The 144,179-nt window shown below is 40.0% G+C and overlaps 1 long non-coding RNA gene and 1 pseudogene across 1 annotated transcript; both read right to left on the bottom strand.

Annotated features, from left to right (window-relative positions):
- Nucleotides 1–57,831: 57,831 nt before the first annotated feature.
- LOC134761814 (uncharacterized) lies at nucleotides 57,832–74,636 on the bottom strand (annotated as a pseudogene).
- A 20,168-nt stretch (nucleotides 74,637–94,804) lies between these two features.
- Nucleotides 94,805–142,660, bottom strand: LOC129060796 (uncharacterized). Its single transcript, XR_008527693.2, has 3 exons — nucleotides 142,551–142,660; nucleotides 107,806–107,900; nucleotides 94,805–96,877 (listed from the first exon to the last, which is right to left on the bottom strand). It is a non-coding gene; the product is annotated as an uncharacterized LOC129060796 (long non-coding RNA).
- Between the last annotated feature and the right edge of the window lie 1,519 nt (nucleotides 142,661–144,179).

Below are 144,179 nucleotides of genomic sequence, written 5' to 3'. Positions count from 1 at the left end.
CTAATAATAATAATAATTCAAAAATGTATTAGTCCATTTTCACCTGCTATCAAGAATTACCCGAGAGTGAGTAATTTATAAAGAAAAGAAGTTTAATTGGATCACAGTTCAGCAAGCTTAAAGGGACATATGACTGGGAGGCCTCAGGGAACTTACAATCATGGTGGAAGGCAAAGGGGAAACAAGCACCTTCTTCACATGGTGGCAGGAATGAGAGAGCAAGGGGGGAAGTGCCATACTCCTTTAAACCATCAGACCTCTTGAGAACTAATTCACTAGCATGAGAACAATTAGGAAAACCTGGCCCCATAATCCAATCACAACATGCAGAGAACAGCCCCTTTGGCTGCTTTCACTGGCTGGCATTGAGTGCTTGTGGCTTTTCCAGGAACATGGTAAAAACTCTCAATATATCTACCATTTTGGGGTCTGGAGGACAGTGACCCTCTTCACCCAGCTTCCTGATGCAGTGCCCCAGTGGGGACTCTGTGTGGGGGCTCCAACTCCACACTTCCTCTCCACCCTGACCTAGCAGAGGTTCTCAATGTAAGCTCCAGCTCTGCAGCAGACTTCTTCCTGCACATTCTCATGCTTGCACCCACAGGCCCGACACCATATGGAAGCTGCCAAGGCTTGAGTCTTGCACCCTCTGAAGCCACAGCCTGAGCTGTACCTTGGCACCTTTTAGCCATTGCTGCAGCTGGAGTGGCTGGGACACCAGGGCACCATGTCCTGAGGCCACACAGAGCAGTGGGGCCCTAAGCCTAGCCAAAGAAACCATTTTTCCCTTCTAGGCCTCTGGGTCTGTGATGGGAGGGACTGCCTTGAAGATCTCTGAAATGACCCGAAGACATTTTTCCCATTGTCTTGGCTATTAACATTTGGCTCCTCTTTAGTTATGTCAATTTTTGCAGTCAGCTTGAATTTCTTTCCTGAAAATGGGCTTTTCTTTTCTACTCCACGGTCAGGCTGCAAATTTTCCAAACTTGTACACTCTACTTTCCTTTTATATATAAGTTTTATTTGCTTATTCAAATGAGCATAGGATTTTAGGAGCAGCCAGGCCACATCTTGAATGTTTTGCTGCTTAGAAATTTCTTCTGCTAGATGCCTTAAATTATCTCTCTCAAGTTCAAAGTTCCACAGATCCCTAGAGCAGGGGCACAGTGCCACCAGTCTCTTTGCTAAAGCATAGCAAGAGTGACCTTTTCTCCAGTTCCCAATAAGTTCCTCATCTTCATCTGAGACTACCTCAGCCTGGACTTCATTTTTCATATCACTATCAGCTATTTGGTCACAATCATTCAACAAGTCTCTATGAAGTTCCAATCTTTCCCACATCTTCCTGACTTCTTCTGATCCCTCCAGACTTTTTCAAACTTTGCCCATTACCCAGTTACAAAGTCATTTTCACATTTTCAGGTATCTTTATAGCAATGCCCCGCTCCTGGTACCAATTTTCTGTATCAGTCTGTTTTCACACTGCTATAAAGAACTACCTGAGACTGAGTTATTTATAATGAAAAGTGGTCTAATTGGCTCACAGTTCCACAGGCTTAATAGAAAGCATGACAAGGAGGCCTCAGGAAACTTACAGTCATGGTGGGAGGTGAAAGGGAAGCAAGCACCTTGTTCATGTGGTGGCAGGAGAGAGAGAGAGAGTAAGCAGGGAAGTGCCACACACTTTTAAACCATCAGATCTTGTGAGAATGCACTCACTATCATGAGAACAGCATGGGGAAATTCATCCCCATTATCCAATCACCTCCCACCAGTTCCCTCCCCAACATTGAGAATTACAATTCAACATGAGATTTGGGTGGGGACACATAAACAAACCATATCAAAAAGCAACTGTATACATGGGAAAAATTATTAAATAACTGTGCCTGCCCAGAAAAAGACACAGACTCAGAAAAGACCTAGGAAGACCTTAAATTAACACCTCAGCATGATTCCTGGCACAGAGATAGACTACAACAATATTTTTAAAAATAACAAAATAACAGCAAACCCTGGGAAAGGGGAGAATCTGATTTTCAGGGTTACCCCATTATTCGACTCAAATGTTAAATTTTCAACAAAAAATCATAAGGCACACCAAAAAAACCAGAAATGGATTGCTCATTCAAAGGAAAAATAAATAAATAAATCAAAACTGTTGCTGAAAAAGACCTGATGCAGATATATGAGACAAAGACTTTAAATCAACTCTCTTAAATATGCTCAAAGAACTAAAGAAAGATGTAGAGAAAGCAAAGCAAATCATGTAAGAAAAAAGGGAAATATCAATAAAGAGCCAGGAAACTAAAAAAGAAACAAAAAATAAAATCTGGAGCTAAAAAGTACAATACCTGAATTAAAAAATTTACTAGAGGGATTCAAAAATACATCTAAGCAAGCAGAAAAAATAATCTGCAAATTTAAAGATAGGACAATGGAAATTATCAAGCCTGAAAAACTGGAAAAAAAAGATTAAAGAAAAGTAAACAGCCAACCAACATGACTATTATGGGAGTCAAAGAAGGAGAAGACAAAGACAAAAGGGAAGAGAGGATATGTGAATAGATAATAGCTGAAAACTTTCAAAATCTGATGAAAGACATGATTATACATACATCCAAGAGGCTCAATAAACTCCAAGTAAGAAGAACTCAAAGAGACACACACCAGACACATTATAATCACTTTCAAAAGATGAAGAGTCTTGAAAGCAGCAAGAGAAAAGCAATTTGTAATATACAAGGAAGCCTCACTAAGATTATCAGCAAATTTCATCAAAAACTTTGGAGGCCAGAAGGCAGGCAGCAAATATATTCGAAGTGCTGAAAGTGGAAAAAAAACTCTCAATTCTGATACCCAGAAAAATTGCCATTCGAAAGTAAGAGAGAAATTAAGACATTTTCAGATAAATAAAAGCTGACGGAGTTCATTACTACCAGACCTGTCCTGTAAGAAACACTCAAGGAAGTCCTGCAGGGTAACATGAAAAAAATGCTAGACAGTAACTTGAAGCTGTATAAAGAAATAAAAATCTCAATAAAGGTAAATACATGGGTGATTGTAAAAGCTCAATTATTAGAGTAAGAACAGTTTGTAACTCCACTTTTTGTTTTCTACATGATTTAAGAGGCTAATACATTTTTTAAAAAACAAGTCTCAGTCTCAAAGCTAGTATTATTATAACTTAGATTTTTAACTACATGTTTTGTTTCCTACATAATTTAAGAGACAGCTACATTTAAAAGAGTCATTAATTTATGTTTGGAACACAGGATATATAAAGATGTAACTCTGTGACATCAACAACTAAAAGGGGAACAAACAGAGCTATAAAAAGGAAAGTTTTTATATGCTATTGAAGGTAAGTTGATATAAGTTCAAATTAGAGTGTTATAATTTTAGGATACTAAATGTAATGCTCATGGTAACCACAATGAAAATACCTATAGAATATTCACCAAAAAAAGAAATAAATTTAAACATTTCACTACAAAAAGTCAACTAAACACACAAAAAATTACAATAATGCTGAAAATAAGAAACAAAAAAGTCATAGGGCATACAAATATCAAATAGCAAAATGACAAAAGTAAGTCCCTCTTAGCAGTAATTAATTTAAATGCAAATTGATTAAGCTTTTCAATCAAAAGACAGAGATTGGCAAAATGAATTCGTAAAGTGATCCAACTATAGGCTACCTACAAGAAACTAACTCTAGATCCAAAACACAAGTAAGTTGAAAGTTAAAAGATGGAAACAGATACCTTATGTGATATGGTTGGGGTCTGTGTCCCCACCCAAATCTCATGTCAACTTGTAATCTACAATGTTGGAGGTGGGGCCTAGTGGGAGGTGATTGGATCATGGGGGCAGATTTCTCCTATTGTGCTGTTCTCATGACAGTAAGTGAGTTATCCTGAGATCTGGTTGTTTGTAAGTGTGTAGCACCTCCCCCTTCCTTCTCTTCCTCCAGTTCTGACCATGTAAGCATGCCTGCTTCCCTTTCCACCATGATTGAATCTTGAGGCCTCCTCAGCCACACCTCCTGCACAGCACGTGGAACTGGGAGTCAGTTAAACCTCTTTGCTTTATAAATTACCCAGCCTCAGGTATTTCTTTATAGCAGTGCAAGAACAGACTATTAGACTATGTAAAGGGTAATTGAAAGAGAGCAGGATTGACTATACTAATATCAGACAAAATAGACTTTAAATCAGAAAAGTTTATAAGAGACAAAGAAAAGTATTACATATTAATAAAATTTCAATCCAGCAGGAGGACATAACAATTATAAACATTTACACATTTAATAACCAACCATCCAATTTAGCAAAAACTGACAAAATTGAAGGGAGAAATAGACCTTTCTACCATAATAGTTGGAGACTTCAGTACTCCACTCTCAATAGTGAATAAGACAACCAGATGAAATGTAAGTATAGAAACAGAGACAAAATCTAACACACATAAACAGAATAGTCTACCAGACAACAATAGCATACATATTCTTCTAAAGTGTGCATGAGACATTTTCTACGTTACAATATACAGTAGGTCACAAATTAAGTCTCAATCAATTTTAAGAGATAGATATCATACACAGTATCTCCTCAGTGGCATGAAGTATCAACCACAATGGGATGAAGAAGTTAGAAATTCATAACAAAAGAAAAGCAGGAAATTTGCAAATTTGTGGAAATTAACACACTCTTAAATAATCAATAGATCAAAGAAGAAATTGAAAGGAAAACTAGAAAATTCTTTTAGAAATGAGTGAAAATAAAAATACAACATACCAAAACCTATAGGACACAGAGAAAGCTGTGCTAAGGGGAAATTTTATAGCTATAAATACTCATATTAAACAACAAAAAAAAAATCTCAACAACCTAACTTTACAACTTAAGAAACAAGAAAAAGAAGAACAACTAAAACCAGAGCTAATGGAAAGAAGAGAATAATGAAGACTAGAACATGAATAAACGAAATCGGGGTAGAAAAATCATAGAGAAAAATTAATAAAACTAAAAGTTTGTCCTCTGAAAAGATCAACAAAATTGATAAACAGCTAGATAGACTAAGAAAAAACAAGAAGACTCAAATTACTAAAAATCAGAAATGAAAGTGTAGACATTACTACTGATTCTACAGAAATAAAAAGGATTGTGAGAGAGTAGCATGAAACACTGTACACCAAAAAACTGGATAACCTTGATGTAATAAACAAACTTTTAGAAACACAAAACCTACCAAGTCTAAATCCTGAAGAAAGAGAAAATCTGAATAGATCTATAGCTAGTAAGGAGATTGAATCAGTAATCAAATACCTGGCAAAGAAAATCCCTGGACCCAATGACTTCATGGGTGAATTCTACCCAATGTTTAAAGAAAAACTAACACTAAGCCTTCTAAAACTTTGTTATAAATTTGAAGAGGAGGGAACATTTTCAAACCCATCCTACAAGGACAGCATTAACTTAATATCAAGCTAGACAAGGACACTACAAGAAAGCTATAAATCAATATCCCTTAAGAATAACAATACAAAAATACTCAAAAAAAATACTAGCAATCAAATTAAGCCACATAGTAAAATGATTATACACCATAACCAAGTGGGATTTATTCTTGGAATGCAAAGATGGTTCGACATACACAAATCAGTAAATGTAATATACCACATTAACAAAATGAAGACAAAAAAACACATGATTATCTCAATTGATGTAGAAAAAGCATTTGACAAAATTTAATACCCTTTCATTATTTTTTAAAAAACCACTCAAAAAACTAGAAATAAAATATATGAAAATTCACAGGAAACATTATAATCAATAATGAAAGACTAAAAATTCTTCCTCTAAGAAAAAGAACAAGGCAAGAATGCCTGCTTTTACCATTTCCTGTCAACACAGTACTGGACATTCTAGCCAGAGCAATTAGGCAAGTAAAAGAAATAAAAGATATCCAATTTGGAAAAGAAGAAGCAAAATTATCTCTGTTCATGGATAATATGATCTTATATATATGAAACCCAAAGAATTCACATTAAAAAAAAAAACTGTTAGAACTAATAAACAAATTCAGCAAAGTAGCAGGATACAAAGTGAACACACAGAAATCAGTTGCATTTATATACACTAACGATGAATAAACTGAAAAGGAAATTAAGAAAACAATTTCATTTACAATAGCATCAAACAGAAAAAAATACTTAGGAATTAACTTAACCAAGGAGGTGAAATACTTGTACAATGGAAACTACAAATTATTACTGAAAAAATTAAAGATATAAATAAATGCAAACATATCCCATGTTCATGAAATGGAAGACTTAATATTGTTAAAATGTCAATAATACCCCCAAAAGACCTACAGATTCCATCTAAGCCCTATTAAAATTTCAGTAACTTTTTTTGAGAAAAAAAAAAAAAAAACCCTGAAAAACCCACCCTAAAATTCATAAGGAGTTTCAAGGAAACTTGAAGAGCCAAAACAATCATTAAAAAAAAAAATAAAAAAAAAAAAACGAACAAAGCTGAAGGACACAGACTTCCTGATTTCAAAACTTACTACAACAGCTACAGTAATCAAAACAACGTGGTACTGCCATGGAAACAGATATGTAGATCAATGGCATAGAATAGAAAGGCCAGAAATAAACTGACGTATGTGTGGTCAATAATTTTTTGGCAAGATTGCCAAGATCATTTAATGGGGAAAGGACAGTCTTTTCAACAAATAGTGCTGAAACCACTGAATATCCACATGCAAAAGAGAATAGAATTGGGCCATTATCTAACACCATATACAAAAATTAACTCAAAATTGATCCTACCTAAATATAAGCTCTAAAATTACAACAACTCTTAGAAGAAGAAGACATAAGGCAAAAGCTTCTGACATTAAGTATGACAATGATTTCTCAGATATAACGACAAAGGCACAGACAACAAAAGAAAAAATAGACAAATTTAACTTCATGGAAATTTAGAAGTTTTCTACATCAAAAGACATTATCAACAGAGTAAAAACACAACCCAGAAAATGGGATAAACTATCTGCAAATCATACATCTAATAGGTAATTAATATCTGGGATACATAGAGAATTCCTAAAACTCAACAGCAATTACAACAAAAACTCATTTCAAAAATAGGAAAATGACATAAATAGACATTATTCCATGAAAGATACACAAATGACTAATAAGCTTATGAAAATATGCTTGACATTACTAATCCTTAGGGAAATGCAAAACAAAACACCAATGAAATGGCACCTCACACCCATTAGGATGGCTACTATCAAAAGAACAAAAAATATCATGTGTTAGTAAGGATGTGGAGTAACTGGGATGCTTGTGCACTGTTGGTGAATGTATGATATTACAGTCCCTATGGAAAAGAGAATGGCTGCTTGTCAAAAAATTAAAAATAGAGTTATCATAGCCAGGCACAGTGGTTCACGCCTGTAATACTAACACTTTGGGAGGCCGAGGCAGGCAGATTGCCTGAGTTCAAGAGTTCAACAACAGCCTGGGCAACACAGTGAAACCCTGTCTCTACTAAAATACAAAAAATTAGCTGGGTGTGGCGGCATGCGCCTATAGTCCCAGCTACTTGGGAGGCTGAGGCAGGAGAATTGCTTGAACTCAGGAGGCAAAGGTTACAGTGAGCCAAGATCATGCCACTGCACTCTACCCTGGGTGACAGAGCGAGACTTTGTCGCCAAAAGAAAAAAATAGAGTTATTGTATAATCCAGTAATCCAAAAGAACTGAAAGCAGAGACTTGAACAGATATTTGTACACCCATGTTCATAGCAGTATTATTCACAATAGGTAAAACGTGGATGCAACCCAAGTGTCCATTGACAGATGAATGGATAAGCAGAAAGTCTGTGTGTAATGAAAAACTATTCAGCCTTAAAAGGAAGGAAATTCTGACATATACTACAACATAGATGAACCCTGAGAAAATTATGCTATGCGAAATGTCAATCACAAAAAGACAAGTATTATATGATTCCACTTAAATGAGGTACGTAGAGTAGAGAACATCATAGAGAAAGAAGGTAGAATGGTGGTTGCTAAGGGATAGTGAGGAGTGGGGTAGGGGGAGTTATTGTTTAAAGGCTGTAGAGTGTCAGTTTTACGAGATAAAAATTGTTCTGGAAATGAATGGTGGTGTTCTGGAATGTTCTCGAAATGGATGCTTGCAGGCATTATGAATATATTTTATACTACTGAATGATACACTTAAAAATTTTTAAGATGGTATATTTTAAGTTATAAGTATTTTACAACTAAGAAAGTGGAAAAAAATCAATTATCTAAATCCACAGTGTGTAGAGAACCAAGTCCTTTTATTGGAAATTGACTGTCACAGGAACAAAGGGAGGATTCTGAGCTATGGGAACTCGAAGGAGAAAGTCTTTTTTTTTGAGACATAGTTTCACTCTGTCCACCAGGTTGGAGTAGGGTGGCACAATCTCAGCTCACTGCAAGCTCCACCTCCTAGGTTCACGCCATTCTCTTGCCTCAGCCTCCCAAGTAGCTGGGACTATAGGCGCCTGCCACCACGCCTGGCTAATTTTTTGTATTTTCAGTAGAGACGGGGTTTCACCATGTTAGCCAGGATGGTCTTGATCTCCTGACTTCATGATCCACCCGCCTCGGCCTCCCAAAGTGCTGGGATTACAAGGGTGAGCCACCATGCCCAGCCTCGAAGGAGAAAGTCTTGACTTAGCGTTTATAATTAAAGACATCCTTCCCACCAAAACTACAGCCAAGGGAAAAGGCAATAAATTACGATAATTTTCAAGGTTTGCAACAACAGAAATCCCATTCTTTAATACTTCTGAATAGAAGTTAAATCTTGACAATAAAAGAAATATAACAATAAAGTGAAATTATATGATCATTTTCAGAATGAAAACATAAGGTAGTTCTCTCCTCTGATATTTATAAGAATCTCATGTTTACACATATCTTCCAATGTTTACACATATCTTTTGTGAGGAGGGTTTGGTTTACTGATTGTTTCATACTTTAAGTAGTACCTGAAATGCTTTACTATATTGAACCTGTTTTTTATCCTAAAGAAAGAGTGACTGTCTTTCTAGGCTTACTTTAATCAATTTTAAAAAGTTCAAATGTCAAATTATTGGGGTAATTTTTCCAAAATGTTTTTCAAATTTATGGTCTTTCAAGATGATTTTGAAAGTGTGATATGATAAGATTTTAAATGGGCTATGAAAGCAGAACAACTTGTGTTTAGATCCCAGTTCTGACAATTAACGTGACTGTAAGAAATCAACTTAGGGTCCTTGTGCCTGGGAGTTTTTTAACTTATAAAATGGATATATTTAGTAATACTCCATCAAATTGTCATAAAAATTAAATGAGATATTGTCGATGAAGTGTTTAAAATAATGTCTGATACAATAAGTTAAATTCTTGAATCTTATGTAAATATGGGTACTCAATAAATTCTACTGAGTGAAAGTTAAGAAAACACCTGCATTGTCAAGTAAGTGAAGTGTTATACAAAGTGATGTGTCGATCATTTTCCACCTTCTCCAAGTAAGGTTAGAGCTCCCTTCTCAAAAATCCCTCAGCATTAAGTTCATGTTTTTATTATAGGACTTTTTCTTTTCTTTTGAGACAGAGTCTCGCTCTGTTGCCCAGGTTGGAATGCAGTGGCGTGATCTCGGCTCACTGGAACCTCCGCCTCTCAGGTTCAAACAATTCTCCTGCCTCAGCCTCCCGAAGAGCTGGGACTACAGGTGCCCACAATGACGCCCGGCTAATTTTTGCATTTTTAGTAGACATGGAGTTTCACTATGTTAGCCAAGCCGGTCTTGAACTCCTGACCTCTGGTGATCCGCCCACCTCGGCCTCCCAACTTGCTGGGATTACAGGCATGAGCCACTGTGCCTGGCCTATTATAGGACTTTCAACCATAGAGCTCTCTACTGCCACAATTGTCTCTTGCTCAGATCTGTAACCTCAGAGCCTGGCATGGTGTCTGAGGTTTAAGAAGTTCTCAATAAGTTTTATTTGAATAATTGAATTTCAGTTACTTAAATTAAAGATAAGACTCATTTGTAGCAGAACATTTGTCAGAATAATCCCCCAGCCAAACTGACTGTTCCTGGGGAAGGAGGGACAGCTCTGAATGCTAAAATTGATAAATTTTAAGTAAGAAAGGTTCATAATTTGTGGCCTCAATTATGCATTGAACAGGCAATTAATAAGTACTTTCTGTGTGGAAGACACCGTACAAGATGCAAAAGTAAAAGAAAATAACATTTCCCTGCCCTGAGAGCTTATATTTGAGTAGAGAAAATAACATTTTTACATAAGTCCCTCAATGTAAGATATGGCAAATTCTGTATAATAAAGTTTCTTTAAAAAAAAAAAAAAGGTTGGGCGTGGTGGCTCACACCTGTAATCCCAGCACTTTGGGAGGCCGAGGCGGGCAGTCACGAGGTCAGGAGATCGAGACCATCCTGGCTAATGGTGAAACCCCGTCTCTACTAAAATACAAAAAAATTAGCCGGGCATGGTGGCGGGCGCCTATGGTCCCAGCTACTCGAGAGGCTGAGGCAGGAGAATGGCGTGAACCCAGGAGGCGGAGCTTGCAGTGAGCTGAGATCGCACTACTGCACTCCAGCCTGGGCGACAGAGCAAGACCCCCTCTCAAAAAAAGAAAAAAAGAAAAGAAAAGAGAGGAGAGGAGAGGAGAGGACAGGGGAGGGGAGGGGAGGGGAGGGGAGAGGAGAGGGACGGGCACGGTGGCTCACGCCTGTAATCTCAGCACGTTTGGAGGCCAAGGCAGGAGGATTGCTTGAGCTCAGGAGTTCAAGACCAGCCTGGGCAAAACTGCAAAACCGGGCTCTACTAAAAAAAGGGGGCTGGGTAGATTTCCACCGAGTGTGATAAGGATGTGCATTCTAAGACAAAGGTGGGTGTTACAGGTACGTAAGAGCTCAGGCAGGAGGGGGATGGATAAGGAAGAAGATGGAGAAAGGACATGTTAGAAGAAACAGCAAAACTGTAAATAGAAGAGAATGCAAGATGTTTTTAGAAAATTTCCAGCTTCTCAAATGTATTTGTAATGTTTGTTGAATGAATGAATGAATGAATGATTTAGAAAAGCCTGGATAGAGGTGTACTGTCAAGAACTCTGACAGCCTGGACTTTGTCGAGTTTAGGAAGATTTAGAAAAATTAATGTGGTATAGTTAGAATGTGCAGAATGGCTTGAGAGCAGGAAGGAATCTAGTGTGAAAACTCAAGTTGAGATAATTAGTGCCAGAGCAAGGAATTGAAGGTAAGAGAAAAGCCAATGATAATAATCTATGAGGTCAAATTGCTAATGCTTGCAACTGACTGAATATGAGGGATCAGTGGAGAGGAGGCAAAAATGACTTTTCATCATTAGACAGTCAACCTTTGGCCAGCAGATGACAAATCCCTTCCTTGTGACTCATGCATTACCAGAAGTCTCTGATTTCCTGGAATTTTTGATAAAATTTCTGAATCTCTTAATGATAAATTTTAAAACCACAATTTTTAGTATTTTGCTTATGTAGTAGTATCTCTATGACAGTTTTTGGAGCAGACATTCTTTTCCAACTCCTGATATGATCAGTCCCAGTGTTACCACATTTGATTAATAATTGGTCTCTGAGATATCTATTACCTGAATACAATTTGTTGCCAATCTTTTTGTGCTAAATTTGCAGTGAATGAATGGCTGGATTCATGGTGTTCTTTTAAATAGGAAAAATTCTTGGTGAACTCATAAAAGGTAAGATGGGCCATCCCACCATACTGATCACAAGTTTCCAGGGTTCAGTCTGTGTGCACACTGCTCACTGCAGCTACTGGGAGTAGATTCCAATGCATGGCAATTGCGGGACTACGTAGCTAATTCACGTAACCTAAAGCCACATCTCTGGGTCAGATTTCTCTCTTTAACTCATCTCTTCAAAATCCAAATATGTATTTAGAAATCTTCACCTAGATGTCCCATGGGCACCTCAAATTCAACATAGTCAGAACAGAGTTCATTATCCTTCACTGAAAACCTACTTCTTTTCCTGTATCTCTTGACACCTGTGTCTCAGAGTCATGCTGTTCCCTCTCTTCCTCTCCTTTTCTATGTTTAGTCCATCAGGAAGCCACTGCTTGGCAAATTTTGTGACAGGACCCTCCTCTTCAGTTTAATTTTCTTGTTTTTGTGTTTTGCTTCAGTCCTATTTTGTCATTGTGGATGATGTCTGCAATCATCACTGGCCTAGGGTTTCTGCAATAGCTACAAACAAGCCTCATGCCCTCCAGACTCAGCCTGCTCAAATCTACTTGCTGTATTACAACTAGAGTTATTCCTCTAAAATGGAAATTTGAAAATTTGTTATCTTACTTGAAACTCATCAATGGTCTCTAATTTCAAAATAAAGTCTAAACTCTTAAATCTAGTCCCCTGCAACAGCGTGTATTATGTTACACAATGACTGGCTACCCTTTTATCTAAATCTTCCAACATAATGAAAGCTTCTAAATGTTTTTGGAATGCACAAATGAATAGCATATTGTATATGTTTATGACACTGAATTCTCATACAAGAACATTATCAAATAAATACAATTTATATTCTGCAAAGGGAAAGAGTAAGACTCAGAAAGGATACTTAACTTGTTCAAGTAACAGAGAGAGTAGCTGACAGAAACTGGATTGAAGAGCAAATCTATCTAACCCCAAAGCACTACAGCTCAATGCCCTTTCACATGGCCCTAGGTTTGTATTCGTTGTTTTCTGATTTTGTAGCAGGCAGGCCTAGATGAGCCTATGATGTACCTCTCATTGCTATTGTGTATGTTTATATGTGTGTGTGTCATTAGATTATAAGCTATTCAAAAGCCATACTCACCTTCACAGCCTCAGTACCTAGCATAACACCTTTTAGATATGCCTTTAGTATGTTCTCAATGATTATTTATTGAATTAAATAAAATAGTGCAATGGGGAAAATGATTTTGTTATTTAAGAAATAATGAAACAAACTAGTCATAAACATAAAGAAATTTTGAAGTACCATTTAAGTAGCACTATGTATGAGATGTACAGTAGTATATAAAGAAAAAATATTTGCTATATGCATGTACCATTTGTAGCTCATGAATTTTAACTACTAAAGGAGACAATATATGTCTAAAAGTTTGGTATTAGTAATAGCTCAGTGTTCACAGGGCAAAATTTTCCAGTTCGATTATTAATAGGATTTCATTTTGCTTTAGATTCAGATCGTCCTTGGCCAATGTTATTATTCAGTCTTTCATCTTGAAGTCTCTATATAGAAAAATTTGTCTGGAATCATAACTCCTACCAATAATGAAAGCTTCCGGGGTGGGGGAAGTCAGTGAGTTCTTAGAGAAGTGATCTCCTAGGAACCCTCTGGCTTTTGCAGAGGTGATCTTAACTCTGTATTGATCAGCTCTAACTATTGCAATGAGTTCTAGAAGTCACACTTCCATGATAAAATTTGAACGAGTAAGAGAACAAGATGGAGTTGTCCTTGTGGAAACAAAATCACTGAAAAAAGGTTGGGAAAATTGGAAGTGTGTAGCCTGGTGAGATGTTTCAGGAGAGGGTCATTTCTGTATTCAAATATGTGTATGGTGTTTGTAAGACACACATATAAAATTGCTTACTGCATGCCCTTTTTCTGGAAATTGCTCTTCTTTGTCCCCTTGTCCCACATGGTTGCAGCAGGAATGTCCATGTTCCTACATGACAGAGCCCACAAGCACAGTAGATTTGTTCAGCAGTGGAACGTGTTCCAACCAGAGCAATCATTGTCTTTTCCAGGAATTATGGGACAAAGAATAAAGGGAGGAAGGGGGTGGAAGTCCTCTGGATGGCAGAATCTGAAACATGGGATTACGATGGCTCATGCCTGTAATCCCAGCACTTAGGGAGGCCAAGGCGGGCAGATCACGATGTCAGGAGATCGATACCGTCCTGGCTAAAACTGTGAAACCCCGTCTCTACTAAAAATACAAAAAATTAGCCAGGCGTGGTGGCGGGCACCTGTAGTCAGTCCCAGCTACTCGGGAGGCTGAGGCAGGAGAATGGCATGAAGCCGGGAGGCAGAGCTTGCAGTGAGCCAAGACTGCACTACTGCACTCCAGCCTAGGCGACACAGCAAGACTCCGTCTCAAAAAAACAACTTGGGGGCTATTGGTGGCCATGTTTTCTGCCACATGAAGTCAAGAAGAAAGGAAATGAGGAGCGAGGCAGAGAGTCGGGTACCGGAGAGAAACATAAGCCAGGTTAAATCACCAATGAGAAACATAGAGAGAATCTTGATATTTTTGACTCTGATTCCAGGTCATTCCTAAGACCTAAGTCCATTTCTCTTCTTAGATCCTAGTAGACAACTTGGCATTCTCATAATTAAATTCCTCTTTTTGCTGAGGTTAATTAAGGTAAAGTTTTGGTTATTTGCGAATGAAAAAGTCCATATGAATACAGTTGCTACATAGAAAAGAAATAGGAAACACGTCCTGTTTTCAAAGGAGGGAAAAACAAGGACAAATGTTAGAGAAAGTTATAAAAGGCAGCTACTGGTGCAATACATGAAAGAGCTGTATAATAGAGAAATCTATAAATGTTTTGCTATGTGTGCTCCCTGTCCCTGGAAATATTAGTGGAGAGGTAGGATCAGATAGACATGCAGTGGAGATTTCTGGTTCCTAGGAATTCCAGTGAGATAACCTGTCAGGCTCCTTCCAACTATGATATTCCATGAGGTCTTCTAAGGATAAATTTTCAATCACCTGCATTTTCCCTGGTGCCTACCACAAATACGAAACTATGTTCTGTCATCTGCCACAACTGCAATGTCTCCACCCTCACCTCCAGTAGTTGAGTTCCACTCTATCACCATTTTAAAAAGATGAGAATCAAAGGATGAGAATACAATTTTTTTTTTTTCGAGACAGAGTCTCACTCTGTCGCCCAACCTCCGCCTCCTGGGTTCAAGTGATTCTCCTGCCTCAGCCTCCCGAGTAGCTGGATTACAGGCACCTGCCACCACACCTGGCTAATTTTTTGTTCTTTTAGTAGAGACGGGGTTTCACTATGTTGGCCAGGCTGGTCTTGAACTCCTGATCTCGTGATCCGCCTGCCTCAGCCACCCAAAGTGCTGGGATTACAGGTGAAAAAACATTTTTTTTAATGTGATGGTTGGTGGAATGGAATGTAGCAACTATAAATGACAAGACGGTGATGAGGATTTGAGAGGAATTGCTAACCTGCTACTAGCACACTAGTCTTGCAGGGACAGTATGGGAGTTAGATAAGAAAGTGTATGAATGAAAAATATGAGGGGCTGGGCATGGTGGCTCAAGCCTGTAATCCCAGCACTTTGGGAGACTGAGGTAGGTTGATCACGAGGTCAAGAGATCAAGACCATCCTGGCCAACATGGTGAAATCCCATCTCTACCAAAAATACAAAAATTAGCTGGGCGTGGTAGTGTACGCCTATACTCCCAGCTACTCGGGAGGCTGAGGCAGGAGAATCGCTTGAACCTGGGAGGCAGAGGTTGCAGTGAGCCGAGGTCGCACCACTGCACTGCAGCCTGGTGACAGAGCAAGACTCCATCTAAAAAAAAAAAAAAGAAAAAGGAAAAAAAGTATGGGGGAGGCATGACCTGGAGATGGCTGGGAGGCTCCACCAGCTTCATGACAGGATACAAGTATTCCCAGAATCTAGACAGTGCCTGGCACATAGAAGATGCTCAGCGAAGTCATTAACCAGACGAGTGTGTGGGTGGATGGATGGAAGGATGGATACATGAATGAAAAGATAAAGCAATAAAAAAATTCAGCCAAGAAAATATGAGAGGAACCTAAGAAATTAGAATTAACTTACAGAGCTCGGTTGAAAAACCATCTCTTTAAGGCTAGGTTATGTGCATTGGATCTAATTTCCTACTTCAAGTCTCCATTCACTTGGTTTCAGAAATAATTGTAAGTCTGACCACTAACATAGAGCCCTTACTGCCTTTCCAGACATTGAGTATATAAACTAAGGGATCCCTACCATAGTCACAAACATAGATTCTCCATCACCACAGCTCAGACTCACTCCCCGAGAGCATAAGACTCAAGCTAACCAATGTTACTTCTCTGTCCTTCAATCTGAAGCAGATTTTAAGTGGGAGAGGAATCTCTGAACTAAACAAGAGGTTTGAAAACAATTTTGATGGTTGGAAATAAATTAAGGTGCTTAAAATGCCCATTAAAGTCAGTGAAGAGCTTGAGTCATGCTGGCAACAATATAGAAATCAGACACTTTTGAATTTGAAAACTCTTGAGTTACATAAGTGACCTGAGAGTGCTGGGAAGAGAAGCCTCAGAGTGCCTTGTTCAAATTCCTAACTAGAGCTCAGGTGCTATGAGGATTGGAGAATAACAAGCTGCTCCTTTCCCCAGCACCCTTTCTACTCTTCACACGTTCAAGCTCTGTTTAAAGGATTAAATTTCTTTTCTCTTTCTACTTTCAAACCCTTGTCTTTCAGCTGTCTCATTTCTTGCTTGGAAGTTTTGGTGCCCTGAATTCCATTTAACCACATGCATCAAGCACTGAAGGCCAAGGAGAGAAGGGCAGAATAATTCCTTTAAACATGGACACCAGCATACTAATCAAGTGCTCTGAATGGCCAAACTTTCCACATGCTGACTTAGCTTCCTACTCATTTCCTCCTTGATTTCTTCTCCTGATAATTAATCCACTTGTGTGATTAAAGAATATTATGCTAAGTCTTAGGCCAGGCAGGCAAAATATTAGCTTTAGCATTGATGGGGAGCAAGGGGGAAGGTGTTACGGGGACCAAGGATTTGGGGGTCTAAAATTTCACTGAAAAATCACTGAGGTGAAGCAGATTGATTAATAGGAGAAAAGGCACACAAACTTACATAGCATGCATACACAGGAGTCTTCAAAATGAAGACCCAACCGCCCAGTGAGGTACAAAAGCTTATATACCATCTTCAGGTTACAGAAGGAGTGGGGGTTTGAGTCCTGTTTAAACAGGTATGAGAAGGGGAAGAAGAGGAGTTCAGCTGAGAGGCAATAAATGATTACTAGGGAGAATGATTGGATCACAGAACAGAAATTAACTTGTAAATAGCTCTCTTTGGAATTTAAATGATCCTTGGAGACAGTCATTATCTTGAAAAAGGGTCTGTTCAGCTGTGGTTACATTTTTGGTCTGAAATCTTTCCTGTAATGGATAATGAGATAACAAGGAGGGGAACAGGAACAATTGTTCTCCTTGGTGGGTCAGTCCTATCTTTATGTAGACAGAAGGAAAGTTTCTTCCAGGGCTTGTTGATCTCTAAGGGTTTTTAATTCACAATACTCGTTATGCCAAGGAACCATATTTTGGGGTAAAATATTTAGATTTCCTTCAGGGTTTTATTTTTTCTTTTGTTGAATCCAGTTTATAAGAGGAGTAACATACAGAAGGCATTTTAAAAGGAGTCCATACCTTTCAGTTTTTCACTTGGTGCTAGGAAAAGACTGACTCATACACTCCAGGAGAAAGAATGACCCATTACAGTGTTTCCTGCATAGCACATATTTGTGCCACCAACATGGACCAGCATGGTTCACCTAAGGATTGAGCTTTTTAAAAAGCTCCTAATGTGGCTAGTAAGTGTCTGTCCCTAGTCCTACATTAGTCGTGATGCTGATTATTTACATGTGATACCACATCATTTTTATCCCATCCACTTCACTATGTATTTATTTATTAATTCATAGCCAACTTTGTTTAATTAATATAAAAACATTTTTAAACATGGATGTTCAGGTTATTACCATATCCTGTGTCATAAGGCAAAAGTCACTAGCTATTGACACATTAATTCAGAAATCTCAGTAGCTTCACATAGCTCAAGTCCAGTTAGTGGCAGAGATAGAAGGCAAAAGGTGTTCGCACCCACACAGTCATCCAGGGAACCAGGCTCCCTCCAACTTGTTCTACTATCCCTTGATACACTGGGTTCCTCTACTGTATCGTGGCATCCAGTACATGGAGGAAGAGAGAAAGAGATCATAAAGATTGCCCATGAGGCTTTCATGGGCCAGTCCTGGAGGTGGTGTCCTCACTTCTGCCCACACACCATTTCCTGTAGCCCATTTCAATGGGCTCACCTGTTACAATGAAGGCTGGGTGTGTGTAGTAGCTATGTGCTCAGGAGGAAAGAAAAATGGAATTGAAAAAAAAAACTAGCCAGCCTCTGCCATATTTAGTCACTGAAAAATAACAATAATCTAATTAATATTCAACATTTTTGAATACACACTCTCTACAAATCACTGTGCCAAGCACCTGAAACTTATTCCTTAAATAATTCTTTCACAAAAACTTAAAAACTAGGTCTCATTATTATTATTACTGTAAAAAATAGAGATTCCTCTTCAAAGACTTTCCTCCCCACTTAATAAGGAATAAATAGTAACTTCTCTTAGAAGCAAAATTTATTCAAAGACCTGTGCTAACATTCTTAAATATCTGCTAGCCATGATAAAGAAATCAATGTACTTTATGTTCTTAGCTCCCACAATTTAGCCTAAATATTTGCCCTGGCATGCTTATACTGGTCCAAGCAAGCATTAGGTCATAGCCTGTTCCTCTTCCTTATTTAAAGGTGTTTTTACCTTTCTCAGCATTCCACAAGTTCCTTCCTCCTTCCTTTGTTCTCCTCTACCTTTGCCTCTTTTAAAAAGTTCTAAGTTGCTAGCCAATCGGGACAAATACAGAATGTGAGGTCCCATTCCAGCCAATGGAAAATGGACACAGCAGTAGGTGGACTTGTCAGATTATAAATGACTCTGTCTCCTTTGTTCGGCGTACTCTCATAGCAAAACTGCTGGCAAGTGTACCCTTTCTGCGGGAAGTAAAAATCACCTTGCTGAGTAAATTAAATTTATATTCAAGTGCTATTTCTTTATGGCACTGGGGAACAAGCATTTCAAACATTACTATCTCATAAATGAGGATTCTGAGGCTGAGGAGTTGAGTAATTTAACCAGTCATACTGTTTTCCATGACTCAGAGTGGGACTGGAGCCCAGGCAGCATTTCTGGAGTAGTGTTCTGCAGTCACTGTCAAGACAACCAGTATTTTCAGCCACCTGCCCTCTTGTCTTCTTCTATGGGGTTCCACACTTCAGCCCCAGGACCACAGTGTCAATTGCTTCCTAGGCCACCTCTTCCCATCCGATCTTGCCATACCGACTGAATAGACTAGTTGTTATTTCACTTCAAGACTTAAAATGTAATCACAGATTTTTAGTATGAGCAGCCCCCTTCCAAATCTTCTTAGACTAGCTCCTAAGCTCAGGTGGTCCAGCTCTGCTTAATGGGGCAGGTACGATATATACATAGCCTGTGAATTCATTTGGGGAAAAATAGCTTCCGAGCAGTTAGGCAACTACAGACATGATCCTCCATGGGCATATCCTATTTCCTACCTCCCTGTCTTTCTGCCAAGAATATTATAACTGCCCAAAGTTTCTCCTTACCTGCTGCCTAGACAGAGCTGATTTATCAAGACAGGGGAATTGCAACAGAGAAAGAGTTGATATAGGAGTTAAAAAGAAATTATTTAGGCAGATAGTGAGGGTAAGAAAGTCCTTGGTAAGGTTTTTCTTTTAATGAAAAGCAGCCTCAAAATCATTTTCTTTGCTAACAAAGAGCAGCCTGGAAAATCAAGCTCCAGACATAGACAAGCAAGCTGGAAACTTGCACAGGTGAATGCTGGCAGCTGTACTAATAAGAAAAGGCTATCTGGGGGCTAGGCATGTCCAACATGGTGGCTCCATCTTCCCTTTTTCTTGCCAATCAGTGTGCAGTAGGGAGCAGACAACATGGTGTCAGTCAGGCAAAGACTCCATTTGCATAATAAGATTAGGGTGTGGAAGGCCAGCTTCCCCGCATGCTATGTAAATGTCACACCTGGTCCAACCAATATTTGGGCCCTATGTAAATCAGGCACTGCCTCCTCAAACCTGTCTATAAAACCCTGTGCACTCCACCACCAGCCGGAAGACCCACTTCGGTGCCCCTCTCTCTCTGCAAGACAGTTATTCTCTTTCCTCTTTCTTTCGCCTATTAGGCCTCTGCTGTTAACCTCACTCCACGTGTGTCTGTGTCCTTGATTTCCTTGGCATGAGGCAATGAACCTCGGGTATTACCCCAGACAATGGCACTGCTTCAGACTTTAATTCATGCAGAGCTGGCTGTACTGAAGACCGGAGTTTGATTATTACTCAAATTAGTATCCTTGATAATTCAGGAATCGGGTGTTCTTAAGGATAATTTGGTAGATAGGGAGTTGGGAAGTAGGGAGTGCCAATTGTTTGGGTCAAAGAATAAATCATAGGGGTTCAACTGGGTTTTCCTTGCTGTCTTCTGTTCCTGGGTAGGATTGCAGTATTTGTTGAGCCAGTTACAGGTCCAGGTGGCATCAGCTGGTGCATGGGAATACAGGATCTGCAAAACATCTCTAGCACTGATCTTAGATTTTACAACAGTAATCCCAGGAGCAATTTGAGAAGGTTCAGAATCTTGCACCTTCTGGCTGCATGACTCCTCAGATATAATTTCTAATCTTGTAGCTAATTTGTTAGCCCTACAAAGGCAGACTGGTCCCTGGGAAAGAAGGGGGTTTGTTTTGGGCTGTTATCATTTTTGTTTCAAAGTTAAACTATATACTAAATTCTTCCCAAAGTTAGTTCACCTGTGCCCAGGAATGAACAAGGACAGCTTGAAGTTTAGAAGCAAGAAGCTAGGTCAGATCTCTTTCACTGTCATAATTTTCTCTCTGTTACAGTTTTTGCAAAGGCAGTTTCAATATGCTCATTCTCTGCATGATCTGGCTGTCAGAGATCAAAGTCCTCGCTCTGTTCTCTATGTTCTCTCTCTCTCTCTCTCTCTCTCTGTCTCTCTCACACACACATGCACACACACATACCAAAAACCACAAACAAAAACAAATGAAAATTCCATCTGGGACTGGAGAGAAAGTCTGCATTATTTTTTTCATCCTCCAAGTTTCCAAACCAAATGCATATGGATGACATAGGTGCAAATATGAAAAGTAATAGAAAAGGTGATAGAACAATATTACTTCTAACTGCTATGACTTAGGTGCTCTGGAATGGTTCTTAAAATATTGCAAATGGTGCAGAACCAATGCTGAACAACAGACATTAGAGACAAAAGGAAAAAAGCAGTTGCAGCTTTTGAACTAATTCCCTGACTCCCATCCTCTTCCAAATAAAGACAGTGGAGCCTGAGGCCATGTGATTTCAAACCGGTTAAGAGAGCCTGGAGCGTCCTCCTAGGAGCTCTGAAATTCACTGCAGGCTCAAGAGAGCCCTTTAATGGATTCAGTTTTTGGACTCAAATGCAAAAGGTGAACTCAAATGGGCTTCTCTAAACCTTAAGCTGTTAAACAGGCAAGAACAAAAGCTCACCAAGAGCCTCTTTCAAACTGCTCTCAGCTGCAAAACATTTTCTCAAACAGACCTGCTTTTGGAGTAATAGACAAGGCTTCTCTGTTAAAAATTGAGGCAAGATTTTTTAGAAGCTTCATGTTGTTATGAAAAAGCACAAGTCTCATACAGTAAATTTTTTTGTAATTCTCTTTATACATTTAAAGGGAAAATGCTCTGGGTTACTAAAGCAGAATTTTTGATGGTTGCATTTCAGGAGGAAACCATCATAACTGCTTTAAAAAGACAACACTGTAATAAGGGCAGCTGATAACACAATTCACTGAAGGGAGGAAAAGAGATAGAAAAGGCAAACTTTTGGCAAACTATTAATAGTACGTTAGTAGAAAGAAGCATCCTGTGAGCCTAAATTACTGCTACAGAAAGACTGAAGAAATTTTTTTAAATGAGGTCAAAGCCATTCTAATAGGCCTCAGATTTGTATTCAAGGGTCCCAGGAGTTGCTGGTTTGGTTGCACTCTATGCCAAAGCAAGCTCATATTAGGTCACCTTGGGGACAGGAGGTGCAGCAGATGAGGACTCTGAGTCGGAATCTGCTCTATCACTCACTAGCTGAATGAGCTTTGGCAAGTCACTTTACCTCATCTGTCTGCATCTGTAAAAGGAGATATAATATTACCTAAAGCACGAGTCATTCTTGGCATAACCGATGTTTGTATGTCCCACGTGTGCTCCACTCCTCAGCAAATGAAATTTAGCAGCAAAGTCTTAAAGAAAAGTGGCATGAAACTGCTCTGATTGGACTAAAAAACACTGCAATGGAGCCAGCCCCAGGTCCTAGAGTGCAAACAAAGAAAGGAGACTGAGGGGACATCCAGACACTCTTGAAAACTGCTATTTGGCATGGGTTAAAAAGCAACTTTTGAAGTTGATGATTTAGGTCTTGTTTATCTCTGCATTTCCAGTGCCCAGAATATGGTAGAAATATTCAATTAATGCATGGAGAATGCATGCATACATGAGTGAATGAACGAACATCATCATCTTCTAAATTTTTCACCAAATTTTGCTCAGTTTGGGCCTTTCTCTGGCCAGACTGATGATGGCCAAGACCCAGAATAAACATCCGCTGTGGTTAAAGTTAAGCAAGACCTGTAAGAATGGCCAGAATATATTGGGTATCTTGAATCTGCTTCATAAGTTCTTTAGAATTCAAAAAGAAAAATGTCTGGCTATTTGAAAAAAGTGTATTGCCTGATAAATATTCAATAATTTTTAAAAAATAAATAAAAAAGATAACCAAATCTGTTTAATTAGTACCTGTGTATGTAGCCTTCCCTCCCCAGCCTCCTTTGCCCCGGGCAAGCCGAGGACACTTCTTTCATTATAGTCCGGAGCTGAGGGATCTGCTGAGTTGAGCTGAAAACAGGCTGCTTTTGTGGTGGCCCCTCCTCTGCAGCCACATGCCAACAGAGATTCGCTGCAAAAACAGGAGAGCTGCAATGCAGTATTTTCCTCTGGAACTTTGAAGCTATATTAAAGATTTCAGACATACAATGAAAGCCTATTTGTTTTCAGTGTTCAAATGCAACTTAAATGGTAGGTGTTAAAGGAGGCAGATGAATTATAGTCAGCTCAGCAGCACTTTTTTGAGCTGGCCAATCATAATGCTATTTTTCTGAACTAAATTATTTTACGTTCCCTTAAAAATTATGTAGCTCTTCCCCAGAAAGGGCCTGCTGCTAATAAGTGTAGCCCTTTAGTACCATTGCGGGGGGTAGAGCTGGAGAGAACTCAGCTGTCTGCTGAAAACAATCAGCCCTGAACCTTCCAGACCCAGGGAAAGAAAACTGATAAAGGACCAGCAGGGAACTCATAGCAAAACAAAGGGAAATTTCAAGCTACCTCTCCTTTTTAAAGGTCATTTGTCTTACTCCTACTGATGGTAATCACAGGGATTCGGATTTCTCACTGGAGACTTGTATTCTTCTGTGCAATCTTACTTCTGCGTCCTCTCCTGTTTCTGCACACTCTGTGTTCCAGGGTATGCATTACTGTCTAACACACCAGCACATTCTTTTTCTTTCTCGGTCTTGTCTGCACTTTCACATGCATGCTGCTAAAAAAAATTTCTAGTCTCAATATAATAAAAATCTGTCAACACCAACTAGTAGAATACATCTCAGTTGCCAATTCTGAAGTCCGACTTAATTCTCAGAAATCAGAAGAGAGTTAAGGCTAAGAAGAGGATCTGCAGTATTGGAGCTAAATGTCATGGGTGAAGTGTGAGAATGCTAGAGAATGGAAATGCAGCATTCCTTATCCACTCATTTTCATTTAGTAGATTTTTATGGTGTGGTATGAAAAGTGTAATTTGGTGCTGCACTTTCAGAGGTTGATATTCAGAACCAACGTAAGACTTCATTAATCCTCCTAACCCTTCAGCAAGATAAAGAGCTGGCTACAAACTCGGCTTTATAAGTACGGAAATGGAACACTAACAGGTTAAGAAATGTGGCCAAACTACTTGTCATATTAATGCAGAAAACAACACTCTGTGTGTGTGTGTGTGTGTGTGTGTGTGTGTGGTGTTTGGATTTAGGTCTACTGTTCTATTATTTGTCTTCAATAATTTTTGTTTCTCTTTTCATCCTTCCTTGCCCTTTTAAATTTATTCAAACATGTTTTAGTAGTCTGTTTTAATTTATTTCATTTTTTGATTTATTCCTTTGTATTTTGCCTATTTACATAGATATATCTGTATGTATATATACACATAAACTTTTTATAAGACTTTTCCCAGTATCTTCCCATTTCAAGAAATTCATACAATCTTATTAGAGAGTGAAAATGAGTTAAAACGTCTTTCAGAAAGTCAATCTTTGTTTTCTTCCTTTCCAGCTAACTTTATTTCCCCTCTCTGTCATCTCATAACTGGTTTAAAAAAAAACCCCAGGATGGATCATCATCAAATCATTAAGCCAGGTTTATGAAATTGCCACTTGGTTAGCTAACATCCTGCACTCAGAGGTGAAAATATTGAAGCTTTAATTAACCTGAACCTTTTCTGCAAGCAGCCAGACTCTTTTATTCCTGAACATTAGATCCCAACTCCTCTTCCCATAACTAATATCTTAAGAGGTAATTTTCACAAAAACCAAACAGCTTCCTAAATAAGCTTTCTGCTTCTCTTCTTGTGAAATTGCTTCTGCCATGGAATTCTTTGAATGTCCTTCTCATATTCCCTACCTGAATTAATTCATCAATATTCTGTGAGAGCAGCCATATATGAGTATGAAAGAGAGAGTTTATACAGCCCTTCACCCTGGGCACCCCTGAAGTGCGGCCATTGCTTAAACCAACTAGCCTATCATAATATTGGCAATTTATAGAGATTTTTATGAGCAAGGTAATGACCATCTGAAATGATCACCTTGACTTCTCCTGATCCTTCAATTCTTTTAGCTTATTATTATGAGGCAAAAGCTATGAAATATCTTATCCTGAGAGGCACATAAATCATCAGTAGAGAGATCATAGCAGAATTCTGACTGAAGCAGCACTGCCATCCACGTGCAGCGGTGACAGATCCTATGGGGGTATCGTGAAGACACACCCTCTCTGCTGGTCATGTGGACAGAACCTGTGCCTTTGCTCCGCCATGCATTTGACTGCCTCTAGCAGCCTCGGATGGCGTGATGCCCACCATTCCATCATCTCTGCTGATCTCGTGCTGTGCTCCACAGCACAAGCACCTGTGGTTGGAACATGTCTGCCTGCTAGATGCACTCCTTGTTGTACATAATAATTACCCAATGAATTCAGATTTCTGGCCCCAGCAGTTCTCTTTCAAATAGTTTCTGTCTGTCCCACAATAAATAAGATTGACGTCTACCACATATTTTGATTTTCCATCAGAATCCAGGTTTAAGTTGCTCGTCATCAGCAGTACCCTCACACTTGTTAAAAGGTATATTCTGGGCTGGGCACGGTGACTCACACCTATAATCCCAGCACTTTCGGAGGCTAAGGTGGGCGTATTACAAGGTCAAAAGATCTAGACCATCCTGGCCAACATGGTGAAACCCCGTCTCTACTAAAAATACAAAAATTAGCTGGGCGTGGTAGTGCACGCCTGTAGTTTCCGCTACTTGGGAGGCTGAGGCAGAATGGCTTGAACCCGGGAGGCAGAGGTTGCAGTGAACCGAGATCGAGCCACTGCACTCCAGCCTGGTGGCAGAGCGAGATTCCGTCTAAAAAAAAAAAAAAAAAAAAAGTATGTTCTGGCATTTGCGCTGCAGGTTCAATGTTGTGACTAACTCATGTTTGTGCTCTTAACCTTAAACTGATTTCTCGCTCCCCATATCCTGCCAGCTACTTTGGCTGAAGGAAACCAGACTAGGCATGTGCATCTCAGATTGAAGGAAGACAGGCCATAGGGGAATTCCTTTCCAAAGAGGAAAAGGATAGGAATCAAGCCCACGTGAATGTCCTATATAACAGAAAAAGACAAAGTTGAAAAATCAAGTATTGTCCCTCTCTTGGGATGGAACCCCAAAGAGAAGCATAATAGAAACATCCAGAGAGTTTGAAGAAGCCAGAGAGCATCAGGTGAGTCCATGGCACACCTCCAGGTCTAGCTTGTGTGCCTATGGGGAGGGAGTGGCAGGAGAATCCCCACGTTTAGCCATAGCCCTCTGGTGCAGGAGCAATATTACGGCAGTGGGAAGGAATAGTTATAGGAGCTGGAGGTGGTGCCCATGGCTCTTTCATAGCCTAGCCAGTTCCTACAAAAGCCCAAAAGTCTCCCTCTGTCTCAATTGCAGGATAGGACCTGCACAGTTACTTAAAGTGCTGGGAAAGCAACAGAGGTTTGAAATTAGGTTAAAACAGCTTCAACACATAATGACTTCATGAACAGCTGAAACCACAATATCCAGTAGTGAATGCAGCCCTCAGAGAAGGCCCAGCAGTCGACAAGGCCCAATAGCAGGATGAAAGGTTCTGGACCTTCCCACCTCCCCACACTGCCACAAGATCATTAGGCCCTAGATGCCACCTTAGCAAGGCACAGGGGAAAGAGGGGAAATGTGAAAACTTACCATCTCCGTAAGATAACAGTCATTCAAAAGACCATTTCAATCAAAGGACACTAGGTTACATTGATTCAACAAGCTAAGTTTCTCCTCTATATAGAGCGATTATTATAGGAAAGGATGGAGCTGGGGAGGTTAGATTGTGTATAAATGTATTCATTATTTAATAAGCAAACAAAAAAAGACTCACAAATTCTATTTTTATGTACAAGCCTTAGAACAAATCTTGTTCCTGAGTATAAAGAGACACATAAAATGCACTCATAGTAGGATTCTTTATTATTACAAAAATAACAGAATGATCCAGATGTCCTTCAACAGGAGAATGGATAAATAAATTTAGGTAAAATCACACTATGAAAGACTTACCATAAAAGAAAGTTACGTATATCAACATGGATGAATGTCACAAACATAATATTAAGCAAATAATGGAAGTTGCAAAAGGATACCTATGATATCATTTATATGAAATTTAAAAACATGCAAAAGTATGGATTTAAGATAACAATGATTGTAGACATTTAATATGGAGCTTCTAGGTACTATTCTAAGATTTTATGTATATTCAATTAGTTACTCTTCATAACCTTAAGAGGTCAGTACCATTATTATCCCCATTTTACAGATTTTTTAAAAAACCAAAGTATATATAAAGAAATTAAATAACTTCTAGAGGACACACAGCTAGAAAATGGGATTCTCAGGACATAGACCTAGGTTGTCTGGTTCCAGAGTCTATGCTTTCAACTACTATGCACAACTACCTCTCAAACTGTATAAAAACAAAGTAAAACTATAAAGAAATATGTAGAATGATAAAGCCAAAATTCAGAATAAGTGGTAACCTATGAGAACAGAGAGAATAATAAAATGGGACCAAGTACATGGGCCACAGAGAAAGGGTTTGAAAATTGTAAAATTTTCAAACATTACATTTTGTACTTTGCAATAAATGGTTTTGGGGTCCCATATAAACACATTTTTTCCTCTTGGGAAAATGGATGTAACTTCCAATCTCTGCCTAACACTCCTCTGAATCAACAGAGATGTAAGATTGATGAGTTTCCCATCTTTGTTGTTGTTGTGTTTGTTTTTGTTTTTAAGAATTAAAGTTATTTCATTTCTTAAGTTTGGTGATATTTATTATGTTAACATTTACACGTTTATTCCAATATACCTGGAATATCTTACCAAAAATTGTTAAGTAGCTACACTTTTTACACATCTAAGTATAGTATGGGTTAACTTAAAATGCTATTACATACGGCAACATCATCTGGAATACTATTGGCTCATGAATTTGGATGTAAATTGGGTTGCAGTTTGGGCAGGCTGTTCAGCATCAATCAAGATCAGCATAAATAACTTTAAGAATGGCCCATGGGGATATAAATCAAGCTGTCCTTCTGAGGGTTACCTTCTAGCACTGATCAGGGTAGTGAGAAGTTTAGGGACTCCAGTAAAGCCAGATTCACATAATTGGAAGCACACAATTCAGAGTAGATGTCACAGCAGGGTAGAAATACCTATGGTTTTTCCATGAGGTATACCAGATTACTGCCAAATAAGGATCCAAATGAGCCGAATGAAAGGAAGACTATGGAAGGTAAGCTACGAGGCATTTTCCCTGATGCAGTGCACTTCAAATGGCTGAGCATTTGTGAAATATGGAGTAGAGCCTGCTCAGAGCCCATAACCTTCTTCACTCAACATGGAGAATTGGCTTCTTTACCAGGGCTCACCTTTGGGAAAGGAACATTAGGCCTGAAACATTCACCCATAGCCATGGGGCCCTCTCGGTAACTAGGAAGAATGCCTGAGTACCCTCAGTCTGGTTGGAGGGAGAGAAGAGAGCCAGAGGGCAGCCTGCACAACCTCATCAATGATCTCCAGAGGTCTTTGGGGAGGTGGCAGGTGGAAGCTAGTGCAGAAAGAGTGGCCTGGAACATGGTCAGATACAGGATACGGCTGAGAAAGTGGTGAATATATTATCCAAAGGCTAAATAAGCTTACTGACCTTTTGTGTATAAGGAAGAGAGAAACTAGTGATTTTCCAGCCTTGTAAACTCTGCCAAGAACTTTTCCACCTCAAATTTATGGATGATTCTTAATCCTGCCTCAACCTTCAGGTTGATTCAAAAGTTATTTTTTTAATGTTCCAAGAAATGATAGTAGCTCTCCCTCCTATGGCAAAATATTTCCACTAAGCTGTGAACTGCTCTCCTTAGCCTGCTCCCTCACCCTTGGAGATAAGCCAAAGCTCTTGACTTCAAGGTTCAGACAATGCTTGCTGCCAGCTGAAGAAAACAAATGAAAAGAACTTGAAAGGAAGAAAAGAAGAAGCAGACAATTTTATTGGCATTGTAAAATTTTCAAACATTACATTTTGTACTTTGCAATAAATGGTTTTGAGGTCCCATATAAACACATTTTGTCCTCCTGGGAAAATGAGTGTAACTTCCAATCTCTGCTTAACATTCCTCTGAATTAACAGAGATGTAGGATTGATGAGTTTCCCATTTTTGTTGTTGTTGTATTTGTTTTTGAAACAGAGTCTCATTCTATTACCCAGGCTGGAGTGCAATGGTGCAATCACGGCCTCAACCTCCGAGACTCAAGCAATCCTCTTGCTTCAGCCTCCCTAGTAGCTGGGACTACAGGCATGTACCACAATTCCCAGCTAATTTTTCAATTTTTTGTAGAGCTGGGTTCTCACTAGGTTGCCCAGGCTGGTCTCAAACTCCTAGACTCAAGTAATCCTCAAACCTTGGCCTCCCAAAGTGCTAAGATTATAGACATGAGCCACCACACACAGCTGAGATTCCTATTCATTTTCCTAAATTTTCTGTGTCAATAACTGCTGTTTTGAAGAAGAAATAGCAGGGAAGACAGAATAAAGAAAACAAATCGGGCCGGACGTGGTCACTCACACCTGTAATCCCAGCACTTTGGAAGGCCGAGGCGGGCAGATCACGAGGTCAGGAGATCTAGACCATCCTGGCTAACACGGTGAAACCCCGTCTCTACTAAAAATACAAAAAATTAGCCAGGCGTGGTGGCAGGTGCCTGTAGTCCCAGCTACTCGGGAGGCTGAGGCAGGAGAATGGTGTGACCCCAGGAGGCGGAGCTTGCTGTGAGCCGAGATGGTGCCACTGCACTCCAGCCTAGATGACAAAGTGAGACTCTGTCTCAATAAAAAAAAAAAAAAAAAAAAAAAAAGAGAGAAGAAAAAGAGATAATACAGGAAGGGAGGAGAATTAGAGAAGAGCAATTAAAAAGAGAAAAAGGAGTAAATGGATACCTAGATTACAGTGTTTCCATTGAGGTATTGGCAAGAAAACCAGGGTTCTGTATCCTGGACATGAGGTTGTACTTTTCCAAGATAATTAAGGATTGTTCTCAAAGTTAGTTTCATAATACCATTGTTTGAGATTTTCTAAGATAACGAAAGCTGTAGAATTGAAGGAGATAGAAAAGATCTGAGTTTGGCCGGGCCCAGTGGCTCAAGCCTGTAATCTCAAAAATTGGGGAGGCTGAGGCCAGCGGATCACCAGAGGCCAGGAGTTCAAACCAACCTGGCCAACATGGTGAATCCCTGTCTCTACTAAAAACACAAAAATTAGCTGGGCCTGGTGGTGGGCACCTATAATCCCAGCTATTCGGGAGGGCCGAGGCAGGATAATAGCTTGAACCTGGCAGGCTGAGGTTGCAGTGAGCCAAGACTGTGCCATTGCACTCCAGCCTGGGTGACAAGGGCAAAATTCCATCTCAATAAAAAATAAATATAAATAAATAAATAAAAGATGTGAGCTCAGAAAGAACTGAGTCCCCAAATGCTGGGGACAGGATCTCCCAAGAAGGACTCTGCCCTCTGTACACAGCACTTTCAGGGCTTATAAGACCTCTAAGAAGGATCATTGGCAGTGTGCCTGAAGAGTTTAGGCAGTAAGTACTACACAGCCTGGGAGCCTTGACAGAGATTTCATGACTCCACAAAGGGAAAATAGAAGCACAAGCCTTCAATGACAAGCAGACATTGTCAAAGACAAATGCCAACAGCCACCATAAAAACTAAAACTGAAACTAGACCCCTTCCCAATTGTTCTAGAGCAGTGGTTCTCAACCAGGAGCAACTACCCTTCAAAGGGATATTTGGCCATGCCTAGAGATGTAGAGGACGAGGGTTCTACATTTCCCACATGAGCACCCAGATGATGCTTCTGACATCTTGTGAGCAGAGGCTGGGGTGCTGCTAAACACCCTCCAATTTACAGGACAGCACTCACAACAAAGAATTATCTGGTCTAAAATGTCAGTAGTGTCAAGATTAAGAAATTCTGCTCTAGTCTAAGCAAGTTCTACTGATCTTGTTTCACCCTGAAGAAATAGGGAAAAATGGGTTCCAGATGACTGAGGTTGAATTTTATGACAACTCTGATGAGTAAACATCAAGCCATATTTGCTATTTTTAAAAAAAAAAAGGTGTGTTTTGTTTGGAGAAAATGCATTTTGTTGGATAATAGGAATCTCCCTCCACAATGCTAAGAATCCTTCTAAGCATAACATTCCTCAGCATGTATTACAGCTTCTAGAGTTGGTGCAAAAATATGATTATGAGAAAATTATCATGACTATTTCAGAGCTTCAGAGAATACTTAGAAATGGCTACTGAGTGGAGGGATTAAACTCCATATCTGGCCACTTGGGTATGCTCCTTTGTCTGCTAACAGTGTAGACATCCTGACCAGGCAATGCAGATTTAAATCTCTAGAAAAATGAGTAAGATATTTGCTTTGCCCAAGTACAGCAGTGGTATATTTCAAAAATATCAACCAATCTCTAAGGAAGCAGAAGTGCTCCTTTTTGCTTTGCTTGCAAAAATAGGTTTCCTGATATCCATATCTAGTTTTACCATAATAGCCAGGACTCCAAGGAAGGAGAACAGAAAGAAAACCTAAAAACCCATCTGGTAATGGATAGCAGGTTGAGGTGGCATTGGCCATAGTCATAAGAGCCACCTCTCCAATATGCATCTGAATAATCCATTGGAGGTAGCCAGGAAGGTATTAACGTGGGGCTCTCATATTACACTGAGGTATACCTCATTCTAATGTGGCTAACTCAGAGGCTGGGGAAAATAATATGATTCTGAGGATTTAAAACATTGTGGTTAAGTGGGGCCTGGACAAAATATTATTTAAAAATCAGTAAAATAAATGGATGTAGTTTTTTTGTGCCTCAAGTGCCATGGAGCAAATTTTTACATACGTATTAAAACGTAGATCCATAGACATTAAAATACATACAAAAAATATGGAAAACATGGAATAATCTGAAGAATAAAGAACTAATCATGTATGAAAAATAAAATGAATATTCCATTGAATTAAAGACTTCATCTAGTTTCAGAAGAAAATCCTTTCATTTCTCTGCAATTTAATCTTTTTGTTTCCCTTTAGAGAAAATAATAGTTGCTATTAAAAGAAGTATGAGAAAAACTTTGTTTCCATAGCACTTTTACATAGAAAGCATTACATAAAAAACATTTCCTTTCATAGAAGTGCTCTAAAATGCCCAAAATGCTATTCCTCCAAAACACTTCCTAAGTAGAGAAAGTAAATTGTAATTTAAACACCAAACAATGTCTACTGAAAGAGTCACCCACTATTTAAAAACAAGCGTCACTTTATAACAGTTTAATGTGTCTGAATGATTTAAACTCTAAACTGTTTGGGACCATTAATCAAGTTTTATTTCCTCTTCTGTAGTCTAACATGTCAAGTATCTGATATAAAGAAAGAACATTAACTCAGATAAGAAAGAGGAAAACTACATCTAACTATTAAAGTAATAGTATCATAATTTTTTAAAAGGATGCAAGTTAATTGATTCTTACATTTTATTCTCTTCTCAGAATTTAGTTCATCTTTATTCTCTTATGTTTTTATAATATGACTACAGATTATGAATTAATCTGTTTAAACGGGATAGTATTTCACAGAAAATGGACATCCTCATGAATCCCAGAACTCCTTACCAAGATGAAAGACCACGTTTAATAAAACAGCATTAAATTACTCTGCAATAATAATTGCTCTGCTTCCTTCTTCCATAGAGAATGATAATAAAGGAAGACTTCCTTATACCAACGTCCAGTGCCATGTCAAAAACTGGGGCTGTTGGCTTGATTTAAAATTTGGCTGTAGGGCCTACCACTTCTAATTAAGATGACTAAATCTTGACTTAGAAAAGAGAAAAAAATGCTTTAAAAAATACAGCATGTCCTAATCAAATAAGAAGATAATTCAAAGGTTTTCATTTTGCCCGTGGAAATGACTGCCAGTTGAGACATATAAAAGCAAATTTAATCAAGTTGATATAATCTAATATATAGGAACAGACTTGAGCTGCATAATATGAAAAAAGAAGCTCCCTGTGATTCAGGAATTCAACACATAATGAAGACTAAGTCAACAGAATCAGTATCAGTAACTCCAGTCCTAAATAGGTATTTTTAAGGGTCTTAATTTTTTTCACCGTAGCTATTTATATTAATCAAACAAAGCAAATAAACAGTAAATTGTCAGTGTGACAACAACTACTTTTTTAGAAGCCAGAGACTTACAAAGCATAGCTAGAGAAGATATGTGGTGTGGAAACCTGCAGATACTTGGCAGTGTGTTAATATATACCTTAGGTGAGTGACTGAGGTACTCTGTCAATTCAGACTTCTTTTTTCCCTTTTCTTTTTTTTTTTTGAAACGGGGTCTCGTTCTGTTGCCCAGGCTGGAGTGCAGTGGCGCGATTTTGGTTCACTGGAACCTCCGCCTCCCAGGTTCAAGCAATTCTACTGCCTCACCCTCCTGAGTAGCTGGGACTACAGGCGCGTGCTACAATGCCCAGCTAATTTTTGTATTTTTAGATGGGGTTTCACCATGTTAGCGAGGCTGGTCTTGAACTCCTGACCTCAGGAAATCCACCCACTTCAGCCAGATTTCTTTTTAATGTTGGGTTCAGTCAGAGCTAGAAAGACAGGTACAGTGAAATGGAAAACTATGACGTATATTCAAGAAAAATGGCAATCAATAGAAACTACCTCCAATTTGGGCCAGATGTTGAATTTAGCAGGTAAAGAGGTCAAAGAAGCTATTATAAATATGTTCAAAGAATTAAAAGAAAATATGCTGGATTAAAAGGAAATTAAAAGAAAATTTGCTAGTGATAATAAGAAATCTCAGCAAAACAGTAGAAATTATGTTTTTCAAAAAGATATAGAGCTGAAAAGTAAATAACTGAAATTTAAAATGGCTAAATGATCTGAAGAGCAGACAGAAGACCAAAGAAAAGTAATTCATGTAATTGAAGATACATCCATAGAAACTGTCCTAGCTGAAAGAAAAAAAAATAGAATAAAAAAAAAAACCTCAGAAAACTCTGAGAACAGTATATGAAGTGGTCTAAATAGGTATAATGGAAATCCCAGACTAGAGAAAAAAGGGAAGAAAAAATTTCAAAATAATGTCTTAAAAATTTACTTTCCAAATTTGTTGGAAAATATTAATTTATGGATCCAAGAATTTTAATAAATCTTAATTCAAATAAACAAACAGCAAATTGTCCTCATACACAACATGGTCAAACTCCTGAAAGCCAAAGATAACAAGAAAATATTTAAAACAGCCAGAAAAATATATATTATACACAGGAGAGCCACAGCAAAATTAATGATTAACTCCTCTTCAGAAACTATGGGAGCCAGAAGAAACTGAAAGGAAATGGTCAAAGTGCTAAAGGAAAAAACAAACAAGAATTTTATATCCAGCAAAGCTATTATTTAAACTAAAAGAAAAATAGACACTTTTAAATAAACAAAAATTGAGTAGATACATCCCTAGGAGAAGAGGAGAGTCAAGTGGAACGCTACTAAGTGGCAACTACTCAGATCAACAAAATGAAAAGTCCCAGAAGTAAATGTATGATAAATAGGAAAAACTAGTAAATAGATACATCATTTGCTCTTTCTCTTAGTTTCTCTGAAAGAAATATGTATGTTTGAAGTAAAAATAACAGCACTGTATAATGGGTTTACGACATACACACGCGAACTATATATAATACAGTACTGGGAGTTGGCAAAGAAAAGTAGCCTGTTTTAACATTGCTATGTTTTCCCCCAAAGTAATTCAAATATTAACTCTGAATTGACTGAGGATAATTTTTTTTTTTTTTTTTGAAACGGAGTCTCGCTCTGTCACCCAGGCTGGAGTGCAGTAGCGCAATCTCCGCTCACTACAAGCTCCGCCTCCCGGGTTCACGCCATTCTCCTGCCTCAGCCTCCTCAGCAGCTGGGACTACAGGCACACGCCGCCACGCCCAGCTAATTTTTGTATTTTTAGTAGAGACGGAGTTTCACTGTGTTAGCCAGGACAGTCTCGATTCCTGACCTTGTGATCCGCCCGCCTCGGCCTTGCAAGTGCTGGGATTACAGGCGTGAGCCACCGCGCCCGGCCTGACTGGGGTTAATTTTAAGGTGCATATTGTACAGTGCTAATTTTAAGGTGCATATTCCCTACAGTAACCACTAAATTAATAATACAGAAAGACACAGCCAAAAAGCTCACCAAGAAATTAAAATGAAATACCAAAAAAAATAATTGATTGGAAGTCCTAGCCGGAGCAATCAGGCAAGAGATAGAAATGAAAGGCATCCAACCTGGAAAAGAGGAAGTCAAACTACGGCTGTATGAAAGGAAAATATCCTGGGCCCCCAAAATCACTAAGGAAAACTCAAGCTGGAAACTGCTTAGGGCAAACCTGCCTCTCATTCTATTCAAAGTTATCCCTCTGCTTACTGAGAAAGCTGCATGTCTGATTAGATTGCCTCCTTTGGAAAGGCTAATCAGAAACTCAAAAGAATGCAACCCTTTTTGTCTCACCTATAAGTGATCTGGAAGCTCCCTCCCTGCTTCCTGCCTTTGCTTCAAGTTGTCCCACCTTTTTGGACCAAACCAATGTACTTCTTATATACGTTAATTAATGTCTCATGTCTCCCTAAATTGTAAAAAACCAAGTTGTGCCCTGACCACCTTGGGCACATGTCGTCATCCTGAGGCTGTGTCACAGGTTCATCCTCAACCTTGGCAAAGTAAACTTTTGAAATTACCTAAGACCTGTCTCATATTTTCTGGGTTCACAGCTGTTTGCTGATGACATGATCATATACTTAAAAAAGCCTAAGGACTCCTCCAAAAGACTCCTAGATTTGATAAATGAATTAGGTAAAGTCTCTGGTCACAAAATCAAAGTACACAATAGAGTAGCACTGCTATACACCAACAACAACCAAGATGAGAATCAAATCAAGAATCCAATCCCTTTTACAATAGCTGCAAAAATAAATTTAAAAAAACCCACCTAGGAATATACTTAACAAAGGAGGTGACAGAGCTCTGCAAGGAGAACTACAAAACACTACTGAAAGAAATGACAGGTGACACAAATAGAGATACATCCCATGCTCATGGATTGTAATAATCAATGTCACGAAAATGACCGTACTGCCCAAAGCAATCTACAGATTCAATACAATTCCTATCAAAATAACAAAATTATTTTCACAGAATTAGAAAACAATCCTAAAATTCATATGGGAAAAAAAAGAGCCCAAATAGCCAAAGCAATTCTAAGCAAAAAGAACAAATCTGGAGGTATCACATTACCTGAATTTAAATTATACTACAGGCAACAGTTTCCAAAACAGCATGATACTGGTATAAAAGTAGATACATAGACCAATGGAACAGAACAGAGAACCCAGAAAGAAAGCCAAATACTTCCAACCAACTGATCTTTGACAAAGCATACAAAAACAAAAATTGAGGATAGGACATCCTGTCCAAAAATCGTGCTGGGAAAACTGGATAGTCACATGTAGAAGGATGAAACTGGATTCCTATCTCTCACTATATACAAAAGTCAACTCAAAATGAATCAAAGACTTAAATCTAAGGTGTGAAACCATAAAAATTCTAGAAGAAAACCTTTAATAAGACCTACTTATTAAAGAACTAAAAGTAGGTCTACCATTTGATCCAGTAACCCCACTACTGGGTATCTACCCAAAAGAAAAGAAGTCATTATATCAAGAAGACATCTGCACACATATGCTTATCACAGCACAATCCACAATTGGTAAGATATGGAACCAGTCTAAATGTCCATCAATCAATGAGTGGATACAGAAAATGTGTACTGGCACCATGGAATACTTTTCAGCCATTAAAAAGAATGAGGTTAGGCATGATGGCTCATGCTTATAATCCCAGCACTTTGGGAGGCCAACGCAGGTAGATCACTTGAGGTCAGGAGTTCGAGATCATCCTGGCCAACATGATGAAACCCTATTGCTACTAAAAATACAAGAATTACTCAGGCATTTGGTGCATGCCTGTAGTCCTGGCTACTCAGGAGGCTGAGGCAGGAGAATAGTTTGAACCTGGGAGGCAGAGGTTGCAGTGATCCAAGATCATGCCACTGAACTCTAGCCTGGGTGACAGAGCAAGATTCCATCTAAAAAAAAAAAAAAAAAAAAAAAAGAACGAAAGTGTCTTGAAGCAATTTGGATAGAGATGTAGAACACTATTCTAAGTGAAGTAACTCAGGAATGGAAAACCAAACACCATATATTTGCACTTATAAGCTATGGGTACACAAAGGCCTACAGAGTGGTATAATGGACTTTGGAGACTGAAAAGAGGCGAGGGGAAAGGTGGGAGAGGAATGAGGAACAAAAAACTACATATTGGGGGCTGGGTGCGGTGGTTCACGCCTGTAATCCCAGCACTTTGGGAGGCTGAGGCAGGCAGATCAAGAGGTCAGGAGATCAAGACCATACTGGTTAACACCATGAAACCCCATCTCTACCAAAAAAAATACAAAAAATTAGCTGGGTGTGGTGGCGGGCACCAGTAGTCCCAGCTACTCAGGAGGCTGAGGCAGGAGAATGGCGTGAACCCTGGAGGTGGAGCTTGCAGTGAGCAGAGATGCACCACTGTACTCCAGCCTGGGCGACAGAGCCAGACTCCGTCTCAAAAAAAAAAAACAAAACTACATACTGGGTACAATGTACACTACTTGGGTGACAAATAGACTAAGATATCAGAATTCACCACTATACAATACACTCATGTAACCAAAGCTATTGAGAAGGAAAGAAAGGAAGGAAGGAAGGAAGAAAAAGAAAAGAAAAGAAAGGAAGAGAAAGATATAAATCCTTTTGGATCAGGACTCTACCCTTATGACCCCATTTAAACTTAATTACTTCCATAAAGGCTGTATCTCCAGGCACAGTCAAATTTGGGGTTAGAGCTTCAACATTTTGAAGGACACAAACATTCAGGCTGTAACACATGTGTATCATATATATGTATCTTCTCTCTCCATATAAAGCTTTATATCAATTGAATCACATTGTATATGATACTTCAAAAATAGATGGGTAACTTTTTATGCCACTAAACATAGAAACAAAAAATAAGTGGTTACCACACACACACATACACACACACACAAAACAAAAACAAAAACAAAAAAACAGAAAAGGACAGAGAACAAAATCAAGTAAGATCAATATAAAACAAATAGCAAAATGTCAGACTAAAAACCATCTTATCAGTAATTATATTAAATATAAATAGACCAAATACTCCAATCAAAAGGCCAAGATTGCCAGACTAGATATAAAAGCAAAACTCAACTCTTTGTTATCTACAAAGGGGGTGCACTTTATTTTTTTGAAACAGAGTTTCACTCTTGTTGCCCAGGCTGGAGTGCAATGGCATGATCTTGGTTTACCGCAACCTCCGCCTCCTGGTTCAAGCGATTCTCCTGTCTCAGCCTGCTAAGTAGCTGGGATTACAGGTGTCCACCACTACGCCAGGCTAATTTTTGGTATTTTTAGTAGAGACGGGGTTTCACCATGTTGGCCAGGTTGGTCTCAAACTCCTGACATTAGGTGATCCACTCACCTTGGCCTCCGAAAGTGCTGGGATTACAGAGATGAGCCACCTTGCCCACCGGGGGTGCACTTTAAATACAAAAATACAAACACACTGAGAAAGCATAAGAAAGTTGAAGTGGCATATTAAATTAGACAAAATAGACATCAAAACAGGGAATATTGCTATGGACAATGATATAAGCTTCAATATATCAGGAAGACATAACAATTATAAATATCTATGTGCCTAACAAGAGAGATGAAAATGTATGAAGAAATTACAGAACTAAAGAAAAACAGACAAATCCAAATCATCATTAAGACTCTAACACACTCTTTTCAGTAATTTACAGAAAAACTAGATAAAAATATCTGTATGAATATAGAAGACCTGAATGACATTAACAACTATCTTCACCTAATTGACATTTTTAGAACACTATATTCAGAAACTGAAGAATACACATTTTTTGGAAGTGCATATGAAGCATTCACCAACATGGATCATATGCTGGGCCTTAACACAAGTCTCAATAGATCTCAAAATATTTAAATCTTACAGAGTATGCCTTCTGACCACAACAGAATTAAATTAAAAGTTAACAAAAATAAAAACATTTAGAAAAGCTTCAAATGTCTGAAATTTAAATGACTCTAAACATTCTATGTATGAGTGAGAAACAAAAACAATAAATTAGAAAATATTTTAACTAAGTAAGAGTTTCTGGCAGAGCGCGGTGGCTCATGCCTGTAATCCCAGCACTTTGGGAAGCTGAGGCGGGCAGACCACAAGGTCAAGAGATCGAGACCATCCTGGCCAACATGGTGAAACCTTGTCTCTACTAAAAAAAATACAAAAATTAGCTGGGCGTGGTGGCGGGAGCCTGTAGTCCCAGCTACTCAAGAGGCTGAGGCAGGAGAATCGCTTGAACCCAGGAACCCAGGAGGCGGAGGTTGCAGTGAGCTGAAATCGTGCCATTGCACTCCAGCCTGGGGATAGAGCGAGACTCCATCTCAAAAAAAAAAAAAAAAAAAGAGTTTCTGTGATACGCAACAAAATCATTATTTAGAGGAAAAATATAACATTAAATGCTTATGTCAAAAGAGCACAAAGGTTTCAAACCAGTGATCTAAACATTCATCTTACAAAAAAAAAAACCTAGCAAAAGAAGAGTAAATTAAACTTACAGTAAGTAGAAGGAAGAAAACAACAAAGATAAGAAAATAAATCAATGAAATAGAATACTGAAAAAACAATTTAAAAAAATCAATGAAGCCAAAACTGTTTTTTTCAAAGATTAATAAAACTGATAAATTTCTAGCTGAGCTGATCAAATAAAAAAATAGAAAGAGAAGAAACAAATTACCAACTACCACTTCAGACCCTACAGACATTAAAAGGGTAATAAGGGATTATCATGCCAATAAATTTCACAAAAATAGATTAAATGAATACATTCCTTGAAAATCACAAATTATTAAGTCTCACTTAAGAAAAAGTGGATAATTTGAAAAGTGTATAACTATTTTAAAAATTAAATTTGATTTTTTTAAACTTTCCACAAAGAAAACTTTAAGTTTATAAACGTAACTGGTGAATTCTAAGAAAGTCCAAAAAACTCTTCCAAAAAATCATACAGGAAAAAAACACTTCCCAATTTTGTGTGTGGCGGGGGGTGTATGTGTGACACTAAGTCTCTGTCGCCTGGGCTAGAGTGCAGTGGCGTGATCTCGGCTCACTGCAACCTCCTCCTCCCGGGTTCAAGCGATTCTCCTGACTCAGCCTCAAGAATAGCAGGATTACAGGTACCCACCACCATGCCTGGCGAATTTTTGTATTTTCAGTAGAGACAGGGTTTCATTATATTGGCCAGGCTGGTCTCAAACTCCTGACCTTAAGTGATCCGCCTGCCTAGGCTTCCCAAAGTGCTGGGATTACAGGCGTGAGCCATGGCTCCTGGCCCCAATTCTTTATTAGGCTAGTATTACATGACTACCTAAAACATACTACAAAATTACAAGAAAAATAAACCTATAGACCAATATTTCTCAAAAACATACACACAAAAATCCTCAACAAAATTTTTAGCAAATCCAATAATATATAAAAGAATAACACATCATCATTTACTAGGCTTTACCACAAAATCAAAACAACAACCATATAAGCAGAATAATGAGGAAAAAACATGATAATATATAGAAATAAAATATTTGAATAAAATCCAACATCTACATATGATAAAAATTCTCAGCAAAATCGGATTAGAAGGGAAATTCTCAACATCTAAAAAGTAGAACAACATCTATTAAACAAGCAAACAAAAAAAACCCAGTAACTAACAGCATACATGATGGTAAAAGGCAGAAGGCTTTTTTGCTTTTCTCTTGAAATTGGAAAAAGGTAAGTATGTCCACACTCATCACTTCTAGGCAATATTATACTGGAAGTCCTAGCCAATGCAATAAGACAAAAAAAAGAGGGGGGAGCAACAAAAAACAGACAGATTGAAAAAAAAAACTGTCTTTGTTCACAGATTATGTGATTGTCTATGGAAAAAATCCTAAGTAATCTATGACTAGAACCAATAAGTGAGTTTAGCAATGTCACAGGACACATTATACAAGCATTAATTGTATTTCTGTCTCCTGGCAATGAAAAATTAGAAGTTGAAATTTAAACAATAGTACCATTTACAATGCATCAAAAATTATGAAATATTTAAGAATAATTTTAGCAAAATATGTGTTATACTTTATCCACTGAAAGATACATAATTGCTGAAAAAATTAAAGAAACCCTAAATATATGTATATCAATACTCTGTTCATTAATTACAAGACTCAATATTGTTCAAATGTCAAATCCATCCAAACTGATCAACATAATACCAATCAAAACCCCATTTATAGAAATTGATAAACTGACTATAAAACTCTATATGGAACTGCAAAGAAACTCCAGCAGCCAAACAATTTTGAAAAGGCAGAACAAAGCTGAGGACTTACACCACATGATCTCAAAACTCACTACAAAACTACAGAAACACGACTGTTGTAGTACTGGCATAAAAGATAGATTAGTAGATAAATGGAACAGAATAGAGAGCCCAGAAATATTTCCACATATATGCGGTAAATTAATTTTTTATAAAGGTAACAAAATAATTCTTGGGGAACTGATAGTTTTTTCTAAGTGTTTAGAACAATTGAATGACCATATGTAGAAAAAATTCTTGGATCTTTACTTAATATCATATTCATAACTTAATTTGAAATAGAAAGCTATAAAACTTTAAGAACACATAGGAGAAAAATCTTGGAAATCTGGACTCAGACAAAATGTTTTTACTATTCTATCAGAAAACAAAAACTATTAAAGCAAATTGGTAATTTGGAATTCATCAAAATTAAAAACTTCTGCTCTTCAAAATTTACTGTTAAGCAAATAAAAACACAAGCCACAAACTGGAAGAAAATATTTGCAAAACACATATGTGGTAGAGGACATATCTCTAGAATACATAAAAACCTTAAAAGTAAATGATAAGAGGACAAACAACCTTTTTTTTATTGGGCAAAGATTTAAACAGAAGCTTCACAGAAGATGATACACAAATGGCAAATAAGCACACAAAAAGATGTTCAATATAATTAGTAATTAGAGCAAAGCAAATTAAAACCACTTTGAGATACCACCACAGTCACCAGAATGACTGAAATGAAAAGACACAATCAATTACTAGTGGAAAACCGGAACTCTCAGTCACTGCTGGTGAGAATGCAAAGTGGTCACTTTGGAAAATAGATCGGCAGTTTTTTTTAATAAAATTACACACTTGTAATATAACCCAGAATCTCACTTCTAGGTATTTACCCAAGAGAAATGAAACATAAATGTCCACACAAAGGCATGGATGCAGATGTTCATAACAGCTTTATTCAGAGTAGCCAGAAACTGGGGAAAAAAAAAACACAAAGGTCCATTAGCTACAGAATGGAAAACTTTAGTATATCCATACAATGGAGCATTAATATAAAATAAAAAGGAAAAATTATTGATGTTTAATAACATGTGTGAATCTCAAAAGCATTATATGAAGCGAAAGAAGCCAGACACAAAATATTACACACCTTATGATTCTATTTATATGAAATTCTGGAAAAGACGAAACTATAGAATAAGAGGGTAAATCAGTGTTTTACTGAGGCTTCAGTGGAGGAAAGGAATTGATTACAAATGACCATTAGAAAATTTCAGGATGATGGAATGTTTTCTATCAAGATTCTGGTGCTTGCTACCTGACTGTATGCATTTGTCAAATCTCATAAAATTATCTACCTCACACTGAGGAATTTTATTTTATGTAAATTATACCTCAATAAAAAATAAAAACAAACCTAAGGGTAATAAAGTTGCATAAATCTCAAACATGTAATAAATATAGTAAAAATATTAATAAATACTAGTAAATTATTAAATCTAGATAATGCATAGAGGGATTCATTACACTCTCTTCTATTTCAATTTCTCTGTATTTTGCCAATTTTCTTTGTAAAAATATTTTAAGAATGGTGTTGATTTTTTGTGAAAAGCCATCTCTAAGTGAACATTAATAATTTTTAAAATCTTAATAAAAGGGTTTTGGGTTTTTTTTTTTTTTTTTTTTTTGAGACAGAGTCTCGCTCTGTCGCCCAGGCTAGAGTGCAGTGTCACGATCTTGGCTCACTGCAAACTCTGCCTCCCTGGTTCACGCCATTCTCCTGCCTCAGCCTCCCGAGTAGCCGGGAATACAGGCGCCCACCACCATGCCCGGCTAATTTTTTTTGTATTTTTAGTAGAGACGCGGTTTCACCATGTTAGCCAGGATGGTCTCGATCTCCTGACCTCATGATCCGCCCGCCTTGGCCTCCCAAAGTGCTGGGATTACAGGCGTGAGCCGCTGTGCCTGGCCGGGTTTTTTTTAAAAAAAACATTGATTGTGGTCACCACCACATCTAGCGGTTCTTTGGAATGAGTTTATGACCCCAGCTGAGACTGAACCGACACCTCTTGAACTTTCTTTAAAAACAGTCTCAGGAGCAAGAGAAAACCAGGTAGTAAAACTACCTGGTGCTATTTTACCACAGTGAATAATTTTGTATTGACTCAGATTCCTTTCCTTTTTTCCTTTTTTCTTCTTCTTCTTTATTTTTAATGCAAAGTTTGGTTAAAAGATTTTTTCAGGTTTTCTGTTATTTATTTTTGATGACTTTCTTTTCAGCTTGACTACTCACAAGATTTTTTTTCTTTTGGTTTTTTTTTTAATCAGTTGGTCATTTTATTTTTAGAAAATGAAGGTGTAAAAAAGAACATATTTCACTTCTCTCAGTTTCTGAAGCAGCTCTGAGAAACTGGGTGAAGGAGAGAAAATACTAAGGCTGACAGTTAGCAATTATTAAGAGTCTTTGTTAAAAAAAATTCTGAAACTCTATGATATATTAAACACTCATTAAAATTAATGAGAATGGTTTTATTCTTACCTGTGAAAAAAATTTTAATGCCTGGTTTAGATTTAAAAATTTTAGTCTTGAAAGTGTTCTGTAAGTGTTAAGAAGTCTGGAGGGACCATCTGAGAGAAAGTGAGAATGCATAGAGTTGTATGAAAAAAATAAAATTGTAAGAATAAGATGGGTAAGAAGACAAATGATATCACAGCATTCTGCATCTCCCTTTCTACCACAACCATGAATTAGCACTCAAGTGAAACACTCTTCTGGAAGTTTAAACAAAATCAATATTTTCCTCCATGTCAAATACATAAAAACATATTTTCAAAGGAAAAATTTGTCTAGTTATCTATTCGTCATAGTGGAAATGATCAATATTTGATATTAGGGAAATCATTTACTCTTGTTTATGTTTTCAAGTAAGCAACTTTTCTTTAAAAAGAGTCATGTTTTATCTAAAATTTCTCATTCTATCCTCTTTCCCTGACTTGATAAAAGAAAGGGGATGGGGGAAAGAAAATTCTCCTAACTTACTAAGTATGGAAGGAGTTAACTATATCATTCCCAATAGAAGAAAGAAAATAAATATTATTTCCTGAGAAATAAAGAAGACTGTGAAAGTAGCTAAAATCTGAAAGTCTTTCCATTTATACTGTAAATCTAAACCCATTTGATAAACTTTGTAAAATTAATCCAGGAAGAAGGGTAGGAGACACATGAAAATTAAATCCAGCTTGCAGCACACTCAGCATTATCATTAGGTCAGCCTGCTGTCTGACCTGCTTCCTCATAGCTGTTTGCTGACTATGACAACAGAATCACATAAACGCTGTCACAAGATTATAGTCCCCCTTACTTGCTCTATAGACAGCAACTTGAACATTATGAAATGTTAAGTTTTCCCTTTGAGACATTTTTTCATGTCTTGCATACCAGTGAAACTATTGATTTCAACTGGTCTAAAGGACCCCATGAGAAGCCAACTTACGAAAGAATGCAATTTCTACATCCTGATGATTTCATCCTACTTACTTTGACCAATCAATGACCCCAGTTTTCCAGCACGTTGCCCTCCATAATCCCCTTAAAAACCCTGAACCAGGGCTGGGCCCGGTGGCTCATGCCTGTAATCCCAGTACTTTGGAGGCTGAGGCAGGTGGATCACTTGAGGTCAGGAGTTTGAGGTGAGCCTGGCCAACACGGTGAAACCCCGTCTCTACTAAAAATACAAAAATTAGCCAGGTGCGGCAGCAGGTGCTGGTAATCCCAGCTACTCGGGAGGCTGAGGCAGGAGTATTGCTTGAACCCAGGAGACGGAGGTTGCAGTGAGCCAAGATCATGCCACTGCACTGCACTCCAGCCTGGGTGACAGAGCAAGACTCTGCCTCAAAAAAAAAAAAAAAAAAACCAAACCAGAATGCCTCAGGAAGATGAATTTGAGAGTCTCCTCCCATCCCCTCGCTTGGGCACGCTGCAATCATTAAACTCTTTCTCTGCTGCAAACCCTGCTGTCTCAGTATATTGGTCTGTTGCTGTGAAACAGACATATGAACCTGTTGCAACAAATTCCCCATTCAGTGTCATTGAATCCTGTTAGCACATAGTTTTCTCATAATGTCTCAAACACAGTGGAAGTAGTTTTGAAATCTTCTTCAGGAATCTTTCACTTGTACTCCTGAGAATGTTAATTTTTAACAAACTAGAAATTTAAGGGTCACTTAGATAACATTTTTTCTTAACTCAGACAACATTTTCTTAACACTAACCAGCTACTGCTGATTTTTACTTACTTTATTTTACAAAACAATATTTCACAAAGAGAGAGATGGAAATTCCAACATCGAGGATTTTGTATCTGTTCACATGTGCTTTTTTATTATTAGGCAATTCCTTACCACATGCTAGTAAAAATAAATTACAGAAAAATCACACAGAATACAAAATTTTAAAGTCTGTCATCTATGTAAAATTTACAAGGTAACATCAAAGACAGTTTTATCTCACACTATTGCAGAAAAAATTCACCAAATAGTCAGTAATTTAGTAACACTGTGCAGATATCATTGGGCTAGGCACTGTGTAACCTACAGAAGCATTTGTCTACCCTTAGGAAGAGTATTGTTTTGTTAAAGAGAAAGACTTACAGATCTAAATCTCAGGCCAGTAATGCAAGAAACGCCATGTGGAAAATCCATGACTAAATGCCAAGAGTAAGGTCCCAATAAGTACAATGCTCCCTTGGAAAACATAACTCCTCTATTCTATGGAAAATTCTGTGAACTTCTCAGTGTATATCAGCATTGGTTTTAAATCTTGATTTTTGAATAGTTTGTCATACAAGGAAAGACAAAGAAATCAAATTAGTCCCACTTTAGTGTGAAATCAGATTCTATCGTCTAGAACCTCATGATTAGCATTAATAAAAATGGAAGTAATAATACTTTCTCATTCGTTTTGAGGATTACATCAAACAGCATAAGCAAAGTTAATTTCAAATAATTGAATACAGCATTTTTAAAGTAAGAGGCTATTGTATTTACCATTATTGTTGGATTCCAAGTATTGGCTATGGGTTTTCTATTCCTTGGGAATCTTGTTATCCTAGACCTAAATCTCAATTTCTACACCCATAGAATAGAGAGTCCTTCCCATGACTCCTGCAGGATTCTTCCTTATGCTTCTGTCTCCATCAATCTGGTCAGGAAGCACAACCAACCCCTCACCCTTCTTCTGAATTCCACATTAAAATCTACTGGTCCATAAGCAGAGGCTGTGTGTACCAAGAGATGTTTAGGGCAGAGCAAAGGAGCATCATCCCAAAATTTCAAAGTTTCAATGTCTCCACCAAAGTCTCTCAAAATAATCATGCAGTCTGGGTAACAATAGTACACTGGTTCACCGAATACTGCCTTGAGAGGAAGCCATTCCCTTCACCATTTTTTTTCCTCCTCAACCTATTCTATATTTACTGAGGCCTGCTGGCTACCAGGGACGGGCTTGCAAGTGATTCCAGCCCTTCTTTTTTGCAACCAGGCTTCCCTCACTGGCAGCAACTGAAGGATTTGGTCCCATCCAGGGCCCCGTATGGGATGTGGAGATCCAAAAAGATCTGAGGAGCACTGCTCAGACCTCACCCTGAGACTCAGCTCTGCTCCATCTCTAGTCACAATCCTACTGTTACGTTTTATCCCTGAGAGCCTCATTGACTCCTTTTTTTGCTTTTCTGGAATTAGTTTCACTAATAGCAAGGATTTGAGGACTGCTATAAGCCTGAACTTCTCCAGTGAATGTTGCTGTAAGCATCTCACACCCCCACCAGCATATTCTAGGAGAGCCTGATTTTTCCAAATGGCATTCCACAGTATCCTCTGGTACAGTTTGCTGCAAAAATCACCCAATTGTCTGTGTGTATGATGTTTTTCCTCCTAGGATGTGGTCAGGCATTGACCAAAAAGTGTCCCTGAAACTTCTAGCTTCCCAAATATTGGTTTGAATATTGTCAGGTATTCTGCCATAGAAACAGACCCTGGCAGAAACAAAGCCACATATAATCCCTAATATCAGACCCAACAGACTTTCTTTAATTACTGATACTTCTCCATCCCCAAGGCCTCCCATGCTCTGTCATGCTATATATGTCAATAGCAAGTTTTAACAACTACTCAGAATTACCTTCTCCTCTCTGAGGCACATAAAGTCCTTAAAACACCTCCAACTTCTAGAAGAAAATTCCCATTATGTACAAGAGTCTGGTCTTCAGAAAATTCTGTTTCACCACCTGAAGCATTTAATAATAAAAGCTTGTTATAAACCAGGAACAGCTAATTATACTTTACAAGTATTGTATCATTTAAACCTCATAATTCCTCTATTAGGAATTAATCATCTGAGCAGGAAGCACAACTAACTTCTCACACTTCTCCTGAATTCCACATTAAAATGGACTGGTCCATTAGCAGAGGCTCTGTGTACCAAGGGATGGTTAGGTGACAAAGAAGGGGCATCATCCCAGAATTTCAAAGTTTCAATTTATTGGTGCCATCTGCATTTCTGAAGTGAGGAAACCAAGGCACAGAAAAGTTAAGTAAGTTTCTTAGGTGACTGACAGAATTTCATAGCCACCCTCTGGATTTGTACAACATAAAAATATCAGAATTACTAACCCATGACCCTGGTCTGGAATCAGCCAAAGCTTGTCTGTCATAGCCCTCCTAAGACTGTTTTATTTTTCAAATGAAATTGTCATTTGAAATAAGTCAAGCAGCAGCTTTTGGCATCCTTCTGCATTGGTCTCTTCATAAGAAAATTTTCCTAGAAAAATTTTGTCTTGGGCTTCAAAAAATAACATTGCAAAACATTGAGTATGTATAGTTCTAGCAGAACAGCCTATAAAGTCTATAGAACAAAACTCATTCCAAGTCTCACAGTTTCCCCAAAAGCTGCAGTGGGACTTCCAGGAGCACCATGACCCTGGCACAGCAGATCCAATTCTCTTGCACCCTGAATCCAGTGATTTGACATTCAGAGTGAGGGTACATTTCTGGACCAATTTAGGGTTCATCTGATTAATCTAGTTCAACAATTCCATGCAAGCCCATATAACATCCAAAGCCTCCTTAAAAAAAATTTAGACAACTTGGCCAGGCATGGTGGCTCATGCCTGTAATCCCAGCACTTTGGGAGGCTGAGGTGGGTGGATCACTTGAGGTCAGGAGTTCGAGACCAGCCTAGCCAACATAGTGAAACCCCGTTTCTACTAAAAATACAAAAATTAGCCAGGTGTGGTGGTGGGCACCTGTAATCCCAGCTACTTGGGAGGCTGAGGCAGGAGAATAGCTTGAATTCTGGAGGTGAAGTTTGCAGTGAGCCGAGATCACACCACTACACTCCAGCCTGGGTGACAGAGTGAGATTCCATCTCAAAAAAAATAAAATAAATAAAATAAAATAAAACAAAACAAAAAATATCTAGAAAACTCGACAAGTCATGTTTCTGTAGTTTTGTGATAGTTTAGAGTCCATTCTATGATTGGCGGATTATTTTCTAAGGCCTCATTCTGCTTCCTCGTTCTCACACATACTTTGGTTGCCTAGCTCTGTCCCAATTTAATTAGGTATATAAGGTTCAGCCACTCAACAATTTTCACTAGCACACGCACATCCAAGCAAAATAAGAAAAAAACTACCGAAGTAATTTCACTAAAGTTTCAGAAGTAGGAAGTATTGAAATGAAAAATGCTTGATACAAGCCCATCTTGCTTGATGCGTTTTCCCTGCAGAATAACAGTAACTCTTCTTTTTTTTTTTTGGCATTCGAGAACATTCCACAAGAATTCAGATCCCATCAGGGTCTAACTTATTAGCTCAATCAATTTTCTAAACACTATCTTCTTCCAAATGAAAGAAAATAATTTTCTGACGTAATTTTTTTCAGCTCATTAGATAATGGTTGTTCTCACAAAGAAAATAGTCTAATTCATGCCCTTCTGTTGCTTACTTTTGCTCTAGATTTAGGTGAATTGGCAATGAAAGCACAATAAATTAAATGCATTTATTTTCCATTATTTCTCAGAGGCATGTAGGAGTATATTTTATTTTTAAGCTTTTGAAGCATGCATAGTATTTCTGTGTATATTTCCAAGGTTTGGGCTTATACATTTGTATACAAAACTAAAATATTTACCCTGTTTCCATGCTTTTCAATGCAACAGTGATACAGTATCTAATTTCCATGGCTCTCAGTAATTTGTTAATATATACTAACAACGTTTCCATTTTTAATTAAGATTAATATTTTACCAAAGATGGTCTTTTCTGTTTTATATATATACTGTATTTTCACAACATATTGTATACACACAGACACCTCTTATTCTAATATCAACCTCAATTCTAGGTTATTGCACTAACTAGTTATGGTAAGTTGATGTATTGGGAGTCCTGAAGACAACCTTCAGGCTAGATGATTGAATAGAAAGACTCACAGGACTCAGAAAAGCTATTATAAACACAGTTCCAATTTATTCCAGTGAGAAGATACATATTGAAATTTGCAAGGAGAAAAGGCATACTGGACAGAGTCCAGGAGAAGCCTGACACAAGCTTCAGTTATCCTTTCCCAGTGGAGTTACATGGACAGTGCATAATTCTCTCACTAACAAGGTGTGACAACACATGCTAATTGCTAAGTGTTGTGAACCAGGTAAGCTCACCCAGCCTTAGTGTCCAGAGATTTTATTACGGGGTCAGTCACATAGGCACGTAACATTCATATGACTGACCTTAGCTACTCAATCTCCAGGCCCCCGCTCCCAAGAGGTCAAACAGAATGTGACCCATGGCCTCTAGCGCACAAAAATAGGCATTCACCATAAATTATATTGTTGACATGAACTATCTGGTGTGGCTGAAGACCTTACAAAGAAGCTTATCAGGTAGGATACTCTACAGACTCAGAGGTCTTCTCTTAGAGACTAGGCCAAGGGCCAGTCCTAAAGACATTGAGAATGTGCAGGGTTTAAGCAACCTGGGCCTGCTGAGTTAACCCTTTCCTGAACAACTGAATAATAGTCCCCAAAGATATCCAGATCCTAATTTTTGAGATCTGTGAATCTTACCTTATATGGCAAAAGGGACTTTGTGGATGTGATTAAATTAAGAATATTGAGATTATCCAGGATTATTTGAGTGGGTCCTAAATGTAACCATAAGGGTGTTTTATAAGAGGGAGGCAGAGGGATCCTGTATCCAGTGATCTTGGAGAGATCATGCATCAGAATTAGAAGCTGATGACCCTGGTTCAGAACCAGACAAAGGGCAGCATGAAAACTAAATCAAGATGTGAAGCTGCTGGCTTTGGAGAGGAAGGAGCCATGGGCCAAGTGATGCAAAGAATGCAGCTAGAAAAGACAGGAAAAAGCATCCCCCCTGCAGCCCCCAGATGGAGGATGGCCCAAACAATACCTCAATTTCAGTTCAGATTTCAGACTTCTGATCTCCAGAACTGTAAGACAATAAATGTGTCTTGTTTTAAGCCACATAGTTTGTGGCAATTTGTTACAGCAGCCATAAGAAACTAATACACTTGGGAACAAAACTGTGTAATGAGATCACTTTGGCATTTCAATTACTAAATCTTCTTGGAAGTCACCCTTTCATTTCATTCAGAGTGAACTGTTAAAGCAAGATGTCAGTATATACATGAACGCACATGCACGCATTTAAAATGCAAATGATCATAAGTACAAAACATTTCAAGAATTTGAAAGCCTAAAGAAAAGAAATAGCGGGCAAGCTACCCTAAACCAGATGGCTAACTAATGGATCCAGCAGTTGTCCTATAAGGATATTAAATTCAAATATCAAAAGCTGTAATATCCTGAGTACTGTGACTTGAATATAAAAAATAATTGCTAACATGAAAGTTTCAAAAAGCAAACTGGCATCATATGAAGGATAAGATAATCAAATGGCATGGGAAATATCAATGAACATGACTGTGTTCCTGGTGGGAATTTCCATATTCTATAGTAAACCCGAAGTCTATTCAAAATATCATGTTTCCTGTTTTTAATGATGATCACATTCTGCCCCTGATGACTTTCCCAGCTTCAGGTAACATACATATTTTCAAGTGAAGAGGAGATGATTTCCCGTTGTAATTCACATGCACGTATTTTAGCCATTAGATCAAAACAGGTTTTTTTCCTTCCAAGTACACTGGTGAATCTTGAGTCTTTTTCTCACTGAAATGTACCTATTAATATTATCATATTTGTTTTTATAGTTTATTAGCCTCCCTTCTATTCATAGCCTAAGCCAGAAGAACCATCACATAACCAGGATGATTTTCCTGAGCTCTATTTTCGTGATAAAGGTAAGGTTGTCAAATATGAATTTTTAAAATTAAATTAAGGTAATTTTAAAGGGGAAGAAGGGATGTTTATCCATTGTTTCCCATTTTTAATGTTTGACACTGTGCTCTGTAAACTGATTTTCATTGTATACTATCCATATTACACAATTAAATAGTGAATCATCAAAGACTAAATTGTGTACAGTATAACTTTAGAATATATCATATTGTATTAAATTGTTTGAAAATTGATGGGCTATATATGGATTATCTTTAAACAACAAATAAAGCAGAATATTAATTTTCCCAGAACAGCTCAATGTGTGATCATTCACAAATGGTCAAGATTTAGTTACATCTACTTGTTGGTACACTTTAGTAAACATCCACCCTCTATCAGGAACTTTATGACCATTTCTGTCAGAGTAGACTTCAGTCTTCACTACTCCCACTTCATTGAAACTTTATTTAATAAATCAGGAAACAAAGGCAACAAGAAATTGGACAGTTTAACCAATTCCCCTAGTAAGTTACCAGCAGGGTCTAAAAATGGTTACGAAGTTTACCAAAGATACTAACACATATTCCCAATTTACCATGAAATATTTGAGAACATATTTCTTATTGAATACTCATAAAATAAACAATATTCAGGGGTTTTTCCCCTAATGAAAAGATCAGAGAATTTTTAACAATCTGGACAAGTTCATATTTATAAAAGTCACTCACTAACCACTACATTAGATCTATGAGTCTAAATTGAAGGGAAATGTTAATATTTGACATTGAAAACAAAAGATATCCAATAAGTAATTTGTTTCTGAAAAAGTTTTTCAAATTATAACCAAAAATATCAGATGTCCTCAGCCATTTGAAGGGCTGGAGCTTTAGGGCCTAGTCAGAGGTCATGACAGCCTGCCATCCCGTCTGTGCTGGCGATGGGCTCTGGATGTCAAGGGGAAAAGCAGCTCTCTTCAGAGTCCAGCTGGCAGCTCTAGCAACTCAGGCACATGGGGTGGTTTCTACTGTCATTTCCATGGAAACCACTGGTAGCATACCTTACCGAACCAAGAACCAGGTGTGACACTTCTCAGCTAACTGCACGGCAAGTTCAATCTCTGACGGACAAAACGAGGATCAAGTATTTACATAAAAACCAATATCCTATACACTGACCAAGACCCAGATGAAGATTTTATAAAATTAAATTAGTGTGAGGGTGGGTCAAGGCCTCCCTTCCCTGCTGAGTAATAGATGCCTATTTGCATATGACTGTCCACCCCAGAGGCCAGGGCTTCCCAACAGCAAAAGAAGTAAAGGCTTTGGTGGTTTATGTATTTTTGCATGTAAATGTAATAACTCGCCTTTACATACGACTTTCTACCAAGGAGACCAGGTAATAGCACAGATTCTTACTTCAGTTCTATGAGTGCTCTTACTCCCTAATATTGTAAAATTATTGAACATTTAAAAATAATTTTCCATTTATGTTAATGTGTCTTACTTAAGTCAACAAAGAGAGAGTTCCCAGTTTGTCATAATAAAGTACTTACCTAAATTTGCAGTCCTTGCGTATGTACGACTTGACACAGATACAAAGAGGACTAGGAAAATTCACACCTACATCATGATCACTTCAGGGGACTCTGTCATCCTAAAAGTATTTACTGAACACCTACTGTGTGCCATGCTCTAAATGAGTGCTAAGGATATAGTGGGAGCAAGACAAACATGATCCCGTGTCTTCAGAGAGCTTGCAGCCTAGGGTGTTCCGTACTTTGGGTGATCAAAGCCTTGTAATTATTGGGCAAAAATTCAAAGAAGCAGTCATGTGGGTAGAAGAAGTTTTTGCTAGCTGGAGTAATACTCATCTAAGGCACATGTCTTTCTAGTTAGCCTATAAAACACGAATTGCTTAGGGGAAATAATGTTGGCTGTTATTAAAAAAATAAATAAACCCTGAAATCCCAGCTCCTGACTTACCTCACAGGAAGGGGTGAGGGTACTGTTTTCCATGATGTTCCTCGGGATCTAGGCTACTTGCAGCTTGTGGCCCTACACTCCTCCAGGTCCCTGGAATTTTCATCTATTCAGTGAGTAAAGAAAGCAGGAGGATTACAGATGGGAAGATTTTATAGACCAGGCATGGGATTTGGGCATGTGACTTCTGTTCAGATTCCATTGGCCAAAGCTTGGCCACACCTAATTAACTAAAATCCAGGAAATATCATCCAGCAGTATACCCAGGAGATGAAGAGAACACCCACACCAGGTCCTCCCAGCTCTCTATATTCCACCAGCTGATAGGAAAAGAGAGCAAAGAAAGCATGAGAGGGCTAGGCACAGTGACTCATGCCTGTAATCCCAGCACTTTGGGAGGCTGAGGCAGGTGGATCTCCTGAGGTCAGAAGTTCAAGACCAGCCTGGCCAACATGGTGAAACCCCGTCTGTACTAAAAAATTAGCCAGGTGTGGTGGCAAACGCCTGTAATTCCAGCTACTTGGGAGGCTGAGGCAGGAGAATCACTTGAACCCGAGAGGCAGAGGTTGCAGTGAGCCGAGATCGTGCCACTGCAATCCAGCCTGGGCGACAGAGCGAGACTCTGTCTCAAAAAAAAAAAAAGAAAAGAAAAAAGTAAGCATGAGAGAATTTTTGTGAGCTAGAACTAGACGGGAACACATGACCTCCTCACATTCCACTAGACAGAACTCAGTTTCCCAGCCACACTTCACTGTCAGGGACCCTGCAAGTTTGCATGTGGGTGCATGCTTAGGAGTAGAATACCAGTCTTGGGGATTTCCTTCCGTACCTAAACCAGGCTCCCTCTCAATCATTAGTAAGACAAAGAAGAAAAGTGTGCCCTTATTTGTTTATGTGCATTCCCTTAGCTGCCCCATGTGATTAATTTTTTCTTTTAGCAAAATCCTTGACATTTATTTTTTCCTATTTTACATGAGAAATTAGAAGCCTCAAAAGGTAAAATGATGAGTAGCCCAGAGTCAGATAGCTAACCAAAAACAAACTTGCCACTAAATTTCAGGTCTCCTAATTCACACTACATTTAGTTTATTTTCATTAAATATGTACTGTGCATTTAGCACTGTGTTAAATACTTTAGGGATAAGAAATAAATAAAGACCTAACATTCGTCTCAAGAAGCTTTAGATTTTTTCTTTTTTCTTTTCTTTCTTTTTTTTTTTTTTTTTTTGGAGACAATGTCTCTCTCTATCGCCCAGTGGAGTGCAGTGACGTGATCTCAGCTCACTGCAACCTCCACCGCCCAGGTTCAAGCAATTCTCCTGCCTCAGCCTCCAAGTAGCTGGGATTACAGGCATGTGCCATCACGCCCAGCTAATTTTTGAATTTTTAGTAGGACAGGGTTTCACATGTTGGCCAGGCTGGTCTCAAATTCCTGACCTCAGGTGATTCTCCTGCCTTGGCCTCCCAAAGTACTGAGATTACAGGCATGAGCCACTGTGCCTGGCCTAGATTTATTCTTGAGAAACAAAATGTTTACATAAAACAAATGCACATATTTAATTGCTATTTAGAGGAAAATACATGCAATGTATCACACATAATGTGATGCCAGCCTCTGAGCATGCACTCTGGGAAGGTTTGATGACAAGAAAGACCTGTGCAGAACATAATGCCTGGGAAGAACTTGGTGGAGTTCAATCTTGAAAAACAGTAGAATGTGGATGCATAGAGAAAGAGGAAGGACTTTTTGAAGATGACACTTATGGTGGGAGGAAAGCATGAGCACAATTCTGCTCTGAACACAAAGAGGAGATAAGTGTGGCTGAGAATGAGAATTGGTACTGGGAACAGTGGAAGTGGGAGACAGAATCTAGGGGCCTTGTGGTAGGTGGTTCTGAAATCATAAGCAATTACTGAACCATAGTAGGCACATGAACTGGCCATAGCATGCCTGTCCAAGTGTTTTAAGAAATATCTCTTTAAGAAGAAAGAGATAGACCTTTATAGAAACCAAGGAACAAAAGGATAAAGAACCGCGCTATAGTCATGCAAGAGAATTTGTATGAAGAAAGCGTGGGAAAGGAGAAGACATCATCTGACCACAGAATCTCACAGTTACGGAACCACGTATACAAAATGTTAAGATAAATATAGGATAAATGCTGAACCCAGTAATTTAGGCTGACATCCCTACATGGTGGCTCACTTATAGTAAATCTATGCATTCATGTCCTGTTTACATTTTTACTGTGAGGGGAATTTATATTACCACCTAAATAAGACCCTGTGCTCTCCCCTCAAAACGATAATATTTTTTGGCAAAGATATTAAGTAAAGCCACAAGCCTATTAAGAAATGCAAGATTATACACATTATCTCCTACAGGCAGGCAGTGATGTTTGTAATACACTAAAGACATATCTTCTCAAAAGAAACAGATGTTCTTGGTTGACAATAGAAACGCAAACAGAATCATACAGAATGTTCTCATCGTTTAGCCTATTTATTTATTTATATACTGCCTTTGCTAAAAAAAAATTAATTAGACAAGCTTACAGAGATAAAATAAAGCAAGATAAAACTTAAAAGGTGATGGAACCAGGGCAAAAGAATAATAAAAGTTGGAAAAATAAGATAGAGCCATGAATGATGTTGGTGTATTTTAAAAACAACAACAACGACGACGAGGTAAAGCCCTTCACTGATTAGAAGTGAATCCAAAATTTGATTCTCAATTTTCTGCCCAAAGCAGAATTGTTTATATGATATACAGTATCCATAAAACAAACTATTTACTCAGAAGGGAAAAAAGTCATTCCTGGATGTAGGATTCCAAAAAATTTTATCTTGAAGACTCTCAAAAAAAAAAGGTAAAATTTCCTATGTTGTAGTGGTCAGTACTCTTTCAGTTGCAAATGAGAGAAAGACCAACTCAAACTGGCTTAAGCAGGAAAGGGAATTTATTGACTCATGTAACTAAAAATGTGTAAGCTAAAAAAATTAAAAATTAAGTTCTTAATCTATGATTTCAGGTATTGCCGATCCAAACGCTCACAGTGTCGTCAGGAATCTCTCCTGAGATCTCAGTGCTGCCTTTCCTTTGTGGGGCTTGTATTAGTCAGGGTTCTCTAGAGGGACAAAACTAATAGGATAGATAGATAGATAAAGGGGAGTTTATTAAGGACTATTAACTCACATGATCACAAGGTCCCAAAATAGGCCGTCTGCAGGCTGAGGAGCAAGGAAACCAGTTCAAGTCCCAAAGCTGAAGAACTTGGACTCTGATGTTCAAGGGCAGGAAGTATTCAGCACCAGAGAAAGATGTAGGCTGGGAGGCTAAGCCAGCCTAGTCTTTTCATGTTTTTCTGTCTGCTTTATATTCTGGCCATGCTGGCAGCTGATCAGATGGTGCCACCCAGATTAAGGGTGGGTCTGCCTTTCCCAGCCCACTGACTCAAATCTTAGTCTCTTTTGGCAACACCCTCACAGACACATCCAGCAGCAGTACTTTGCATCCTTCAGTCCAATCAAGTTGACACTCAGTATTAACCATCACAAGTCCACACCTTGTAAACTTGAACTTATGCACATCTCCTGAGATCATACATAATATTAAGACAATAATAAGGTCATAATTATGCCTAACATAATACAACTATCTTTTGTACAACCAGAAATGCTCCAATCCCCAACCCAAATGCTATTTCATAAAGTTAACAATATTTAAATGCTGATGTGAAGTCAATAAGTCTTATGTCACATGATAAAGGAAAAAGGAAATAAAATGAAGATATTTTCTTAGTATAAGTGTATACACGCACAAACATGTTTTTAGCAAAAGAAGGAAGAAATACTCATGGAAATTACAGTCCTTGTTTCTGCAACTGGTCACGTGGTCGTACTGGTATTGAGGACTACCTTCTTCTACTACCGATTATGTATTCCCTTTGCCTTCAGCAAGCACATCAGCAGGTCGTGGGTTTTTTTCCTGGTGGAGTGACACAAACCTTCATTCCCCAAGGGTCTTGGCCATTTGCAGTTCTGCCTGGATTGGGCTGTTGTAGTCTCCCATTGACTTTAATCACAGGGCATGGTAATACTAAGAGACACCCTAATGGATCGCCTGTATTCCATGCAGACTCTTCCTTACCTCCATTGTGGAGTAGTAGACTAATTTCATCTTGATAGTGTGGGTCAATCACCCCAGCCAACCCTGTAACTCTCTTCTTAGCCTGTTGACTGAAAGGTAGGAGCCCAAAGTGTCCAGGTGACAATCTTTAAACTTCCAGTTTAATGGAATCATTGTTGTGTCTCCTGGTGGCAGCATTCCTCCCTCTGGAATTAAGACCCTTAGGCCAGCAGAACGTAACGTCACAGGAACAGGAAGCAAAACTTTTGCTAGTGGATCACTAGGGGTGATGGTGAGTGGTGCCACTTCCACTTTCACCCCTTGATTCCTGTACCCATGAATCCTGGCTATAGGAGAAACATATATTGGATGCCGATTCAGGGCATACACAGCCTTCTGGAGAACTTTGCCCCAGTCCTGCAAAGTATTGTCACCTAGTTGGTATTGTAATTGTGACTTCAAAAGGCCATTCCATTGTTCTTAAAATCCAGCTGCTTCAGGATGATGGGGAACATGGTAAGACCAGTGAATTCCATCAGCATGAGCCCACTGCTGCACTTCTTTAGCCATAAAGTAAGTGGCTCGGTCAGAGGCAATGCTGTGTGGAACATCATGATGGTGGATAAGACATTCTGTGAGTCCATGGATGGTAGTCTTGGCAGAAGCATTGTGTGCAGGATAGGTAAACCCATATCTGGAGTAAGTGTCTATTCCAGTGAGGACAAACCTCCACTCTTTCCATGATGGAAGAGATCCAATATAATCAACTTGCCACTAGGTAGCTTGCTGATCACCCCAAGGAATGGTGCCATATCGAGGGCTCAGTGTTCGTCTCCGCCGCTGGCAAATTGGGCACTCAGCAGTGGCTGTAGCCAGGTCAGCCTTAGTGAGCAGAAGTCCATGTTGCTAAGCCCATGTGTAACTCCATCCCTGCCACCATTGCCACTTTGTTCATGGGCCCATTGGATGATGACAGGGGTGGCTGGGGAAAGAAGCTGAGTGTTGTCCACAGAATGGGTCATCCTGGAACAATAAAAGTTCCCATGTCCCCCTCACAGTTTGCGCAATGGGGGTGTGGCTTGCTTCTTCAGTGATCTGCTACTCAAAACTCTCAGGCAGCATACAGATGGGCAGGCTGTGGGGCTCCAACCCCAAGGCAGTGTCTAGGGGTGAATGTTTACAGCTCCTGAAGCCCCAGTGGGCCTGGAGCAGGGCTGCTCAGTGGCACAGGCTCTCCTCTGACTACCCCGGCCAAATTCTGCCTCATTCCACCGGTCAATGGCCTGACAGCATGCCAGCATCTCCTACACCAGTGCATTTCTCTTGACCTCCAGCTGCCATGCGCTCCTCCACTGATGTGCTCCTCTTGACATCCAGCCGCCTGTGTACCTGCCTGCTAGGGTCTCAGGGGTTTTTATAGGCACAAGATGGGGGCGTGATGGGCCAAGGTGGTCTTGGAAAATGCAACATTTGGGCACAAAGGCATGAGTACCTGTCCCCACCTAGGTATGTGGGCATAGGCCTGGGGGTGGAATCCTCACTGGGGACCCTTCTCCTCCCCTTCTATATCACATCCCCCCTCTGAAGAGGTACATCCAACTGCCTTCAGAATATGGACAATAACCGAGCTTAGTGCTTCCTGCTTACAGGGGGCATTGTTTTGCAGAAAACAGCAGTCAGATTTCTCCCAGAGTTCTATCTAAGGGTTCTTAGCAAAGGGGAACCATCATCCGAGGCTCTGGTTGCCTGACTGTTTGGAGTTTGATGGCTTCTAAGTGAGAGGAAAATAACAAGTTTTATAAGGGTAAGTATGCACGGGTTAAACATGTGTGTTATACAAGGAAAGAATTTCATGCTAAAGATCACAGAAACAGGAAGTAAAATATACTAACAACAACACTGTACCCCAAGCTGTTTCACCCTGGTGAAAGAAATTAAACTTTAGAGCGGTTAAACTTTTAGAAAAGAGATAACTGTTCTTGCCGTATCTTTAGCAGTTAACAGGTGAACCCTGGGAATTCTAGGGTTTGTGGGCTTGCCTGGCAGCCGTTAAAGCTTCTGTCTCTTTCCTGTGTTTCCTTTCTCTATTGTAGAAGACTGAGGTGGCTACTTTCAGGAGGTCCTCTAAAGTACTATCTGGTCCCAGGGCCTATTTCTGCAACTTCCTCCTGATATCAGGAGCTGCCTGAGTAATAAATTTATCCTTCAGGATTAGCTGTCCCTCAACTGAATCAGGAGATAGAAAGGTGTGCTTTACCAAGGCCTCTGTTAGCCTTTCCAGGAATGCAGTGGGATTTTCATCAAATCCCTGGTCAATTCTGGGCAATTTAGTATAATTGAGAGGCTTGGTCCTAGTTGTATGAAAGCCCTCCATTATGCACACCTGAAAGTGTCTCTTTTTCCAGTCTTCCACCTCATCATTGGGATCCCATTTAGGGTCATTCACTGGTACTGCTTCTCTTCCAGTTGGATAATATTTTCCCCCTTCTCTGATGCTATATGTGAGGCAAAGCTCATCCCCAAATCTCTCTGCTGCTTGCGGAGCAGCCTCCTTCTCAGTGTCCATCAGGGTCTGATTCAAAAGTAACATAATGTCTCTCCAGGAGTGTTCAAATATTTGACTGAAATTCTGGAAAGCCTCTGTATATCTATCAGGGTTGTCTGAAAACTTTCCAAGATCCCCCCTAATTTGCTTTGAGTCTTGTAGGGAAAAAGGAATCTGGAACTTACTGGACCCAAATTCACTGGGCATCTGTTGGAGGGGCAAGAGTGAGACTGGAGCTTATTTAGAGTGAGGATTTCTAGGAGCGGGTAAGTGATAGGCTGAAGCTAAATAGGAAGGTTGGGGTGGACCCAGAGAAGCAGGTCTGGGGGAAGCTGGCTCCTCTGCTGGGGGTGCCTCTGGGACTCATGTCTTTAATTCCCTGGGCTTGCCCCTTGCAGCCTTCCCTGAGATGGCAAACAGGAGGGCTGGATCGATCCTACATTGTTGGCAAAGATCTGGATTGCCTTGCAAGGTGTAGAAAGCCTGCACATATGGGGCCTCAGACCATCTGTCCTCACATACACAGAAAAGCTCCAATTGCCAAATTGTATCCAAATGAATGGTTCCTTCCTGAGGCCAAGCCAGTCCTTCCTGTAAATCATAATTTGGCCAAACCTTTGTGCAGAGGGCTATGAGGTGCTTTTCCTCCAGATTCTGAGGGTCAAAGCAATCCCAGTGGTTCAGGATAAACTCCAGAGGAGTATAAGCTGGGGGTGGTGAAGGGAACTGGTTGCCCATTCTGAAAGACAGAGGATAGAGCCGTCCCTCATTCCCTTCCTTCTCTCAGCAAAAACTCTGGGTGACATGGAGAGAAAGCAAGCATCCTCCCTTCACTCCCCACCCCTTACCCCTCAGCCCCAGTGACCTTGGCAGGTGATAGCCATGGGTATCGATGTGGTATGCACCCATGAAGCAGGGAAAACCTGGAGAATAAGAATTAACCACCCTCACCTATGCGTTCATTTCTCCCTGGTATCAGCAAACTTTGAGTGCCCTGGGCCTGTTTATGCCATGAAGCATGGCCTCCTTCCGTGGGGTGGGGTTCAGTTGGCAGAAATTTGTCCTGCCCATTTACATTGTGCCTGTTGCCTGTCTTTCGATCCTTCAGACCTTGTTTTCCTTTCTAGGGCCTGAGACTGAAGCTTGGAATTGAGTTTGGGACTGAAAAGATATTTTAGATGCTGTTTTTATGTGTTTAGAGTGTCTCAAATGTGCCCTGCCCAATTTGCAGTTATCAGCCAGCAGGGGTCACTCCTCTGTTAACTTCCCTAACAGAAACAGAGTTGGAAGTGGGGAGCCCTCTCACCTTGAAAAGGAAAAAGAGAATAACAGTTTAAGTGGCAAAACGGGGAGATCCTGGGGAAGAAACCCTTGCTTAGTGTAACTGGGCCTTTCTAATCCTTATATCTTTCCCCCGGTTCAGAAAGGGTTGAATTCTTTGGAATGAGGTGGAGTTTGGCCGGGCGAGTTGGAGGAGATCCCAGGCCACCGAGCAGCCCAACCCCAAGGGAAAACCATCTCCCTGGTGAATTCCTATTTTCCAGGTTTTCCCTGCTTCATGGGTACATACACATCAATACCCAGGGGAGGAAAGGTTCCATTGGCACAGCAGGCGAGAAATATTCATTTGTCCATTAGCCCTGTGGGGTCATGGCTACCACTGCGGCTTTCTCCCGGTCTCCCATCCCTCCATGGCTGCTGGGCTCAGCCTTTGTCTGCTGTGGGCATGCCCAGGCACCCAAGCTGGGAGGGGAAAGGATAAGGAGAGGTGCCCTGAGCCGTGCGTGCTTGCGGCTGTGGAGGTGGGCGCATTTATGGCAACTCTAGGAACAGTTGGTCTGATATGCACCTTTGGAGCCTGGGCCAGATGCTCATTTTACTTGGTAACTTTGCCGCAGCCTGTAGCAAAACTCTTAACATTATAAAGGAAGAGATAAGAGCCAGTTCAAACCACGAGAAAAGAGACAAACTCTGGGGGTTTTGACCATCCCAGTTAGGGCAGAGGCGGAGGCTGGCAGATCACCTGAGATCGGAGGTTTGAGACCAGCCTGACCAACACGGAGAAACCCCGTCTCTACTAAAAATACAAAATTAGCTGGGCGTGGTGGTGCATGCCTGCAATCCCAGCTACTCGGGAGGCTGAGACAGAAGAATCACTTGAACCCGGGAAGCGGGGGTTGAGGTGAGCCGAGATTGCACTATTGCACTACAGCCTGGGCAACAAGAGTGAAACTGCGTCTGGAAAAAAAAAAATTCTGTGAAGGAAGACAGAGCTTCTTACCCACAAGAAATAGAGAGAGATGGCAGGGTTTTGGAAGAGAGAGGCAGATCCCACAGTTTTACCTTCGTTAATACTCACCTTCTAGGATCCCAGGCGTGGTCCCCAGTTGAAATGGGAAAAGTTCCCTTGTCTCCCTCGCAGGGCATGTGATGGGGTGTGGCTCACTTCTTCAGTGCCCCACTGCTCAAATCTCTTAGACAGCATACAGACAGGCAGGCTGTGGGGCTCCGACCCCACAGCAGTGTCTAGGAGTGAATGTTTACAGCCTCTGAAGCCCCAGTGGGCGTGTGTTACAGGGTGCTCTTTTAATTTAGTTGCCCATGGGTGGCTTGTGTTAGCTCACTTAGATCCTCTGCCTTATTCCAAGGACAGAGGGCTTTCTGTATCCCAGGGTTCTTGCCTTGGTGTACCAGAAGAATCGGATCACACACAGGCTTGGAGAATGAATGTAAGGTTTTATTGAGTGGAAGTAGCACTCAGCAGATGGGGGAGCCAGAAGAGAGATGGTTTTCCCTTGGGGTCGGGCTGCTTGGTGGCCTGGGCTCTCCTCCAACTCCCCCGGCCAAACTCCACCTCATTTCACCAGTTGATGGCCTGCTGGCATGCCAGCAACTCCTACACCAGTGTTTTCCTCTTGATATCCAGCTGCCCATATGTTCCTCCACTGATGTGCTCCTCTCAACATGCAGCCACTTGTGTGACTGCCTGCTAGGGTCTCGAGGGTTTTTGTAGACACAGGATGGGGGCGTGGTGGGCCAGGGTGGCCTTGGGAAATGCAACATTTAGGTGCAAAGGCAGGAGTGCCGGTCCTCACCTAGGTGCATGGGCACAGGCCCAGGGGTGGAGCCCTCTGCATCAATCTTATCCACTTGATTATTAAAATCCTCCTCTGCTGAGGTCACCTGTTGGTGAGCACTCACATGGGATACAAATATCTTCACAGTTTTTGACCACTCAGAGAGGTCCATCTACATACCTCTTCCCCAAATTTTTTTGTCACTGATTTTCCAATCATGCTTCTTCCAAGTCCCTGACCATCCAGACAAATCATTGACTACAGCCCATGAATCAGCATATAATCACACATCTGGAAATTTCTCCTTCCGTGCAAAGTGCACAACCAAGTGCATTGCTCAAAGTTCTGCCCACTGGGAAGATTTCCCTTCACTGTTGTCCTTCAGGGCTGTCTTATGAAGGGGCTGTAGTGCTGCAGCTGTCCACTTTCGGGTGGTGCCTGCATATCGTGCAGAACCATTTGTGAACCACGCCCTAGTCTTCTCTTCCTCTGTCAACTGATCATAGGAAACTCCCCATGAGGCCATCAGTGCAGGCTGGGGGACAGAAGGCAGAGTGGGAGGCATGGAGACCATGGACATTTGAGCCAGTTCCTCATGTAACTGACTTGTGCCCTCAGGACCTGCTCCAGCCTGATCATGTGTGTATCACTTCCATTTGATGATGGAATGCTGCTGTGCATGACCCACTTTATGGCTAGATGGGTCAGAAAGCACCCAGTTCATGATAGAAGTTCAGGTCACATGGTGACTTGATGACCCATAGTCAAACGTTCAGTTTCCACCAAAGCCCAGTAACAGGCCGAGAGCTGTCTCTCAAAAGGAGAGTAGTTATCTGCAGAAGATGACAGGGCCTTGCTTCAAAATCCTAGAGGCCTCCGCTGTGATTCACCTATGGGGGCCTGCCAAAGGCTCCAAACAGCATCCCTATCTGCCACTGATACCTCAAGCACCACTGGATCTGCGGGGTCATATGGCCCAAGTAGCAGAGCAGCTTGCACAGCATCCTGGACCAGTTGCAGAGCCTTCTTCTGTTCTAGACCCCACTCAAAACTTGCAGCCTTTCGGGTCATTTGATAAATGGGTCAGAGTAACACACCCAAATGAGGAATGTGTTACCTCCAAAACCCAAATAGGCCCACTAGGCATTGTGCCTCTTTCTTGGCCATAGGAGAGGCCAAATGCAGTAACTTATCCTTCACCTTAGAAGGAATATCTCGACAAGCCCCACGCCACTGGACCCCTAGAAATTTTACTGAGATAGAAGTTCCCTGAATTTTAGTCGGATTTATTTCCCATCCTCTGGCATGCAAATGTCTCCCCAATAAGTCCAGTGTGTTTGCTACTTCTTGCTCACTGGATCCAATCAGCATAATGTCATCAATGTAATGGACCAGTGTGATATCTTGTGGAAGTGAAAAGCGATTGAGGTCTTTCTGAATAAGATTGAGACACAAACCTGGAGAGTCAATATACCCCTGAGGAAGGACAGTAAAGGCAAATTGCCGGCCTTACCAGCTGAAGGCAAATTGCTTCTGGTGGGCCTTATGGACAGGAATGGAGAAAAAGGCATTTGTCAAATCAATGGCTGCATACCAGGTACCAGGAGATGTGTTAGTTTGCTCTAGCAATGAAACCACATCTGGTACAGCAGCTGCAGTTAGAGTCACCACTTGGTTAAGCTTATGATAATCTACTGTCATTCTCCAAGATCCATCTGTCTTCTACACAGGCCAAATGGGAGAGTTGAACAGGGATATGGTGGGAATCACCATCCCTGTGTATTTCAAGTCCTTGATGGTGGCACTAATCTCTGCAATCCCTCTAGGGATGCAATATTGTTTTTGACTTACTATTTTCTTAGGTAGAGGCAGCAGCTCTAATGGCTTCCATGTGGCCTTTCCCACTATAATAGCCCTCACTCTACCAGTCAGGGAGCCAATGTGGGGGTTCTGCCAGCTGCTAAATATGTCTCTGGCAATTATACATTCTGGCCCTGGGGAAATGACTACAGGATGAGTCCGGGGACACACTGGACCCACTGTAAGTCGGACCTGAGCTAAAACTCCATTAATCACCTGACCTCTATAATCCCCTACTTTACCTGGAGGACCACAATGACGTTTTGGGTCTCCTAGAATCAATGTTTCAAAACTATCATTTTGCCATGTTTATCCCTCTCTATCTCAACAAACAAGTTACTTCTAACCCAGGGTGTAGGTGTTATTTGCCCCAGCAACATCAGCTCAGAGCCAGTGTCCAGTAGTCCCTAAAATGTCCGATCATTTCCCTTTCTCTAGTGCACAGTTACCCTGGTAAGAGGCTGGAGTTCTCCTTGGGGAAGGATGGGAGAAAAATTAACAGCATAAATTGTCAGTAGCATAGTGGGTTCATTCCTCAAGGGGACCCGGCCTCCCCTTCATTCCAGGGGTTCTGGGTTTGTAAACTGGCTCAAGTCTGGAAACTGATTGAGGGGCCATGATTCTCTGTTTTTCTAATTCAAATTAGTCTTTTGTCCATTCAACCTGGAAGTTTTCTGCTTATATAAATTATAGGAATGGGCCGGGCACAGTGGCTCACGCCTGTAATCCCAGCACTTTGGGAGGCCGAGGCGGGTGGATCACAAGATCAGGAGTCCGAGACCAGCCTGGCCAATATGGTGAAACCCTGTCTTATCTAAAAATACAAAAATTAGCCAGGTGTGATGGTGGGCACCTGTAGTCCCAGCTACTCAAGAGGCTGAGGCAGGAGAATTGCTTGATCCCGGGAGGCAGAGGTTGCAGTGAGTCAAGATCATGCCACTGCACTCCAGCCTGGGCAACAGAGCAAGACTCCATCTCAAAAAAAAAAAAAGAAAAAAGAAAGAAAGAAAGGAAAGAAAGAAAGAAAGAAAGAAAGAAAGGAAGGAAGGAAGAAAGAAAGAAAAGAAAGAAAGAAAGAAAGAGAAAGAAAAGAGAAAGAAAGAAAGAAAGAGAAAAATGCAGTAGGCTTCCTATCAATTTCACTGCTAGGAACAATGTGATTAATTAGCCAATGCCATAGCTCTACATGAGTCAGACTATTCTGATTGCTGCTTTGCTTCTGCTGTCCATTACGGTAGCTATGCCCACCTTGCCTTTGATGATTGAGTGCCACCAATTGGCCCCGTCACCTTGCGATCCAATTATTCCCGTTGTATTTATATTTTGTAGTTGAGTAACTGCGGTTCCCACGGTTAGATGTGACGTACAGAGAAGAGCAATTACAGGGCTCTTCAAAGATGCAGGTGCTGCCCTCACAAATCTATTTTGCAAAACATTGATCGAGGGTATATCTTCTGGAATCTCCCAGCTGGGATGAGTAAGTGTAAAGTGACTAATTCACTCCACCATTTCAATCTCCCTAAACCTTTGGATCCCTTCCTCTCCATTAAACCAAGGGAGATCAGGCATTTCCAGCTCACTCACAGTGGGCCATCTTTTTAAAAAAAGACATAAAGTTTAGTATGTTGTAGTGGTCAGTACTCTTTCAGCTGCAAATGATAACTGGCTTAAGCATAAAAGGGAACTTATTGACTCATATAACTAAAAATGTGTAAGCTAAGAAAATTAAAAAGTTAAGTTCTTAATCTGTGATTTCAGGTGTTGCCAGTCCAGGCGCTCACACAGTGTTGTCAGGAATCTCTCCCCAGATCTCAGTGCGGCCTTTCCTTTGTGTGGCCCCATTTGCAAAAAGACTCCCCACTCAGAAGTGACAGTGACCACCAGCAGTTCCGGGTGTAAATTCTACCAGATTAGCAACTCCAAGAAGAATAGATTCCCTTTTTTTAAAAAAAAAAAAAGTCCCAGCTTCCACCACAGCTTCTGTCCAGGAAAAGTTCTGTGTCTCCTGGTGGTGGGGTGGAATTCGTGGCATCCAAACCACATGGACTTGGAATCGGAGATGGGTGGTTCCTTAAAGGAACCCTGACCAAGCAGAATCATGCTCCCTGTACATCCCAACAACATGATAATAGCAAAACAGGTAAGTATTTATCTAATAACATTGAATCTTATACATTCCCCTAAGTGGGGTACATGTTCTTACAACAAAACTCTACAATTCTACAAAGGTCAATATAGTGTTGGCCAGGTATACAACTCTCTTTTAGTATGGTGTAGTGGCGTTCTACTTGTCAGGCCTCTGGAATAAACTAGAATTCACCCAGATGGTCTAAACAAACAGACTTTAAGAAAAAAGCTATGTATAAAGATGTGGGAAGGGATAAGGGCAAAATAAGAAGGGTGTTTTGGCACCCAAAATCTAGCGGTATTAGGATGTTGTTAAAACTCCTGCAGCCAAAGGTACATGGCTTTGCCAGTGGAGCTGTGGCTGTGGAGGAAGGCACTTGCTCCCAGTGAAGCAGCCCTACAGCCAGGAAAAGGTGGGAAAGAAATATCTTAATGTCTCTCTTCTCTTTACCCTCTGATTTTCCTGTTGGTGCCAGAAGAGTTGGCACAGATGAGTAAGTGATGTAGTCTGTAGTGGTCGACTTCCTGTGACACAGAGTGAGAAGAGAAGGATGGAAATGAATCTGCAGGAGCAAAGAGGAACAGAGGGCATAACCTAGCATATCAGAGTATTAGACATAATTTAGGTGGTGGCCCACGGGTCCCTCATTGGCCATGCCCACCTACACACACCTCCCAATGTTCACTGGCTGCAGTTCACTAATCCAAGGATTGAGATGCCTGACTCAAGCAAGTCAACAAAATTCTCCTCCCTGAATTTCAATCTTGAACAGACATACAGAGTCTTCAGGGTGTGGGAGCTGAATCATCATACAGCAGCACCCTAGACGGAAATTCCTATTGTTTCTGATGCTGAAGTCTCACAAGCTTCTCTGGTTCCTGTCCTTCCTATAGCTTGTTTTTTCAGCTGTTTCTCCACTTACATGAGCTACCCTAGTATTACTTAAATAAATTCCACTTTTAATTTTGAGCCAGAGTGGTTTTTCTATTGCTTGGAACAAGAAATAGGCTAGTTACAACATTTGGGATGGATTTTTTTTCTCGTTTATACATTAACGAGGACTAGGTGGCTCCATAGCTGTGTCCAGTTTGAGCATGGACATTACATGTTTCTGGTTAATGTCCAGACTTGTGCTCTTTAACAGTCGATACAGTGATATCTTTGGGTCGAAGTTGATGAGCTTAATGAGGACAAGTTCCTAAATATAAAAACACAACTTGAAAATAGTGCAAAGAAAGACCGTTGCCAAAGATGAAATTCACTTCACAAAACAATTTTGGGTCAGTTCTGACAAAGATGAATGAGAAGCCAAGGCCACAATAATTCCTATCTGAAAACATTCAAAAACTGTTATATGCAATCTTTCCATTCAGCTGTAAATAGTTCATAGACAATAACATCAGTTCTTGGATTTTTGCTTGCTTGTTTGTTTTGTCCTTGACCAGCTGGCCCAGGTTGATATTTCGCTCTTGCCTACCTGCATCCTTTCTGCCCTTGCATCCACTGGACCTGGTGAATGGCACTGAGCTGATGGCAATGGGACAAAGGGGACAGGGAGCAGTTCTGGCTTTGTGAAGATTACAATCTAACATTTATTAAAACTAGGTAGTGGGTCTCTTGGAAAAGGGAAAGAGGAGGCCAGAAAAATGTGGGTCAAGGAAATCAGGAGTCTTCTAGGGACAATCTGAGATCCATTTTGAGCCCCACTTTAAAATCCAGGAAAATTACAACTCAAGAGAATTGACTAGGGCAGAGCTTCAGATGGACAGACACCCTCCCAGCATTATATCCACCAACCACTTGCATCTTTACCTTCTATCCCCACAACCCTCAGATGCAATAATGGCTAGTCAACTAACTGGGACCCTCTGGGAACCTCTGGAAAATAATTCTGGACAGTGACATGCTGAATCTTCTAGAGTTGACCATGACTTTGTTGGGCTCTTTTAAAGAAAGAGCACTGAGCAACTTGCCTATCACCCTTTTAATTTACACCATTATCCTCTGCGCCCACAACATCACACTTCAAATAGACCCTGTCAGTGCATTGAATCCAGACATGAGCAAACGAACCGTCCCATGACTCATGACATAGGGAAAAACACCTAACACTTTTCCTCAAGGTGGGCTCTGTATGATGAAAACTTGACTGGAGACTAGATGGCTTCCAGACAATACTCAGCTCCTCCATAGCTCCTAGCTGGCATCAGTGAGCAGCATTCCCCAATAGAGACTGGGTCCCTCCAGATGTGGACTCCACCCTTAACAGATGGCCCACCATCCTCTTTCCTTTCTTATGTTCCCTCCATCCATTTTTCTTTCCCCAGCCAAGGAAATCCTTTCAAATCCCAAAGGCTGAAAAGCTTGGCTTTTACTCATTACGTATCATGGTCTAACTTGGCACTACCTAATTTCAGCCATAGTAAAAATGATCTGTAATTCTGAGCCATACAATACAGTAGCCTAGCCACATTTATCTATCAAGCACTTTAAATGCGGCTAGTGCAAATAAGAAACTGGCTTTTTCATTTTATTTACCATTAATTAATTTAAGTTTAAATAGTTACTTGCTATAGGCTGGTAGCTACCATGTTGGACAGTGCAGGTCTAGCCCTTGACACTCAAACACTAAGAATTTACTCTGTTTTTTTTTAAAAAAAAAAAAAAGAATTAATTCTCTTTTATTTTTCTTTCAGATTCTTTCTGATTTTCTTCTGATGTTTCTAAGAAAACAAACTTGGAATATTCTAGCTAAAGAGTGGGATAAGTGAGGACAATATTTCAAAACTATCATTTTGCCACGTTTATCCCTCTCTATCTCAACAAACAAGTTACTTCTAACCCAGGGTGTAGGTGTTATTTGCCCCAGCCTGTCTGAGGATTTCATATGCTTCAGTACTGGGTAATATTCTTGCCTGTCTCATGTGTCACTTCTTAGGTCTCCCAGGCAGATATTTCATGGTAGAAATAAAGGGCTTAACAAAATCAAAGAGGGCAGAGAGAAGTAAACATCATGCCCATGACTCCACACCACTTTTCCTGTGTGTCCCACTAAGAAGTGTTTGAACCCCATGTAACATTGTGAGGTGGAGGTGGCCTGACCTCACCATCCAGCCTGAGGCCTGTAAAGGTGTGTCTAGGTAAACAGAGCCTTGTGCCCAGGAATGGCCAGCCTCACAGGTTGCCAGAGTCCTGGAGTGGCTTGGAAGTGGATGACTGTGTGCCTGCTCGAGGGCTGGCAAAGGACCAGCAACAGCAGCCTGAACCTGAGGAGGCCTGGAGAGCAGGGGCAAAGGATGACTCAGCAGTGACTTTTATAGACCATTGGCCAAGGACCAGGTGGGTTCAGTGACTCCTCAGTGGATACAATCGTGGACAGATGGCAGCTAAGACCAAATGTCGCCCCTCCTTCCAGGTCTTTGGCATAGTTTAAGTCTCCCAGAAATATGATGGAATCAGAGAGAAAAATAGAAGACCAAGGAAGTTGAAATTAACTTTTTATAGACCCCAGAATATTAGCACACAAAAGTAAAATTTGGTTATAGAAAAATAAATTTACATTTGTTTCTTACTTAGGTTGGTGAACTGCTACATTATTATAATGAGATTATTACTGTAACACATATTTTTTATATTATATTCCCCCAAAAGTGTCCACTGAAAGTGGACTACAAAACCTAGGCCCCAGTTCCTCCTTGTAAAGGAGGAATAGGTTAAATTAGTACATGTAGTCCTGAGTTTCTAGTATTCTCCAATAAAGAAAGGCAAATTAAATGCAAACTAGAAGCCTATGATACTCAAAGATTTAGAATTTTACTTAGGGGGAGGGAAAACAAATAATTCTTTTTTTATTATGCTAAAATATATTAATACAAAACATAAAATTTGCCATTTTCACCATTTTAGGTGTTGAATTTAATGGCATTAAGTCCATTCACATTGTTGTGCAACCATAACCACCAACCTCTCCAGAACCCCAAATTGAAACTCTATACCCATTAAAGGATGACCTTTCATCCTCATTCCCTTCAGTCCCTGGCACCTACCATTCATTTTCGGTCTCTATGAATTTGACTACCTTAGATACCTCAAGTAAATGGAGTCATAGAATATTTGTTATTTTATGTCTGGCTTTTTCACTTGGCATAATGTCTTCAAGTTTCAGTTAGGTTGTGGCATATATCCAAATTCCATCTTTTTTCTAAGGCTGAATAATACCTCATTGTATGTATTCACCACATTTTGTTTATTCATTCATCTGTTGATGGACATTTGGGTTCTTTCTACCACTTCACAATTGTAAAGAAAGATGCTATGAACATGGGTGCACAAATATCTGTTTGAGTTCCTGCTTTCAATTATTTGAGGTGTATAACCAGGAGTGGAATTGCTGGATCATGTAATAATTCAATGTTTAATTTTTGAGGAAACACCATAGTGTTTCCCAGAGCAACTGCATCATTTTATGTTCTCCCCAGCAATGAACAAGGGTTTCAATTTTTACTCATCTTTACCAACATATTTTTTATTTTAAAAAATCAACTTGGAGTTAGCTTTGATCTATTAGAATAGAAATACATTCTATGCTTACTTTTTCTTTTTAATTGTGTTCATGTTGCTGCTTTTGTCGAAGCATCCAACAAATTGCTTCTAGCACCCATTCTTTTCTCCTTGTCTCCCTGATTTTACTATTGTGACAAAGCAGATCAGAGAAAAAGTCAAGAAAACAGTAAAGTTTGTCTTTCAGTCCTCTCAGTAGTACATTTACCAGGGAGCTGCATGCTCTCTGCCTCCCCAGCCCACCCTGGCACTGCTCATCAACCCAGACGCCTTACTCCCAGACCTTCTTCTTTTTCCCCCCACTCCCCACACCCCAGTGTAACTTGGGGAACCTAATATAGAGTACCATGCTAATACAATATTTTGAAAAGTGATGTGCATACAGACTACTTTTGTAAATAACACCTTAATCATGATGAATGACTTGAAGGGGGAAAATGTCAGGTGCACCAATAGGATGCAGGGGAGTTGCAGAGGCTCAGTGTAGATGAAAGACCTGGACAAGAAGTCCTACCACATCATTTCTAATCAGACACAATCACCAACTAACTGGAAAACTTTAAGTAAGCCATTTAATGTTTCCGGGACTGTTTCTCCATTTGTAAAGTGCAAGATAAACTCCTTCCAATGAAAAAGGTGGATGATCATTTCATCTGTCTAAACATTTGAATGTATATGAGTGAGTAAAAATAATGTCCTTCAACAATATACTGTGCCATTTCTAAGATGTGTCCTATCACATATAAACCCACAATAATACAGTATGGCGAGAGTGCAGAAATAGGAAAGCACAACCAAAAGCTTGGTCTAGAAGTAGACCCAAGGATATCAGATAAAACTTATACATTGTTTAATCACTCAACATGTGCCAAGTATAGTAAGTCCTCAATGCCTTCAATAGATCCTTGGAAACTGCAACTTTAAGCAAAGTGACCTATAATGAAACCAGTATTTTTTTCTCATCAATGTTATAATGAAACAACACTGAAGGAGACAACATCATTGGAGGACTTGTTGTTCATTGTTTCACTTAAAGTCACAGCTTCCAAGAACCTATCCATGGTGTTAAGTGAGGGCATACTGTGCTATATTTTGTGTATTAATATTATTAATTTATCACTTAATTTCTGCAACATGATTATTGAAGAGAGTGATTAATTGAGAAAGTAATGGATATCATGTTATTTATTTATTTATTTTTACGTATTTATTTATTTATTTTTGAGACAGAGTCTTGCTCTGTTGCCCAGGCTGTAGTGCAATGGCACAATCTCGGCTCACTGCAACCTCCACTTCCTGGTTCAAGCAATTCTCCTGCCTCAGCCTCCCAAGTAGCTGGGATTACAAGTGCTCATCACCACGCCCAGCTAATTTTTTATATTTTTAATAGAGACTGGGTTTCACCATGCTGACCAGGCTGGTCTCGAACTCCTGACCTCAGGTGATCCGCCCGCCTCAGGTGATCCACCCATTTGTTTTCTTTTCTTGCTTTATATTCCTTGGAATTGAATCAAAAGCCATTTCTTCCTCTTCACACCAGGAGAGTTAGCCGGGCCAGCCTGTATTGGTAAATTGTAGCCAGAGGTTATAACTGTGACCCACAATGTAAATTTGGTTTCTAAATGTAAAATCTACAGTGTAATTTTTAAAATATAAATTGGTCAATTTACCAATATTTTAAATTAAAGGTGTTTCACACGTTTTCTTTTATAAAATCCAAATTTTCAACAACTCTTGAAAAGTCATTAGAATTAGGCAACACTGGGCATTTATTACCAACAAGATCAGCAGAATACAAGTAACACCTACCTATTTAGACTGAGCATGTGCTCTGCAGTTCACTAGACACTTCCATTCTCCGTTAATCTGTATGTTACTGCTTAACTACCCGCAGAGGGTATTTCAATTTGCACCTTCTAAGATGTTAAGTTACCAGCTTTCGTTGTTTAGGCTCTGAAGGGAATCCACATGAAACCTCAGATAGGGAGGGCACGGAAACTTTTGTACACAAAGTGTAAAATAGGAAGGCATGGGAACCTACCATGGGACAGTACTTAGATGCAGAACACTGGGGAATGGGTGGTTACAGCTTCCACAGGTGCATGAGACCCTGGCCACTCTGAGTGGGCACGGCCAAAACACCAAAACCTCCTAGGGGATGAGGAAATGACTTGATAACAAGCCTCAGGTTCTTACATGCCTGGGTAATGCCTGCGGTTCTTGCAAGCCTGGGTAATGCCTGGGAGTGGTGCCCCCCGTGGAAGATCCTCACTACGAAGGGCTTCATAGTGGCCTGTGCAAGCAGGATGACAAGCCCTGTAGATCTCCATGAAGACATAGCAAATGACAACACCTGACGGCAGCCCCATTAACTGTGAAGGAAAATGGCAGAATTTCCTTGGGGACCTCTTTACAAGGGATGTAGGAGCACTTAGGGCTTCTTTTATCTTCTGGAGAACTGAAGAGAACCCACAGAGAACAAGTAATGAACTTCTGACACAACTGAGTGAGGTGGTGGCAGTGTGGTGGACGGTGAAGGCAGGAGCCCATGTTCTTTGTGTGTGTGTGTGCGTGTGTGTGTGTGTGTGTGTGTGTGTGTGTTCCAATAAAACTTTATTTACGAATGCTGACATTTGGCCCGGCGCGGTGGCTCATGCCTGTAATCCCAGTACTTCGGGAAGCCGAGGTGGGCAGATTATGAGGTCAGGAGATCGAGACCATCCTGGCTAACACGGTGAAACCCCGTCTCTACTAAAAAAATACAAAAAAAATTAGCCAGGCTTGGTGGCAGATGCCTGTAGTCCCAGCTACTCGGGAGGCTGAGGCAGAAGAATGGCATGAACCTGGGAGGCAGAGCTTGCAGTGAGCCAACATCATGCCACTGCACTCCAGCCTGAGCAACAGAGCAAGGTTCCATCTCAAAAAAAAAAAGAATGCTGATATTTATTTAAATTTTATATAATTTTTACATCATGAACTATTATTCTCCTTTTGCTTTTTTTCAACCATGTAAAAATGTAAAACTATGGTTAGCTTTCAGGCCACACAAAAACAGGCAGGCAAAAGTTTGCTAAACACTGAAATTGAGGAAGGAGGAGGAGAAAGAACAGGAAATAAATGACTATGGTAGAGGAGTATATTAGTTTAGTGTTTATATTAGGCTAGATTATGGTGAAGTAACAGAGAACCTCGAAATCTCAGTGATTTATGATAACAAAAGGTTATTTCTTATTCACAGCACATGTGTACTTTGTGCTGGCTAAGTTCTATTCCATGTTATTTTGATCCTGGAATTCAGGTTCATAATGCAAACTCCATCTGGAGTACTGCTGCATCTAGGAGCAGAAGAAACAGAGAACATGGCAAACCAAGTGCTGGTTCTAGATGTTTCTGCCTGAAATTGACATACATCATTTTCACTCTGTTTCATTGGCCAAAACAAGTCACATACCATGCTAAACTACAATGGGGTAGGATATAGAATCCTCTTCCAGACCAGGGCAATTACTATTTATGAAAAATAACACAAGAGCCCATATTTTCAACAAGCTTTCCTGGTGGTTGTGCTAAACAAACAGGGTTGGGAGCCCCAGTTCCAGCTATTTGCTCATTAATGTCCCTTACATCTCCAAAATTCCATCATCCTATGAGTTATTTTGCATAAGGTGCCCATGGATGGGGAAAGGTTGAAGGATGTAAAAACTTGGGTGCAGAGCATGTTGGTTGGCAGAGGAATTTATAAACATAAAGCTGCCTTACCAGGGCATAGGCCCAATGTAGGAATTCTAATTTGCCCATCTATTAGTACCATCACCAAAAATTAAAGAAAACTTTCATTCAGGAAATGGCACGTGCTTCCTAAACAGTGTGATGGCAATGGCCACTGCTGGCTGCGCAGCATGCATTTTCCCCTCCTGGTAGCACCCTGAGTACCATTCAGGGCTTTCCCTTTCCCCCGGTGGTTGTAGCCTCAGAATGCAGACTAGGCTATTTTGACAAAAGTTCATTTAAGCAAAGTAGGCTTCTCTTACAACATTCAAGGTGGTCCCCAGTCCTGAGGGGCAGACCAATAGTGTCAGGCACACAGGCTCCTTCCATGCTTTTTTCTTTGCCATCCTTAAGGTACGGCCTTTGTCCATGAGGTCAAGGATGGCCATCCACAATCATTACATTCCACTATAAAAAAATGAGAAAATGAAAATATAAGTACCTTTCCTTCTAAGGGTACAATCTAGAAGTTGCATAAACCATTTTTGCTCATATCGTCCCATTGACTAGAATTAAGATACACATAATTCTGTGTGAGGGAGGCTGGAAAAATGGGGTGCGTGGCTCCAGTAAATTTTATTACTAAAAAAGAGGAAAGCAGACAATGGGTAAATGGTAACTGTAATAGGCTATTTTGCTTCCCTGTAAAGGAATACCTGAAGCTGGGTAATTTATAAAGAAAAGAAGTTTAATTGGCTCATGGTTCAGCAGGCTGTACAGGAAGCAGGGCATTGGCATCTTCTTGGCTTCTGGTGAGGCCTCAGGGAGCTTTTACTCATGGTGGAAAGTGAATTAGGAGCAGCATGTCACATGGTGACAGTGGGAGCAAGAGAGAAAGGAGAAAGTGTTACACACTTTTAAACAACCAGATCACAAGAGAACTCACTCACTATTGTGAGGACAGCACTAAGACATTCATGAGGCATCCACTCCCATGACCCAAACACCTCCCACCAGGCCCCACCACCAACATTGGGGATTACATTTCAACATGAGATTTGGAGGGGACAAACATTCCAACTATGTCAGTAACAGTCTCTGCCACAAAGATTACATCCCTGGTGACTGCCCTCCATTAGGAAGGCCAAAGAGCCCCCATCTTCCTTTCACAACACCAGTATAACCAGGGGTGGGCAGGTAACTAAGCATGGTCAATGGACGGCTCTTTTCAGGGCTCTGAATACTGAGTGAATGAAGCAAGGATGGAAAATAGCATCAGAAGGTAGGTATTGTAGTGCTGCTGTGTTGAACCACTGCTGCTAAGACAATGTTGTGATGCTTCCTTTCCCTGGCTTCTGGAACTCTGCGGCCTCCAACAGGTTCCCAAGCCTGCTCACAGCCTCCTGTTGATTTTATACCCCCACTCCACCCCATCTACCCCATTCCAGACATCTTTCCAATGAATTTACTTTAGTTGGCTAAATTCTATATTTGTTGCTCTTAATGAAGACCCCTGTCTTAGTCTGTATTGTGTTGCTATGACAGAATACAATAGACTGGATAATTTATAAAGAAAACAAGTTTATTTCTTACAGTCTGGAGGCTAGGAAGTCCAAAATCAAGGAGCCACATTTGATGAAGGCCTTCTTAATGTGTCATAACATGGCAGAAGGTACCACATGGTGAGAGAGCAAGAGCACGTCAACTCAGTTCCTTCCTCCTCTTTTTATAAAGCCTTTAGTCTCATCATGGAGACTCCACTTTTATGACCTCATCTAATCCTAATTATCTCTCAAAGGTTCTACCTCCAAATATCATTAATATATAAATTTGGGGAATGTTTCCAACACACGAAATTTGGAAGACACATTCTCACCATAGCAAATCCCAATTTAGCCTCAGTCTAGGGAAATGAAAAGAAACTCAAAACCAAGAAGTTAGATAAACCCTAGCATGCTCCCAGCCTCATGCCACACTGGAGACTTGGGATTATATCACTGTGGCTCCTGTTTACAGTGATCTAGGGCCCACTGTAGAATTTATCATTCCCATTGTACTCTTCATCTATCTTGTCTATTGCTGCATAATCAATAACCCCCAAAATTTAGCATTTAAAGCAATAAGCATTTATTATCTCACAGTTTCTGTGAGTCTGAAATCTGAGAGTCACCTAGCTGATTTCTCTGGCTCATAAGGAGACTGTCAAGCTGTCAACAAAGGCTGTGATCTCATTTGGATGCACAGTTGGGCCTTGAGGGGAGGGACAGAGATCTGTTTCCACGTGCATTCAGAGGATGTTGGCCAGCCCTGATCTTCCTCATGTGGGCCTCGCCACAGGGCTGCTTACTACATGGTGGCTGGTTTCTCGCAGGGGAGAGATCTAAGAAAGAACAAGAGAAAGCACCCAAGATGAAACTCAGATTTTACAGCCTAATCTTGGAAGAGACAGCCCCTTATTTCTGCCATTTCCTATTTGTTACAGTGAGTCACTAAATCTAGCTCACACTCAGGAGGAAAAGATCACATAAGGGCATAGGTACCAGAAGGCAGAGCTCACCAGGCCATCTTACAGTCAGGCGGCCACACCATAACGCTCATCCATCATGAATCAGTGAATCACAATCAGGGGAAGAGGATGAAGGGTAAAGCTTACCTAAAGCGTAATTTCATTTTTTTAATGAAATGGCCTAAATACATTTGTGACTATTTTGCTTTCAAAATATCAGGCAGCAATTGTCAGGCAGAACACACCACTGCCAATTTTTTTTTTTTTTTTTTTTTTACTGTACTATAATTTATATCACACTGCTACAACTGCTATTTTATATGACATTCCCAAGGATATTTTAAATGATGCTAAAAAAGACAGTTATATCAATTTCTGGTATTTTATTATTATTATTAACAATAACAACCAGATGAGCAAAAAGAGGTAATATGTCCCTTTCCCATTTATCTTATTTTAGTTCTCTGTTAGGATTTCTTTAGCTGCCATTGTAGCTTTCAAAAAGATAGCTCAATTGCTGAAGTACTACCCATTAAATTAGAAATGATAGGTTTGCCAAAGAAATAAGCTATTATTTAGAAGTAAAAAGCATAGGCAACGACACTGCTAACCCTCAATGAATTTCCAGAAGTCTTAACACCATTTCAAAGCCATTGTGAACAACGAAACTAAGTTGATGCTTTTGAAATCTAACAAATCGTTAAGGCACAGAACGACAATACCTGTAAATAGCTAGGATTTCTCAATTATTTAATAAAAGATCTCATGTGCAAACAAAGTAATGTGTAAGCATCTATGTGCCAGTTGTTCAAGCCCGGGAGTCCTCTGTGACTTTTCATAGTTTCCACCTGAACAAGTGTGATCTTCCCTGGGGTTCTACCTCTCAGAGCAATCACAAGCAGGGAGAGCTCATGCAGGGTCAAAAAAAAAAATGTTTTATTTCAACATATGAAAGGAAAGGAAAGGGAACATTATTAGCAGGGTGCCCAGATTTCCCTTTACTAAACACATCTTCTCATTTAATCCAATCTTAAACATCACTTTCCTCAAGGAAAACTTTTGTAACCACTGTCTCTAATGGATCTCAGACACCCCTTCCCCATTTTTCTTTGCCACACACACTGTTTATTTCCTTCATAGCACTTATTTTATTTTTAATTGTGCATTTCTTTGTTTTCTTACACATGCACCATCCTAAACTGCAAGCTTCATGACGGTAGTGTCTCCACTCACACCATCAGGCGGTGCAGCAGATGGGCTGAGCACACACTTCTGGAACCAGGTTGCCTGGGTTACAGTCCTGGGTATGGAAATCACCAACTATGTGACCTACGCAAGTTTCCTAACCTCTTCAGCCCTTACTCTTGTCATCTGTAAATTGGGAATCAAAGTAGCACCCCCAGCACCTTTGTTATGAGGATTAAGTCAAAAACTGTGTATTAGTTATCAATGAATGCCTAGCTTTGGGCTCAATAAATGTATGTTTAGGAATAAATTCAACTCTCACAATAGTTCTACCAAATAGACATCATTGCTAAGTCTACACATGAACAGCCCAATCCTCAGAAGCCAGCTAAAATCACACACTAGGTAAGTCAGTCCTGGTAGTCCTAGATCATACATGTTACCTCCAAACAATCTGTAGTTCTTGGGTCAAATTATCTAGTTTTGTGTTGCCTGTGATGTTACTCTTTATTGTTTTCTAGCCTTTAGTAAAGTTTCCCAGCTTTAAATTAACTATATTATGGGTTATTAAAGAAAATATCTCCAGAAGCTGGACTTACTTATCATAAAGACTTGGCAGTTTCCTTTCAATAGCGTTTGCTAATTTTCAAAAGAACCCTGCTAATAAGGTATTAAGATCCTCATTTTACAAAAGAAGCAGTGGGAAGGGGTTGAGTAACTGCCTCCTTCCTTCAGCACAGTTGTATAGCAGGGCTCCAAATTGCAGTGGTTCCATCAATGAGTTCTGAAAGCACATACCCCTAGTTCTGAATCGTGGTCCACTCACTTAAATATATCTGATTTAGCTTCCTAATCTAGAGAAAAGAAGGAGTTCATTTCTCAACTCCTCATTGAGTTTTTGTATAATATAAACAACATCTATACATGGAAAGTGACTAACATACTTCTCAGCTCATAATGTGTTCAATCTTGATAAATTCTAGTGCTGATGGTAGTGGTGATGGTGGTAGGTGGTAACTGGTAGCAGCATTCCTACCGTGTACACAATGATATTTGAAGGATGAGTTGTCCAGATGGACATGGAGAAGGTAGATGAAAGCCCATTCTTACAGAAGATACAGTCTATGAAGGCATGAAAGAGGATGGCATGTTTGAAGAATATGGCTCCAGGAGAGGCATGGCATCAGATGAAAAGAGAAAGGTATAAAAGACTGTGTTTGTTATGAAAAGGAGTTTTAAGTGGAAGAAAGACATGGGCAGATTTGCATTTAAGTCCAAATGTACTGAGCTCTTAGGGTTGAATCAGGAGACAGTTATGAAGACCAGGACACAATCAACAGTGAACACCTTAATTGAGGCTGGATTTGCAAACAGCAAGAAGGCACACAATTTTAAACTTTTGGGAAACAGACACGACAGGATATGACTGTGTCTTGAAGGGATCTAGAAAGCGAAGAGGCTAGGATCTTACGTGTTTAGGATAGGTGACTAAGTAGATGATCCAACCATTAAGAAAGACATTCAGAAGGAACACCAAACTTCAAGATGAGGCAGAAAATGAAAAATTGTATCAATGAATTCAAAACCCTTAGAGTAAAAACTCATCAGACAGCTAAATCTTATAGGACAAGAGATCAAAAAGTGGGTGGACATATATCTTCTTGTGTTTTTACTGAAACAACCTGACTTAGTGGTCTCCGGGACAGGATTCCTGGGTTGTTTATCTTATAACGTAGTTCCTGGGCATGGTGTCTTTCCCCCAGAATTATGTCTGAGAGCTAGGTCTGAGACCGGTGCTGTTTCTTCACTTGAGCAGCAGAGGAGCTAGTTGGCTCGTATTTAGGACCATGATGTGAGAAATGGGAGAATGTTTAAACAGGTCAGTAGTATAAAACTCAGCGTGGGCCAGGCATGGTGGCTCATGCCTGTAATCCCAGCACTTTGGGAGGCCAAGGCAGGAGGGTCGCTTGAGCTCCGGAGTTCAAGACCAGCGGGGGCAACATAGTGAGGCCTTGTCTCTACTTTTAACTTAAAGGAAAATAAAATAAACTAAGCATGAAGATAGGTGCCAAGACAAAAGACACTATCTCACTCCCACCCAACACATGCATACACTAAGTGGAAACCAGGCAGACCTGTCTGGTCAATTCAAGTTGTTATTTCTCTGCCCTAATGCTCCCCATTTTAATTTGCTGAGTGAATATAGCTACATATAAGTTAAACATGTAATGTGAGTCCTCTATACAGGTTTGATCAGTCTACAATGGATAATTGAGTTAATGAATGAGAAAACCTTCTGAACTTCACAAGCTTTCTCATGCCTACCCCAGTGGAAGGTAATACTGTGTGTAAACTCAGAAAATGGAGTCCTGTTAACCAATGGTCTTCAAATTTTCTTGTGTGCTTACTCCTTGAAGGAATTTGGACAGACCACGAGGTCCTTTGCATATTTTTAAGTTGATAACAAAATGTTTTCAACAAATTTAAATAGTTGCAAAATGTATATAGGATAGTGTCAATAATGAATTTTTAAGATAAAACTATGAGTTTACTCTTTTAAATATATTCAGTGGAATATAATACTGTATGATTTTGACAAATCCTCATTCATTTCTAAAGTATCCACTAACAGCTGGGATCTGTGGCTCACGCCTATAATCCCAGCACTTTGGGAGGCCAAAGCAGGTAAATCACTTGGGCCCAGGAGTTCGAGACCAGCCTGGCCAACATGGCAAATCCCTCACCCCACTGTCTGTACTAAAAATACAAAAATTACCTGGGTGTGGCGGCATGCACCTGTGATCCCAGTTACTCGGGAGGCTAAGGTAGGACAATTGCTTGAACCTGGGAGGCAGAGATTGCAGTGAGCCAAGATCATACCACTGCACTCCAGCCTGGGCGACAGAGAAAGACTCTGTCTCAAAAATAAAAATCAAAATAAAATATCCACTAACAAGCTCTTCTTTAACAGTAAAAATTCTTATATTATTCCTTTTTTGCTCTTTATATACTTATTTCCATTCTACTGTCCTGTCATAATTCTGTCTTAATGTAACATATTGATGTTTAATGATATTTTTATTATTCTATCATAGTTTTCTATTGAAAAATATGTATGTAAACTGAAATCAAACTGTTATTTCTGTAACTATATAATTATGTGTTAAAGATTTTTCTTTGAGAATGTTGTCAATTTAAACATTACTATTGATTACAAATGATCAAAACAATGTAAAATACATTAACTATGTTGCTTAAATATCATTTAACATAACAAGTGACTGTCTGTTGTTATTGTTGCTGTAACAAATTACCACAAATTTAGTAGCTTAAAACAACTCATTTGTTATCTCACTGTTCTGTGGGTCAGAAGTCTCAGTCTGCTCAGTTTTGCAAACAAAAAATCAAGGGTTAGCAAGATTGAATTCCCTTCTGGAAGCTTGAGGAAAGAATCCACTTCCAGGCTCATTCAAGTTGTTGGCAGAATTCAGTTTTACACAGCTGTAGGAATGAGGTGCTATTTCCTTGCTGGCTGTGGGCTGGAGACCACCCTTAGCTCCTAGCACCTGCCCTCTGGTCCTTGCAGGTGGGTCTCAGGACCAGCAAGGGTACAACATATCCCTCTCACTCCACATCTCTTCTTCCACTGCTGCATCTCTCAGACAGATGCTTCTGCTTCTACAGACTCATGTGACTACACCGGGTTCACCATAATTCAAGATAATCTTTCTATTTTAAGGTCAATTGACCCATCGACTGATTGGTAAATTTAATTCTGCAAAGTTTTCTCACAGCAGTGCCAAGATCAGTGTTTGACTGAATAACCAGGAGTCAGGAAACCTGGGGGGACATCTTTAGAATTCTGCCAACCACAGTAATCTGTTATTAGAAAAATAGCTTTTAATGAGATAGATGAGGCATTTTTTTTTTAAATTAGCCCATGTGTCTGTGGGTGAATATTACTCACTGCCAGGATGAGACACATTTTTAAAGATTGTATTTCTGTTTTTCACTTTCAAATATGTAAGTGCTGAGGAACTTTGTTCACATACATAAGTAGACAGGAATGGAAGGAGTTTTGTTATAGTAACACAACTGGTCTGTAAAAACCTTCTAAATTATTCTCAAGAGTATCATAAAGTGATATATCATTTGAAGTTTTCTTTTGTTCAATGATTCATCAACTAAAAAGCCACTGAGGGTCTCCTGCAATTCTGTTGAAACCAAACAATTAAAAGCCATCTGACATGCAACAGGATTCTTTACCCAATCATCTCATTCCCAATTTCTGGAACATGCAGTGGTCCCTCCTTCTCCATGGACCCCAGCAAATGCCTGAAGCAGTGGATAACACCAAATCCTATGTGTACTATGTTTTTTCTATACATATACACCAATGGTTAAGTTAATTTACAAATTAAACACAGTAAGAGATTAACAAGAACCAATAAGAAAAATAGAACAAATTATAACAATATACTATAATCAAAATTATGTGAATGTGGTCTCTTTCTCTCAAAGTACTGTAATATTTTCAGACTGTAGCTAACCACAGGTAAGTGAAACTGTAAAAAGAGAAACAGTAGATAAGGAGAGACTACTATGTGCCAAAAAGTCTGTACCATGCCCATTATTCTTTCATTTACGAAAACAATGAAACAATTTTTGGAGGCACAAATAAGTTTGAAAAGAAAGAAATGTTTCATTCCCCAGCTATAGCCACTATGTAAACAATACTTTTAAAGTAAATACCCATGTTCCAGAGGTTGGACTTGTCCCCACAAGCAACCAAAAACCCAACTATACAGAGTGAATGTCCAAGCCTGCTTTAGTTATACATTCAGTAACAAGAAAAGATTCAGAAGTGGTTTAATCATAAAATCTACATTAACCTAAAATAAAAAGGATTTTTTTTCAGATTGGCAACAATAACAATAATAAATAGACATACTCAATACCCCTCAAAACTAAAAAAGGAATACCTGCAAAAGAATATCTAGTCCAGTGGGCTAATGGGTTCTTTCAAAAGAAATGCAAGCTCTGTAGAAAACAACTGGCAGGACCGAGATAGACTGTTTGGAATTATGCAGGATCTATATTATCACATCAACCTCCTTACCGCATCCTGAGAGGCCACAAAGCATAAAACCAAAGCCAAAATTCTCTCTTAGCCCACCTTACACCTTACCTGTTGCCATCTCAAAAATATACCTTGTGCCAGTTATCAATCTATTGCCTTATCTCCAAAATCACCCTTCATTGCCTGCTGTGCAAAAATGGATCTAGATGCTTTAATTTGTTTTTCTTTGCCAGTTGGCACAATATTAAACTTTGTCAGTAGAGGGCACTGGAGAGACATCACAGGAAGGAGTAGTTTTCTTCCTGGTTCAGGTGTGCTTTCTCATAAGGCTCCTGAAGCAGAGCTGGCTCTTCCAGCACCCAGCCCTGGCAGCGCCTACAGCATCTTCAGGGCTCAGCTCATACAGTACTCACAGCTTCTCCATGGCTAGCTCCTGCAGTGCATAGCAGTCAGCAGCACCTGGAAACTAGCAGCTTCTCTTTGCAACCCCTCACCAGGAGGCTTTGTAGCAGGGTGGCTCCACTGAGACACCTCCCCATCAACAGCTTTCCCTGGTACCCTAGAGGGTATACTTCCAGCAACTTCCACCAGAGCACGATCACAGCAACTTCCCTGCCATTCTATGGACCACAGCCATGCCTTCTACAACAAGGACTTGATCTGTACCTGAGGAACTGGGAGAGAGCTTCCTTCTTGGGTACCCTGCCCCAGCCCTAGGAATAGGGTTGCTTCCTGTATCTGCCATTCCTGTATTCTTTGCCATTCTCTTTACTTCCTCCTAGTTAATCCCATGTAACTCCAATTCCCTGTTATAATTAATAATTCTTCACATTAAACTTTCCCTGTGCAAATATCTGTGTGGTGCCCATTTCCTGGTTAGACCCTGATACAGCCCTAAAATCAGACACTTCCAAGGGGATTTGCCTTAGCTCAGCTAACATAGGTATGTCTCTTTAAGATTCACAGAGAAGGAAATTTTTTAAAGATGTCATAGTTTCTCTTTTAAACAGATCACTTTGTCTGAGACAAATTAATATTATTTTTAGCAAATTCCCTTATGATACAGAATGAATAATCCCAATTCATTTAACCTTTCTTCACAAACTCCTATTTGAATCATTCAGCATACTTTTCATTGGCGTTTTGGGATCTTCTAAATGTGACGAGGGGCTGTATGATCTCAGACAGACTTCCAGACATGCTGCTGTGCACTTCTGTTATAATAGTTACATTTTCACAAATTATGAAAAGTGAGAAACATGCCGATGCAAAGGTAAAATTATTTAAATAGGTGGAAAAGACACTCTTGCTTTCATCTTTCTTTATTAAAAATGAAGTGTGGAAAGCAGAAGAGAAAAGAAAGAAAACCACAGAATGTTAGGCAACCTAATCAAAACTAGAAAAGCAGCTGGTGATGTCTAAATAATAAAATAACAACACAGAATTGTGAGCAAGGCATCTAAGGAGCTTTTAATTCTAACCTCAGACTTCTAAAAAGATTTCTAGTTGCCCTCAAGATTATTTGATGGAGCCTAAGGTACATATTAACCCATCATTTGAATTAATCCTGCTTTTGCTATTGTCTTCTGAAACGAGCCCAGAGAATACTTCTATCCATCAAGGTCATTTTCTGTGGCAAGGGCAATAGAACTCTGCAGCCAATGTAAGTTGATTCAGCAGCTGTAATAACATGAAGCCATCTGCAGCCCTACATTTAGTATGCAAATGAGAGAAAGCAAAGGTCTAGCATTAGATGCAAGATCTTAAATTCTGTATTTCTCCTCTCTGGCTTTCTATCTGTTTACCTCCAGTAGCATCTGATTCATTCTTTCTAACATCAAATAGTTATTGAACATCTGAGGATACAGACACAAACTAGAATAATAGGAGAAAGGTACTCTGGCCACTTGACATTTTCTTATTCTACCTAGTCTACCAACCTCCTTTTAAATTAATTTGCCTCCCTTAAAAGCCAGGACCAGCCAGTTGTTTACTTCCTCATTTCCCACTCCCAGGCCATGAAGCATTGTGGCTGTCTCAATGTTTCTGATGATCCTCTAGCCCCAAGCCCATTCCTATGCCAGCAGCTCAAAGCACTTGACTGCGACTCACTCAGTTTTGTGGAAACTGGGGCCATACAGCATTAAACCCTTCAACTTCGGTTCTTTCCTCCTCAACGTTTGTCCTGATTTGTTCTCATTTTTTCAAATTCCTTTTTGTCTGATCAATGACACCTATCTGGTAAAATATTCCTAACATTTTTCAAATTTGTGCTCTGAATGCATCTCTATAATTCCTCCCTGATGCAAGCCCTAATCAGCCCTCATTGGAAAGATGGCAATATGTTTATTGATATCATCTTGTATTGGTAAGTGTTCTTAGTTGCAAGTAAGAGAATCTTCATGTTCTGGTTAGCTGCAGAATCTGCAGAAGAACCAGGGATCGAGCTCTGGAGCTATGCATGCAGGAAAAATGTCCAACCATACCCTAGGGGCTGCTCAGTAAAAGCTCCAGTGCCACCACCTCCTGGCATCTGGGAGGATGGAGACAATGCCAGAGACTCTGCCACAGCTGCTTCCAAAGAACCAGATATGTCTGTCATTGTACTTGCCACAAGAGCTGTTTTCCCACAGTTAGCCAACTCCTATCGTGGCTCAGTTCCAAATCCAAGTCTTGCACAGGTGCCTCTGAATGGTGTAACTGAGATCACACACCTGTACTCTAGCTTCAAGGGAGCCTAGGAATATGAGTTTCCCGAATTAAAGTTTGGAAAGGTAAAATTCACAATGTAGAATATTCATAAAATGTAGAAAGTACTCAACAATGTTGGGCTGCCACAGAAGCAAAAGACCACTAAATATACCCCTTCAATCCATCTTCTAATATAAAATATAATTATTTTATTACTATTTTTAAAAATAATTTTATGGATTCCCTTTTACTCAAAGATTAATGTAAGCTGCTAAAACAATATGTAAGCATTTGCATGGTTTTGCCTTCTTTTCTTCTGTTCATTCCCTATTATTTCATTCTCGTAAAAAACTAAAGCATTATAAGATTTTTTAAACCCCCTGGTGGTTTATGACTCTCTGCCCTTGCATGTGCCTTTTTTCCTGCATAGAGTGTTCTTTTCCCTTCAAGTCTCTTCTTAGAGCATATATTGCAGGCCAATCTGTGGACTATGCACTAGAAAAACAAAAATTAATAATGAGCTCCCACCTCAAGGGTTTTAGCAGGGTGAGAGAGATATGTAAGCAAACAGTATGAAAACATAAAGCTACTCCTGGGATAGAGTGGTGCTGTTGCGCAATCCGATAGATCCCTGTCCAGAGAACTATGTAGACTTGGATAAGGAGGTTAATCACTTCTGTTTGGAATGGCAGAGATAAAAAGAGTCAGGAAAGGTGTGGCAGGATAATATTTTCAAATATTAATACTTGGGGACTTTTTGATACCTGATATTTCCCTCTGATTCTCTTCCATGTCAACAGAAGTACCTTATAAGCTTTATGGCTTTTCTCATTCAAAACTCTAAGCCCTTAGGATCAAGATCACAAACCAGACGTGCCTGAAGTGTATGCACCCTACAGACATGATTTGTTTGGCTCAAATGCTGTTTTCATTCATGTAGAATTAGTTGCCAACACAAAAAAGTTTAACAATTTCATGTAAGACTAAATTTCCAGCTTCTCTTGAAAAATCTGGAACTTATGCAAACTTTAGGTTCACAAGTTTCGTGGCATCAATCAGCTGGAGCTGTGTAGTGGCTGCACCTTTAAATATACCCAGTCCCCACCACTCCCTGTTGTCTCCTACACTCACCTGTTTCACCTTTTTACACTAACTACCTTACCCCAGTAGGCATTTTAAGTTTCAACACATGCCTTAGAATAACTGAGATGGTTTTTAGAGGAGCTAACTGTGAGAAGAGGATTCTGGAATATAGATAAATATCAGTAAGACTAGGACTTCTCACCCATCATAGAAAGAGCTGTTGCCTGGCTAGGAGTGGAACAGAATAGCAGTCTGTGGATCTGAGAGCAGTAAGAATGCAGCCCACCTTCATGGCCATATTGCTTCAGAGATTCTAGCCCCCAGCAATGCATGATTGGTTGTGAGCCTATAGTCAGAACGCACTGAGAACCTGATCAAAACCTCTATACCCCAAGAATGCCATGAAAGAAAGTATCAGACAGCTGCTGGAGCTGCTGAAGCTATCAGGAAAAGGACACAGATGGTTGTGAGCAACCTGGGTAACCAGGTTTGAAGACTAACGAAAAGACTTTTTTCTTTAATTTTATTAAACAAGCATTTATATAGCGCATATTATATACCAGCCCTTTTCCAATTACTTTATCAATATTAACTTATTTAATCTTCATAACAACATAGTGAAATAAGTACTGTTGCTATTCCAGTTGTCAAATAGAGAGACTGAAGCATGGGGAAGTTAAAAGAGTTGCCCAAGTTCACACAAGTAATGAGAGATAAAGCTGAGATCTAGCCCCAGACAATTTCTCCAGACCTCCTGCTCTTCCCACAACCTGGTGCTATATCTTAAGAGAGGGCGATAGGCAGGCTCAGTCCTCGGAAAGCTGCAAGGGATGGAGTGTAGGGTGCAGCCAGATACAAACATTAGACAGAGAGAAGCATGCCTCCTCCCACGTAATAAGAGGGACAGAAAAGGTGGAAGAAACACAGGTTAGGACCAGGAGGAGTTTTTCTCTGAAAAAAAAAAAAAAAATTCAACTTCTATTTTAGATTCAGGGGGTAAATGTGCAGCTTTGTTATATGGGTCTATTGTGTGACACTGAGGTTTGGGGTATTAATGATTCCATCACCCAAGTACTGAACATAGTACCCAATAGGGAGTTTTTCAGCCCTTGTCTCCTTCCCTTTCTCCCCTCCCAGTAGTCCCCAATGTCTATTATTTCCATCTTTATGTCTATGAGTATCCAATGTTTAGCTCTCACTTATAAATTAGAACATGTGGTATTTGGTTTTCTGTTCCCGCATTAATTTGTTTAGGATAATGGCCTCCAGCTGCATTCATGTTGCAGCAAAGGACATGACTTCATTCTTTGTTATGGCTGCATAGTACCCCATGATGTCTATGTACCACATTTTCTTTATCCAATCCACCATTGATAGGTGCCTGGGTTGACTCTATGTCTTTGCTATTGTGACTAGCACTGCAATGAGCATATGAATGCATGTGTTTTTGTTTTTTTTTTTTTTTTGTAGAATGATTTATTTTTCTCCAGGTACATACCCAGTAATGGGATTGCTGGGTCAAGTGGTGGTTCTGCTTTTAGTTCTTTGAGAAATCTCCAAACTGCTTTCCACAGAGGCTGAACTAATTTATACTCCCACCAACAGTGTATGCATTCCCCTTTTCCACAGCCATGAAGAGTTTTTCATCTGGTGACTTCTATTTATTTTTCTCTAAAGTAAGAGATAACACTGTTTGCTGAGATGAAGGTAGAGGCAGAAGGAGCATAATTTGGGGAAGAGTAGAAAATGTTTAGCCACTATGAACAATGAGGGGACAGCTGGCCAGAGAAATGCATGGGGCTGGCTAGCTGTGTGGAGAAACCAGCTGAAGCTGGTAACTGCCTATGCATGACGATTGCCATCAAGGCTGGCAGCACAGTCTGCAGGGCCAAGTGCAAAATGAAAATGTGGGGCTCCTTCTTCAAAAATCAGGACAAAAAGGGCCACTAAAGATAGTAAAATAAACAATTTTTTTTCCTTTCTACATAGTCTCTCTTGTCTTGTCCTGATGTTTGCTATATGCTGTGTGATGTCACCCTCCCTCCCTCCTGCAGGGAGATACTCTTTGGATGAGTGTGGAACCTCTCAGACCCAGAGCCTCTGACTCCATGTGTGTGCTTGTGTGCATGTATATATGTGTGTGTGTGTGTGTGCATGTGTGTCCCACCAACTAATGGTTTCCCTTCCACCAGCCCCAGGACCAATATCCCTTCCCACAAACCCATCCCAGCCTACAGCAGATGGGCACCCACCAGGGGACCGACTCTACACATGGAAAAGCACTGGGCACCTGCATAGCAGGTGGGGAAGGAACCCCACCACCTGAGTCACTAGCAGGTTTTGCATTGCAACCAGCCTGGGAGGAGGACAGCCACAGCCACACCCCACCCCAGACAGGGTGGGCACTGGCGCCAACCTCTGGGAGCAGAGCAGAGGACAAGGTAGGGAGCAGGGAGTGGGAAGCAGGAAATGGGGAGGCCATTCATATGAATCACAGCAGCCCCTCAACAAAGGGGCTTTTAGATTCCAGCACTCCAACCAAAACATCTGCTGCCTCCCCAACTAGGGAGTGCAGTCATTCAGGCCGGGGGCTCCTTTCCCTAGGATGAGCTCCCCAGAAGAAATCTCAGGCACCAAACACAAGCAGCTGAACATGTAACAACACAGTTTCCAACAAGAACAGGTACATGGACACACCAAAATCCAAACAGAAGATAATTTCCTGCCTAACTTGAAAGAGTGGAGATTATGAAACCCGAGAAAAGAGAACTTGTGTAGCCTTAGCATCCAAATAGCTATGGCACTTCAGAAAAGCTTGTGTTTAAGGAACATTTTCTAATTCAATCCTTGCTTCCTCATTCACACGTCCCAATAATTTTTGGTCTTCTTAATCAGGTACTTCACCTTGTGGCCATCCAGTCATGTGCAGAACAAACATCTTGCTCCCCCAAATTAAGGTGGAAATAAGCTTGTGGATTCATTCTCTTCTGGAAGGTCAGGTGCTAAGTAACCTGGTTTTGCTAATTCGTGTCTCAAATATCTACCCGTGAAGTTTCTATCCTACTCCAACAGTGAACATTTCAAATTTACTTTATAGAATCAACTTTCATTTTCTCAGACAGTTTTGATTAACCTAATCCATTACTAGTTTCAACTGGGAAGAAAATTTCTTTAAATTAGACAAATTTTTGGAGCATTCTCAGATAGATTCAGTTTATAATATACTAATAATAAAAAAGTCCCTGTTGAAGAGGAAACTTCTGATCGAATACTCTTGGAAGATTCTGCCCAATTTAAAAATCTCTTTGAAACATTAGAAAAGGATTGAAAACTAAAAAGACCACTCTAGCATCATGTCATCTCATGCTTTCTCTGTGGAGGCTTAAAACAGATATGACAAGATTTATGCTCTCATATTTCTCTTTGAAATTGGCAGTAAAAAATTAGTAGTTATGCAATTTAAACAAAAAATAGCTTTAAAAATTATAGGCCCTTCCAAAATTGATTGAATTTGTAGAAAAATGTGTATCTTTTTATTGCCTCTGAACTCAAGGAAACTGAACTGAATGAATGCCTATATTGAACCAAGAATAGCAGTCTATTTAAACTGTGTGAAATAGTGCTGATTTTCATGGCTCTTAACTAAAAATTCATTTCCCTCACTCTTAAGCCCAAATCACATTCAATTCTATTACTGTATGAAATGATTGTGACTTGAAGACTTTTATAATCTAACTTTTGCTGATGACCAATATGCTCTAAAAAGCGGAGCTGCCTTCTCCCTAAGAGAAATGGCAGTGGGGTTAATCCAGCTTATTTGAAGGGCTGCTAACTCCCTGCCCCATCCATCTTGGCTTAATGCAGGCCAGAGGTATAAGCATTATTCTTAGAACCTTTGAACTGGGTGAGGCTGTAGAGATCATCTAGTACAATGTCCCATTTGCCTTATGGATTTCACACACTTGCAAATGAATAATTCTTTTTCCAAATGCACAACAAGTTACAAAAAATAACCTCAGGGAACCAGAGGTGCACGACTGGATATGTAGAAATGGTAAGCATTTTCTATATTAACACATAAGTGGAAAGAAATAATTTCTATTTTTGTCAAATTTTAAAGAAATCACTCCTAATTGATCATTAAACTTTAAATATTGAATTTTATCCAAGTAAAATCAGTATTTCTTACACAGATATTGTATACGTATATACACATACATATAGAGTGTACATATATATAGCCATATATATGTATATCTCATCATGTAAAAGATATAGACTAATATGAGTTCATGCTAATATTTCTCCCAAAGAATAATAAGAAAAAAGAATATCCTATTCCCTTCTTAAAGGAAAAATGCTTGATTTTAAATAGTGTTAATGCTATAGTTGTTATAGTAATTTCTCCCTTTTCAGTACACAAAATGGCAAATACTAGAGAATTTTTAAATGCTCAAAGTAGAATCTCAATAGATCATATCCCAAAACAGTCAACAGTTTGGGGCAGTTGATTATTCTCCTCCCTGAAACACTGTCTCCATTTGCTTTGCAGGACACCACGCTCACCTGTTTGTCCCTCTACCCATTGGGTACCTCTTCTGAGTACCCTTTGCTAGTCTTTCCTCTTATTCCCAACTTCTCAACATTGAAGTTACCCAGGACTCTTTCCTGTGCTTCTTCTCTTCTCCACTTGTTTCCCCAGTGATCCTTTCCAAGCTGATGGCTTTAAATACCATCTATTCATTAGGGATTCTAAATTTATATAATATCTCCAACCCAGAACTCTACGCTCAACTTCAGAGTCAAGATTTCAACTACCAACTTGACACCTCCGTTTGAATGTCCAGTAGGCAACTCAAATTTAACATACACCCAACTGAGCCTTAAACGTTCTTTGTCTTGAATCATCCCCATCTAAGTTATTGGCAATTCTATCCTTCCAGACATGAGGTAAAGACCTCGGAACTGTCTCTAACTTCTCTCTTTCTCTAATACCCCAGATCCAGGCTGTCAGCAAAATCTATTGACTCACCTTTGCAATAAATACAGAATTCAACCACACCTCGCCACGTACATCACTCTTACCCTCATCCAATCCACCATCAACTCTGCCTGGACTATTTTAACATCTGCCAGAAGGGTGTCTTTGATTCTACCAACTCTTTTTTTTTTTTTTTTTTTTTTTTATGAGACAGAGTCTCACTCTGTCGCCCAGGCTGGAGTGCTGTGGCGTGATCTCGGCTCACTGCAACCTCTGCCTCAGGTTCAAGCAATTCTCCTGTCTCAGCCTCCTGAGAAGCTGGGATTACAGGAGTCTGCCACCATGCCCGGCTAATTTTTGTATTTTTAGTAGAGGCAGGGTTTCACCATGTTGGCCAGGCTGGTCTCAAGCTCCTCACCTCAAGTGATCTGCCCACCCCGGCCTCCCAAAGTGCTGGGATTACAGGCGTAAGCCACCGTGCCGGGCCCTGCTTCTACCAATTCTTAATACTGCAACCAAAATTATCCTTTTAGTCTTACCTAGTCTTGCTAATCTGTGTCCCAAGTATCTACTTTTGACATTCCTATCCTACTCCAATAGTAAATACTTCAAATTTACTGAAGTCAGATTATATTATACCTCTGCTTAAACCCCTCCAGTGGCTTCCCAGTTCACTCAGAGTAAGCCATATCTTTACAATGGTCCATGAGGCATGATTTGTATGAACCTGGGTACATACACACACACACGCACATCTCCTACTGCTCTCCTCCTTTTTCTGCTCTTTTCTATAATGGCCTCCTGACTGAGTCTCAAAGACTCAAGATATCCTCCTGTTTCCAGGGACTTTTCACTAGCTGTTCCTTCTGCTCTTCCTCAAAGAGGCGCAAAACTCCCTGAACCTCCTTTGCTCAAATATCACATTCTTAAGTCTGTCCTGATTAATCTATTTAAAGTCCAGTAGCCCCCATCTCCCAGAACTCACTGGCCTCCAGCTATGGCCTGAATGTTGGTGTCCACCCAAAGTTCATATGTTGAAACCTAATCATCAACATAATATTTTTAGGAAGTGGAGCCTTTAGGAGGTAATTAGGTGATGAGCGCAGAGCTCTCTCATGAATGAGATTTGTGCCCTTATAAAGGAGGCCCCAGAGAACAGCCCTGACCTCTTCTGTCATGTGAGGACCAAAAAGAAAGCACCATCTTGGAACTAGTAGGCAGGCCCTCATTAGACCCAATCTATTGACACCTCGATCTTGGACTTCCCAGTCTCCCAAACAGTGAGAAATAAATTTCTGTTGTTTATAAGCAACCCAGTCTTTGGTATTTTATTATAGCAGCCAAGTTGACCAAGACTACTTCTTTCTTGCTTTCTTTTTTCCCTTTATCATTTATCAGTTTTAAATATATTTTGTAAATTGCTTATTGAGTTTATTCATTTTCTTTCTTGCACACTAGAATGCAAGCTTCATGAGAAGGGGGATTATCTGCTCTGCTTACTGGTATTTCTCTAATACCAAGGTCAGTACCTAGCAGTACTCAATAAATGACTGTTGAAGTAAATTCAAATATAAACTTTAAACACTAATATAGTATGAAATACCTCTAGGGTAAATTTTGTTTTCTTAAAATTAGATGCTTTTAAAATTATAATCCTTAATTTTTGCACATTTAAATATTCTAAAGATTCTTCTTTCAGCTACAAATTAGAAAAAAAAGAGATATAAGATAAAGACAAGTAAAAGTGGTGAATATATTTTTGTAACTTACTTTGGTTCGATTTTGTATCTTTAGAGAAGCTAATGAATTGATTTTTTCTGACCTTGGCCAGAATTTTATATATCAGCTACAAGCCTTTTCCAGCTTTAAAAAGTTACCTTTCCATTAAACAAAAAGATATCAAAATAAAGGGTGACTTGCTCTAAAGCTATAATTTGATTAAAATACAGCCAGAAAGATCAATAAAGTTAATATGGATTTGCAGACTGTATTCCAGAAATCTGTCTGCCAATCAGTCTAATGGAATTACTCTTACCTTATTGAGATCCTATTGAATATTTGAGCTCAAATGTTCATAAAGAATGCTGTGCTATTATTTAAAAACCAATTACAAAGTATTTGGTTATTACATCTACCACCTGATATTAAGGAACCAAGATCAACAAGATTTTACAGTCTGTCTCTCTCAGATACACAAATGTATGTCCACAAGGCACAAACACAAATAGGCTGAAATTTTTTACCACAAAAGGAAAATATTTAACTCCATTTTCAAAGAGTGAAGACCAGAAAATAAATTACACATTTAAATTCAGAAAGATAATTAGAGAAGTAGAATGGGACATTTCTCTGATTTTAAATCTAATGCTTAGTTCATAATTAGAAAAAGCACTGTTCTTTCAAGAACAATATAAATAACAGACTATGCTAACTATGCCAAAGAAAACTCAACACTGTTCCCACTATTTGTCATCTACTCATAGCTCACAAACACAGCGGTAATAAAATTAAAAAAACTGAAAATCTGGGTGGAAGGGTAAGAGAATTTCTGGAGATTTCAAAAGTAGGAATCCAAAAGAGCTGATGCTTTCTTCACAGCAGAAGAGAACTTTTCAGGTAATGTCCAATCTGTATGTTGGCCTCTTCTGCCACTAAACAAAAGAAAGTACACACATAGACCAATCTTCTTCACTACAAGACATAGAAAGTAATGACTCGCAGGGAACAGACTAGTATTACTACTTCAGTGGGTTTCACCAAAAAAGAACATTGGAAGAGAGCAAATGTCCTCATTCTCTCGCACCATAGCTGAGCTAACACAAAGGATCAGGTTATCAAGACATTCACACGAATCAAGGATCTTACCTAGTATCAAGCTTACTAATTTAAACTTGAGAATATAAATGACTAAGATGCACATACACAGCAAAGAGACGTTTGATGTTTCAAGTACAGCTCTCCAGATGCTTATTTTTTGTCTCAGTTGTACCTCTGGCCCAGACAATAGATACTTCACCTGCTCTCCAGGTGAAGCACAGTTTTCTCTCATAGCAGGAGGCATTTTAGGTTAGGAAACATCTCTGAGTTATTTCCAGAAAGTTACATCTGAGGCATCTTCTAGGAAGCTGTGTCTCATAAATCCACAGATTCTGAGTTTGTTTGCTGTAGGCATTTTAAACCAGAGACATCTTACTAAAACATTCCACAGATAAGGACTTCCCTTCTATAAATTATCATTTGTTATGCTGGTTACTGACATGTTCACAAGGATACTGTGCCTGGCCTCCTGTCTTCTCTCCTTCTTGGGTATGTACACCATCTCCTCATAAAGAGAAAGAAACAGATCACAGGTCTTCTCCTTCCTCCTGGTATTGATCTGTGAAATAGCAGAAAAGAAATAGCAGTAACTATTACTATGGAAATATAGTTAATAATCACCCAATACTTAGTTTGAACCTCTTAAGCAAATATAGACAAAGTATCTAAAAATTATTTACAATTGGTAGACAAGTTTTTATATAAGGAAGAAACTTTCCAAACTCAACAAATTTGAAATAGCATGATGGATCAGGAAACAATGCCCCAAAAGACAACAAAACACATGGTCTTGATAAAATCAACATGGAGCTAATGCACTTAGTGCTATATGTTATTTGTAATTGTTGTCCACAAAATTATGCTTAAATTAAACATGTATTAAATTGTATCTACTGCGTGGGCACTGTTTTTCTCAAGAAGTCTCATTGCTATTAAAATGGTTCAAATTTAGTGGTTCCCTCCTGGAACTGTTAAACAGAATCAGGTGGTTTACCAAAACACTTGCAGTGTCAAGATTATGGTACCCAAAGCTGGTTTTTAAAAATTATGCTGTGTTGCTGCTGGTGTGTGGTGTCCATCATACACTCTAATTATTTTCATAAAGTTCTCCCAGGTACCATAAAGAGCAAATTAAACATGCAAGGCCTTTACTCTCAAGAAAATTACAGCTTAAAAGAGTCAACAAACTGAGAAATCAGGAAAATGACTGTTTCGACTCAGACCCAGCTGAACTGACAGATGTCATTAAAACAAATGATTAGACCACAGAAGGATGTGCTGTTCATGGATAATGGAGACCTAAATGCTGTCTTTGCTACTAACTATCTGTTGGGTCCTCGTGCACCACTTCCGTTTTCTGCATCTCGATTGTATCCATGAAATAACAAAATTTGGATTAGATGATGCTCAGTCTGTTCAAAGTCTAAGCTTATGGAAGAAATACGTAAAGTAAATAGATAAACTTGGCATTCATGGTGTTGGTATTATGGAATGTGTCATTAACTCCCAAGAACTGAGTGCTGCACCATGTGCATTTTGTTTGAAAAAAAGAAACATATTCTTTCATTTATTAAAAATCATATGCATGCCCAGCACTTTGGGAGGCCGAGGCGGACAGATCACGAAGTCAGGAGATCGAAACCATCCTGGCTAACACAGTGAAACCCTGTCTCTACTAAAAATACAAAAAAATTAGCTGGGCGTGGTGGCAGGCGCCTGTAGTTTCAGCTACTCGGGAGGCTGAGGCAGGAGAATGGCATGAACCTGGGAGGCAGAGCTTGCAGTGGACCAAGATCGCGCTATTTCACTCCAGCCTGGGCGACAGAGCAAGACTCCGTCTCAAAAACAAAAACAAAAACAAAAACAAAAAAAATCATATGCATGAAGAAAGAACTTGAAGTATCTTGGCTCTGGTGCTTCTGTAAGTGTAATATAACTGTGGTTCATATTTTGGTCCCCAGTTATTGGAAGGCCGTGAGCCCTGACCTTAGCCTTGTACTCAGCAGGCTGTTTAAGTAAAGTATTCTAATAAGTTTTATACCTTTAGTTAGGTCAAATACAAAAAAAAAAAAATAGCCCGTTTGCCAAAAAAGCAGAAACCATTTCAAAACATTAAAAGAAACATTCAAAAATATTAGGGAATGCATCCATATGTTCTGGTCAAAATACTCCCACAAGGAGCCAAAGCCAAACTAATTTTGTGGACATTTGAAGGTTTGCTGTTAGTGTAGTCCCACTTGTAGGGCATGGAGAAGACAAGGGGTCCATGTGCTCTTCCCAACCCTTACCAGCATGAAAGAGAACCCTGCTGAGGAGCTAAGATGCTAAACCTTAGCCTAAGCTAATGGCAGAAGTTATGTAATTGTTTTCTCTGACTCTAAAAATAAAGAGAAGGGGCAGAAATTCAGCTTAAGTCTTTTTTTTTTTTTGACACCTTATAATGGCAGAAACATTTGAATTTCCTAACTGGTGCACAAGAGAGAGGAAGAAAGCAAGATGGGTAGAGATTTAAATTCAATTCTTTTTTTCTATTGTCTGAGACTACAGCATCAACAACTGGCAATTGAGAGAAGAGATACATCATTATACTTATTTATAGCATTAACTACTTTACATTCATCCACACAAGTGAAACTGTAAAAAAAAATTATAAAGGGAGTGTGTGGTTCTTTCATTAGCTTGTCTGTAATACTGGATTGGTCCATAAATTAATGTGTATAAGAGGATGGGGGAAAAAAGGATTCAAAGCTCTGCCATTCTAATTACAGCTCTTTAAATATCAAAAGACACAAAGAAAGATTCCTTTTGAAAAGCCTACCGACTCTCTTGGCAAGACACTATTAATTACTTGCATAAATCTGCAGTTTGTACACCCAGAGTTATGGGTGACATTATTATATTATCTGAGCTTTTAACAGTCTCTGTTGGTCTCAGGGTGTTTCTTTAAACTCTTGTTTACCAAGCGATCCCTTTGTAAACTTCAGCTTCCTGCTCAGAGGGAATGAGCAGAGCTCTGAGACAACAGGTACCTTTGAGCCACTCATATTATCTACAACTCACACAATTCAATTAAAGAAACTGTACTATGTGAATTATTAAATTAGGCTTGAGATCACCATGGGCAGTAATAATATCACAATCTTATTTAAAAACAACACATACAGCTTCCATAAACAAACTGTTTATAAACAAACCACATGGGCAATGGAAAATACAAGTAGGCTTCCCATCTAAATTAATAGGTAAAGCCCCAGAGAAATGACATCTAGAGAAATAATTATAGCTTAGAAAACATTTGCCTCCAAATTTCTAACTTTTATGTATACACTTAATCAGAATTGCTCTTTTGAACATCCATTGCATAGAAAGTTAACAGAATTAAAATCTGGCCCATGGCTCTATATTTTTGCAATAAATACATACTCTAGAGAACATTCTCCAAGCTGCTTTAGAGGACAGAGGGGAAGTGTGCTGCTTGATAAAATTCAAAGCAGCAAATGTGTCCCCTGTTGTGCCCAAGTGCCAAGTTTCAGCTTTAATCATGCACCAGAATGTTTTGCAAAATATTTAAAAAGGGAAATAGACTTATGACCAAACTGGATTGGTCCACATTATCTATTTGGGGAGAAAGAAGCAGGGAAAGCACACAACAAGTCAAAACCTAAACTGTCTGAAGGACCCCATGCCAAGGAGGAAGTGGTAGGTACTCTTTCTCGTGGGCTCCCCAATGCAAAACCAAAGCTTAAGCTTCCTTCCAGTCAGACCCTTGTAATGACTGTGAGTGTCAAACACTCAAAGGTTGATCCAAGGCAAGTCTGCTCTTACAGCAGTTAAACCTGATGAGACACCATTTAGTAATACAAGTTTATGTGTTCCTCCTAATTGGCCAACAAGCCCATCAATTATAAGGCTTGGCCAACAGCCCAATTCTATTGACATCATGAAACTCAATCATGTAACAAAATGGAACTGGTCCTTTTAATCTTCTCAGTCTTTTCTGCTTTTAATCACATAGATGAACATGGGAATACTTTGAAGTTTGGAGTTATGGGGGAAGGTCAAGAGTGTCCAGATATACGTGTCAGTAGATAAATCTAGGTGAATATAGATTGACTCAATAATAGACATTATAAGACAAAAACAGGTGCCATCTTAAGCAGATGCCTATATATTTGTTAATAACTTGCTGGGAACTATTCACACTGGCAAAGATACAGAGTCAACCTCAATGACCATCAACAGATGAATGGATAAAGAACATGTAGTACAGGCTGGACACGATGGCTCATGCTTGTAATCCCAGAATTTTGGAAGGCCAAGACAGGAAGATCACTTGAGCTCAGGAGTTCCAGACCAGTCTGGGCAACATAGCAAGACCCTGTCTCTACAAAAACAAAGGAAGGAAGGAAGGAAGGAAGGAGGGAGGGAAGGAGGGAGGGAAGGGAGGGGAGGGAAGGGAAGAGAAAGGAAGGGAAGGGAAGGAGGCCAGTATATATATACAATGTAATACTATTTGGCCATAAAATAAAATAAAATCATGTCATTTGCAGCAACATGGATGAAACTGGGGGTCATTATGTTACATGAAATAAGCCATGCATCCAAAGGCAAATTTCATGTTTTCTTACTCATATGTGGGAACTAAAAAAGCTGATCTCATGAATAGAGAGAGTATAATGATATATACTAGAGCAGCAGTCCCCAGCCCTTTTGGCACTAGGGACCAGTTTCATAGAAGACAGTTTTTCCACAGACCGGTGGGGGCAGGGATGGTTTGGGGATGATTCAAGTGCATTAAATTTATTGTGCACTTTATTTCTATTATTACTACATTGCAATACATAATGAAATCGTTATACAACTCACCATAATGTAGAATCGGTGGGAGCCCTGAGCTTGTTTTTCTGCTCAGGGGAAATCTGGGGATGATGGGAGGCAGTGACAGATCATCAGGCATTAGATTCTTGAAAGGAGTGTGCAACCTAGATCCCTCACATGCGCAATTCACAATAGGGTTTGCGCTCCTGTGAGAATCTAATGCCACTGCTGATCTGACAGGAAGCGGAGCTCAGGCAGTAGTGCTCATTCACCCACTGCTCACCTCCTGCTGTGCAGCCCAGTTCCTAACAGGACACCAGTCAGTACCAGTCCATGGCCTGGGGGTTGCGCCCCCCTGTACTAAAGTCTGGGAAGGGTGGGGAGTGGGGGCAGTGAAGGCAGGCTGATTAATAGATACAAACATATGGTTAAATAAAAGGAACAAGTTATAATCATAAAAAATAATAAGTGCTAACATTTGATGGTAGAGTGACTATAGATAATGGCAGTATATTGTATATTTTGAAATAGTTAAAAGAGAGGACTTGAAATTTTCACAACACATAGAAATGATACATGATATATCTCCAGGTGATAGATATCCTAAAACCTCTGACTTGACCATCACACATTCTACACATATAACAAAATATCACATGTACCTCATAAATATGTGTAAATATTATGTATCGATGAAAGAAAGAAATCACTGGGGGCTCCCAATGCCTCCTGGAGAAAGGCTGCAAAACTTTCCAGCTAAAAGATATTCTGTCAATGTGCTGAAGCAACTCCTTTATTTTACTGATAAGGAAATACATAGGGAAAGTGCATGGTTTTTTCAAATGTTCACAAATAATTGGTAGTAGAGTTACCATTCAAGCTCAGATTTATCTTGTACTCAAGGAGTTTTCTGCTATTATGCTGAGAGTAGAAACAGATTCTTAAATTTAGCAACTGTTTTTTATTATGGTGGCCATGACTAGCTAAGTAAATACAAAAAGAAAAGAAGACATCAAAGTTGAAACAATAAAGATAAACATATTGTGTGGTGGAAGATGTTTTATTTTTTGGTGTGTTTTTTTTGGAGACAAGGTCTCACTCTGTCACCCAGTCTGTAGTGCAGTGGCACCATCTCTGCCCACTTTAGCCTCAAACTCCCAGGCTCAAGTGATCCTCTCACCTCAGCCCCCAAAGTAGTTGGGACTACAGTAGTGTGCCACCAAGCCCGGCTAATATTTTTGTATTTTTTGTAGAGGATTTTACCATGTTACCCAGGCTGGTCTTGATCTCCTCAACTCAGACAATCTGCCCGCCTCAGCCTCCCAAAATGCTGGGTTTACAGATGTGAGCCTCTGCGTGTGTGGAGAACATTTTTAAGACTGTCTGGAAAAAGAAATAAGAGTCACAGATTGGATCATGTCACTGTCTTACATTTCAATGACATTTTTATTGCTCCTATAAGCTTGGATTCAAACTCCACCCTGGGCTTCCAGGTTCTGCCCCAGCCTTCTCTCCAGTCTACTCACATGACCTTCTCCTTCAGCTTCTGCATTCCTAGGCCATCAGACTTCTAGTTGGCAGTGGTAGCATATTATCATCGTCCTCCCTAGATCATTTGTCCTTGGTGTCTAGCCTAGAGCCAGTCATGCAGCTGGTGTTCAGAGTATGTTGAATAAATGTGTGAAATCATACAAGCAAAAATGCATGGAATATTTTCAGGATGTAAACCACTATTAAAATATAAGGTGTTTCTTCCTTGAGAAGACTTTAAAAGTTCGTGGAAAAAATGGAATTAAAAAATAAAAATAAAAACTATAAACTTTATTGAATGAAAATGGATGTCCTTTAAAGATTTTTTAAGATTAGGAAACAGAGAAGCCAGAAGGAGCCAAATCAGGACTCTGAGGTGGATCTAACGATTTCCCAATGAAACTCTCATAGCCCTTGTTTGATGAGAAGAATGAGCAGGAGCATTGTCGTCGGTAAGGACTCTCAGGTGAAGCTTCCAGGCTTTTTTTCTGCTAAAGCTTTGGCTTTCTCTAAACTCTCTCATACTAAGCAGATGTTATTTTTCTTTGGCTCTCCAAAAAGTCAATATAAACTTTTTGTAAAGCATCAAATATTTCATCATCCTTCCACCCAAGTTTTATCGTAAATTTGATGTTTGCTTTTGCTTTGATTTTAGCAAAATTCATGTTCCTCTGATAGGGGCTCTTTTCAAACTGATGTCATATCCTTCTTAATGCCTCAAACTAGATCCTATTCAGACATGTTATATTAAGTTAGTATGGGCTTATTTTGGTGTGAAAAAATTTTGAAATCCATGCATAACTTTTTCATAATACTCATTTTCCATGAACTTTTTGATAACCCCTCATATTTATTTCTTAATGCATTTGGAATTTGATTTTCACACACAACTTTTCAGGGACCTATTTATGGCCTAAAGATGCATGCGTTGTATTACACTATGATATCTGGATGAGCGAGGGTAATTTAAAATGCACTAGTTTCATCACCTCTCACCCAGTTCTTGTACTAACCAAACTGAGCATTCTTAACTCTAACTCCTATTAAAGAAAAAGAAGGATATTTCTTGTCCAGTAAGCAAAAAAAAAATAGGCATGAACTATTCAACTCCTTTATTTTCCCATCCCTGGCTGTGAGGCAGGGTACTCTCAGTCACACAGTCATCCTCTGAGGACAAATGTGTGTGATGGCAAATATGATGTCACTGGCCCACCTCCAAACATGATTTGATGGATTGAGCTGAATTTCTGCCAAGGGTCCACTCTAGGGATTGCAGAAGGTGTCCTGGACATTATCCAAACAGAAAGCAAGGGCCAGCCACATCTTGAACCCCGAAGGAGACTTGGTTCTCCCCCATTGGTTCCCACCTGCTCTTCACTATCAGAGTGGAGCATGCTCCCCATTGGCTCGTCCCCAAATGCTGTTCAATCAATCAGGAGGTGGACTTACCTCATAAATGTGTGTGTGTAAATATATATATATATATATTTACACACACACACACACATTTGTTAGTGTGTGGTGTGTAGGTAAAAGGATTAACTGCTTTATCTTGATGGAAGTGCCATGTGAATCAAAGCATTTTAATGTCCAAGTCATGCTGTCCAGTATAGTATTATTTCTGCTTGATTTATTTTAAAAGCCCACACAACTAGTATCTTAAGCTAAGCATTTCATTTGTTCATTTATTCAGCTTCTGAGGAAGATGTGTGTGTGTGGGGGGGTGTGTGTGTGTGTGTGTGTGTGTGATATCCCACAAAGTCTCTATGCTAATGCAGTTTACCTCCTAATTGAGAGAGACAGACAATAAGTAAATACATGTCAAAAGTGATAAGTGCTAAAGAGAACAGAAAAGCAGAATAAGAGGAAGATGATGGGGCTGAGGGAGGGAGGGCCAGATTGAATGGATGGTGGTCAGGGAAGACCTGGTGGATAAGCAATCCTGAGCAGAGACTTGGTGATAAAGTGATTCATGCAAATATCTGTGGAGGTGACAGCCCTCACACAGAAACGAGAAGTGCAGTTGTGTGATATGGGAGCATGTCATATTACCTACAGGTTCTTTTTGTTTTTTTTTGTTTTTTTTTTTTTTTTGAGACATAGTCTTGCTCTGTCACCCAGGCTGGAGTGCAATGGCGCAATCTTGGCTCATTGCAGTCTCCACCTCCTGGGTTCAAATGATTCTCCTGCCTCAGCCTCCCAAGTAGCTGGGATTACAGGTGCATGCCATCACATCTGGCTTATTTTGTGTTTTTAATAGAGACAGGGTTTCACCATGTTGGCTAGGCTGGTCTGGAACTCCTGACCTCAAGTGATCCGCCCATCTCAATCTCCCAAAATGTTGGGATTACAGGCGTGAGCCACCACACCCAGCTTGCTGTATGTTCTTATTTTTAGAATTTTTGATGGTCTGGCATCTGGGGCCTTGCTGGATCCTGGAGAGACCACCCCTCCCAGGGTGAGCTAGCTCCTAGAGAGAGCAATGCCTTTCATTTGCAAATCAACCAACCCAAAGCCAATAATACCTCCAGCCACCTCTTTTATTGAGCTCCTACACTGAGGGCCAATATTCCCTTGTCCTAATCACCCCAGGGCCATGTATCAGAAAACCAGAGACAGCCTCTGTACTCCAGAGCCTGCTGAAATCATTCAGACTGGTCCATCCTAAGCCTAGTTATTCTGCCTTGCCTTTCCTCATGGAAATCACAGTAAAAGCTTTTCCCCATACCTCCCCTGACCCTTTTGCCTCCTGACTGACACTGGTGCTTCCTGTGTGGCCCAGCATGGCTTACAATTGTCTCCTGCTTCTAGGAACCATGAGTAAAAACTTTTTCCTTCATAACTATCATTTCTGTATCTATAAGTCATGCCATACCTGATTAAAACAAATACTGGGTACACATTTTTAAATGCATGCTTGGTGCATTCAAGGAGCAGCTAGAATGCCAGTGTGGCTTGAACAGAGTGAGGGGATGAGACAAGAGAGGGAAACAAAGGGCCAGCCCATGTAGACGCCTACAAGGATTGGCTCTTAATCTGACTAAAGCAAAGAACCACTGAGAAGTTCAGAAGAGAAAAATGACGTGACTTCATCTATCTTTCAACAAGAACAATCTGGCCACTATGTTGATAATAGAATGAAGAGTGGCAATGGAAAAGCACAGAAGCAACTTGGGGACTTATTACACTAATCTATTCAAGAGATGCTGGTGGACAGGACCAGGGTGATAACTGGGGGAGGCTACAAGCAATGGTTGAGTTCTGGATATAAAGTCTTTTGAAAGTGAAGTCAATATGATTTGCTGATGAGTTGATGTGTTGTGAGAGGGAGCAATCATAGACTACTGTAAGGTTTTTTGGCATGTGAAACTATAAAAATGTAGTCACCACTTACTGACACAGCAAAACTGCAGGAAGAATGTACCCGGGATGGGGAGATGGATTGCAAATCAGGAATTCAGTGTGGAACATGTTATGAGATGCCTATTACACATCATTGATTTTAGGATTACAGCAAGCAGGAATAGGTAGAAGTAGATCTTGAAGGATAATGAAGCAAGCATCCATGTTGGAGAAGCTTGCATTGCAAAGAACTGAGGGGGGCCTTCAGGCAGGAGCCAGCCAGGAACTGAGGCCCTGATTCCAACAGCTGAAAAGAACTGAATCCTGCCAGCAATCATGTGAGCTTGGGTGCACATCCTTCCTCAGTCAGGCCTTCTGATGAAACCTTAGTCTCTGCTGACACTTTATTGCAACCTGTGAAAAATCCTAAGTTAGAGGACTCAGTAATGTTATGCCCAGATTTCTGACCCACAGAAACTATAAGATAATAAATGTATATTGTCTTAAGCTGTAAATTTGGGGGTCAATTTGTTATGCAGCAATGGATAACTAATACATGGTAATTAGAATGAATGTAGATAGAAAACAAAATTGGGGCTTGGCCCTGGGTCACACCATTGTTTAGAAGTCAGTAAGATATAGAGGAGCATGTAAAGAAAACCGAGAGCAGTCAGTGGAGAAGGGGAAATAAAAGACTGTACAATAAAGGATTGAAGAAGGAGGAGGAAATTATCAATTGGTCAAGTGCCCTTGATAGGCCAAATATAGATGAGGACTGAGAATTTGTCATTGAAGTCAACAATGTTGAGGTCATTAATACAATAACATTAAGAACAGCAAGGTAAAAAAAAAAATCTACACTTTAATTTCTTTTATAAAGATAGCCCAAATTTCATAAATGAGTTTTCCTTTAAGGAAGATAGAATTCTACGTATTTCTACTTGCTGCAGCAATTTTAACACTGGAGAAAGATTTAGATTTTCAACTTTAAGTATATCCTTTATAGATGAACACAATGTGCTACGTGAATTATCCAAGGTGACATAGCTAATAGAAGAGTTAGGAACTGAAATGAGACTAAAGTTTCTTGACCTACTGCTCTTTCTGCTATGTCACACTACCCCTTTGATTTCCTACTTCAAGGTGAACAATTAAAAATCCTAAAAAGCTGTATAGCAGTGTTAAATACAGTTATGCACCACATAATGATGTTTCAGTCAGTGATGGGCCACAAATACAATGGTGGTCCCATAAGACTATCATATCATATTTTTACTGCACCTTTTCTAATTTTAGATATGTTTAGATTGCAAATAGCATTGTGTTATATTTGCCTGCAGTATTCAGGACAGTAACAGGTTTGTAGCCTAGGAGCAATAGACTATATCATATAACCTAGGTGTGTAGTAGTCTAGACCACCTAGATTTGTGTATGTACTCTCTATGAGGTGCATGCTGATTAAATCACCTAAAAATGCATGTTTCAGAACTTGTTTCTGTCATTAACAACACATGACTGTATAGCTCACCTTTTGTATCTGAAGCTGATTTATGTATGCTTTCCCTTATCTAAAAATATTTAAAAATCTTATTAAGAGCAAGGTTATGGGATAATTTTTAAACTACTGAAAGGATCAACATGTAAAATACAGAAGATAGTCATAGGAGAGGTCCCAGAATTTAATTTCAAAGCTCAATAAAGCAAATAAGATGCTGTTAGTTAGAACATCTGCCAATCACTGTACTACTTTAAAGAATGATCTACAAAGCTCATCGTTAACATGTAAAATCACTTACTTCATAAGATTTTCCAGCTTTCTTTGCCTTCAAATGTAAGCTCATGGATCTTGTTGGTCTTGCGCGCTTCTGTATCTCAGGGCGTGTAATAGTTCCTGGGAATCAGTAGGAAGTACAATAAGTTTGTTGGATGAATGAATGTTTGAACTGAGACTCAAAGAACTTAAGTGGAGGCATGAAAAGCAGAAGGAAAAGTCTAAACACAGGCCTGGAAGCATAAGAGGACCTGCCATACTAGGAGATATGAAGGGGCTTGGGTCCCTGGACAGAGAATGGTCAATAGGGAGTGGTGGGAAAAACAATTTGTGTAGTTGAGTGGAGTGAGTCTGCATAGTCCTTGAATGACAGATGAAAAAGTTTGAGGTCTGGCCTCCATTCTTAAAGCTCAGGGGGACCACTGAAGAGTAATGATAGGGAGAGTAATACACATAACAAGGCCCGGAGTTTAGAAAGGACTTGGACTTGAGGGTGGATGAAAAGCTGAGACTGAGATAGGAAGCAGGAAGATTCATTGGCTTGTTTTGGATTCATTTAAAAAAAAAAAAGATGCCACCATATACCTGAGCTAGAACAGCAATCAAGATATTGACCGCTCAATGGGATCTCAAGGGACTGACAGTCAAGTGGGGACACAGATACATCACAGACCATGGCTGCACAGCATAGTAAGTGTAATAAATGAAGTGAACACAGAATGTGGGTGGTGCAAAAAAAGAGGTTCTGCGGGCCGGGCGCGGTGGCTGAAGCCTGTAATTCCAGCACTTTGGGAGGCCGAGGCGGGTGGATCACGAGCTCAGGAGATCGAGACCATTCTGGTTAACACGGTGAAACCCCGTCTCTACTAAAAATACAAAAAATTAGTCGGGCCTGGTGTTGGGCGCCTGTAGTCCCAGCTACTCGGGAGGCTGAGGCAGGAGAATGGCGTGAACCTGGGAGACGGAACTTGCAGTGAGTCGAGATCCCGCCACTGCACTCCAGCCTGGGTGACAGAGCGAGACTCCATCTCAAAAAAAAAAAGAGGTTCTGAGCTGAGATTTCACTGCAAGTGACATCTACTCTTGATGCCAGAGGCATATGAGAAGCATCAGTAATCAGGAGGGTAGCCCAGGAAGAGGGAGACATATAATCCAGGGACAGCAAGGGCTGATGGAAGAAGAGGGCGTTCAGTGAGAACAGAAAGCAAGAAGGCAGTCAAGGCATTCAAACCACAACCTCAAAAATCCAAGTGAACGTGAGTGCAAGTGGGGAGGGGATGGAATAGCTCCAGAAACCCATTCGTTTCCTCAGGCCACTTCACAGTCTGTATCTTGCATTCCCATCCCCCTCCTGTGCCCACCACCAGAGAGCCATTATTCTACCTTCTTCACTGTAGATTAATTTTGCCTGTCTTAAATCTCATATAAGCAGAATCATAGAGTATGCACCATTTTTTTTTAATCTGGGTGGTAGTTACACAGGTGTGTCTATACAGAAATCAAGCCATATGTTTAATATTTGTGCACTTTATACCATAGGTATAGTACACCCCAATTTTCAAAGTGGGAGAGGAAAGGGAAAATCAAAGATGATTCCTACCTTGTGTCCCTCAAAGTTTCCACCAGGCACTGGTTTGACAGGATGAGGTTACATTTTTTAAAGGGTCCCATGTTCAAATAAGCTTGGGAGATGCTAGGTTAAATTGAGTTAAAGCCACTTCATTCTGCAAGTCTTCTCTGAGCTTTCGCTACATTGGGAAGCATTGGGAATCTCCAAAGGGGTGATAAATATCCAGTTTCTCAGACTTTTCCTTTCGCAGTCTCTCTTGGGACTCAAATACTAAGGAACTCATGGTGGAAAAATTTTCTAGCCTGAACACTGTGGGAAATGGATTATGTTCATCCAGGGAAATAATTTTCTTGGGCAAATTGAATTTGAGGTGCCAGTGGGTAAATACATCAGGCACCAAGTCTCCAGCAGCCTGAAATGCAGGAAAGCCCTTCCAAACGCGATCAGGCCTGAGGATATATTTGAACTCTCTGACATATGGTTGGTGTCTGAAAATCTGTAGATAGACATGGATTACATCCCCCAAAAAGAGGCATTGCATGAGATGTTCACAGGGCCCCAGAGGTAGCTGGGTGCAGGGAAAGGAACCAGGAAAATGACAAATAAACAGAAGTTATGGGATAACAGTGCTCCTTCTTGGGGCAACAATACAGGCTGGATGCCTTCAACAATATTTCTTTCCCGTCTTAAGATTTTGCTCAATGCTCATATCAACAGCCAGCACTCAGAGCTCCTTAAATGTCTTTAGAAGTTCCATCATAGGTCAGATGACAGGATTCTTAAGTTGCTAAGAAGAGAAGCTTAGTCCAAAACACAACACTTTCTGGAAGAGTTTACAAATTTCGAACACATGGTTCTGAAATAAAAACATTTCTGCCAGTCTAAAAATTGGTTAAAAACAAAAAGAAGAGGGGTAATATGAGTGTGATTTGCTTGTATTTTGTACTCTAAAGAGGCAAAGGAATTTTCAAATGTGTAAGCATTTTCAAATGTTGATGACATTAAACATTTCATATAGCTAATACTAATTTAGTACTACTTGATATAGTTATACCAATAGTTTGCTTTCATTTGCATTTCAAAGCAGATATATAAAGATTTGCCCATAAAATATAGCAAAGATGGGTTGAATCTGAAGTTAAATGTTAAGCAAAAGGGAAAAAAAAACTAGTCAAAAAGAGGCAGCAGCGACATGAAAAAAATGTTGCTAATAACTTATGAAAAATTTATAAAAATACAATTTTGTAATACCAAAGAGACAACCAATAAAGATCTTGTTTCTTCCATCTGACTAATCCGGGAACAGCAGAGAATGTCGTTCATTTTAACCATCTTAAAAAAATGATCTTATAATATTGCCATCTGTTGGCATATGACAGATACAGCATTCCAACGATGCAAATAATGAAGCAAAAATACAGAAAATTAAAGGGACAGATGTGAAAAGCTCATGCACTCATTTGGCTTAGCATTTCACATCTGTTCTCTCCAAAGCCTTCCCAGTAACACAAATCTAATTCCTAGATCCAGTATCTTGAAATGTTATGCGATGCAGCAGGCAACATATCTATGACTTGCTGAAGATCCATCCATTCCAGCACATCATGTGTTTTCTCATCAATATTGGAAATCTTCTAACCAAAACTCAGTTTCTGTCACAAGGGAGAATCCACATAGGTATACATAGGTGTATACAATATTGCAATTTATTTATTCATGTTTCTAAAAAATTGCCTCGTAGGCATTTGAAATCAACTGTGACAAGAAACACATAAATATGGTCCTCCATATATTCTACTTACCTTTCTATTACTATCCACCTTCTTGACTGGCAAAGAGATGTAAAATAGTGCAGATATTAACCAATTCCTGCCAGTGTATAAACTTATTGATTTAAACCTCAAAACTTTTTTTTTTATAATTTTAAAAGTTTGGACTCAGAAGGCTGAGGAGGGAAGATCACATGAGCCCAGGAAATCGAAGCGACAGTGAGCCATGATTGCACCCCTCCAGCCTGGGGGACCGGGCAAGGCCCAGTCTCTAAAAAAATAAAATAATATTTTGGACCATGTGAATATATTGCCTATTCAAAAAATATAGTTAAAAATGTAATGAAATACATATTTAATTATTTCACACTTAACACACACTTGCTGCAACCAAACCCTTTCTGTCCACTTTTCTGTTGTCAAGGCAGCATTACGAAGACCAACACTGTGAAGATCGATGCTTCCCTGAGGCCCTCAGACAACTGGAGTCTTAATTGTACTCTTGATAGCATGAGGATTCCTAGCAAAATATTTAAAGCTCGTGTCGCTGGCCAGGCGCGGTGGCTCACTCCTGTAATCCCAGCACTTTGGGAAGCTGGGGCCAGAGGATCACCTGAGGTCAGGAGTTTGAGACCAGAATGGCCAACATGGCAAAATCCCGTCTCTACTAAAAATACAAAAATCAGCCAGGTGTGGTGGCGAGTACCTGTGATTCAAGCTACTCGGTAGGCTGAGGCAGGAGAATAACTTGAACCCGGGAAGTGGAGGTTGCAGTGAGCCGAGATTGTGCTACTGCCCTCCAGCCTGGGCGAGAGAGTGAGACTCCATCTAAAAATAAAAATAAAAATAAAGATGAAAAAATAAAGTTGGTGTCTCTATTAAACTAATAGCCTTTTAAAAAGTAATAAAAGCATAATTTCAATCAATGGATAACAACCTTATAACCTAATAGGACCAAGAAATTCTTTCTCCTTTAAAAAGGCCTATTACTTAAATTTGAGAACATTGGTAAACTGCCTGCCTCAGCATCTGTTTTTATGAATGTGTTGGCACCCAGTGGCACTGTATCTAAGGCTAATGTGAAATTAACAAAAGTGAATTTCATATGGAAATCCTGCTTTTCAGCCAAACGAAGGCCCAATGACATCAGAGGCTGCAAGACAAAAGGCCTTGCAGTAGTTCCCACGGAGAAAAGTGGCAGGAAAATTGGAGTATGGCAGGGCCCAGAGTACAAGAGTCATGCTGATCTCAAAAGTTCTTTTGCCTTTAGTAGTCGGCAGCATATTTGGGCTGCAACAAACAGGAAATCAACATCTCTCTCACATACTATCAGACATATACTTACATTTTCAGCTTATGCAAATATCAATATTTAACAGAATAGTTTACATCCATAATAAGGGCCCAAGAATTTTTTTTCCATAAAAGGATTAGTACATTACTTTAGCTTAAGAAAAACTAGTACCAATGTTAAGGCCACAACATTGAGACCTACTGGCTTGGGTTTCCCCAGGCTCTGGCTCTTACCAGCTGTTTGACATGAGGTAAATTATTCAATTACTGAACTAGAAGCTCAGGCAATCAGGGCGGCACTTCTGACTGATCCTCTAAAGCTGTGTCTTCACGGCAATATGGAATAAGAAAAAACAACCTGGTGCTTGTCAGGAAGATAAAATAGATAATGTTTATAAAAGACGTACCACAGGCCGGACGTGGTAGCTCGCGCCTGTAATCCCAACACTTTGGGAGGCTGAGGCAGGTGAATAGCTTGAACTCAGAAGTTTGAGACCAGCCTGAGCAACATGATGAGACCCCCATCTCTACTAAAAGTACAAAAATAATAAGCCTGGCATGGTGGCACATCCCTGTGGTCCCAGCTACTCAGGAGGCTGAGGTAGGAGGATCCCTTGAACCCAGGGAGTGGGTGGACGAGGGCAGTGGTGGAGGTTGCAGTGAGCTAAGATCACACCACTGCACACCAGATTGGGCAACAGAGCAAGACCCTGTTTCAAAAAAAAAAAAGAAAAAAAAAGACATAGCACAGAGCCTGGCCCAAAACATAAACTCAATATTGTTCATTATTTTTAATATCTATCCCTCACAATAACACTTCAAGGTAGAAGTTATTGGGTCCATTTTATAGGTGAGGAAACTGAGACTCAGGAATTTCCAGTAACAATTGCACAGACAGAAACTGAGAAAGCTGTAACATAAGGCTAGATCTGGCTGGCTCTGAAGCCTGTAATCTTTCCACCATACCACGCTGCTCCTCTAAAAGCAGACCAAGAACTCCCATTTCTGTAGCTGAAGATACACCTCCATGGCCATTGGTCAGAACCTCCAACTACAGCTTCCTCTCCTCTGTTTCCAGAAGCTGGGGTAATCGAGGCAGCACTTCTGACTATAGTGATTAAAGTATCAGTGGGCCAGGTGTGGTGGCCATGCCTGTAATCCCAGCACCTTGGGTGGCTGAGGCGGGCAGATTGCTTGAGGCCAGGAGTTCAAGATCAGCCTGAGCAACATGGCAAAACTGTATCCCTACAAAAAAATACAAAGACTTAACTGGGTGTGGTGGTACGCGTGTGTGATCCCAGCTACTCGGGAGGCTGAAGTGGGAGGATCACTTGAGCCCTGGAGGTTAACGCTGCAGTGAGCCGAGATCATGCCACTGCACTCCAGCCTGGGTGACAGAGCTCAACTCTCTCTCTCTCTCTCTCTCTCTCTCTCTACATATATATATATATATGTATATATATATTAGAGATGATCTTCACAGGAGCAGCTTCTCTGGACAAAGCAGAGGCAACTACTTGCTAATGAGAAAAAACTCTTCTATTCCACCTCCTACTCACCCTCCTTGGGCTACAGGAAGCAATGAGCAGAAAGGCGTCAATGCCGAATCCAATTGAAGGGAATTTCAATTGGATGGCCTGTGAAAGGGGTTGAGATAAGCAAGTATGAACAGTCAGCATTATATTTCCTTTTTCCTGCCAGAGAATTTCCTGGTTATGCGTTACAATTTGAGGATCTGTTGAAAAGAAAAGTAGAAATAAATACTTGTGGGTTTTTTTCTGTTTTTTTTTTTTTTCGTGGAAAAACCTCTTCTATATTTTGATATGCCCTCAAGAAACTAAGGAAGCAAATGGATGAAGAGTTGAGTCTATAATGAATGTGGTGGCTCACACTGCAGACTTTACACTGTCTTCACCCCACAACAGGGAAATAAAATTCTCTAGACTATCAAATGTGACAAGTCTGCAGTGACAGTCAATCCTTTTTATTTCTTGTCATTAAATGTGCTCTGCATCAGTATAATATGTAATAATTGTCCACGAAATGGATGCCTTTAGACTGACTTACTTTCAGTGAAGGGGAAATAATAGAGATTTGCAATGAGGAGATATTAGTAGTGGTGAGGAGGAGGATGAGACAGTATTATTAAATGTTATTTGAAACATTATTATTATTTAAGTACTATTTGAAATCTCTTCTTTTGAAGAGCTAAAGGCAGACTATAAAAAGGTCTTGACCATAATCCGTGAGCAAGAATTCTACAGCCATTTCTTAAATAAACACTTGCAACATTGTCATTTATCCTCATCCAATTTCTGTAGGATTCCTATTAATGGCATGAGTCACAATATGGATTAAGAGGCTTACACCATAAACACTCATCTTTGTCTTTGTTCCCATTGCCACGTCAAGACACAGAGGCAGGCCACCATGATAAGGCCCATATAAGGAACCCTTACCCTGATGGTATCCTACTTTCATGCACAGTGCCAGGCTCAGCTTCCTAGAAATGCATTCAACCAGTATTTATGTGAGCCTATGTCATGCCAGGTACTACTAAAGGCATGTGAAGGATACAAGCCACAAGGAGCTTGCAGTCAGCTGAACTGGCCTCTGCAATCAAGTGTAGTGTGTGTGACAATAGGATTAAGTATGGAGTTCTTTGCTAGCATATAGGACGGGCTCCTAATGCAGTCACAGAGGGTCAAGAGAAGACTTCCCAAATGAAGTGCCATCGAAACTGGGACCTGAAGTTTGGATAGATGATATCTAGGTGCAGAAGGGTCCAAAGGAAGAGTATCTAGGGCAAAGAGAACACCACGCACAAAGCACAAAGGCAAGAGAGACAGCTTGGCATATTTGACAAACAGTAAGTGACTCAGGATGCCTGGAGGGTGCAGCAGGAGAGAATGGGGAGAAGTGAGGCCTGTGGGCTAAGAAATGGCAAATTAAAAAGTACAACCTTGAAAGCCTGATTAAGGAATTTTGTTTTGGTCTGAGGCTGATGGCTAGCTATCAAAATGTTTTAAGAAGGGAAGTCACACAAGCAGACCAAAGATTCATAAAACATCATTCTGCAACTGAGAATAGAATAGAAGGAGGTAAAAATGAGGACCTATTGCAACTAGGAGACAAGTGGAAAAGCTGTGTGAAAGGGTGGTCTGAATTAAAGCACAGCGCAGTGACTGGTACACAGGAAATGCCAAATGAATAAGTGGTAAGTACTACTAATAACACTAACAATGATGTGAAGGCAGAAAAGGATGGAGAGGTATGTTAGGAAGAGGAGGGCATGTGCCTCATGATTATTTCACTGAAGGTGATGAGAAAGCAGCAGCAGTCAAGGATGTCATGGGCTTTCTGACTCAAGAAACTAAATGCATGGCTGTGTTGGTCACTGCCATGGAGATGTGGAAGAGGAACAGGTGGGAGGGTCACAGATGAGGAGATTGAATCTATTTGGGGACATGTTCTGCTCACTATGGCAATGAATATCTCCCAGCTTATCTTTTCCAGTCCTCTCTTTTTTAAAAAATTCGCCATTTTAACCATTTAGACTGTAAAGTTCAATGGATTTTAGTACGTTCAAGATGCTATGCAAATGTCACCACTATCTAATTCCAGAACATTTTCATCAGCCCAAAAAGAAACCCTATACCTATTAAGGATTCACTCCCATCCTCCCCTCCTCCTATCCCACTGAAAACCACTAGTCTGCTTTCTGTCTATGGGTTTGCCGATTCTAGATAGTTCATTTGAATGTAACCACATACAATATGTGATATAACCCAAACAATGGAATATTATTCAGCTATGGGAAGGAATAAAATACACACTACAGAATGTATGAAATTCAAAAACATAATGCTAAGTGAAAGAAGCCGAACACAAAAGAACTACTTTTGGAACTACTGAGAGTGATTCCATTTATGTGAAACATCCAAAATAGGCAAATCCGTAAAAACAGCTGGGCACAGTAGCTCATGCCTGTAATCCCAGCACTTTGGGAGGCCAAGGTGGGCAGATCATGAGGTCGGGAGATCGAGACCATCCTAGCTAACATTGTGAAACCCCTTCTCAACGAAAATATACAAAAAATTAGCCGGACATGGTGGCAGGCACCTGTAGTCCCAGCTACTCGGGAGGCTGAGGCAGGAGAATGGCGTGAACCCAGAAGGTGGAGCTTGCAGTGAGCCAAGATCACGCCACTGCACTCCAGCCTGGGTGACAGAGCGAAACTCCGTCTCAAAAAAAAAAACAAAAAACAAAAAAAACAGAAAGCAGTTCTGTGGTTGCCAGGAGCTGTGGAGGGGGGAAACAGGAAGTGATTGCTTAATGGATACAGCGTTTCTCTTTGAAGTGATAAAACAATTTCAGAATTGTATAGTGGTTACACAGCATTGCAGAGGTCCTTAATGCCACCAAACTGTACACTTTAAAATGGCAAATTTGGCCGGGTGCAATGACTCACACCTGTAATCCCAGCACTTTGGGAGGTTGACGCAGGCAGATCACCTGAGGTTAGGGATTCAAGACCAGCCTGGCAAACATGGCGAAACCCTGTCTCTACTAAAAATACAAAAATTATCTGGGCGTGGTGGTGGAGTCCTGTAATTCCAGCTACTAGGGAGGCTGAGGCAGGAAGAATTGCTTGAACCTGGGAGGTGGAGGTTGCAGTGAGCCGAGATTGTGCCACTGCACCCTCAGTGACAGAACGAGACTCTGTCTCAAAAAAAAAAAAAAAAAAAAAAAGGTAAATTTATCTTATATGTATTTTGTAAAAGAAAAACAAAAAGACTGAAGTGCTGATACAATCCCTCTCTGAAGAGTAGTGTTTCCACCTTTGAAGGGAGTAGGAGCTCTCTAATGATCATCACAGGTTCTGGAGTCCAACTGCCTAGATTTGAATTATTGTTTCTCCTCTTAATAGATGTGTGAATTTGCACATCTATTACTCAATTTTTCTAACTCAGTCTTTTTCTATAAAATGGAAATAATAATAGTACCTGCATAGGAAGTTATCGTAAAGGTTATATGAAATCATAAGCATACATGTTGAGCATGGTGCCTGCCCCAAAAATAAATGTATTCAACAATGTGGTTACCTTTAAAATTATCGTTGTTGTTATTGTTATTATTATGTGGCCACAGTGATTGGTCTTCAGGGTGAGCACATGTGGTATGGGCCAGGAGGGACTTTCCCAGGTATTTCTGAAATGGAGCTAAAGAGAAGCACTCTTTTCCTCTCGTATTATGGAGCTCTGCAATAGGAGCTATGATCTACCAGCCGTCATCCCGGAGCCAGTACACCAAAAGAAGACAGGACATGTGATTGTGGCCAGGTTCAATGCACTAGAGTTCCCCATGCCAGGTGCCCATGATTTGGTCACATTATCCAATAACTTACCCATTTTGGCCTTAGTGAATTCAGATTTCAGTTTTGTTTCAATATTAATTTGAACCAAATAGTGCTCAATAGTATAACTGTTGCCTGGTAGGACCAATGGTGCATTGAAGTAGAGATGTTCAGCAGACAGCTGGCTGCCTACATGGATTCAAAAGTAGAATCTGGGGTAGAAACATGGGGATAGGAGCCCTTAGCCTATAAAAAGTAACAAACCTGCGAGAGTAAATAAGATACATAGAGAGACAGCATAGAATGAGAAGATAAGACCAAACTTCAGGGAACAGAAATATCTAATGCAAAGACAGAGACAGGCAAGCTAAAGACGAGATGGGAAAGCTAAGCAGAAAGGAAGGAGAAAAGCCAAGTGAGCATAAAATATTAATAACAGAAGCCAAAAGAAGAAAATGTTTTTAGAGGCAACTGGTCAACAGTCAGTTACTGAAGAGAGGCCAAGTATAAAAAGAGGACCCAAACTGTCCTTTGGATTTGCCAAAAAGAAACCACCAGTCTGTAGCACATTCACTTATGAAGACCAGGAAACCACAGGGCCCTTGTCGCCCCTTCTCTTTCCCTTATTTAGGAGCCCTGAACTCCCCCAGACTGTATCCATTCATGCCTCTTGTATGTTGATGCCACTTCTTGGAAGAAGATGAGGGCAATGAGTTAGGGCTCCTTTTCCCCTTCCCTCCCACCAGATTGCTCTCCCTCCTTTCATTTCTTCCTTCAGGCTCTACTCTGCCAGCCCTCCCCTTTTTATGCCCCACCGATACACTGGGACCACCCCTTACCTGGGACGGGATGAATGGATCAAAGGAGTGAGTTTGCTAAAGAACATCCTTTTCCCTCTCATTCTATCCCTTTCCTCTCCTCGATTCCTTGTAGAGCTGCTGCACTTCTGAGAGGGGCAGTTCTACCTCCTCTGTCCCTTGGCAGAAAGACGTTTCCACACCTCTTAGAGGATGGGCATTAAACTTCTTTTGCCCCCTTCTTGTCCCCTTTGAGGGGCATTTAAGATGGAGAAATCAGTTGTGGTTTCATTAAATCATGGTCACCTGTATTTATTGCTGGGAGAAGCCTGAGGGTGGGGGGAGATGATCATGTGTGCTCAGGGTTGGCTGGAAGCCCTGGGTGGGGGGTTGGGAGAGGACTAATGGGGAGTCAGGGGGAATATTCGTGGGTATTTTTTTTACTTCCTCTTGGTTCCCAGCTGTGACATGTTTTGATAAAAGGAGAAACAATAAAGGGATAAACCATAAAAAAAAAAAAAAAAAAGAAAGCACCAGTCTCTTGCATAAAAACCATCTCATGAGGGATGGGCAAGGAACGTGGCTGGGGAAGGAAGTAGGAATGAGCACGGCTTTGAGGTTATCACTCTGATCCCAACACTACTTGTACAGCCTTGGACAAGTGTTTGCCTTCACTGAGTCTAGTTCTCATTATTCATAAATCTGCAAACGAGAATTGAAATTACAATAATTGAAGGCTACACGTAAAGCACACCTTTTACAAAGGTCAGAATAAATATTAATGTGAACTGTCTAGGGTAGCAAACCCAGTCAAGGACCTCTCAGGAATTTCCCTGAAAACTCCTGGAATTCGTTTTGCATAGGTCCAAGTAGGCTTCCTTAAAAAAATAATAATCATGATGAGGACTTTGGGATTTGTGGACTTTGGGATTTGTAGAACTTCAGTGACCCTGCACTGCAAATGCCATAAACCCCTGGATAGGAACAAAGGAAGGAGGGGGTAAGTCCTAAGTCTTCTAGTCATGGATAGTGTGGTGTGCACCACCCAGACACCTTCTGTACGACTGAAGCCCTCACAGCCCAATGCTGAGGACTTAGGTGGCAGACAGAACTTAGCTATAACTCAAAGCAAAATTAGCCTCAGTCAGAGAGTCATGTGGCCAAGATCACAACCCACCCCACCCCGGGGTAGGCTGCAGCCAATGACTGGCCAGTATGGCTCAAAGACCAAAGGGCTGTCCCTACCCAGAGGCCCTCAATCCAGGGAAATTGTGCTGAGCCAGCATCACAGTCCACCTCCACGGCCCTGTCCTGCTACATTCACACCCCTGCAGTTGTGCACCATGACACCAGCCCCAGGGAACCTTCTGCACACAAATCTCTATCCCAGAGTCTGTTCCCTAGGAAACCCCAACTAAGACACCTACATTTAAAAAGTCGATGCTGAAAGAGAAGGAAAGGTAGGCAGACTGGAATTAGGAGTAAGTTAGCTCTGACTCTGTCCCCAAATATTCAGCAGCATCAAAAAGGATAACTTGTAAGTGGTGTTTTTGAAGTGCTCCCTGGAGCACTCTCTGAAGACTTAAAACCTGAAAAACCCAGCGACCCTCTACAGAACCTGATATTAGATTTGTAAAGTGAAGGAGAAAGTCTTGCCCCAGTTTGGCCCTGGTTGGAGCCTCAAATCTGTAGTGTCGAGAGTGGCACTGGTTGTGACAGTAGAGTCATGTTAACAGTCACCAAGAACAGGAGAGCTGCCCAGGGGTCAAACAGGGTTGTGGGGAGAGCAGGTGAGGTCTGAGGCCGAAGGAGCATGCCAACACCTGTGTCCACCCACAGCCCGGATGCTAGAGCAGTTTTCCTGTATGCCAGCACCCAGATCCATCTACGGCAAATGAGGATAACGCCAACACAGAGTAACACTTACGGGACAGGAATGTGAACTGCACAAAGCCAAGGCAGCCTGCTTCTAGTCATAGATTCCTTTAAAAAAAAAATCAGTTCACGATCCTAAATTGTTGAAAAATAATTTACTTTTCACTTCGGTCTCTGAGAAAAAAAAAAAAAACACCAAAACTTTTCAAAGTCCTCTTTCCTGTCCATCATTCTTCCACCCTACAGACTCTCCTCTATTCAGGTTTTCTTAGATTCGACTCATTCCTTGTCTTTCCTGCCCCTTCACCCTTCTCTGTCATTTTTTCCTGCCAGTGGCTCACTAACCTCAGAGGTACCGCCCCACACCCTCTCGTGCTGCTTCAGGGAGGGGGGGTCATGTCCGTGCTGGGGGAGAGACAGTTTACCTGTTGCCCCCGTGCACAGGACACAATGTCCTGGCCTTTTACTGCCCATGACATGAGCTCCTTTCTTGTGGAACAAGTGCAGCTTCTTTGCTTTCATTCCTCTCATACTAAATTTATTACTTTTAGAGACTGTCCTTTATTTCAGGACATCCTCCCTGCTTTTGAGTGTTGGAATGTCATACCTTTGGAAAAATAATGGTAACAGTAAGTGGTAGATATTTTGGTGTTTCTTTTTCATGTATTTTGCTAAATAAAACATTTGCAGCCCTATGGCAGCTCTCAAAACTCTCCTTAAATTTTACAAGTCCAAAAGTCTGAGAATCATTATAGGAGGACAATATACAAAGACAGACTACAAAGCAGAAAGGAGGAAGCATTTAGGACCATTGGTCTGCAACAATATGACTGCTATCACTCTTGGAAGATGAATTTGAGGATAGGCCAGGTGCAGTGGCTCACGCCTGTAATCCCAGCACTTTGGGAGGCCGAGGCCAGTGGATCACTTGAGGCCAGGAGTTCGAGACCAACCTGGAAAACATGGCAAAACCTCGTCTCTACTAAAAATACAAAAAGTAGCTGGGTGTGGTGGTGCACACTTGTAATCCTAGCTACTCTGGAGGCTGAGGCAGGAGAATTGCTTAAACCCAAGAGGCTGAGGTTGCAGTGAGCCAAGATTGTGCCTTTGCATTCCAGTCTAGGCAACAGAGCCAGACTCCATCTCAAAAAAAAACAACAACAACAATAATAATAATAATAATAATAATTTGAGGAGATGCTGGGGAAGAAAAGGAAAGGAACAACAGGGTTTAGTAACACGCCAGTCGCTATGTGAGGGCTCTTTACATGCATGATTATATGTAGGTATTATCAATGGTACTGATGATGAAACTGAGTTTCAGAGAGGTTAAGGAAATTGTTCAAAACCACTGAGCAGGAAGGTGGCATAGCTGGAGATAGTCGGGGCTGCCTCACAGCAGAGGCAGGACATTAGCGGTTGATTTTAGAGACTATAGAATTAATGGTTGGGTCCTAGGTCAGTGTAGAACCCCCAAACAAAGGGTCAGGGGAAAGTCTGCCTCATTCCCTAAGGATAGACAAGTACATTCTCCTGAAATATAAATCATTTGAAGAGTCTCAGAGATGGAGCCAAGCAAATAAAAGATGATTATCTTCAACCTCACTAAATCACCGCTCATCACACATCTACACACATCCACACAGAGGGTCATACAGAAGTTTAATTCCCCATCCACCAGCTGCTTCTACTGTGATCTCAACCACAGAACTTTGCCTCAAGTTATCAATAGTTTTTTTCTTTCTTTCTTTTTGACTGAGCTAGCTCTACTAGTGCATCCTGACAGTATAATTAACACTAGCCTGGGGAGAGGAATTGTTCAGCATTAAAAAAATAAGTATTGTAGACAGATACTTTTAGATCTTCTCGCATGGCTGAGGAAGAATCAGTACACAGAGCGTGAAGTCAAGAGAAGTCAAAGAACAAAAGAAAAAGAATGCTAATGAATTCTCAGATGTGTTGGAAACCTGTTAAGTCCTAGGTTTGACACTAGACATGGAGTTAAGTGATTTTTAATTTTTTTAAATTGTAATTTTAAAATTGAATATAATCCAAGAATGCTGTCTGCCACTTTACAAAACCTCACTAATGGTTACACATGAGGGACATATTAACTCCCACCAAAGGGATTCCACTAGGAGTCAGTCTTCCAAGAGTTTGGGACAAAGGCGATCTTCCATGAAATTATGCATCTATTTTCCTGTACGTATTTCTAATTGTGCCACTTATGTTTGTCAGGAGGGCCACATTGCAAAGTCATGAGGTTTTGGAGGTAGATAGGGAGGTTATCTAGTTTAATATCTCAGTTTAAAAAGCAAGGAAATAGGCATATTACAGTCCAACAACTACGACATCAGTGACAACCATAGGACAAAAACCAGACCCTGCGGATCTTGATCCAAGACCCATTCTGTCTCATCACTGGACAGTTCTGGGGTTCAGGAGTCCCCTTGATACAAGTATCCCCAACTCTCATCTTTCAGATTGTCCTGTGAGTTTAGTGGTACTAAAATGCTGTCTTTCATAAATCAGCAACTTCTTAATTGAACACAACGGCATTGTCCCCAAACAATCATCTAGGAAAGTAAGAGTTAGAGAAATATTTCCTGGACTAATTCTCTGAGATGTTTCTGAATTCACATGTAAATTAGTCTACTAGCTTGCTTTTAATGTAAACTAAGATAATGTATAGGAAAATGCATGGTCGACTATTTAGAATTCTTTCAATGTGATATGTTATTATTATTATTATTATTATCACTTCCACTATTACCATATTTGAATTTGGTGTTGTGTTGCAACATATAGTAAAATAAACACTAATTTAGGCTAGTTGAAAGAGAACAATCTAACTCATACTCTATGTTATTAAAATGTACTCTTGGTATGGTTAAGTCCATGGTCTGACTCAACATTACTGCTAAAAAGTATAACCAAACATGGGTTTTTGTCTGTCCTGCTACAGGATAAGAAACATTTGTATATGAAACAGTACATTTGCATGCTGTGACTAATGTGCTAGATTCTTTAAAAATAAATTTATTATCTTAATTATTATAAATTTGTCTATATATTAAAACCTCTTGAATTCAGGTTTCCAATAATACAGAGCTCAAACTCATTTTCTCTTTGTCAAAATGAAATGTACCTTTTCTTTCAAGATAATGTAAAGGTATATTTCAGTACAGCAGAAGCTGAATTAATGAAATTTAAGTATCTGGTCTCTGGAAAGTAATTCTATTTGAAAGTCTTTCAAAATCCTACATTGCTGCCATCTGGTGGTCAAAGGTGGTTCTCTACTATTATTTTTAAAATTATGATTTTTCTTGATAAATAACAATGTAAACTCTACCAATAGGTGGATACTGTTGCAAATTTAAATGTATTGCCATAAAGAAAATGCAAGTACATAACTAAAATAATTACCTGCAAAAGTGTATGTTTATATTAGTATTTATACCTAAAGAAATTCTTTACTTGGATATGTTCTATAGTGGGTTATTAACTACCACATAGAACAAGGTCCGTGCCTGGTGAATACAACCCCAAAACAAGGAGGAATCATCTTTGCTAATTACACTTTATGTATTTTGTTCGTATACCATAGAGTTTAACAGTTTGTGGGTTTTAGAGTTTCATGGCCATGGGTCCAAGGCACATAAGGTCCTACTACTTATTAGCTAAGTGACTTTTGACAGATTGCCTAACTCTCTGTACTTCCTCTTCTCATCTGGAAAATGAGAATAATTACACTGAACTCTCAGATTTGTTGTGAGGTTTAACTGTGCATGTATATAAAGTGTCTGACACTTAGTAAGCATAGAATTAATGATAGCAATTACTGTCCTAAACAGCATTTCTGACCTAAACAGCAACATAAATTAGATGCAAGGAGAATGTACAGTTGGTATATTTTCCCTAACCCTGAATTTTCAGTCAACTTGTACCTAAAGTGCAAATCAATCATCTTCTTTCTACCTTTCCCATGTAAACATTTAGGAAGAGATTGTAACTACTCCAACCATGAATATTGTCTCTTGAAAGACAAAATATTTGTTTTAGTCCATTTCGGGTTGTAACAGAATGCCACAGACTGAGTAATTTATAAAGAAAAGAAAGTTATTGGCTGGGCGCAGCGGCTCACGCCTGTAATCTCAGCACTTTGGGAGGCTGAGGCGGGCGAATCACCTGTTGTCAGGGGTTCAAGACCAGCCTGACCAACATGGAAAAACCCTATCTCTACTAAAAATACAAAATTAGCCATGCGTGGTGGCACATGCCTGTAATCCCAGCTACTCAAGAGGCTGAGGCAGGAGAATCACTTGAACCCAGGAGGCCGAAGTTGCAGTGAGCTGAGATCATCCAGCCTGGGCAACAAGAGCAAAACTGTCAAAAAAACAAAAGAAAAAGAAAGAAAGAAAAGAAGGTAATATTTTACAGTTCTGGAGGCTGGAAAGTCCAAGGTAGAGGGGCTGCCTCTGGTGAGGACCTTTTTGTTGTGGCAGAAGGTTGGGGGGCATTAGAACACAAGAGAGCAAGAACAAGACAGGGCTGAAATCACTTTTATAATAAAGCCACCCTCATAACGGCATTAATCTGTTCATGAGCCCTCATGACCTCATCGCTTCTTACTAAGCCCCACCTATCAACACTGTCACATTTGGGATTAAAGAACTTTAGGGGACACATTTGATCCATAGTAATATTTCTTGCTCTTTTCAAAATAGCCAAGAATATAAGAAATTTATACTCAAACATAGGAAGGATGGGAAATCTTCACTGAATTCAGTCTATCAGCCGTCCCCAACCTGCTCTGGCACCAGAGACCAGTTTCATGGAAGGCAATTTTTCCACAGGGGATTGGGGGAGGTTTCGGGATGAAACTGTTTCTCCTCAGATAATCAAGCATTAGTTAGATTCTCATAAGGAGCGCAGAACCTAGATCCCCCACATGCGCAGTTCACAATAGGGATCAGGCTCCTCTGAGAATCTAATGCTGCTGATGATCTGACAGGAGGCGGAGCTCAGGTGGTAATGTTCAATGGCCTGCCACTCACTTCCTACTGTGCAGCCCAGTTCCTAACAGGCCACAGACTGGTACTGGTCCACAGCCAGGTGACTGGGGACCCCTGCTTTAAATGACTGATTTCAAGGGCTAACTAGAGATAGTGACATAATTTAGAGAGGTTTTCTGATTCTGACAATTCTCTACCTTTCTGGGCATTCCAAACTTGAAGCAGGTGTTTTCTAGGCAGTCGGTTGCTACCCCCTGCTAATCCCTAAAAGAGGTAATCTGCCACCCAGGAACTAACATTGACTCATCAGAAATTGTTTCATACACTCTGGTTTCCCAAAGGACTTGACTCAGATGCTTACCCTTAAATTGTTCTGTATTAGGGTATTTTGCAGCACGAAAAGAGCATGAGAAATTTGATCTTATTGACATGGCACACTCCAGGTGACTGCAGAACCCACCCAGAACAGCCTGGCCGGACTTGACCCTCCAAATCTAATAACATTCATTAAGTGCCACATGTATGCTTGTGTTGACTACTGTGCTAGATAATAAAGATTGGTCAGTAATAAATAAAGACAATGTCTATTTTCAAGGAAAATAAGTCAGGCTGGGAAAGTCCAACAGTAGCAAGAAAAGTATGAAGAAACATCATGTTATAGTAATATGATGCAGAGACAGTACATGCTTCTGTGCAGTATGAAGAAGGATAAGATCAGAGCACACTGACTGGCATGATTTTAACGCTTGAGTGTGTCCTACTCACAATAAACATGATTATCAGGTACTCGGTACCTTCTATCTACCACATACCTCATCCCTGGTCTACATTTGGCCCCCCGAAAAGTTGAATAGCTGCATCACTTAAAGCATCCTTTATTAATCACCAGTTACTATGTACATGGAGCCTCTGAAACAATTCAGTGTAACATTCTTATTCTAGGGGCATATAAACAGAAATTGGTTTATAAATTTGAGTTAATAAGCTTGAAAACAAACTAGAGAGAAATTAATGTACAGTTCAGGTTTCTCATAATCAACCCCCAGATGTGAGAGTCTAGACAGGCAATAATAAAGATTAACAATCTTATCAGGATTGTGAGGCAGCAAATTATTGAAAAAGATATCTATGATTTATTATCATCATCAAAAGAACTATTCCGGAGCCACAGAAAATAATGCGAGTCAAATTCCAGAAGAGACAGAGGCAATTGTTAATCCCTAAGATTACTTGTATCTTGGTATCTCCAAGTTATTTGAAAATGCAACAAAGAAATTAATTTTGTCTATCTTGGAAAAAAGGACATGATGTCAAATTATTAGTACACATTTATAAGAGCCTGAACCACATCAGACCACATCACATCTTTTGACAGAACTGAATGAGTACACAGGAACCCCAGGCTAATGATAACTTATTTAGATTTTAACAAAGCACTCAACACTGTTTTATGATGAAAATCGATGAGAAGTCTTTAGATATGTAGATAAAGGAGCTAATGTTGAAATAGTAATTAAATAATTGGTTTCTAGAAAGCTTAGATAAATAACAGTGCTGTTGTCTGTTATATTTCTTCTTGGGTTCCAAATGACAATACAGGGATTTTTTTATGTGTCCCAACTTTGTAAATCAAAAGATGTGTCTCAGAGCACATAAACTCTGAGAGCATGTGATGCATCAAAGAAAAGATATAGTGGAGGGTCATTGAGAGGGAAAATTGCAGAAACCTCAGAAGGTGGCACAGAGAATTCAGAAAACTTAGGTTGAAAGGAGAATCAGCATCTTGGTTGATCATTGTTTTGTCATATCCTGCAGGACACCATGAAGTCAAATAAATATTCTGAGTTTGTTCCTTTAGCTAATCATGTCCCTCATTCTCAATGACTGAAACCATATTTTTCTTATTTTCCCCTCTGATCTAGGACAGGGGTTTCGTATGGTTTGTCAACTGCTATATCCCTAGTACTTAGAAAATTGCTTCATAAATAGTTGTCGAATGAATAGTAAATATGGTCATATGCTCACTGAAATTATCTACCCATTGGATACAATGTATTAAATCAATAGCTTTTCTCTGTGGTAATAATAAACACTTACAAATGCAAATGGAAGACTATTCCTTTCACAAAAATGATAAAAACTATAGCATAGTAACAATACAAGCACAGCACATATATGAAGAACAATGTAAATCTTATCAGAAGACACAAAACAAAATTGGAACAAATGCAAAGATGTACCATTGTTGGATGGGAAGATAATAATAAAAATGTCATTTTTCCCAAAAGTAATATGTAAATCCATGCAATTCTAATTAGTATCCCAAAAGAATCTTTTATCTCAATACAGCTATCATAAGTTTCATGTGAAAGTGTAAATATCCAGAATAGCCCAAAAAAAGTATTTTAAAATATCTAATGACAATGAGAGATAGACTATACAGCCACTGTAATACAGTTGTTATTATGTTGGCATGAAAATAGATTAAAAATAATAAATCAGTGGAATAAAATAAATAACTCAAAAATAAATAGACATAAGTACATTTGTGGCAAAGGGATATATTAATTTTCCCTTTAAAACCATTTTTATTGATGCATAAGAGATGTACATAGTTTTGGGGTACATGTGATAATGTAATACATTCATATAATTTGTAAAGATTAAATCGGTATATTTTGAATATCTCACTTAAATATTTGTTTTTTCTTTTTGCTAGAATCATTCAAATTATTCTCACCTATTTTGAAATATACAGTAGATTATTGGAAACTGTAGTCACCCTACTAATCTATTGAATACTGGGTCTTATTTATTCTATCAAACTGTATATTTATACCTATTAATCAATTTCTCTTTATCCCCCAGCCCCTTAAAATATTTTAATTTCTTGAGTAATAAATTTATTATTTAATTTTCTAAATAATATAATAGTATAATAGTAATATAATTTTCTAACCCTTAGAATAATACTGGGGGTAGGAGGACATATAGTTGGACCTCTATTTATACTATATACAAAACAAAAATAAATAAAATTAAAATATTTAAACAAAATGTAAGAGGCTACACATACAATATAGGTGTACAGGAAATTATATTCACCAAGTGAGAAAAACCAAAAGCTTAAAGAAAAAAACAATGAAGAAAGAAGGATGGAAGAAAGAGAGGGAAGGAGGAAGAGAGGGAGGGAAAATATTTGACAATATAATTTTTAAATTAGAGTAAAAGTTCACAAATAAAATCAATAGATAAAGACTGCTTTGGGGGGAAAAACATTTTACACCTTAAGACATCAAAAAGTTATCTATAATATCTGAAAACCTCTTACAAAATAATGTACAATAACATAAGTAAAGAATATAAATAGACAGTTCACAGGAGAGCAAGTCTAAGTGACCAGCAAACACATGAAAAGATGTTCAAATTCATTAGTAGTTGAGTAAATGCTAAAAAAAGAGGTAACGATGAGATGTCACATCTGACAAAAAGTAAAGCAAAATAAGGATCAAGAATGTCAGGGGAAGGGAGACTCTCCTACATTACCTGAGTGAAATGTCAGTTTTACAGTCTTTCTGAAAGACAATCGAGCAGTATCTGTTATAATTTAATATATTTGCATCCTTTGATCTAGCAATTCTACTGGTCACATAACAATATATCACATTTTATATCACATAAAAATAAAAGCATCAGGCCGGGCGTGGTGGCTCACACTTATAATCCCAGCACTTTGCGAGGCCAAGACAGGTGGATCACTTGAGATCAGGAGTTGGAGACTAGCCTGGCCAACATGGTGAAACTCCTTCTCTACTAGAAATACAAAAATTAGCTGGGTGCAGTGGTGCGTACCTATAATCCCAGCTACCCAGGAGGCCGAGGCATGATAATCACTTGAACCTGGGAGGTGGAGGTTGCAGTGAGCCGAGATCATGCCACTGCACTTCAGCCTGGGAGACAGAGTGAGACCCTGTCTCAAAAAAATTCATTAATTAATTAAATGAATAAATAAAGGCATTAGTATCTAAAAATACATACAAGTACGTTTACTGTAGCATTGTTGAGAATGGTCAACAACTGCAAGCAAGTGAATGCCCAGCAACTTAGAGAATGGTTGAATATATTAAGATTAATTTACATAATGAAATATTATGCATCTATTAAAATGAGTTTGAATTTTACTAGATACTTAAGAGAGATTTTCTTGAAGTTTCTTTGAGAAAAAGAAAATGCAGAGGAGTAGAAATATAATCTCATTTTTAAAACAACTGAAAAATTGCCTCTATCTGTACAGTTGTGCATATATGAGTGTGCATATATATGTAGCTTATTTGTAATTATAGAGCATGAAGAAAAACAGATTCATAAGAGGTAAGGCCTGTCTGATTTGGAGAAGAGGAAAGGAGAGTGGCAAAAGGAGGCAAACAAAGATAAAAAAAATTATAGCCCTAAAAAATTATGGTACGATTCCATTTAAGCATTTATGTAAATGTATGTGTGTGTATGTATGTGTGCATAATATAAAGAAAAATTTTAAATAAATTTTAAAAAATTAAAAAAGAGAAAGGAAAGGAATAAAAAGATGGAGGTGGAAAGGGTGACAGGGAGAGACAGAGAAACAGAAAGAAAGAGAGAGACAGAGAGAAATTGACAGTGGCTTTGGCAATCAGCCTTTTTAGACTCACAATACATCAACTGACTGCTTCATTTGCTAGTCACTTAAGACTCAACATTGATAGCTTTCTCTGATATATCAGAGAGCTGGGCATTTGCCTGTAGTCCCAGCTACTTGGGAGGCTGAGATGGGAGGGTCACTTGAACCTAGGAGTTTAAATTCAGCCTGGGCAAAGTGAGACTCTGTCTCTACAACACACACACACACACACACACCCGTATATGTATATAATAATATCAGATACTTAAACAACTTTAGTTCAAAATATGAGGACATTTTTAGTTTCGTAGTTTTTCTTTTCTTTTTCCATTCCTTGTTCTCTTCCCCCTTTTAGAAGCAGGAATAACCCATTCCCAATGTTGAATATCAAGAACATAGCTCAGAACATTCCTAACTGCTTGAAAATCTTTTAAGCTGATATGTCCACCAAATGATTTTCTAAGCATTTTATGGCATATATGAAATCTTAGATAATCTATTAAGTGAGAGGCTTCTCCTAAAAGTAAAACTGTTCAATTTCAAAAAAGCTTACTTTTGCAAAACAACAACAAAAGCCTCAATACCTTCTAAGTTACCAAAGACTAGATGCTGTTTCCAACACAGAAGGAATAATTTCTGAAACACCTTAATAAATCTCAGTAATTTTTAGAATACCATGAAGACAAGCAGAAAACAAAGAAGGATGTCAATTTCTCAAAAGATCAAGGTCAATAGAATTGGTTTCAGCAACCATTCAACAATTTATAATGAAATCAAACTTGTCACCAAATATCTTAGGAAAGTAATTACAATGGACATACTTTGAGGCTATGGGTTAGCGTAAGATGTCACCAGGGAATTAAGAATGATGACGATGTTATAGATTTAGAGAACAATGGATAAGAAATACGAATACTGTGGAAAGAGGTTTTAATACGGACAGCAAGTCTGTAGAGCAAAACTAATATAAAACTTGAATTCAGTTTGGTATCAGCCAAATAATCTATGCCCATTAAAATTTTACATTCAACCTTGATCTAGCCATTCATTCAACCTGCCTCCCTCATCCTTTCCTGCTTTAGAAACAGAGGTCTGACCCTGAAATACCTTGATTAATAATAATCTCAGCTTATTTTTTGTTGAGTCCCTCCTCTATAAAAAGTGCTCTTAATGTAATCTCATTTAAGTATAGTTGCAACTTTATGAAACAGGTATTTATTTCACCATTTTAAGATGAGAAGACCGAGGCATGGAGAGGTATGATGAATATGACCAAGGTCGAAAGGCTAATAGGTGGCAGAACAGGAATTCACAGTCATAGATAAGTTCAAAATCTGAGCTTTTTCTGTTTCACTGCCATAAGTCTTCTTAAGTCAATCAGCCATAGGGATGGCTTAACATAAACAACCTGTCACATCCACAGCTATGTAGCTTCGAGTCACCAACTCATAAAATTTGGATGTCTGTCCCTCCCCAAATCTCATATTGAAATGTAATCCCCAGTGTTGGAGGTGCGGCCTGGTGGGAGGTGACTGGATCATAAGGACAGATTTCTCATGAACGGTTTAGCACCATCCCTCTTGGAACTGTCCTGATGATAGTGAATAAATGAGTTCTTGTGAGATCTGGTCATTTAAAAGTGTATGTGGCCAGATGTGGTGGCTCTGGCTGGGAACAGTGGCTCATGCCTGTAATCCTAGCACTTTGGGAGGCCGAGGCAGGCAGATCACCTAACATCAGGAGTTCGAGACCAGCCTGGCCAACATGGTGAAACCTCGTCTCTACTAAAAATACAAAAATTATCTGGGCGTGATGGTGGGTGCCTGTAATCCCAGCTACTTGGAAGGCTGAGGCAGGAGAATTGCTTGAACTTGGGAGGCAGAGGTTGCAGTGAGTCAAGATCATGCCACTGCACTCCAGCCTGGGTGACACAGCAAGACTCCATCTCAAAAAAAAAAAAAGAAAGTGTGTGACACTTCCCCTCTTACTCTTCTGGCTCCTACTTTCACCATTTGACATACCTGCTCCCTCTTCACCTTCCACCATGATTGGAAGCTTCCTGAGGCCTCCCTAGAAACAGATGCCACTATGCTTCCTGTACAGCCTATAGAATTGTGAGCCAATTAAATCTCTTTTTCTTGTAAATTACCCAGTCTCAGGTATTTCTTTACAGCAATGTAAGAACAGACTAATACATTGACTCAGCAATATTCACAGTAGACCGTTGTTGTTAATTCCTTCAACATCAGCAAGACAAGTCAAAAGCTACCCACCCCCATGAACCTCATCTTTCTTAAGCACCTTTCTTCCAGTGGAAGACACCCAGCCTACCTCTCCCAATCAGTGCACATTCTTCAACCCACCATCATCACCATCCCAAACTCCCAAAACTCATAAGCAAGTGACTTCCAGAAATTAGTCATAACCCATCCCCATATCCTCTTATCTTGGGAAACATATACATTTTGTCCTCCTAAACTTAGAAAATCTCATGAGAAGAAGAATATTAAAGGCTAATGGGTCATTAAAGTAAGACTCCAGAATCTTAACTCTGAGAACATCATGGGTTAAGGCACTCAGAGACTCTAACCTAGAGGTCTGTAGTTTGGCACTTTCATTTTGCAACTAAGAAAATGCTCCTGTTTCAAATGGAAGAAATTGGCCAATACAAAGGGGCCACGGGCCCCATGCAAGTCCAAAACCCAGTGAGACAGTCATTAATTCTTAAAGCTGTAAAATGATCTCCTAGGCTGGGTGCAGTGGCTCATGGCTGTAATCCTAGAACTTTGGGAGGCCAAGGCAGGTGGATCACCTGCGGTCAGGAGATCAAGACCAACCTGGCCAACATGGCAAAAACCCATCTTTACTAAAAATATAAAAATTAGCCATGCATGGTGGTGGATACCTGTAATCCCAGCTACTCAGGAGGCCGAGGCAGGGGAATCTCTTGAACCCAGAAGGTGGAGGTTGAAGTGAGCTGAGGTCACATCACTGCATTCTAGCCTGGACAACAGAGTGAGACCCATCTCAAAAAAAAAAAAAAAAAAAAAGATCTCCTTTGACTCCATGTCTCACATCCAGGGCACACTGATGCAAGAGCTGGGTTCCCAAGGCCTCAAGCAGCTCTGCCCCTGAGGCTGTGCAGGGTACAGTCCCCACAGCTGCTTTCACAGGCTGGCATTGAGTGCCTGTGACTTTTGCAAGCTGATGGTGCAAGTTGTCTTTCTGGGATCTGGAGGATGGTGGCCCTCTTCTCACAGCTCCACTAGGCAGTGCCCCAGTGGGGACTCTACACTGGGGTTCCAACCCCACATTTCCTTTCTGCACTGCCTAGCAGAGGTTCTCCATGAGGGCTCCGCCCCTGCAGCAAATTTCTGCCTGGACATCTAGGCGTTTCCATACATCCTCTGAAATATAGGTAGAGGTTCCCACACCTCAGTTCTTGACTTCTGTGCACCCACAGGATCAACATCATGTGAAAGCCACCAAGGCTTGGGTCCTGCACTCTCTGAAGCAATGGCCTGATCTGTACCTTGGGTTCTGGGCCTCACCCACAAAACCATTTTCCCCTCTTAGGCCTCCAGGCCTATGATGGGTAGGGCTGCCATGAAGGTCTCTGACATGCCCTCAAGACATTTTCCCCATTGTCTTGGCTATTAACATTCAGCTCCTCAGTACTTATGCAAATTTCTGCAGCAGGCTTGAATTCTTCCCCAGAAAATGTTTTTTTTTTTTTTCTTTTCTACCACAGGGTCGAGCTGCAAATTTCCCAAACCTTTATGCTCTGCCTCCCTTTTAAACATGTTTCCATTTCAAACCATCTCTTTGTGAATAGATAAAACTGAATACTTTCAGAGTAAGCCAGGTCATGTCTTGAATGCTTTGCTGCTTAGAAATATCTTCCACCAGACGCCCTAAATCATCTCTCTCAAGTTTAATGTTCCACAGATCTCTAGGGCAGGGGCAAAATGCTGCCAGTCTCTTTGCTAAAGCATAGCATGAGTGACCTTTACTCTAGTTCCCAATAAGTTTCTCATCTCCATCCGAGATCACCTCAGCCTGAACTTCATTGTCCATATCACTATCAGCATTCTGGTCAAAACCATCCAACAAGTGTGTAGAAAGTTACAAACTTTTCCACATCTTTCCATCTTCTGAGTCCTCCAAATTGTTTCAACCTCTGCCTGTTACCCAATTCCAAAGATGCTTCCATATTTTCAGGTTATTGTTATAGCAATATCCCACTCTGCCAGTACCAAATCTCTGTATTAGTTCATTTTCACACTGCTATAAAGAATACCTGAGATTGGGTAACTTATTTAGAAAAGAAGTTTAATTGACTCACAGTTCCAAATAGTTGGGGAGGCCTCAGGAAACTTACAATCATGGTAGAAGGTGAAAAGGAAGAAAGATATGTCTTACATGACAGCAGGAGAGAGAGGAAGGAAGTACCACACTTCAAAATCATCAGCTCTTCTGAGAACTCACTTAGTATTATGAGATCAGCATGGGGAAAACCACCCCCATGATCCAATTACCTCCCACCAGGTCCCTCCCTTGACATGTAGGGATTACAATTTGAGATGAGATTTGGGTGGGGACACAGGGCCAAACCATATCATCTCCGCTATAAAGTCTTCCTCCCTTTTCTAGGAACACTTACTGGATTCCTTCTCCTCTGGGCCATCTTTGTACCTATGTCAGTTATTGAAATATCTATGTTGTATTTTAATACTGTCTTTCATATCAGTCTTTCCTCTCTTCCCCAAATACTGAGTTCCTTGAAGGCAAATGGGGATTGTGTCTTATTCATAGTAGCAGTTTTTGCATTTAGTGCAACAACAAGGGTAAAATAGATTCTCCATATCTGTTTGCTGAAGAAAAAAAAGTTTGTAACTTTCTACACACTTGTTGGATGGTTTTGACCAGAATGCTGATAGTGATATGGGCAATGAAGTTCAGGCTGAGGTGATCTCGGATGGAGATGAGAAACTTATTGGGAACTAGAGTAAAGGTCACTCATGCTATGCTTTAGCAAAGAGACTGGCAGCATTTTGCCCCTGCCCTAGAGATCTGTGGAACATTTACTGCCTGAGCTTATACAGTAAATTGGTCACAAAATGAGAGATCTCTAGCTTCCTGATTCTCTGCCCCAGGTATCTGTCTTTCTATCCTGCTGCTTCTTTGAATCAATGGAGAAAGGGGCCACAACATGCCAGTGCTGAAATATTATAGAGCAGCCTCCTCTGTTTCTCAAAAGGCCTAGATCAGTCAGGGTTCAATCAGGAAACAGAAACCATAGAGTAGTTTAGACAGAAAAATTTAATATAAAGAATTACAAAAGAATTAAAAAGCACTAAAGGGTAACGTTAATAAGTAAGAAAATTCTATACAGTACTCTACAGATAAAGAAGAGTCCTCAAGGAAGGAAAAACACTGAAGGATTCTCCTTCCCAAGGTTCAGGTTCAGACCTCATTGGAGAAGATATTGTTGCAGTCTACTACATGACAGAGAAGTTTGCTGGTCCACAGTCCTGAGGCAGGCAGGAAGCAACCCTGTGTGGTTCAGGCAAGCTGTAGCTGGTGGGCAGACATACAGGCCTGCAGAGGGAGCCGGGGGGCACCAGTTTAGACAAGAGGCCTAGAGGACCCAGTGACTGTGTTAGGAGAGCTTCTGGAAACAAACCTGGGATGCAGGGAGTAGAAAAGCAGAGGGAGTTGTTGGGGTTCAGTGTGGGCGCGGTGCCTAGAGTGCAGTGTCTGTGACCATCAGGATAGGCCAGAGCTGCGGGGTCAGAAAGGGACTGTGCATTCTGGGTTCATGGCTGGGGCAGACCACCACTGAAATCCTCTCCCCTAGTGCAGCCAGCAGAAACAACAGGAAAAGACCTTTCCTCCTGCAATGTCCTTCCCCACCCTTTATGAGAAAGCTTAACATCATGTTCACTGTCAAGAAGAAATGTGTAAAGGCAGTCTGTCCATTATAGCAGAGCAGGTATTAAAATATAAATTTGGGGCTGACAGCTAATAAATTGATAACTGGCACAAAGCCTAAATGGAATTCTAAAGATGCAATAACTGCTTATGCTGACTCTGTTAGTCAGTTAAAATGCCAGTTAAAAGTTAACAACAAGGCTTCACCACTATGCAATATATGCATGTAAGACATCTACACTTGTACCCCCTAAATATATTTTTTTAATTTAATTTAAGTGGAAAAACAGGATTGATCTGAAGAATAATGAGATAGTACAGATAAAAAGGTAGCACAAAATGGACTTTTAATTAATATTTTTATTCAACCCCCTTAATATTGTTATAAAAGTTTGCTGTATTAGTTATCTATTTCTGTGTGACAAATTACCCCAAAATTTAACTTAATACAATGTACATTTATTTTCCCATTGTTTCTGTGCATCAGGAATTGAAGCTCAGCCTAACTTAGTCCTCTCTGTCAGAGCCTCTAAAAAGGTTTCAGTCAAGGTGTCATCAAGGGCTATGGTCTCATCTTAAGGCTTTATTGGAGAAGGATTTGCTTTCATGCTCACTGAAGTGATTGTTGACAGGATTTAGTTTCTCAACAATTGTTAGACCGAGGGCCTTAGTTCTTTGATGGTGGTTGGCTGGAGCTTACCTTCGTTTCCATGCTACACGGGCCTCTCCAGTTTGTTCCATCAGAGCAAGCACATGAGATGAGCCAAAGAGAATGCAAACAAGACAGAAGTCACTGACTTTCCAAACTTAGTTTCATCAACTTTGCCATATTCCACTCACCAGAAGCATGCCACCAAGTCCAGCCCACACATATGGGGAGGAGGTTCCACAAGGACAGGTACACCAAGAGGTGGGATCATTACAAGCCCTGGCAGAAGCTGTCTGTCACATTGTCTTTTGCTCTTCACTTGTTACTGTTTTCCCTTAGAAGACAAAATGAATTCATGAAACTTATTGTTTCAAAAGCCTTATTGGAAACCTAAAGATGTTATTTTGGTGAGGTTAGAGGTGGCAATGCTGGTGGCAAGCCTGTGATCCCACTGCTTTGGGAGGTCAAGGTGGGAGGATCGCTTGAGCCCAGGAATTTGAGATCAGCCTGGGCAACATAGCAAGAGCTCGTCTCTACAAAAAATTTAAGAATTAGCCAGGGGAAGAATGGCAGATAGAAGGCAGGATTAACTTGCAGCTCCCACTCAGATAAACAGAGCAGCTTGTAGAGACCCAAATTGTGAACTTTTGCTCCAAGAACTATCACAGGAACATACCAGGAGATCCAAGAGAAGCCACAGACCCTCTGAAGGATGTGGATTGCCACTCCAGGCTCCGTGGGACAGCCAAGGAACTGTGAGGTGGCTTGCTTTCCTAGCTTGGAGGCTTGTAGCCTGGGTCAAGTTCCCAGCCTGCTCATTAGCTGCCTGGAAATAAACTTGGTACTGCTGGGGTGTGGGGGACACCATGGGAGTGAGACCAGCCTTTTGGGCTGTGGGCTGCATGGGAGCTGGGAGAGGCCTGTGGCTGCTGGCTTTCCCCAACTTCCCTGGTTACCTGTATGACACAGCAGTAGCAGCTATACTCCCCCTGGGAACATAACTTTATTTTCCTAGGAACCACATCCCCATCCCCCACAGCAGCCACAGCAAGCCCCACCCAAGAAGAGTCTGAGTGAAGACATACCCAATCCTGCCCCTACTTGACGGCTCTTTCTCTATCCACCTTGGTAGCCAAAGACAAAAAACAATCCCTTGGGAGCTATATGACCCCACCCACCATCTGATCCTCCCTATATCACCACAGCTGGTGCATTCTTGAAAGCGCCACCTCCTGGCTGGAGGCTAACCAACACAACAAAAATACAACTAAGGACCCTCACAGAGACTTCACTCCCCTGGTACCTCCACTGGAACAGATGCTGGTATTCACGCCTGAGAGACTTGAACATGAATCACATCACAGAACTCCTTGCAGATACCCCACAGTACCAGCCCAGTGCCTGGTAGCTCCACTGGGTGGCTAGATCCATAAGAGAAATAGCAATCACAGCCAACATTATACTGAATGGGGAAAAGCTGAAAGTATTGCCCCTGAGAACTGGAACAAGACAAGAATGATCACTTTCACAACTTCTATTCAACACAGAACTGGAAGTCCTAGCCAGAGCAATCAGACAAGAGAAATAAATAAAGGGCATCCAAATTAGTAAAGAGGGTGCCAAACTGTCACTGTTTGCTGATGACATAATTGTATACCTGGAAAACCCTAAAGACTCATCCAAAAAGCTCCTAGAACTGATAAAAAACACTGAGTAAACTTTACAGATACAAAATAAATGTACACAAAGTCAGTAGCCCTGCAATACACCAACAGTGAACAAGCTGAAAATCAAATAGGGAACTCAACTCCTTTTACAATAGCTGTAAAACAAATAAAATACTTAGGAATATCTTTAACCAAGGAAGTGAAAGACCTCTACGAGAAAAACTACAAAAGACTGCTGTAAGAAATCATAGATGGCACAAACAAATGGAAACATATCCCATGCTCATGGATACTTAGAATCAATCTTGTGAAAATGACCATACTGCCAAAAGCAATCTACAAATTCAATGCAATTCCTATCAAAATACCACCATCAGCTGGGCACAGTGGCTCATGCCTGTAATCCTAGCAATTTGGGAGGCCAAGGCAAGAGGATCACTTGAGATCAGGAGTGTGAGACCAGCCTGGCCAACATGATGAACCTCATCTCTACTAAAAATACAAAAATTAGCTGGGCATGGTAGCACGTGCCTGTAATCCCAGTTACTCTGGAGGCTGAGGCAAGAGAATTGCTTCAACCCAGGAGACAGAGGTTGCAGTGAGCTATGATTGCACCACTGCACTCCAGCCTGGGTGACAGAGGGAGACTCTGTCTCAAAAACAAACAAAAAAACCCACCATTATTCTTCACAGAACTAGAAAAAACAATCCTAAAATTCATATGGACCCAAAAATAGCCTGCATAGCCAAAGCTATTTTAAGCAAAAAGAACAAAACTGGAGGCATTATGTTACCTGACTTTAAACCATACTGTAAAGCCATAGTCACCAAAACAGCATGTTACTGGTATAAAAATAGGCATATAGACCAGTGGAACAGAATAGAGAACCCAGAAATAAAGCCAAATACTTGGAGTCAACTGATCTTTGACAAAGCAAACAAAAACATAAAACACTGAAAGGACACCCTGTTCAACAAATGATGCTGGCAAGAATTGCTTGAACTTGGTAGGCAGAGGTTGCAGTGAGCTGAGATCACATCCCTGCACTCCAGCCTGAGTGACAAAGTGAGACTCTGTCTCAAAGAAAAAAAAATATTGTGCTGGGAAAACTGGCAACCACATGTAGAAGAATGAAACTGGATCTTCATCTCTCACCTTATACAAAAATCAACTCAAGATGGATCAAAGACTTGAATCTAAGACCTCAAATCATAAAGATTCTGGAAGATAACATCAGAAAAACTCTTCTAGACATTGGCTTAGGCAAAGACTTCATGACCAAGAATCAAAAAGCAAATACAACAAAAACAAAGATAAATAGATAGAACTTAATTAAACTAAAAAGCTTCTGCACAGCAAAAGAAATAATCAGCAGAATAAACAGACAACTCACAAAATGGGAGAAAATTTTCACAATCTATACATCTGACAAAGGACTAATATTCAGCATCTAAAAGGAACATAAACAAATCAGCAAGAAAAGAACAAACAGTCTTATCAAAAAGTGGGCTAAGGAGATAAATAGACAATTCTCAAAAGAAGATATACAAATGGCCAACAAACAAATGAAAAAATTCTCAACATTACCTATTATCCAGGAAATGCAAATTAAAACCACAATGCAATACCACCTCCCTTCTGCAAGAATGGCCATAATCAAAAAATCAAAAAATAATAGATGTTGGTAGGGATGCAGTGAAAAGGAAACACTTTTACACTGCAGATGGGAATGTAAACTAGTACAACCACTATGGAAAACAGTGTACATATTTTTTAAAGAACTAAAAGTAGCTCTAGCATTTGATCCAGCAATCCCACTCTTGGGTATCTACCCAGAGGAAAAAAAGTCATTAAACGAAAAAGATACTTGCACACACATGTCTATAGCAGCACAATTCATAATTGCAAAAATATGGAACCAGCCCAAATGCCCGTCAATCGACAAATGGGTAAATAAAATGTGGCATATATTAATATATACCGTGGAATACTACCCAGCCATAAAAAGAAATGAAATAATGGCATTTGCAGCAACCTAGATGGAATTGGAGACCATTATTCTAAGTGAAGTAACTTAGGAATGGAAAACCAAACATTATATGTTCTCACTCATAAGTAGAAGCTAGGCTATGAGGATGCCACAGCATAATAGTGATACAATGGACTTTGGGGACTCAGGGGAAAGGGTAGGAGAGGGGTGAGGGATAAAAGACTACACATGGGGTACAGTGTACACTGCTCAGGTGATGGATATACCAAAACCTCAGAAATCACCACTAAATAACTTATTCATTTAATCAAATACCACCTGTTCCCCAAAAACCTATTGAAATAAAAAAGTAAAATTAAAATTAAGCAAATGAACTAAAAAAAATCTTTGATAACGTGAGATGTGAATAGAAAACCAATAGAAAAAAAAGTTTCATAGCTGATCCATTGGCTACCAATCAAAGTTAAACTAATCATATACACTTGTAAATTCTTTCTCAGAAGACTGATTTGCCATTCTGTATTTATAGCTACCCAATATAATTGACTACAAAGCACTATTATCATGGTTAAAGGGTATTTATTTAAGCCTTCAGTTACGCCCACCCCTGTATATGCACATAGAGGAGTCTTACTTTTCAGCAGTTCACATTCTAAAAGATATAACTTTGGTATGACTAAACACAGATATAGCAGTAAGGCAGACATCTTATATTGCGCTTCCTTATGTACTCATAACACCCTTCCAGGGTCAATAGATATTCAGAAAATGATACACGTGATAAATATTAATTCAACAAATACTTGTTAAACCCCTGTTGTGTGTCAGAAACTACATTAAACACTGAGAAAACAGTGGCAAATAAGACAAGAAACATTCTTCCCTGATAGGACTTACTGTGTACTGGGAGAGCTAGACAATAAATATTTAAACAAATAAATAATATAATTACAGGTTGTGATAAGTGCTACCAAAGAAGTCAACATGGTTATGCAATATCTGAGAGAGGTTAACCTCTGTAGGGTGGCCAAGAAAGACCTGTGTGACCAGGTGATAGTTCACCTGAGGTCTAAAGAATGAAAATGCACTGGACTTCCAGAAGCCCAGAGAAAAAGTATTGCAGACAGAGAGAAAGGTAAGTACAAAGACTGTTTGTGTCAAAGAATTTGAGTGACTACGAAAAAGAAAAGGAGATGGTGCACCTGGTGCACAATGACGATGAAGGAGAGAACATGAAATGAGCTCAGGGAAGTAGGCAGAGGCCAAGCATCCAGGAAGCTTGAAGGCCAGAGAAAAGATTCTGATTTTAAGAACAGACGGGATAGTGGAAACTGATGTAAATTTTTGAAATCTCCCTGGTTGTTGTGTGTGAATGGATGGGTGCATGAACTTAAGAGGAAGTGGTAGGGACCATGAGGAAGCTGTCCCAGGCGGACAGGTGCCAGGTGATGACAGCTTGGATTAGACTAGTGGCAGTGAAATTGGAAAGAAGTGAGGGATTTCAAGAAATAGGTCTGAGGAGTTAGATGTGAATAGTGAAGAAAAAGGAGGAATCAAGGTGAGCCTCCTAAGTTGGAAGGCTGAGTTTTTGGAGAGACTGAGTGAAAAAAGTTTTGGAGAGAGCAGGGGGCAGCATTGAAGATGTCTGCAGTAGGATTTACAAGTTTGTTGCTCAAGAGACAAAACTGGGCTGGAAATATCAATTATAATGTAATCAACAAATCCATGGCATTTCAAACCATGACAGCAGATGAGATACCTGTGGAGAGATTGTAGATGGAGAAGAAAAGAATGCCCACGAGCAAGCCCAGGGGTGTGGAAATAGACATTGGGTAGAGAAGGAAGAAGAATCAGCAGTGGGAGTTAAGTAGGAGGAAAGCCAGGTTGGTGGAAAACCAGGAAGTGGTGTCAGGGAACCCAGGAGAGGAAAGCATTTTAAGAAAAGATACTGGTGCCAAATGCTGCTGATCTAAACACTGAGAAACTGTCCTTCATATTCAGCAGGGTGGAGCCTGTAATGATGTTGACATAGAAAGCTGGAGTGGCATGGTAGAGACTGACAGTGAATTCGAGTAAGCTGAAGAATAAATGCAGAGTGAGAAAGTGGAGACAAGTGGAGACTACTGATCTGAGAAGTATTAAGAAGGCAAGGGAAGCCTTGAATGAAAGGCATTGTCTTCCAGCTCTTTGAATAACTCACCCAAGACCAGCCCCAGGGTTCATGCCTGCAATCCCAGCAGCTTGAGAGGCTGAGGTGGGTAGATTTCTTGAGGCCAGAAGTTCGAGACCATCCTGGTCGAGACCTCGTCTCTACAAAAATAAAAAAAAAATGTAATAATAGCCAAGCACTATTGAGCTTCTTTGAAGTTCTTTGAATAAATTGAGAGAGGAAGAGGAAAATGGGGAGGTAGCTGAGAGGAAGAAGGTAAAGGGAAGTTGTCGACATCTATAGCAGGGGAGAGTTGAATACATTTAAGTGCTGTTAGAGCCAAAAGGGAGTGAAAGACAGAACGCTGGAGAGAGGTGAGATTGCTGACAGATGGGAGCCTCTGAGCAAGCAGGAGGACACACCATTCAGAGCCCTACTGGTGGAACCAGCTTTGGCCAGAGAAATTCACTTGGCAAGGAGGAATAATAGAGATGTAGCGCATGGGTGGGGACGGTGGTGGGCTTGGGGCAGGGGGATTTCTACATTCTATGTGAAACCGGAACAAAAATCATCTGGTATTGGGGAGGAGGAGGAGGACAAGTCTCAAGAGAATGCAAACAAGGGTGTATGAATTAGGAATTTGGGAGAGAGACTGGGCTGAACTGAAAAAGGAAAGAGAGTAGAATCAAATATCAGACATTCAAATCTCAACAGGATTTTCCATTTTAGTAAAATACATCTCTTTGTACTGAAAAGCTGTAAAGTTAGTGTAATGGGGACTTTCTCCAAATCACAAGAGCAGGAGAATGCTAATGCCCCATCTGCCTACAGCAAATCAGCTCACTGGACTCCCCAGCTGAGGAGCAAGGGAAGTAGCCCCCAAGCCCCTTCCTGCCACTGGATTCCGATTTTTTCACAAAGTGCTGTCTTATCCCTAGTACCATCCCTGGCCCTGCCCTAGGCTTTTGAGGTCTGGCCTTGCAGCCAGACCCCTTCCCACCAAGCAAGGATCAGGGGCAGAGCTCACACCCCAAACCTCCAGAATAGGGCCAGAGCTGCCTCTTTCCCTGCCACATTCATTTTGGGGGAGATCACTCTGTGGATGTACTCTTCTCTAAGCCTGAGTCATGCCTGCAACATGGCTGCTTGAAGGGAGAGGGGTGTGGACAGAGTTGGGGTTGCAGGTGGAGGGGTCCACATACACACACACACACACACACACACACAGCACTCCTGGCACAGGATGGAGCTGGGGGTGGCAGATAGAACAAGTGGCGTTGTGAACTGTGTCAGGCGCATTCTATTATAATAGGAAATTCTAAGGCATCTAAGAATTTTAAATTAGCCTGGATCTTTTAGGTCATTATGAATGTATATTTATCATGGCGAGAGGATAAAACATATTTGACTTCAAAATGTTTTCTCCTGATTTATAACTTTTAAATATTTGGGTAAATGGCGGGTAAGCCTGCATTTGTTCTCTTGCCTCAGCCTCACAAAAGATTGGGAGGACCACGTGTCCACACAGTCCTCCTGACTGTCCTGTCCCAGGGGGCTGGCGTGAGCACGCTTAATTCCCTTTATACATTGGCATTGCTGCTGCTGTGGCAAACCTGAAGAATTCAAGTTCTAGTCTTGCCAGATCCAGAAAATGCTCTCTGAGAGGGTGTCTCTTACTTT

The sequence above is a fragment of the Pongo abelii genome, chromosome 7 (genome assembly GCF_028885655.2).
Source record: "Pongo abelii isolate AG06213 chromosome 7, NHGRI_mPonAbe1-v2.0_pri, whole genome shotgun sequence".
Lineage (NCBI taxonomy): Eukaryota > Metazoa > Chordata > Mammalia > Primates > Hominidae > Pongo > Pongo abelii.
Note: the sequence above shows the minus strand (reverse complement) of the source record. Positions and strands in the feature narration are given on the sequence as shown.